The 144,179-nt window shown below is 38.5% G+C and overlaps 5 protein-coding genes across 9 annotated transcripts; all 5 read left to right on the top strand.

The window, feature by feature from the left end:
- Positions 1–35,178: 35,178 nt before the first annotated feature.
- On the top strand, positions 35,179–40,138 carry lamp3 (lysosome associated membrane protein 3). The gene is made up of 6 exons (XM_039689782.2): positions 35,179–35,374; positions 35,601–35,800; positions 38,136–38,255; positions 38,370–38,442; positions 39,646–39,816; positions 39,911–40,138. The coding sequence occupies exons 1-6, from the start codon at positions 35,194–35,196 to the stop codon at positions 40,048–40,050; spliced, it is 885 nt and encodes a 294-aa protein (XP_039545716.2). The 5' UTR covers positions 35,179–35,193; the 3' UTR covers positions 40,051–40,138.
- Positions 40,139–40,815: 677 nt separating this feature from the next.
- Positions 40,816–57,700, top strand: mccc1 (methylcrotonyl-CoA carboxylase subunit). The gene is made up of 19 exons (XM_089117679.1): positions 40,816–41,097; positions 41,562–41,605; positions 41,686–41,819; positions 42,144–42,239; positions 42,328–42,449; positions 43,603–43,750; positions 43,820–43,941; positions 44,020–44,131; positions 46,805–46,886; positions 48,407–48,534; positions 49,039–49,222; positions 51,433–51,542; positions 53,911–54,127; positions 54,203–54,289; positions 55,310–55,359; positions 55,504–55,641; positions 55,721–55,828; positions 57,087–57,158; positions 57,237–57,700. The coding sequence occupies exons 1-19, from the start codon at positions 41,042–41,044 to the stop codon at positions 57,357–57,359; spliced, it is 2,133 nt and encodes a 710-aa protein (XP_088973805.1). The 5' UTR covers positions 40,816–41,041; the 3' UTR covers positions 57,360–57,700.
- A 7,277-nt stretch (positions 57,701–64,977) lies between these two features.
- Positions 64,978–78,179, top strand: LOC120491872 (EGF-containing fibulin-like extracellular matrix protein 1). Of its 3 annotated transcripts, none has more exons than XM_039689868.2 (9): positions 64,978–65,140; positions 66,108–66,200; positions 69,805–69,850; positions 69,949–70,224; positions 73,150–73,269; positions 74,480–74,599; positions 74,680–74,803; positions 74,878–75,070; positions 76,420–78,179. In XM_039689868.2, the coding sequence occupies exons 2-9, from the start codon at positions 66,114–66,116 to the stop codon at positions 76,579–76,581; spliced, it is 1,128 nt and encodes a 375-aa protein (XP_039545802.1). In that variant the 5' UTR covers positions 64,978–65,140; positions 66,108–66,113; the 3' UTR covers positions 76,582–78,179. The 3 variants fall into 3 exon arrangements, with proteins under 3 accessions (XP_039545802.1, XP_039545801.1, XP_039545803.1); XM_039689867.2 differs by lacking the exon at positions 64,978–65,140 and adding an exon at positions 65,151–65,222; XM_039689869.2 differs by lacking the exon at positions 64,978–65,140 and adding an exon at positions 65,596–66,010.
- A 3,127-nt stretch (positions 78,180–81,306) lies between these two features.
- On the top strand, positions 81,307–107,271 carry srfa (serum response factor a). Of its 3 annotated transcripts, none has more exons than XM_089117665.1 (8): positions 81,307–82,310; positions 84,312–84,578; positions 97,330–97,594; positions 99,048–99,245; positions 100,758–100,859; positions 102,073–102,264; positions 102,372–102,464; positions 104,527–104,664. In XM_089117665.1, exons 1-7 carry the CDS (start codon positions 81,861–81,863, stop codon positions 102,458–102,460), a joined length of 1,563 nt encoding a protein of 520 aa, XP_088973791.1. In that variant the 5' UTR covers positions 81,307–81,860; the 3' UTR covers positions 102,461–102,464; positions 104,527–104,664. The 3 variants fall into 3 exon arrangements, with proteins under 3 accessions (XP_088973791.1, XP_039545789.1, XP_039545790.1); XM_039689855.2 differs by having other exon boundaries at positions 81,308–82,310; positions 102,372–102,448; positions 104,527–107,271; XM_039689856.2 differs by lacking the exon at positions 99,048–99,245 and having other exon boundaries at positions 81,310–82,310; positions 102,372–102,448; positions 104,527–107,271.
- A 2,711-nt stretch (positions 107,272–109,982) lies between these two features.
- rnf13 (ring finger protein 13) lies at positions 109,983–143,193 on the top strand. The gene is made up of 10 exons (XM_039689866.2): positions 109,983–110,140; positions 112,034–112,170; positions 112,256–112,336; positions 126,489–126,614; positions 130,276–130,363; positions 132,071–132,161; positions 132,388–132,493; positions 132,576–132,669; positions 141,660–141,740; positions 142,274–143,193. Exons 2-10 carry the CDS (start codon positions 112,057–112,059, stop codon positions 142,624–142,626), a joined length of 1,134 nt encoding a protein of 377 aa, XP_039545800.1. The 5' UTR covers positions 109,983–110,140; positions 112,034–112,056; the 3' UTR covers positions 142,627–143,193.
- Positions 143,194–144,179: the final 986 nt, after the last annotated feature.

Here is a 144,179-nt window from a genome sequence, read left to right as displayed (position 1 = left end):
AAAGCGTTCACGCAGACGGTGAGTGACAGACACCCCCCCCCCCCCGCGTTTAGTCATCAGTTTATCAGCCGAGGCCTTGGAGGGAAGAGCGCTATTGTGCCCGACAGATCTAGCAGGCGACGGCCTACGTGCCAGACTTGAGCTGTTGACCATGCAATGTGGAACTCATAGAATTCAAGTCCAAACGTCCTTGGATTTGATGGGAAAAAGACATGTACATACACAGTCAAGCACTGGCCGCTTTCAGACGACACACACAGTCATACGCAGAACGGGAACAATGGGCTGCCTGATGCAGTCCGTCAAGCTTCATGCGTCTCATTAACGCAGTTGCCCATGTTTACAGCGGACATGGGCATTGGGGAATGGGGGGGGGGGGTGCATCACAGCAATTACAGTGTGAATTGCACGAGAGGATTATATGAAGTGCTGGGACACCTTGTCTTGAGTACCAAAAACAGCTGCCTAGGGCCCAGTGCACCTGCTTGTTACCGGACCGTTTTCACCTCGCATCTAAAACAAGGAGGTTTTCTCTGTTTTTTTCCATCGCGAGTTTTTCAAGACTCTCAGATGAGCGAGAGGGGGGGTAAGAGACGAGAAAATAAGACATCAAAGAGGCTGAATGTTGGAAGGGGGGGGGTGGGCGGGTTGGTTGGAGAGGAGGTCTGGAGTGCAGACTTAAGAAATAAGAGCTTTCCTCTAGAAACTGCTGGAGGTTTGAGATTTGATGGAGAGTGTTAGCAGGAGAGGAGAGTGCATTAATATTTGGGGGTAGTGAGGGAAATAGCCAGAGCTGTTACAATGTAAATGAGAGGCTGGAATGAATGGAGAGACCCCCCCCCCCCCCACTACCACCACCACCCCTCCACCCAGAGCTTTCCTTCTCTCAAGCCCTGTGGATCAACATACGCCGGGATGTTCGTGCGGTGCATAGCAATGAGGGAGTTGTGGTTCAGGGAAACGGGACACATCACTTTTGACTACTTCCACTTGTTCTGTTTGTTCAAACAGGTGAAGGATGTCACTTAGATGGTTACTTAGATATAGACTACTTAGTTTTTCAAACTTTTAATTTATTTTAGTAAAGTTGGGGTATCCTTAAGATTTGGCCTTCTACAGGCTGAGGCGTAAAACTGCAAGCTACTCATTGTTTTGGTAACTACGCGAGTTGGGCTTCGACTCAACTCTTCAACATCCTTAAAACTCATCTTTGATCACTAAAATTACATTCATGCCTTAAAATATCTTGAATGTAACTCTAAACGCTTGCCTCATTTGGTATACGCGGTATGAGTATGCAAATTAGCCCCACCTCAGCTCAGAGATCCACTGGTTGGCGATCACACGTTGATCGGATTGGTTACAAGATCAGAAACACCAGCGATTTCAAACCGTGTTTTTGAGACTGTCTTTGGTTCACTGCAGTTGTAAGGAGGAAATACTCAGCAATGCTGTCGACTTATGAATTTACACATGGTTTGTCTTAAAGCGTATTAAAAACACCACATAGACAACATTAAAACAACATTAAAAGCTGGATTTTCACCACAGTGGTTTTCCAAGGCCATACAATCCCTGTATAATCACTTTGAGTTCTAGGTCTAATGGTGTGTTCACACCGAACGCGAATACAGCGTCAAATACGCGACTATCGCGTCTAGTTGGACGCTTTTGAACCCATTCGCGCATCCACATCACTCGCGAATAAAAAAAACAACAACACAATTTCTTTCTGGCATACGTTTCCGTCATGTCTGAAATAAAAGATATTGATGCTCTAGTTGTGGAAGTCCCAAATACGGAGGAAAGCCAACCCAGACAGCAAACTGACATTGAATCAACATGGAAACGACGTCTCTCATGAGTCATGACATTGAAACAACGTTGATTTTGCTCATCGAATTAACGTTGAACCAACGTCAGACGCGGCATTATTCAAAGCTAAATGAAATCGAAAATTGGTTTGCTTTCATAACGTTGAAACAACGCGTTGATTTCAAGTTGATTTTCCATTAGTTTTGAAAGAATGACGCGTCTGACGTTGGTTTAACGTTAATTCGATGAGCAAAACAATGTCAGATCAACGTTGTTTCAATGTCATATTTCCACGTTGATAAAATATCATTTTGCTATCTGGGAAAGGCTTTCCGTCTCAGCTGCGGAGCGCCTTTCCTTTCCATCTTTACATCATAAAATAACGTCAACACCAATAAATATACAGCATATATATCGTTTTTGCTGTGATTTAATTACAATAAATGTGTGAAAAACATGCCAAAGTATCATATATTTCAGAGACGGCAACAATCAGAATCACCTCCATTTTTGACAACAGTGATAGACCGGACTTATCGATTAGCTCTTCGTTGATTGGCTGGCGCAACAAAGCGTCATGCGAATCTTCCGCTCGAGTTCAAATTTTTCTACTTGCGCGGAAGACGTTCGCGGCAAAACACGTCGCCCAATTCGCGTCATTCGCAACGCCCGCCGTCTTTGCATTGACTTAATATGTAATCTACTCACGCAAACGATTAAATTCGCGTTAATGTTGTTGACATTAGAAAAATTGTTCCAAAATGTCGCTCCACATGAGCTGTGGTGGGTAATCCAGGTTGCAACATTACACACTCCCATTTCCAAATGTTCCCATTCCTTAAACATATAGTAAAAGTGACCACAAAAGCTGTGGGTGCATTGAAACAAGAAAACAAGCTTTCAGTCTAAAGTTGGTTGTGATAATAATATATACTTATCAGAGAAAATCAAGGACGTGCTTCAAATTCTCTGTTACCCGTGGCTCGCGGGATTCTTGCCAGTTTCCTCGGGATTACCGCGAGGAGGAGATTTCAAGCAAACGGGGAGGGGCACGGCCATATTAACACAATGCACACACTTCCACATTATGATGTCACCGTTCTGTAGGGGTTTCCTAACAAGGCCGACGACTCGTTTAAAAGTTTGTCGACAAATTGCGCTGCATTGAAAGTAATAGTGTCCACTGGGGTAGATGGTCGGCAAAGGACCGCAGGTGTTTAGATCAGCTTAAAAAATAATAATAAACCCTTCCCCGCTGGGCTTTCTTTCACGAGTCCCCCGGCTTTTATTCCCAGCTGTTAAAGTGAACTCAGACAGGAAATTCCTCACGTGATTGGCCTTTATGAGTGGCAGGGAGGCTTAACCCAAGTCTCAAAGGGGTCATTTGTAGATGACTGTGTGAATAACATTGTAAGGACCCATGTTTCTCTTCACATCCAATTAAGACTACTGCTTACGGCCTCACACCTCTCCCAAGAGGATGGTTTATGGGCTAGCATTAAAAGCTAACTAAGGGTGACGGCGGGGTCCTTTATATACACGCCATTCTGCGTTTGTCTGTGCCGTTTGCTCACATGATCGCCATAAATACTGGCTACTGTAAAACCAGGGTTAGATAAAGTTTGCTTTTTGATGTGTTAAAGACTAGCTCGGTGTTACTACCGAACTAGCAGGCAGTGTCTTTTACGAGGGTGTATTTGAGTGAATTGGCAGTTTTACCCTGCGTGTGTGCTATTCATTTTTATTGTGTTGTTAGCTTAGCAACACGTTTAGCGCGCTGGAATCCAGTTTCCACACAACTTTGCAGGATTTCATTGAGGATGTTGGCTCAGAAGATAGTTGCCCACGCGACACTCCTCAAGTTCTTCAAGCCAAAAAACATCTCAGCATTCAAAACATCTTCAGCGAAGACAAATCACTCATGAAGACATTTCTACTGGTGGCGCCCTGGATTATTTGATTAGTACTGCTTAACCGCTATCAAGGCACTTCAATCACACACATGGTTAATTATTTGCAACTAATTACAAGCTTTGGCAAATACCATTTTTTTCAATTAGATGAGTAATTTATCAGAGTCAACTTAGTCTAGCAACAATTACAGTGTTTTGGCAATGCTTCTGTCGGAGATCTGCTGTTTGCTCCTTGTGTGGGGGAACAATATTAATATTATTTGGGGGTTCCTTTTAAATTATATTCTATAATTATATCTGATCAAATATGTATGTACATTTAATATTATATACTAATATATACTATGTTGGTTTAACTTAAAAAATTAAGTAACCTGGTTGCCTTAAAATTTTAAGTTCATTGAACTGGAAAAATTGAGTTAACACAATGAAGGAGATTGATTTAAGCATCAGAAACTTAAAATATTATGTTATCTGAACTACAGAAATTATTTAAGTTGATTTGACAAAAGAAAAAATGTTGTGATTACAAATCATGAAAATATTTTTTTTTTTACAGTAAAGAATAGTTAAAAATTCATACCATTCAAAACCCAAATGATTTTATTATGATTATCAGTTAATAATGACTTGAGTTTTGGTCTGTTTATCCTTCAAAGTATGATTTCAGAAGACTTTGAATATGAGTCCTATTGATTTATATTTTGACATTACTGTTGTTAAATAGAAACAATGCAGTTCAGAAATTGTATTAATCTTATTTTTTGTACCATGAAAGACATTGAAATCCATTCAATAAAAATCCATTTCAATATGTTGTAAAGCTTGTGCACTGTGTAAAAATGATTATTCAAAGCTGTAAATAAAGCAAATATTACTAGAGTATGTTCTCAAATGTAATGTAGTAAGTATTCAAAATGTAATGTTTGATCCATTGCTTGTCAAATTTACTAGCAATTTCTAAACTAAAATTGGGTAACACTTTACATTTTACAGTGTCCTTGTTACATGGTTTACATGTACTTACCATAGTAATAACAGTAAATTATGCATAATTACATGCAACTACACTCTAAAAAATGCTGGGTTGTTTCAACCCAAATTTGGGTCAAATATGGACAAACCCAAATGTTGGGTTAAAAATTTACACTCTAAAAAATCCTGGGTTGTTTCAACCCAATTTGGGTCAAATATGGACAAACCCAAATGTTGGGTTAAAAATGTACACTCTAAAAAATCCTGGGTTGTTTCAACCCAAATTTGGGTCAAATATGGACAAACCTAAATGTTGGGTTAAAAATGTACACTCTAAAAAATGCTGGGTTGTTTCAACCCAAATTTGTGTCAAATAGGGACAAAGCCAAATGTTGGGTTAAAATGTACACTCTAAAAAATCCTGGGTTGTTTCAACCCAAATTTGGGTCAAATAGGGACATGTTGGGTTAAAAATGTACGCTCTAAAAAATCCTGGGTTGTTTCAACCCAAATTTGTGTCAAATATGGACAAACCCAAATGTTGGGTTAAAAATGTACACTCTAAAAAATCATGGGTTGTTTCAACCCAAATTTGGGTCAAATATGGACAAACCCAAATGTTGGGTTAAAAATTTACACTCTAAAAAATCCTGGGTTGTTTCAACCCAATTTGGGTCAAATATGGACAAACCCAAATGTTGGGTTAAAAATGTACACTCTAAAAATCCTGGGTTGTTTCAACCCAAATTTGGGTCAAATATGGACAAACCTAAATGTTGGGTTAAAAATGTACACTCTAAAAAATGCTGGGTTGTTTCAACCCAAATTTGTGTCAAATAGGGACAAAGCCAAATGTTGGGTTAAAAATGTACACTCTAAAAAATGCTTGGTTGTTTCAATCCAATTTGGGGTCAAATATGGACAAACCCAGCTGTTGGGTTAAGTTTATTAATTTCATTTTTTAATCCAACATTGACACAAAATTGGGTTGAAACAATTTTTAGAGTGTAACCCTCAACCAAATCCTTATCCTACCCTAACCCTAAAGTAAGTACTTAACATTACTCAGTACTTAAATATATAACTACACTGTAACAATGACACCTTAAAATAAAGTGTAACCTAAAATTGTTTCAAAGTAAATTCTACACCAATTTTTGTGTCGTAATCAAAACAAAAGGCTGGAGCTAGACTCAGGGTTATAGTCAGTGTTTAGCCTTTATAGTGACACACACCCAACAGTCAATCGTCCCATAAGGACAGCGAATCTGACAAACACTTTTTGCATGTCACACCATCAACTAATACAAGACTCCCCCGTGTTATTTAATGTCTTTCCTTTAGATTATTCCACATGTCTAGGTGAAACTGACATGCATTACTGTATGTCTCTCCTTTCATGGTGTTAAATTGCAGGATATGGCCTGCAGGAATATATTTTCTGGCAGCTTAGTGCTGAAGTTGCCATGTTCTGTCCTGATAGCACTCAGAAGTGTTTGTACAAGCTTCCACTGGAGAGTCTGCCAACAGCTGATTTGATAAAGTTTTGTGTATTTCACACATCAAGGTTGTTGTTGTTGGTTTTTTTTATTAGACGAACATGAAAGCGTGTGGTATATTAATTTCCCTTCGACTTGGTACAAGCAATATCAGGCATATGATGACAAAGCTAAAACAAAAGCTGTTCTGGTTTAAAGAGACATTAGCTTTGATCGAGCTACCTATATATATACATATATATGAAATGAAAGTCAAAAGCACATTTTTAGTCATACCTGGAAACAAATCCTGTTCAAATGGGTTACATGGGCCATCCTCTACAATTAGTTGAGAAACATCTTGAAAAGAAAAATGTCTTTTTCCATAAATCTTTTAAAGTATTTATTTTTTTAAAGTTAGCCAATACATTTTATCATACATATTTCAAAGTAAAGGATTCATTATTTTGATATAGCCTAGCTTGCATTGGAAAAAATCCATAACAGTATTTTTTAAAAAAATTTTTTGACAAAATATACTATATTTAACATATGAGCAGAAACGGTCTAAAAAAAGCTTATTTGATGTCTATTTTAGAGTAAAAACTTTATAATCTATCCAAAACTATAAAACACACACACACACACACACACACACACACAGCTGATGCGACTTCTCCGCCCCCTCGTCAATATCAGGACCTCGTCAGTATTTCTTTCACCCTTTTATTGATGGACAGTGTTACATTGTGTGAGAGATTATTTGCTCCAATTGAGAATGTTAGTGTGAAATTGGTCACCGTATATGCCAACGTTGTTAAAAAAAAAAAAAAAAAAGCAAACCGATCCACTATTCCATGTTGATAAGAGCATTTAATTGAGAAAAAAATAATGGGACAATTTAAAATAGTAGGCGAGTTAACTATGACATGCATGCGATTAATCGCGATTAAATATTTGCTATAATAAACATTTCTGTAAATATGCCAGAATTAGCCAAAAGCCAATTTTTCATCTGCAGTCCGTAGACAGATGGTAAAAAGTCACCCTAAAAGAGAGTAAAATGACACATTTGCATAACAATATAAAAATTACAATACATTTAGTAAGAAATACTATAATGTAAAAATATACAATCAAAACACAGCAAACCTACAATCAAAGCAACATCAGACAAAAAATAACACACAAGGCAAGTTAATTTTCGTGTGCAGATAACAACATTGTCAAAACGATCCCGAACGACTAAGAACGCTGTATTATTCATGCCAGGCCAGTAGGTGGCGACATCACTTTGTACAGAAACACTATGAACCTATAGACTGAAAACGTGATACACATGCGCATGACGTCAGCTTGAAGTTTAAAAACATTGAAAACCCGTTTTCAAAAGTTTGCGTTTTCAGGCTGTTGTCGTGTAAATGAACGGTCAAAACACATAAAACGTTTTTTGTTTTTACTTGAAAACGGCAATATGTAAACAGACACCATTATGAATACCCGTGCAGACGTGCACATTTTACTTTTGCCTTTATATTAGGGATTTTTAAAAAAACGGCGGTGATACCAACGTAGTAATACCAATGTGCGTAGTATTTTGCCGTTTTGTCATATAGCGTCACATATGACGCTAAACGATGAGAACGGGCTGGTGATACAGGTATTATCGGTATTGTCACACGTCGATTAACCGGTGGGAAAATATCCTCACCATCACATCCCTAACTGGTAGCATGTCGTAATTACCATAATTACAAGATGACAACTTACGACGTTCACTTCCTCGGACTGTGAATTATGCGTTTCTATGGCAACACAATCAACAACAAAATAAATCAGTCAGGTGGTACAAGTCGGAGCTCTCAGATACTTAAGCTTACAAGTTGTAAGTTCTACGAGGACGTGAACGCTTTTTACAAGTCAGTGTCTCGTAATTATGCTTATAACAACATGGCATGAACGCACCTATACTCTAATAATCTTTGTTTTTAGAACTTTAAAAAAACTTTTTTAGACACATTTTTTAAAAGTTTGGTAACACTTTATTTTGTAAGGTGATGTAGTTACACGTTACTACATGTATTTACAGCGCGTTCTCATCCTTTAGCGTCACATAATACGCTATATGACAAAACGGCGCTATACTACGCACATGTCACCCTTTATCGTTAATATAACACGCGAACCCAAGACGTCATAAATCCTTTAGCGTGAATATGACACGCAGACCCTACCCCACACCTAAACTTAGCGCTCACAGCGCGTGTTATATTAACGATAACGGGTGCCATGTGCGCAGTATAGCGCCGTTTTGTCATATAGCGTTCTAAATGACGCTAAAGGATGAGAATGCGTTGGTATTTAATATAGTAATAACAGTAAATTATGCATAATTACAAGTAACTAACCCTAATTCAAATCCTAACTGTATCTCTATGGTAAGTACATGTAGTTAATTAAAATTACTCAGTACTTATTTGAGTAAGAATCAGTGTAACTATGGGACCTTAAAATAAAGCGTAACCAAAAGTTGCGTGCTGCGAAACGCTTGACTGAATACACAGTCCATGTTTACATAGAAAAACAATGTGAAAGCAGTGCATTGGAATGAGAAATTCTGTGTGAACACTAAACTAACTTCAATTGAGCTTGTCATTAGCATGTTGCTAAGCTAATACAGTAATTCTCAATTAAAAAAACAAAACCTAGTATGCTGCACACCAATTTTGCGGTAAAATCCATTTCCCATTACACTTAACTACTTATATTGATGCTTTTTATAGTATCGCATGAAATTCGTAACTAAGATCTTCTTATGTACACAATACATACAGCCGCACACATAGTTAATATCACCTAAATTCACCTTTACGAACAAAGTCATGAAACTGCGCCATGTGAATCTCCGAGCATCCGCAGGCTGTCTGCCTGTGTGGGGTAAGATGTGCCGCCCTGCAGTCAGACAGCAAGCGAGGGCAGCTGTTACACAGATCCACAGTGAACATCTGTTGTACACGCTCGCAGCCAAAAGCCGCCTTTTGTTTACTAATGCTTCTGAACTCACTGCGGGTCCAGGTGAGCAAACGAGGAGCGTTCCATGTTTCACAGCCCCGCAGGGCGTAGCGCTATCTCTCTTTCATCTCATAATATACGCTCCAAAGCAAACACACACTCATCATGACATACAAACACACTCGAAAGCAATATCGCTCTGTGCTAAGCTGGGAAAAAAACGTACAACACGGCTGAAAATCTCCTTTACAGACAGAGATTTGTTGTGTTTTGGAAAATGATCATTTATGTGTTGCAACAATGGTGATCTATCGCATGTACAGACTTAAGAATAAACGATTTTTAATTTTGTGTTTGTTAACAGATATTTTGCATGTTTTAGTTTGTGCTTTTTGTTTTTCTTAACTGGTGATTTTGGATTTAAAAATGAAAAAAGGGAAAATTTCGAAATATTTTTACAATTTTAAAATAGCTGTTTTCTATGTGAATATATTTTTAAACTGTACACTGTAAAAAATGATCGTGATTTTAATGGTAAAAGACTGTAAAAATGCTATAGTGAAAAACTGTTAATTGGTTAACAGAACCTTTCCTTACTAAATAACTGTGATAGATCTAATGGTAAATTTCATGTAATTTTACTGTAAAATACTGTTAAATTTACAGTTTTTGAAAAGTGAAAATGAACAACTCATTGTATAATTTACGGTGACACTCCACACTTGATGTATTTTTGTTGAAATAACTTGTTCCTATAGTTTGCTTAGTCTTTTTCTAATCAGTTAGGTACATTAGGGTTTTATGTGACATTTAATGCTATTAAATTAATGTTTATTGCCTTTTTAAAATTGCATGTGTGTTACAATGATGGTGTTTAATGTTTGAGTGAATGACACTGTGCAGCTTCTATATATTAATATTAAGTTTCTTGTGGAAGAACTACATGTGATGAGCTTCCATATATCATGTGACTCTCATTACTGCTGTGATGGATGTCAGTATATTAGACTACAATGGTGTGAAACAGAAATTAACACTTCAATTGGTCATTAATTTAACAGTATATCAGATTATGAAATACGACTTATTTTCGTAAATTTTAAGTTAAGTCTGTAAAACCTTATCACCGTAAATTCTTGCTACCGTAAACCTTGTTACCGTAAATTGAACACATTTTTTTTTTACAGTGTAATTTATTCCAGTGATCAAACCTGGATTTCAGTTTCCAAAGCTGGAAATCATCAGTTCATGAGGAACAAAGGCTGACCCGAGGCAGAAGATGAAGGCATGTCAGATGAAGTGTGTGTTCAGTAAACTGTGTTTGCTTCAGTATAGTGGCTCAGTAGGGGTCACAGGGTCACTGAACCCATGTTTCAGGACGAGGTGTTTCAGTGAAACTGACCATCACGTATTATTGCACCTGTCGCCATCCATTAAGGAGCAATGAAGAAGAAGAGAGTTTGAGGCGAAGCACTGGCGACTGGAGTTCAGCTGCAGATCCGGTGTGTGTGACCACACACACACACACACACACCAGAGGAGTCAAGACCCCGAAAACAGCAACGGCCTCCTCCTCACCTGCAATATCACCTGTGTCTGTGCGTGTGTGCTATTTAAATTAATTTGATCATTAATTAGCGAATTAATTAATTTGATGATTGATTAATTAATAATAATGTTATGTTGTTGTTATATTTATTTACATATAATTAGTATTATTGGTGTGTATGTATTTATTCATTGTTAATATTAATGTTATTGTTGTTTTGATTTTCTTTTTTTGCTATTATTACATATTATCTATATAGTTGTTATATTTAAAATGAGTATTTAATCATTTATTAGTATATTAATAATAATAATATTGTAAATCCTTTTATTGAATCTTTTTATCGAATTTTTTAGAATGTTGCTTTATTTATTTTAATATAAATAGTATTATATTATATACTATTTATTTATTTATGTTGTCTATGTGTTTTACAATTTAAATTGTGTTTGGTAACAATAATAATGATGACGATAATAATAATTTATTGTGATCTGGATATTATTATTTTGTTTGTTTTGACCAATTTTCTTCTTATTATTACTATTGCCATCAATACTATTTATTTATTTATCGTTTTATTGTTGCTGTTGTTATATGATCCATGCTAATTATTAATAGTGATTGATTAAAAACAACACTGAACCTCACACTGGTTTCCAAAACGATTCAGCTTTCCTTGACATGTTCATTTGAACACACAACAAAAAGGCTTGGATGTGTGAAGTGAGGAACATATGTCCGCTGTAAGTGTGCCAGCACAACCTGTTCACTTTGCATTGAGGATTACAACGGCGATGATGAAGATGACGATGATGATGATGATGATGAATCTTGTTGCTAGGCGTGCTGTACTGGACCGAGACCAAGCTCTCTGGCAGAACAACAAACAGTTGGCTTGATCTTACACACATGAACACAACATTCACAAAGCCAACTCCAGCGCAAGACTGCGGAGATCGTGACCTCCAGGAGAACAGCGTTCACGAGTGAACCGTCAATTTGACACCATTAATCTTTCATTGTAATATCTAATTACTCATCCTATTTACTTGTCAGGAGTGCGCTAGGCGAAGGCTCAGCGGGGACGGGCCCGAAGCAACGCCCCGCGCTTCACCGAACTTCACCTGCCCAGCGGCGAGGGGTCCCGGGAACGTCCCGCTCGTGATTAATGCAGGAACTCCTCGGGGTCACGCTCCACAGGCCCTGCCTGAGACATAAAGAGAGCGACCCCGAGTCCCGTCCGACGAGAGCCGCTGTGAGCGCAGATATTTTGGCAGGCCTTCCTCGGGGGCCGTGAGGAACACTGACAGCTTGTTGAAGATGATGAATGCTAAACGTAGCGTATGGTCACAAACCCCAGCCAACAATCGCCGGCCTTTTCGTATATTGAATTTCATCGTCTGCACACGCACTTACTGTAGCCTACTTTGCATCTGACAGAAGGTCTTTATTTCAATGAATTATTTTGCCTCATGAACCACAGAGTTCAAACGTTTCAGAAACGATGCAGTACGTTAAGAAGTTTAGAGGTGCAAGATAACTATATAGATTTAAAAATAAATAAATAAATAAAGTCTTTTAATATGCAAGACAAAGCATGTGTAAATTCACAAGTCGACGGCATTGCTGAGTATTTTCTCTTTAAAACTGCAGTGAAGCAAAGACGGTCTCAAAAACATGGCTGTGTAAGTCATCTCAAAGTTGAAAATGGCCTAACTTATTTTGATTAGTTGATGTAAAAGCATGTTGCCATGACTTAATGATCATATAATTGTTCACAGTGTACATTAGCATCCACACCAAGGGACAGTGAAGTTTTTATCATAGTATAGTAAAGCTTCACTTACCTAAAGGGTTATTAGGAACACATGTTCAATTATCTAATCAACCAATCACATGGCAGTGTCTTCAATGCATTTAGGGGTGTGACAATCTCCTGAACTCCAAACTGAATGTCAGAATGGGAAAGAAAGGGGATTTAAGAAATTTTGAGCGTGGCGTGGTTGTTGGTGTCTGAGTGTTTCACAATCTGCTCAGTTACTGGGATTTTCACACACAACCATTTCTAGGGTTTACAAAGAATGGTGTGAAAAGGGAAAAACATACAGTATGTGGCAGTCCTGTGGGCGAAAATGCCTTGTTGATACGGTAGAGTCAGAGTTTGGCGTAAACAGAATGAGAACATGGATCCATCATGCCTTGTTACCACTGTGCAGGCTGGTGGTGGTGGTGTAATGGTGTGGGGGATGTTTTCTTGGTACACTTTAGTACCAATTGGGCATCGTTTAAATGCCACAGCCTACCTGAGCATTGTTTCTGACCATGTCCATCCCTTTATGGCCACCATGTCCCCATCCTCTGATGGCTACTTCCAGCAGGATAATGCGCCATGTCACAAAGCTCCAATCATTTCAAATTGGTTTCTTGAACATGACAATGAGTTCACTGGACTAAAATGGCCCCCACAGTCACCAGATCTCAACCCAATAGAGCATCTTTGGGATGTGGTGGAACGGAAGCTTCACATCCCACAAATCTCCATTAACTGCAAGATGCTATCCTATCAATATGGGCCAACATTTCTAAAGAATGCTTTCAGCACCTTGTTGAATCAACGCCAAGTAGAAATTAAAGCAGTTCTGAAGGTGAAAGGGGGTCAAACACAATATTAGAATGGCGTTCCTAATAATCCTTTAGGTGAGTGTCCATTTGCATCCAAATCTGTCTATTACAAGTTGTCGCCGCATTAAATGCTAATCCAGGGTGGATTCTGATTGGCTATCAATGTTTCTATCGTTAATCAGCTTGTGATGTGGACTATGCTATTCTAACTGAATTTGAATGTGTTTTTAAACGTAATAAGTTCACAGGTAGGCTATAGTTATCACATTTCGTGCGAACAATGTTAAAAGGCCTGTTCACCAATAACGATAACTCTATTACTCTATTACTCTACTATTATAACATTCTGTCTATTACAAGCGGGCGTTACATTTTTCGTCTGCTTCTTTATGTGGGGATTCTGATTGGCTGTCAATGTTTTGGGGAGGAAACGTGATTCCAAGGATATCGATATCTCTCTGTGTCATCAATAAAGCTACTACAACTGGAACAATCATTGAAACCTCGTCCGTGGTGTGAACGGGCTTTGAGAAATAGTTTACACAGAAAAGTAAGTTCAACTATCATTTCTTCATGTTGATCCCAACTGTAATTTGTTTTTATGGAACACAAAAGAAGAATCTTCAAGTAATACACTCTCATCCCAAGACGTCATATAACTGACGTCTTGGGACGTCTTTTGACCATACGTCTACATCCGCCTTTTTAGGGTACCCTTAAACGTCAGTTACATGACGATCCCGGGCCGTCATACAACTGACGCTTTAGGTTTAGGTCTGGGGTAGGGTTGGGATCCGATAACGTCATCTAACCGACGTTAAAGGGTACCCTAAAACGGCGAATGTTGACGTACGGTCAAAAGACGTCCCAAGACGTCAGTTATGTGACGTCTTGGGATGAGACTGCACTGCTTCAAGGAATCGACATAACGTGATCTCATTTTGATTTCGTGTAAATTCGTACGATTTGAATTGTACAAAAAGTTAAGCAAAAAGGTTTATTCCTAAAGCTATCCGTCAGTGGAGCGTAAGCAGAACATATGAATAAGATCGTACAAATTCCAACACATTCTCATCCCAAGACGTCATCTGACGCTTTTGACCATACGTCAACATCCGATGTTTTAGGGCACCCTTTAACTTCATTTAAATGACGCTATCCTAGGGCATCATCTAACTGACGCTTTATCTTTAGCGCCAGTTAGATGACGCGGTCTGGGGTTAGGGTTAGATAGCATCATCTAACTGGCGCTAAAGATAAAGACAAATCTAACTGACACTTTTGACCATATGTCAACAGCCGACGCTTTAAGGCACCCTTTAACGTCAGTTAGATGACGCGGTCTGGGGTTAGGGTTAGATAGCGTCATCTAACTGACGTTAAAGGGTGCCTTAAAGCGTCGGATGTTGACGTATGGTCAAAAGTGTCAGTTAGATGATGTCTTGAGTAACACAGTCTCATCCCAAAAAGTCATATAACTGACGTTTTGGGACGTCTTTTGACCATACGTCAATATCCGCCTTTTTAGGGCCCCCTTAAACGTCGGTAGATGGCGATCCCGGGCCGTCATACAACTGACGCTTTACCTTTAACGTCAGTTAGGTGACGGGTTAGGTTTAGGGTTAGGTTTAGGTATGGGGTGGAGTTAGGATCCCATAACCTCATCTACCGACGTTTAAGGGGGCCCTAAAAAGGCGGATATTGACGTATGGTCAAAAGACGTCCCAAAACGGCAGTTATATGACGTCTTGGGATGAGACCGGGTTGTCTTGAGATGAGAACGGGCTGACAAATTCATACTATTTGCCTCTAATTCGCCAAAATGTAAAATTATGAGGAATTCAACTCCAATGTCTTGACAGTATCACATCCTCAAACGTCTCTAATCACAGAATAGACTTCAACCGACACCTGAGACAGATGTGCTGGCAAAACATCAGTCCTGTAGATTTAGCCATTCAAGTGGTTTGCTTTGTTAATTGTTTGTGTTCCATCCTGTTTCTGGACACTCTTTCATTCGCGTCGACGCTTTTGTTTCTCCGTCCCCTGAAGTCGCAGCTGGGAGAAAGTAGGCGCGTTTGCCCACCTCGAGGAGTTGAAGAAACCCTGGCGAAGAACTTCAAGACTGACAAGCCAAATCCAAACACCTTTTTGTCCGAGACAAGAAAGTATTACTTTGACTTTCTTATTTCCGATTGTTGACTCGACATGAAAGCCTCGAGGGCCTCATAAACCAATGTTTAACAAGTTCATGATATGCTGCATATTGCACTATATATGAAACAAAACACTTTCTCGTCTTGTATCTAATTGAGGTTTTGGAAGGGGACATTGTCCGGAGTTTCTGTTGAAACCGTCAGTGTTTCCGCTGGATTAGCGTCATTAGAGAGCAGCGGTACTCTCACCGTCCAAAGGCAAACAAACAAGAAAAGAAATTTCCATACACACAGCTGCCGCCCCATTCCAGCTTCCCCGGGTTTCCCGCTTCAGTCACGCAGGTACTAAACCACAGCTTCTCTGTAGGCAACATCAATCCGCAGTCAATTGTCACGATGCACCTGTATGTTACTTCTGATCTCTGCCCAACCCTGCCGGTATGAGCACACACTCGCCTCGTCGGGAGCCGTGTGTGCCAGAGGTTATGTGGACACATCATGCACTTTCATCAGGCAAAGAGATGGATTTGAATGCTCGTGCGAAAAAGTAATGCTGGTCCGTCCAGGTAAATAGACGTTTTCTCAGCGGCGAGGCAGCTAGAGCACTGCAAACAAGCCCTGGAAAACACAGGGATCAATTTAGCTGAACAAACAATCTTTCATGTAATAATGGCTACTTATCCATTTATGTCATGTCTGCCAGTGCGGATCTGAGCCGGGGAGACGCTCAGACATTATTCGCTGCTCGTACAACTGTCATCCCGAATAAAAATATTTTCAAAAAAGCCATGGATGCATCAAACAACTTCACAAAGTGTGAGGAAAAGCATTATGTTTATCATCTGTCAGTCTGAAGTCTTGTCAGAGATAATGATATAATGATATCTGTCTTTGTGTAAAACCTGACTACAGTTAAAAATGAGCTGTAATGGCCGAATTGGCACATTTACAGAATATGTGTATTAATATCTGTGTACTAAATATTAAGTGCACTGTCTCTGTAGAGCTCAACTAAAACTACATTTTTGCTCTATAAGGCCAAATAACCTCACACTCTAAAAAATGCTGGGTTGTTTTAACCCAACTTTGGGTCAAATATGGACTAACCCAGCTGTTGGGTTAAATTTTTACATTACATTTTTAACCCAACATTTCGGGTTTGTCCATATTTGACCCAAAATTGGGTTAAAACAACCCAGCATTTTTTAGTGTGCATAGTCTATGCATTGTAAAGGTACTCATAATGTATTTTATAATGCATTCTATATTTTCATAAATATCTTACCAAGGTTAAAATGCATTATAATATCTGCAGATGCAATGACTGTGTGTCGTGTGCTTTATTATACTTTCTAAAGGTGTGTTCAATGAATAGATAAGTATTATAATGTATTTACAATTATACATAAGATCATAAAATAGATCATAAGCTGCATTACAAGGCACAATTAATGCATTAAAATACTTTTATGAAGTAAAATGTTAACAAAATGTTAATGTACTTTTAAATAAGCTAAGCTACAAAATAAAAATTGATATTTCTTTCTTTCTTTCTTTCTTACAAGGTACGTAAAACATAATTTAATGTGTTCATTTTTATCCTGTTAAAAAAAACACTGGAGATTCTTTAGTTTTTGTAAAATTATTTAACTATATATATATATATATATATATATATTCTCTTTTGTTAACGTTAATTAATTAACTAACATTTACTAATCTTTGTTAATGTTGTCGTAAATAAAAGGTTCATGTTCAAGTTAGTTCACAGTGAATTAACTAATGTTAACAAATAAAACTTTTGATTTTAATGATGTATTAGTAAATGGTGAAATCAACATTAGCTAAGATTAATAGATGCCTTAGAAGTGTTGTTCGTTGTCAGTTCGTGTTAACTAAGGTAAGTAATGTTAACAAATGAAAGGTTATTGTAAAGTGTTACCATTTTTGTAAAGGTGTAAATTACGTTGCGCTGTGTTTACTCCTGTTTGCCTCCATGCTTCAGCTCTATTCAAACTTGTTGGGTTACCGAGTGCAAAATAAGACAATGGCAGTCCCTGGATCAGTTCACGTCCAAGCAGAGCTCTGATGGATACACAGTGCCATCATCTGGCTGGAAGAAGAGTCATCAGTTTGCTTCATCATCCTCTCAGTGTTGTATTTTGTGTGATAGAAGTGTTGAGGGAGTAAATTATATATAATCTTTTTACAGTAATAGGATCAAAATACTGTTTTGAGCATCTTAAATTATGTTTTAAGTACCTTATAATTTAAGAAAGAAAGAAATATTATTAATTTTTATTTAGCTTAGCTTATTCGAAAGAACTTTACAATGTTGTTAACATTGTACTTCAAGCTTATATATAATGCTTTATAAAAGTATTTTATTATACAGCTTATTGGTATGATCAGTTATAATACATTTTAATGTATAATAAAGCACATGACAAACAATCAATTTCAGATGTAACAATGAATCTGCAGATATTTAATGCATTATAACTTTGGTTCGATAATGCATTATAACCTACACTGCATAGACTGTGTAAAATACTGTAATATTTTAAACAATTATTAAACAAAATACACTTCAGTGTGAATGAATGAAAACATTTTTATTTTGTAGATCAACTTATTCATATTTTTTTATTGTTTGAGGTATACAAATATTAATAATAATATTTTAATCATATTATACACCATGGATGGATGTACCAAGTGCAGATAGATAGACAGATAGACAGATAGACAGATAGATAGATAGATAGATAGATAGATAGATAGATAGATAGATAGATAGATAGATAGATAGATAGATAGATAGATAGATAGATAGATAGATAGATAGATAGATAGATAGATAGATAGATAGATAGATAGATAGATAGATAGATAGAAGGAACTGACGGGCGCAAAAAAAACATTAGAAAGTTTCATTAGAAAGTGGTGCATAGCTTCCGACAGCTTTCATGCTGCTGTGAATATCAAACACAATCAAACAGTTTCTGGTCCCCATTGACTTCCATAGATTTTTCTCTATACTATGGAAGTCAATGATTGGCGTCAACTGTCTGGTTACCAACATTCTTCAAAATATCAAAAGAAGAAAGAAACTCATACAGGTTTGGAACAACTTGAGGGTGAGTAAATGATGTCAGAATAGTCCCTTCTGGGTGAACTATCTCTTTAAGCAAGGTGTTCTGCTGAATGTACTGAGTTGGTAAACTAAAAAATACTATAATGTAATTTCTGTTGAATCTCGTACGTCATGTATTTGTAATTACATTTGATAAAATGATGAAGTTTCAATTTAGTGCATTTACAATATATATATTAACTCTTGTAATATATTAAATATAACATAAAATAAGACACTAATAATAATAGCACATTATAGTTAAAACTAGGGCAGTAGTACTCGAGACCGGTCTTGACTGTATTATGTTTGTGGTCGTTCTCACGTTAACGTCATATTGTCATTTAGTTGTTCAAATGCTCAGTACTAGTACCTAGTAGTTGGTTGGTGTTTGTATATCAGTTTTAACACTATTATTATTATTATTATTATCACCATATATCATCATTCCGGTTTCTTTATATTAGATTACATAATGAATGTCTATACTTAAAAATCGTCATGTCTATACTTAAAAATGTCGTCATGCATAAGACGTTTTTTTTTTCCTGTCTTGGACTCGACTAGTCCTGGTCTTGGACTCGACAAAGGTGGTCGTAATTACACCCCTATTATTTACTATTATACACACTTATTTAGATTAATAGAACAATATTAATTTTAAATGTACTTAAAGTACAGCTAAGTTTGTTAAAGTAATATGTATTTTCTTTGAGTACATTTAAGTGGCCTTGTATTTAATCTTCAAGTACAATTTTTAAAATATACAATTTTTCCAAACAAATGGGACTTCAGACTTGGTGGTCTCAAGCAGGAATCAACTCAGTGCACTTGAGCGGCACAAACCCCCGGATTAACCCTCGAACGACGGCTATGAATTGCCGTCGCTCAAGAAATCTGCAGCTGTTCACTTTACAGGTGTAAAAGTCAAAGTTTAACCCTTGCTTACATGTAATTATTGCAGCTTTCTGAAAAAAAGTACAGCTCCTGACTGAGTTTGCGGTGAGATGAGCCATTGAGAAACTGCCTTTAATCATGCAAACAACGTCTGGAAGACTTAGGCCCACGCAGCTCTGTGGGATTCTCACTGTCCTGGCTTGTTATCCTTCCTGGCCGCCGGCCAACCCGAAAGTGTGAGGGCCGCTCTGTTACATTTCTCATAGTCGCTAATATCTTTCTCGTGTTGCGCCAGCGTCGTTGGAGGCCAAGAGATCTGCCTGAGGAGCGCAGACTGCAGGTGTTTGCTGACAGTCCTCAGGCATTCTTCTCTGCCATTTAAGCAGAAAAACAAACGAAATTGAGTGGATTAAGACACATGCAGGTACTAACAGCCCCAAGAAGATATTTGACAGGGTACTTCATGCTAACTCAAGACGGGAGCAGCAGCCGCATGATGTCATGGCACTTTCAAGACATTTTAGTGAACAAGGACAAGACAGATGAAAGATCTGACACGTATATTAGAAGCAAATTCTCTCTGTGGTTTATGTCCTGTGCTATGACCAATGCTACAAGTACAAACGTTTAAAAATACACGAATATCTAAAATAGCAGTGCATATAAAACCACTGTGCACAAGTGTTGTGCTTTATTTTCTGTTCTGGTTCTGTTCTATTTGTTTATTTATAAAAAATGATTAAAACAAGTGTTGGGCATTGTTAGGCCATAATAAAGGTGTTGTTTGTGGTTACCAGGATGTTGCTAGGAAATTTGCTTTAAAAAATTCAGACTTAAGACCTGTTTACTTCAAGAATGATAACTATAAAGATACTGTAACTACAAAACTATAACAATTACTATATTAGTGTCAGTGCCTACACACAATAGTGTTCTGTTTATTATAAAGGCATGCTGCAATTTTGTTGTCTGCCACTTTAAATGTTCACACTGATTAAAATCATGTGGATTCTGATTGGCTGTCAATGTTTTTATCTTTAATGCAGGTGAGCTTTAGATGCAGGAGAGTAGGATCCAATGCAATAGTAATATTTATTAAAGGGGTGATGAACTGAGAAATCAAATTTTCCTTGAGCTTTTGACATCTAAGAGGTCATCATATTATAAGAATATCCTTTAAGTTTCAGAACTGAAAACGTCCTTGTTAGTCCAATAAAAGCTTTTATTGACACCAGCCTCAGCAAACGACTCGTTTTTCAAAGTGGGGAACTATGACGTCAAAGAGGATAAAACCCCACCCCCGCAGAAGAAGATCAACGCCTGCTTCAACACGGCCGGTTTAGCCCCGCCCACCGATTCGCGCATTACATGCATAGTTAAATAACATAAACCTACCTCGTGATGACAAACCGGATCGATCTACCAAGCAATACAGAATATTGTGCAGCGCCTGGTTGTGGAAGAAGACAGTCGCTGCATAAGCTTCCTCTGGACTCCACTAGGACTGCATGGATACATTTTATTTTTAATGATGGACCGGAACTGGAACAGGGCAGGCCCTTCGGGCAGCCATGGTGGAGACGACTAGGGCAGAGATGATCCCTCAGATGGCCATGGTGGAGACGATCCTTTGGACGGCCATGGCACAAGAACACACTCCAGCTCAGGAACAGAAACAGACACCGGCTCAGAAACAGACAGGCTCAGCGGCAACCGCCTTGTACGGGGACACTGGATCGGCAGACGTGACATGAATAGTCTCTGGATCGGTAGACGTGACGTGAACAGTGTCTGGATCGGCAGACATGACCTAAAGAGTCTCTGGATCGGCAGACGTGATGTGAAAAGTATCTGGATCAGCAGACGTGACGTGAACAGTCTCTGAATCGGCAGACGTGACCTGAACAGTCTCTGGATCAGCAGACGTGACCTGAAGAGTCTCTGGATCGGAAGACGTGACGTGAACAGTCTCTGGATCGGCAGACGTGACGTGAACAGTCTCTGGATCAGCAGACGTGACCTGAAGAGTCTCTGGATCGGCAGACGTGACATAAACAGTCTCTGAATCGGCACACGTGACGTGAACAGTCTCTGAATCGGCAGACGTGACCTGAACAGTCTCTGGATCAGCAGACGTGACCTGAAGAGTCTCTGGATCGGCAGACGTGACATAAACAGTCTCTGAATCGGCACACGTGACGTGAACAGTCTCTGGATCGGCAGATGTGACGTGAAAAGTATCTGGATCGGCAGACGTGACGTGAACAGTCTCTGGATCAGCAGAAGTGACATGAACAGTCTCTGGATCGGCAGACGTGACATTAACAGTCTCTGGATCGGCACACGTGACGTGAACAGTCTCTGGATCAGCAGAAGTGACCTGAAGAGTCTCTGCATTGGCAGACGTGACCTGAAGAGTCTCTAGATCGACAGGCGGCATCGGCAAAGCAAGGAAACGACAGGACAAGGTGCTTGGGCGGTTTGCCCCTGGGGTTTACACAAGTATGCGTTCCCCCAGTGACCTGATTACACAAATATGGAAGGATGGAGTCTTGCTGGTTGCGTCTTAACGCCGGGAACACACTTAACATCTCTAAGGCCAATTATAAATGTTATTTGATACTTATGCTCGAACGCGCCGAGTCAGAGACAGTTGCATTCAGTTGTTGTGTTCAGGTTTGTTCTTCTCCAGCCATTGGAAACAGCCTGTAATTGTGTTCAGTTCAGTCTTAAAATGTTTCAGCTAGTCGTTAAGTGTGTCCCCAGTATTACTGGCCCACCCAGACTTAGTTCTCTGAGCTCACGCTCCTCTCGACAGCCTATCCCTGGCGATTTCTTCAGAGGAAGCACCTCCTTTGCAATCTGGCCCTGCGCACAGACCTCTGGACCTCCACGTCTGGCCCCTGGGCGGGACGAGGAAGACCTGTGTGGGCAAAACACCATCACTCAAGTCTGCTCTCTATGCTTTGGAGTGATGTCTTTTCGCTAACTGGTGTTCTCCTAGAGGTGAAGAGCCACAGAGATGTGCTATCGGCTCAGTGCCTTCTTTCCTGCGGGAAAGGCAGGAAAGGCGGATATCCCGCTCCACCTTGAATGTGTATGTGGCCACTATAACAGGACATCACAATGCAGTGGATGGTACAGTGGATTAAACCTTATAACAATGTTCAGCTGGTTGTGGCTTATAGGGACCCCTAGTGTCACTACATCGATACAATGGCTGTTTCTCAATATGAGTTCTTCAGCGATCCTGCGTCCTTGTGTTCTCGTACTACGTTCAATTCCAATAGTCAAGAAAGCAAGTACAGAGGAAGGATGAAAGTGCCCGGATGTGTTCTTGATATCGAGGATGCATTGAATTCAGACTACTATTGCATCGAACCATTAGAGATCCCATGACACACGGACTCTCTCTTTTCTCTGCTCGCCACAGTTTGTGATATTATGTTCTATTTATTGTGTTTGGTTGTTAATCGCTCTTTGCTGAGATGATCAGTCAAGCAGCACATCTCAGTTCTCACAAAGATGCGTTCTGTGTCCTTGCATCCTTCCGAGTTTGTTCTTTTAAGGTCACCAGGCAAGTCCGTTCTGTCAACGCATTCTCACCCCAAGGCGTCACCTTTGACCATGCTTAAATATTTGACGTTTTAGGCGCCCTTTAGCGTCACTTACATGACGCGATCCTACGGCATCATCTAACTGACGCTAAAGGAAAGCGTCAGTTAGAGGACGCGGTTAGGTTTAGGTGTGGGGTGGGGGTAGGGTACACGCGATCCTAGGGCGTCATCTAACTGACGCTAAAGGGCGCCTAAAGCGTCAGATATTGAAGCATGTCCAAATGCTTCCCAAGGCGTCAGTTAAGTGACGCCTTGGGGGTGAGAATGGGCTGGTTCTGTGCGTTCTTGGAATTAAGAAACAGCCAAAGTCGAGTAATTGACAGATTCGGAACTTCTTGGTTACTATTGTAGTACTACTTGCTGAAATGGCCATGACACTGCCCCGGCTCCTCAGCACAAACCTGTATGAGCGAAGCAAGCCGCATGCTTTATACCTGTATGTCCAGGTAGTGGTGTTCACAGTCCTCTCACCAGTTTTCATTGGCACTTTTAAAGGTGTTTGGGCGACCCATTCTTTCACTACGGACACACATCTCGAACCTTGAGGTTACAATGGTAACCAAGATGTGTTTCAAATATTAACGTCAAATATACTTTTGATGCGGCTGATCTTTCTCATATCAGGGCTGTTGTATCAATATATATTTCAATAGATAATTAAAAACATTTTGATTTGATTCATTATATGTTGAATTACTTTTTATTTTTGAATAAATGAATAAATCTGATCAAAAGAATTAGTGAGGTCTCTGCTAAATCAACTTGATGTAAAGCTGAGAGCAAGACGTATTCATATTTTATCGTTGCCAATCCATTAAACAACCATATTTTCTCTTATCTAAGGCATTATCTCATCTCACACATGCAAAGCCTGTCTTCACCATATTTGACTTAAAGCACTGAACTTGGACAGGTTTATCAGCACGAGAAGAAAAACAAAAGACTTCAAGCAGCTTGTTTCTGACATGAGTGGAGTTCAGTTCCAGGTCTTATGATAACATTCACAGCAACACCTGGACACTTCAAGGCATCAGATGCCCACATACTGATCATGTACAAAAAATGCAGATACTCAAAGCTGGTCAGGTTCAAATAGCTTTCAAAATAAATTCTGGTCTCAGATCTGCAACCATCTTCTACCCTTAAAAAAAAGCAGAACAAAGTACATTGCAACTATTAAAATATGGGATACACCCAGAACACCACATGGCTAAAGTAAATCCTTAGTCAGAAAATCAACATGGTAAGAACCAGGCAACCAAAATAAGAAGAGTATGCCTGTGTCCTGCAGGACTACAAACTACAACCACTACTCAATAAAATGAAAAGTTATTGTAACATTTTATTATTAAAACAAACATAATGAGTTACACCCTCAATGATCAGTATGCCTTATCACTAGGTGGCGATAGTGAAGCAAAGAAAGTAAAAGTAGCAGAAGAGCGATACTGATAACAACATCCACGATTCAGAGGCCCTGAAGGTATTACCTAATTGGCTGTTTCTTTGAAGGGGGTGGAACACCCAGATCACCCTAGCAAGCACCCGCACTCTAAAAAAATGCTGGGTTGTTTCAACCCAAATGTGGGTCAAATATGGACAAACCCAAATGTTGGGTTAAAAAATGTAATTAAAAAATTCTCATAGAAAGTTGGGTTAAAATCTGAGGAGCCACCCACAAGGAAGTTGACGCTTGTCAATGGAGCGATGCCAGACTCTCTGAACAAATGAAATGTACAAGAGTCTGGTGGGACCAGGGTACTTAACAACTACATTGGAAAAAAAAAAAACTAAAAACATTCACTTTCACCTGTATAATAGTAGAAATAATGAAAAATGCTGGTAAGAATCCACATTCAGCAACGCAGGCTAGCGCTCTGAAGAGGTGTAGAGTAAACAGCACATACAGTAGGAGGAACAGGACTGTTCAGTTCCAGCGGACGACCCCTCTGAACCCGTCGACACTGTCTGAGGGGAACGCTCTCCCGTACGTGAGGGCATGTATGACAGACCGCCTGCCAAAGCCTGTAATCAGTCCTCCCTCTCTATCTCCATTAGTGTTGTTGTGTAAGCCACACAGTGTTTTGAGCGCTGTCAGCTTGGTATCCCCTCAAGCTACGACAGGTCCTTCTGGAAATGAGGCACGTCGGTTAAATCCCGGGAGACTTCCTCTAACACCCTTTAAACAAATACTTCACAATATACCTACAATAATTCCTCCCATTTACAGACCTATTTTAAAAGAAAAGAAATTCAATTGTGAACCTTGGTACTCAGTTTCTCAATGACCTGTCAAGAGAGTTTGTAGGCCTTGTGATTGACTTGGCCAGTGATGTGTTCATGATGAGCTGCAGGGTGAAGTTTGCAGGGGAAATCACACAATTATTAGTGGTGTTTGCTTAGACGAAAAACAATCCCATAAACCCTCAGAATTACTTCGGCATGTGAGTTTCTGTACACCATTATAACCTTGAATTGTGGTAGACCTACTTGATGAGAAGATGCTATTTCTTTTCTAATGGCTAGCGTTTTAAGTTTTTTAGATTTTAGTATGATTATGGTAGCTTTAAAGGGGACAAATCTGACTTTTTCCGTGTTTAAGCGTATTCCAGCGTATCATGGATTTGCTGCTGTCGAGTACGACTCGCAGTCTGTGAGGGAAACTAAAGATTATTGGCGATTTGAAAAGGGGGGGGGGGCATTCAATATGTTCTGCCTCAACTTCCTGTTTCAGTGTGAATCACCTCAACGCATCAAACAAGGCTGCGCATTACAAGGCAATTCAGTGGGACTTTAATATTCAACAATATTATTGATCTGACTGTGAGTGCAGAAACATGACTCACTAGCTTAGGACTTCAAAGTTCTTTTGTACTCAACACAAAACGTCCGCGAATAAAAGTCTTGAATCCAAAGTTCTTCGTTTGACTGTTTAATTATGAATTTCAAAAACATAAAATAAAACAAAAACTTGGAATCTTTACTTTTCTTACAAATTAACTGTTCCGTGTAGGTCAAAAGACTGTGCTGCTCCAAAGTCCAGTGGCTTCTGACTGCTTCACATACTATTTCTTTCATACTAAATCTAACAGCCAATCAAATTACATTATACTAGATCACTGGGCAACTGCTTACATTCAAATTTCTACGTTCCAATTGCAACACAGGTATTCTCAGATTTTACTAAATAAACTCAAAATATTTTAAATTATATTCAATATTATTATTAGTTCCATTGAAATGGCTTCAACATCTGACTGCATTAACATTATATGAGAACTAAACTGAACTGGACGATGACATCACGGTTTAATCCAGAGCGGCTATATATGTAAATGAACTAAACTTTTTTACAACAGAAATAAACCATCACTGAACTTGGGTTAGAACTTGAGGTTAAGCTGGACTGTGATGCTATTTTGTTATAGTTAGCATATGCACACTAGCATGCTAATGCAATAACAAAGACAACTGCATGTACATAGTTAACCAACATTCAGTGTAGGCCTATAGCGTTGAAGTTTACAGCCCATCCTCGACCTATGGGAACTAAAAATCTGCAGCTCAGTAAGTTCAGCTCACTGTGACAGGATCCAATATGAAGTGATTTTGATTCAACACAGGAACAGACAGAAGGTTTAACGGCGCGTGTGCAAACATGGGGTAAACACACACAGCACGCAAACATTGACCGACTGAAACAGAGAGGAACTAAGTACATGGTGATGACGAGCTAAATAACAACCAGCTGTGATGAAGGAGTGTCAATGGCGGGAAACTACGACAAAGGAACACGTAACGAATGAAAACAAAATGAAAGTCCATGAAAACAGAAACTAAAGATGAACAAAACTGAGTGCGTGTGACAAACAATCAAAATTTGAGTTCACTTTACTTTCTTCTATTAAGTAGAGTGAACTTTCAGTAATATTCATTTCATTTAGTTAATTTAAACATATACATGCACAGATGGTAAGAGATTTATGGATTTTTGTGTCACAGATTTGTTCTGCTTCTAATAATTACTTTTATGTTTCTAATAATGCATCATTATAAGTTATTCTGTCAGGGGTTATTCTAGCCTTTGAAAACAACTTTGAATAATAAATGAATGAGATATGCAAACCCTTGTGAAGAAGAAGAATACTTGAGCATACCTTTTAAAAAGACAGCCTACTAATTATCAAAATAATATACTTTAAAAGAATATACTTAAGTCTGAACTGAATGTATTTTTTGGACACTAAATTACAAATTACTTACTAATAATAATGTATTTGATCTATATCACATGCAGTTTATAGTGTGTTTTTAGTAGAATTTATAGTGTGTTTTGACCCACTTAAGCAGGACTTACACAAGTGTATGACTATAAAAAGTCATTGGTACTTTACAATAAGGTTAATTGGTTAACATTATGCATGAACTAATGAACGGCACGTACAGCATTTATCTAGTTAATGTTAATTTCAACATTTACTAATACTTTATTAAGATCTTGTTAGTTAATGCACTGTGAACTAACAGGAACAAACAATGAACAGCTGTCTTTTTATTAACTAACATTAACATAGATTGAAAATACTAGAACAAATGTATTGCTCATTGTTAGTTCATGTTAGTTAACACGTTAACTAATGAATCTTATTGTGAAGTGTTGCCAAGTCATTCCCTGAAACTAAATTGTGTGTTGCATATTGAATAACACACTACAGTTAACATGTATTTTCATGCTATATTAGTCAACACATCTAAAAACTACTTGAGAGTGTACTTTAAGTAATTAAGTGGCGTTTTATTTCAGTAATATACACTCTTAGATAAAAAGGTACAAAAGCTGTCACTTGGGCTGTACCTTTTCAAAAAATACACTTTTGTACCTAAAGGCTGCATATTGGTACCTTAAAGGTACATATTAGCACCTAAAATGTACATATTAGCACCTGAAATGTACATATTAGCACCTGAAATGTACATATTCACACCCTCAAATGTACATATTAGCACCTGAAATGTACATATTCACACCTAAAATGTACATATTAGCACCTGAAATGTACATATTAGCACCTGAAATGTAAATATTAGCACCTAAAATGTACATATTAGCACCTGAAATGTACATATTAGCACCTAAAATGTACATATTAGCACCTGAAATGTAAATATTAGCACCTAAAATGTACATATGAGCACCTGAAATGTACATATTAGCACCTAAAATGTACATATTAGCACCTGAAATGTACATATTCACACCCTCAAATGTACATATTAGCACCTGAAATGTACATATTCACACCTAAAATGTAAATATTAACACCTGAAATGTACATATTAGCACCTGAAATGTAAATATTAGCACCTAAAATGTACATATTAGCACATGAAATGTACATATTCACACCTAAAATGTAAATATTAACACCTGAAATGTACATATTAGCACCTGAAATGTAAATATTAGCACCTAAAATGTACATATTAGCACCTGAAATGTACATATTAGCACCTAAAATGTACATATTAGCACCTGAAATGTACATATTAGCACCTAAAATGTACATATTAGCACCTGAAATGTACATATTCACACCCTCAAATGTACATATTAGCACCTGAAATGTACATATTCACACCTAAAATGTACATATTAGCACCTGAAATGTACATATTAGCACCTGAAATGTACATATTAGCACCTGAAATGTACATATTAGCACCTGAAATGTACATATTCACACCCTCAAATGTACATATTAGCACCTGAAATGTACATATTCACACCTAAAATGTAAATATTAACACCTGAAATGTACATATTAGCACCTGAAATGTAAATATTAGCACCTAAAATGTACATATTAGCACATGAAATGTACATATTCACACCTAAAATGTAAATATTAACACCTGAAATGTACATATTAGCACCTGAAATGTAAATATTAGCACCTAAAATGTACATATTAGCACCTGAAATGTACATATTAGCACCTAAAATGTACATATTAGCACCTGAAATGTACATATTAGCACCTGAAATGTAAATATTAGCACCTGAAATGTACATATTCACACCCTCAAATGTACATATTAGCACCTGAAATGTACATATTCACACCTAAAATGTACATATTAGCACCTGAAATGAACAAATTCGCATCTGAAATGTACATATTAGCACCTGAAATGTACATATTCACACCTAAAATGTAAATATTAACACCTGAAATGTACATATTAGCACCTGAAATGTAAATATTAGCACCTGAAATGTATATATTCACACCCTCAAATGTACATATTAGCACCTAAATGGACATATTTGCACCTGAAATGTACATATTAGCACCTAAAATGTAAATATTAGCACCTGAAATGTACATATTCACACCTAAAATGTAAATATTAGCACCTGAAATGTACGTATTAGCACCTAAAATGTACATATACACATCTAAAATGTAAATATTAGCTCCTGAAATGTAAATATTAGCACCTGAAATATATATATTCGCACCTAAAATGTACACATTAGCACCTGAAATGTACATATTAGCACCTGAAATGTACATATTTGCACCTAAAATGTACATATTAGCACCTGAAATGTACATTAGAATTAGCAATGGACAAAAGTTTACCTTTTGTTAAGGTACAGCCCCAGTGACAGCTTTTGTACCTTTTTTCTGAGAGTGTATTAACTGCAGGTACACTTTTAAAAATATATGTTGTTAAGATTTGTAGAACACCAAATAAAAAAACACTAAAGAACATCATTATCCTAAGTTCATAACAGGAATACATTTATTAAACACGTTACGTACACACTTGCTTTGCGAAGGCATGCCCTCGGAGACCTACAACGAAGGCTGTCTGGTCAGCCATGTAAAATATGTGTCTGCATTTGAAGGCAGATTGTGTCTCGCTGTGGGTCAGTGGCTGTTAGAGATGCAGGCAGGAAGGATTAGTTCCTCACGAAACACAATCCAACACACACTCAGAGTGCAGGGAGCTTGCCAGGTGCAGCCAAGCAGGACCAACAGGAACCAGCTTTAAGATCCTAAGTGGCCAATTACAAGTATCTTCCATTAAACAGGATTATCGACAGCAACAAACAGAAACCAGAACTGTCTGTGTATTCAAAGAGAAGCTCTGGCTTCATGCCTTCAGACTTGGCAATCGACTGGATTCTTACAACATGTTTCGGTGCTGTAATATTTGTTTTTCAAACCCTGACTAAAGCTGTTGCACACACACATATACTGTGCCCAGTCGTCCCAGCAGGTGGAGCTGCAGATTAACCAATACTATTGCAGAAAATCCAGCTTTTAGTGTTGTTTATGTGTCTATGTGGTGTTTTAAGTCAAACCATATGCAAATTCATAAGTCGACAGTATTGCTGAGTATTTTCTCCTTAAATCTGCAGTGAACCAAAGGCAGTCTCAAAAACACGGTTTGAAATCGCTGGTGTTTCTGACGTCACAAACGACCTTGTAACCAATCCTGCACATTCACTGTCCTCAAGTGTCTGCTGGACGACTCAACAGTTTTTAATGTTTTTATATCAAGATTTTGCTTTAGTATGATTTTCAGGACGATTAAGGCCAGTTTCAGGATTCGGGACAATAGCTTAGATTTCGGGACTGTCCTGATTTTTTCGGGACTTCAGATCTGGGACTGCAGATCCACACAGGGAATGTCTGTGCCCGACAGATCCACACAGGGAGCGCCTGTGCCCGCCAGATCCTCACAGGGAGCGCCTGTGTCTGCTGGGTCCCCAAAGGAAGCACAGTGTCTGCCTCAAAGGTGTTCACACACTCCTCACATGGAGCACCCATGCAGTAAACATTGTTTTTACCTTTGCTACTATGTTTTCTAGGACCTCAATTTATTTCATTTCAAATCATTTTATATTTCAAAATGATTAAAAAAAAGATACGGCTTTAGATTTTCTGTAAGAATCCCTCATTAAATCTGGTCAGTGTTACATGATTATGTCTGTTCCTTCAACAGGACAGTGCCGGAGTGGACAGGTCAGCCTCACAAAACAAGCAGCGGATGGCGATCCAAGTCAACGACCGACAGTCGGATCCAGGCGGCGCAGACCAAATGGATTATTTATGTTGCTTATTTGCAAAATGTTTTGTCATTTAAAATATTTCATTTTTACTTTGTTAAACGTGTGAGTCTTATAATATATATATATATATATATATAAACTGTGTATTTATTTATTTGTCGATGACAACACACATTAATTAGTGTAATATAAACAGATAATTTTCATCTGCTGTCACTGGGCTGATTAAATTCACACACTAAGCCAGGGACGGACTGGGACTAAAAAACGGCCCAACAATAACGCCTGTCGCCTGGCATGAGCGTCACATGACTTTAATTGTGGCTCATAATACTATACCATCCAAATGATAGCTAACAGCATATTCTACAATCTATTCCATGCTGTCTTAAAATTAATGTATTACTTAATAATCTTAATTAATTTATGCAGTAATTAAGCTATACTGTACAAATAATAATACCACATCTAAATGAAAATAGGCTACACCATTATAACTTCTGTATTCAAAATCTTCAAAGTTTGTAAGCATTAACTGTAACGTTAAACATTTTTAAAAGTAAAAGCTCAACATATTTCTTAATATTAGCGACTGCATGTGGCATTTTACAGCTAAAATGTTGAAGTTTAGCTTTACTGTAATCATTAAAAATGTAGCAAACTGAATATCACTTCCTAACATCACCCATAGCAAGTAACTTGCAAAGTCATTTCTGATTGATTCTGTTCGGGAGTAGTGGAGATAAAAGCCCGCCCGCACTGAGAATTGATTGGTTGGGTCCTTACAAGATAGCAAAATTCATTTGGCCCAGATCTGGCCCAGACACGTCGTAAATTCTCTGTCTTTTGGCACAACGGGCCAATATTGGAACGGCTCTGTTTTCTCCTCATCTGGACCAGAACTGGGCCGCAGCTACGGATTCTTTTATGGTTGCTGATATTTTTATTCTGTTAGGTTTTAACATGAAATGCTTAGGCAATAAAAAGTTGAAAGTCCTGCTTTAGAAGTTTACACTAAAATGTACACTTTACACTAAAACACCACCTTTGTTAGCACTAATTAATAATCATGCATTAAAATTGCATAGTAAATTTGACATATTCAAGGGCTTTCTTTTGATCTATTTTCAATGTATTTGAAAAAAAAAATGCAAAAACAGTGTAGTAATATACTGTAAGACCAAAATGCAAAAAACAGCATCCCAAAAATGTTCATAATATCATGAACTGCAAATACATCAACCAAACAGGGGTGCGTTTCCCGAAAGCATAGCCAACTATGGTCGCAAGTTGGTAACTCTACATGTGTTGGTAACGACGGAACTTGCGATCATAGTTGGCTAACGATGCTTTCGGGAAACGCACCCCAGAACGTGTAGGAAAGCCACGGAACTACAAACCCCTTCATTCCCATGAGGCATCTGTGAACAGAAGGCAAAAAAAAAAGCTGTTGGTTTTGTTGCGATCTATTGAAGCACCGTTCAGAGACAGACTATTGATTGACTATAAATGGACCTATATAGGTTAAGTTGAGTTGTACATTCTACATTCTAGGGCGTGGCTTAGCCAAAGGTGAATTTCCATATAATGCTTAACGATGTATTTGATGACTTTTTGATGCCAGCAAGTGTCATTCCCTCAAGAAGCCTATGGATTAGTATGCAGGAGCGACCTTAATATCTTAAATATCTTAACTTGTGTTCCGAAGATGAACGAAGGTCTTACGGGGTTGGAACAACATGAGGGTGAGTAAATACTGACAGAATTTTCATTTTTGGGTGAACTAACCCTTTAAATGCCAAGCTATAGAAGTGCTTTTCTTGTGCCGTTTTAAAAGAATGCAACGATGGGATGGAGCGGATGGCGAGAGGTAAAGTATTCCATAGGACCATCTGTCGAAAAGTCCTTTCCGCTTGAGTCTGGGCCGCAGCACTTGGAGCAATATTTTATCTGCCGATCTCAGATTCTTTACTGGCTGGTGCAGAATAATAAGATCAGATAGCAGGGTGCCAGATCATTTAAAATTTTTAAAATGAAGGTCTTAAAATCGATCCGAAATCTGATTGGTAGCCATTGAAAGGATTTTAGAGTTGGGGTGATTCTATCACTCTTTCTCATGCTGGTGAAAAGTCTAGCAGCGGCATTTTGAACCAGCTGCAATCGATTCAGGAATGACTGAGAGAGTCCCAAATATAAGAGAGTCCTTCTGTCACGATCCACACACAGGAAACAGGGGTTAAATCCAAAAGCAGTAGTTTATTTGAGGATAATCCAAAATCGTTAACAAGTCCAAGCAAGGCTCAAAATCCAAAGGCAATCCAACATACAGGAAACAAAACAAGAAGCAAGGAAAACAGGACATCAGAAGTGGCGTGATAAATGCAAGGACTCTGTAACACACACTGAAATAGAGAGGGTTATATACACAGGGAATAGTCAACGATAATGGGGAAATGCAATGATCAGTGATAAGGAACAGCATAGTGCAACGATAAGGCAAGGATTGTGGGAAATGTAGTTCATAAGTGAATGACACCGTGGGGAAGAAGGACATCTAGTGGACACCTGGGGAACACAAACCCAACACTGTGACAATGAGACTGTATAGGGTGTCTCATTTTTCATTTTAGGTTTCAGAAGGTTGCTCATGTATTGTTTGTGTTTGATATGTGTCCTCAACACACACTTTTGCAGAGCCCTTACCCGTCATGCACAGTAACGCTAAAGGCACCGGGGTGGCGGTTCCACCAACTTGAGCCTGTAATCGCTGCTTGCAGCTATATTTATTATTATTATTATTTGCATATTCACTCTCCTACAAAATCACCCCAATCAGTGCAGCCCTAGCATAAAAACAAAAGGTTAAAAAGGTTCAACCATGGATTTTGGCATCAAAAAGACGATCTGCATGTTGGAAAGTTTTTTTTTTAATTTTACAAACAATATTTTGTGTTAGTGCATTGTTCCACAAAACAAGACTCGAAACTTTTAATTCAGAAATTTGAAAGGTTTTTGAATGATTTACATATATACTGTATGTTTGAGTAATAAACTTGACAGTAAAATAGTTTCACATCATTCATCCATAAATGTAGTATTTTTTGGTAAGATAATGTCACTTTTTTTTCTAAAATTATGCTACAACATGGTTGCACATTCTCATTTTCAGTATTTTCTAAAATGTTTCAAATAAAAACACGAGAAACAAGAAAACACAAAACATAAAAAAAGAACACAAAAAGAAAAAGAAAGAAGAGCCGCCAACTAAAGTGGGAAGGGAAGTAAAAAAGTGAACAGAGCACAGTAAGTGTGAACAGACTTGTCTGGGCAATCTGCTCGTCGTTCACACCTTACAAATTCAGAACTGCTGCAGATGAACATAACACAGTTAAAGGGATAGTTCACCCCAAAAAATGAAAATTGTGATCATTTACTTACCCTCATGTTGGTCCAGACAGTTGCAGTACCCCATTGACTTCCATTGCATTTGTTGTCCTATTATGAATGTCAGTGGGGTCCAGCAACTGTATGGTTACGACATATCTTGGTTTGTGTCCATCAGAAAGAAAGAAACTCATACAGGTTTGGAACAACATGAGGCTGAGGACATGATGACAACATTTTTAGATGAACTATCCTTTTAATAAACTTGTGATGATGATGTTGTGGAAGTTTTTAAATGTAAAGTGGTGGAAGTGGTGCTTGCTGTGACATTGAACCATCTACATAAAAGCATGAGTGACACACAGTTTTGGCTCAGACTCCAAAACTGGCACCAGTAACGTCCAGACCCCCCGACTCTACAACCGTGCTCCTGCTTTTCATCGCACAGTCATCTAGATTCCCCAAAACCCAAATCTAATAAAAAAAACTACACAAATATAGAGTCATTACTCATATCAGTACTTGGTGAACTAATTGTGGGCTTGGCTAAATGCTTCCTGTTGTCAGACAATTGCTGACAGCATTGCGGCATAAGTGTCCTCCTTCACAACCACATGGACATCAGTTAAACGCCGAATCTAGACCAGCATCTGCTCTGCGACCCAACAACATGACTCGCACACGCCGACCCATCGCTCTGTTTCTCATGCTGTCTTCCCTGCATTGGCTAGGTGAGTCGACTTGCATTTCATTTGAATCTAATTATTCCACAAACTTGTGATTTACAATGAGAGAACATTTTTAGATTTGCAAACTTTGTGGTGTAATTGCAGAGAAGCACAAAGCAACACTGAGTTGATTTTGCAGCGTGCATAGTTGCGTGTGATGCCTCTGTGTTGGTTAACACTTCTTCATGAGTGCTGCTCTTTGAAGCCCCCCGTTGCGTTGTGCTTACAGGAAGCTCTCTTGACCTTTCAAACCCAGCGGCTTCCAGCGATGAAGATCCTGCCGTCAACAGTAGAGATGCTCCCAAGAGACCCGTCCTGCAGCCCAAAGAGACGGCCCCGCCTCAGTCCACCTACACACTCAAGAACCTTAAAGGACAAGTGTGTGTGCGGGCCCGTTTGGGAGGGGAGTATGTGGTGAGAGAGAACAAAGTAAGCATGTTATGCTCTCAGCACTTTTATTCCAGCTCTCAGCATATTCCTCTCGGGGTGAGAACTCACCACTAACTCTGGCAACGGCTCACTCCGCTGTCAGGCGACTATATGTGCAGAAGGGGTACAATAGCTTTCAACTGGGACAGATTCATTAAGAGTCCAACTTTGGAGCTTAACATATGAATATGCCCCATTTGGGAGTAATAAAGCAACAATATATTATATTATATATATATATATAGTCAACATTTGAAACCTTTCATCAAAGTTTTACATGAATTTTGAACAATACTTTGTTGATTCACTTAAAATGTTGACTACTATTACAGGTTAATACTAAATGTACAGATTCATCATTACAAATTACAAGTTGTTATTAAAGTAAGATGTATTTAAGTGAGTCAAAAACACTATAAATTTCAGCTAATTACATATAATGGTAATTTACACACAATACATACATAAGTATTATTTTAAAAGTACATTTTTTTGTGTGATAATTACTGTGCTAAAGTGTATCTTTTTCATGAGAGATACCTTTCAAATGAACTGGATTTTGGGATATTATTAATCAACTTAAAAATAATTGCTAATTATTAATATATTATTAACTTATATGCTTAACGTATGAATATGAACCATTTGGGATTAAAAGCATTTTAGGGGTAAATCAACTATATATATATATATATATATATATATATATATATATACACTTACCTAAAGGATTATTAGGAACATATGTTCAATTATCTAATCAACTAATCACATGGCAGTTGCTTCAATTCATTTAGGGGTGTGGTCCTGGTCAAGACAATCTCCTGAACTCCAAACTGAATGTCAGAATGGGAAAGAAAGGAGATTTAAGCAATTTTGAGCATGGCGTGGTTGTTGGTGTCTGAATGTTTCACAATCTGCTCAGTTACTGGGATTTTCACACACAACCATTATTAGGGTTTACAAAGAATGGTGTGCAAAGGGAAAAACATCCAGTATGTGGCAGTCCTGTGGGCGAAAATGCCTTGTTGATGCTTGAGGTCAGAGGAGAATGGGCCGACTGATTCAAGCTGATAGAAGAGCAACTTTACTGAAATAACCACTCGTTACAACCGAGGTATTCAGCAAAGCATTTGTGAAGAAGACACAACACACACAACCTTGAGGCGAATGGGCTACAACAGGAGAAGACCCCACCGGGTACCACTCATCTCCACTACAAATAGGAAAAAGAGGCCACAATTTGCAAGAGCTCACCAAAATTGGACAGTTGAAGACTGGAGAAATGTTGCCTGGTCTGATGAGACTCGATTTCTGTTGAACATTCAGATGGTAAAGTCAGAGTTTGGCGTAAACAGAATGAGAACATGGATCCATCATGCCTTGTTACCACTGTGCAGGCTGGTGGTGGTGGTGTATTGGTGTGGGGGATGTTTTCTTGGCACACTTTAGTGCCAATTGGGGATCGTTTAAATGCCACAGCCTACCTGAGCATTGTTTCTGACCATGTCCATCCCTTTATGGCCACCATGTCCCCATCCTCTGATGGCTACTTCCAGCAGGATAATGCACCATGTCACAAAGCTCGAATCATTTCAAATTGGTTTCTTGAACATGACAATGAGTTCACTGTACTAAAATGGCCCCCACAGTCACCAGATCTCAACCCAATAGAGCATCTTTGGGATGTGGTGGAACGGGAGCTTCGCATCCCAGAAATCTCCATCAACTGCAAGATGCTATCCTATCAATATGGGCCAACATTTCTAAAGAATGCTTTCAGCACCTTGTTGAATCAATGCCACGTAGAATTAAGGCAGTTCTGAAGCTAAAGGGGGTCAAACACAGTATTAGAGTGGTGTTCCTAATAATTATTTTAAATTAAAATAATTTTAATTTAACTTTACTTTTAGTTCACATTTAAGTATATTATTTGTGAAATAATTCATGATTTTAAAGTGTGCAATAAAGTGTACTTTTTTCACAATTAAGAGATGCATTTCAAATGAACTGAATTTTGGGATAATCAGCTTAGATTTATTTACTTCCACTTGTATATCACGTTTGTTGATGTAAATGCCAGTTTTGGGGTCTCGAGAACTTTCACAATTTTGTTTACCAAGTTTTCAACCAATATCTTTTTCACTATGTCCTGTCCATGCATTCAGTAAAGCGGTACATTTTGGAAATATGACTTTTCATTTTCTGCTGCTTCCAATCAGTCACACCCAATTTGTGTGTCTTGATCTTTAGATCCCAATAGTTTTGATATAGTTCATTTATAGGAATTTGATTTCCAGCATCCATTAATCACATTTTTTAACTTGTATTCCAGAAGAAGTACTATTTCAACCTGGACCCCGGCTCCACACAAGCCTCGGGATACTGTTTGAACCAAAAGTCTGTTCTCTCACTGAGTTTTGCTGGTGGAAATCTGGAGTTCACTTTCATCAAGGTACCTACAGTATCATCAGTGTGCATTTATGACACGTTTCTCTTAACTGTAAAAATATGTGCATAACATCTAGCCTTAATGAACATGCAATTCAGTATTTCGCCACCCTTGCAGGAAGGCAATGTCTTCTATGTGAAGAAGATCACAGGTCTTCTGATGCCTGTCCCCACTTGTAAAAATTGCCAGAGTAAGTATAAATTACACTGATGGAAAACATCAGGAACCCTGTGATATACAGCCGTTTACACAACAATATTTTCCAATTAAAAACAAAAAACGTTTTATTAGGGCTCCCTTTTTGAGCACTTAATCACGCACTTATCGTGAAATTAAGCATACAATGTTTACATGCATAACACAGGTAGGTTTAAATGACATCAATGTACTAAAAATGGAAATGTTTTTCCTTTGCGTTTTCTGCGTACAGATGACATCGTTGTCAAACCGTTCCCCAATCACACGAATCCATCAAAACGACTGTGTATTATTCATGCCAGGCCAGTAGGGGGTGATGTCACTTTGTAAAGAAACCGCGCGCCTATAGACTGAACACGTGATACATGACGCCAGTGTTTTCACAGATTCATGTTTTTGTAGTTTACACATAGACGATAATCGTATCGTTTTCAAAACCTGCAAAAGTTTGTGTTTTCAGGCCTTCAAAATGTCGTTGTTATGTAAATGAACGGCCAAAACACATGTAAAAAGTTTTTACGTTTTTAGTTGAAAACAGTGTCGTTTAAACTAAGAGTGAGTGTTACAAAAACATGTCAAGTCATATTTCACACCAAAAAAAAAGTGTATATATATATATATATATATATATATATATATATAGGGCTGTCAAACGATTAATCGCGATTAATCGCATCCAAAATAAAAGTTTGTGTTCATATGTGGATGCACTGTGTATAATTATTTTATATATATATATATATATATATATATATATATAAATACCCACATGCTTGTATATATTTAAGAAATATTTTCATGTATATACTGTATATAGGTTTATATATAATTTCTATTATATATAAATATAAATATTATATACCTAAATGGTTTTTTTCTTAAATATACAAAAATATACAAAATATACAAAAAAAACTTTTATTTTGGATGCGATTAATCGCGATTAATCATTTGACAGCCCTAATATTTATATATATATATATACGTATATATAAATAAAATTATATATATATATATATATATATATATATATAAAAAGATTTGGTCAAAAAAAAAATCATGAAAATATCATAATGTGCCTCATTTCTTTCTTTTGTTTCTAGTTCCATAAGGACTAATCATTGTTGTTTTAGTAGAATTTTATTTCTATGAGCATGATTACCATTTAACAAGATTTTCCAAATTGAATCGACAGATAAAACCTACATTGGAATCGTGGATCACGAGAAGCTATTCTTAGCAAAAAATGGCCTGAGCTTCCAGTGCAAGTCTGAGACGACTCTGATACTGTCCAGCAACCTCAGACTCAAACTGGTGCCGCTGCAGATCCAGGCCTTCGACCTCGCCAGTGGAGCGTTCGGCAAAGGTCAATATAATTCACATTTAATCAAACGTGATCAATTATATTCTATCATCCTGTTTCGCCAAGAGTAAGATGGTTTATCGTGACTTAATTTCAGAGGTTGAGTGCTGGGCGGATTACAACAAACGTGTGATCCCGATTATCCTGGGGGGTGTCGCTGCCGCCATTTGCCTGATCGCAATCCTGACGTATGTGCTGGTGCGAGAGCGCCGGGGCCAAGGCTACGAACAGCTCTAGGCGTGCAGAGTGGAGACCAATCAGCAGATTTCATTGTTTTACAGTGTGTGGATATTGTCTGTAAACAATTAAAATACGAGTGACTTAACTGCTGTTGTCGATGTGTTCATTATAATGCAAATGTCACTTTTTTCATTCTGATGTCTGAAGATTTTGGGTCGTGTTGAAATGCAGGTGTTACATGTGAATATAAAACACTCTTTGTAAAATGGTGTTAGAATAAAAATGTTTGTGTGTGTGTGTGTGTGTGTGTATATATATATATATATATATATATATATATATATATGAAGAGTTCAGATGCAAAAGCCTCTAAATGCCATTTAAAAAAATTTTCTTCTAGAATGAGCATTTTTTTCAAGCTTGTGTATTTAAGTTCAGTGATTTCACTTAAATGGCAATGATAATTACCTATTAATTGTTATTTAAGTGAAATTACTGAACTTAAATATACAGGTTTGATAAAATTCATCATTAAAGAAGAAAATTTCAAATGGCATTTAGAGGCTTTTGCATCTGAACTCTTCATATATATATACACACACACACACACACACACACACACACACACACACACACAAACATTTATTCAATGTATTTATTCATAAATCATTATGCTCTCAAGTTGCCCTATGTTGAATGAAACGATGAAACCTCTTTTTGTTTTGACTTCATATCCCATAATCCCTAAACATACGTCAGTCCCCGCCTCCAATCTCTCGCTTCTGATTGGCTGCTGTCAGTACGGTAACATAAAGAGGACAAACTTAATGTGTTCGCTATTGCTGCCGCTACACGTAGCATCACTTATATGATCGTTTAAATGCCATTTCACACGGATTAGTTTGACAGAGTATTCATGTTTGGAAATATTCCATGAATGTTATTATAATGGAGCTGTAAAACCGATGAAATATATTAAATAAATGCGCTGTTTTGGGGCAGGAGTCGAGTAACTGTTAGTTACATTTGTCATTCGCTAACAATAAACATGGCTGCAGTGTTTCTGAAAACTCACATCAACAGAGATATAAACAAACATCTGCTGTAAGTCACAAGCTTCTTTATTATATCATTTTAAGAGCAGATATAACGTTAGGTGTTCGTTAAAGTTGTCTGTGTTCAGAGTTCAGTGTCTGCATCAGTCGAGAAGTATGACATTCAAACTTGAAGTGAAGTAGCTAACGTTACATTTCTCTTCTAAAATAACGTTAATGCACTAATATTCATTGCACTAATATCTTTGACTAAATTCTGCCGTGAAGTCATGTAACGTTATGGGTCAAAATAACGTGTGATTGTTTATGAATGTCTGTTTTGTTCAAGGTGACTGAAGATGAGCTTATAGTGAACAGTTATCAATATGTGTGTGTGATGTTTTGCAGTATTATTAAGTGATATATCTGCATGTTTGACCTTATACAAAGAGGTCATGACCTCTGCAGACGTGTTTGCCCTTGTCACTGTTTACTAAACCCAGTGCTCATGATCTCTTGCTCTCTTCATTGCAGGACTCTGATCTGGACCAAAGGATCCTTCAGACATGCATCTGTGGGTAAGAGACCCGTCATGGATGCTGTTATTAAGATTATTATGATTATGATTATTATTTACAGTGGTGTTTCTCTCTCACAGGCCGGATTGAGAAGGTCCTCATCGCCAATAGAGGGGAGATCGCGTGCCGTGTGATGCGGACGGCGAGGAAGATGGGTGTCCGCTCTGTGGCCGTGTACAGTGATGCAGACAGACAGGCCATGCATGTGGCCATGGTGAGCAAACCCTGCGTACTAACACACACTACACACACCTCACAAGTGGTTGATGGGTGATAGATCGAACGTGTGGATGAAGGAGTCAATGATATGCGTTTCCAAAAATAAAAAAATCCAATTTTCACATTACATACATTGACCTGTTCTATGATAAGTGCACTTTTAACTTCTGAATTCAAATGTATTTCCTTATCATAACAGTAGTTACTTATCACAGAAAATAATACACTTATTGTAGTCCCAATTGTATCCTTTAAAACTCATATTTGATCACCAAAATGACATATTTAAGCATTTTCTGCGGTGTCCTCTGTGACTCAGGCGGACGAGGCGTATCACATCGGGCCAGCGGCATCCCAGCAGAGTTACCTGTGCATGGACAAGATTCTGGACGTGGCCAAGAGATCCTGCGCACAGGTGTGCTGACCTCAACACACACCTTTCTCAACTAGACATTTATTATATCATATGATAATCTCTCTTTTTTTATTGTTGTTTTGGGAAGGCGGTCCATCCTGGATATGGTTTCCTGTCGGAAAATACAGAGTTTGCTGAACGGTGCAAACAAGAAGGCATCATCTTCATCGGGCCACCGTCATCAGCCATTCGGGACATGGGAATCAAAAGGTACAGTTATTTTGATCATAATAACGTGCAAAAATATTTGATGTTTCTGTGCACCCTAGAAAAAGTTCTTGTGAAAGATTAGTATGTTTAATTGTGTTAAATGTGCACTTGTAGTGTACTTCAAATCTTAAAATGTATATTTTTAAAAGGTACTTGCAGATAATATAATATTACTGAAATATTCAACTTACATAAAGTACACTCTCAAAACTGTTTCTGAACACACTTAAGTACTCTTAAAAAGTGCACTCAAAAGAAAGGTTTGAGTGTAAAGTACATTTTAAACTCATTGTTTTAATCTTTTGACATGCTTTAAAGAAGTGCTTAATGTACTAGAATGTGAACTACTTGATTATAATTTTAACTGTTGTGTTTTATTCAATAATACTTTTTAAAGGTAATGTATTTTAAATGTACTAAATTACAAAAAGATGACGCACAAATTTGTATAGAAATTATATTAAAATATTAGTGCTGGGCAATGATTAATTGAGATTAATCGCATCCAAAATACAAGCTTGTGTTTATATAATACATGTATGTACTGCGGATAATTGTTTTGTATATATAAATACACACACATGCATGTATAGATTTCAGAGAAATGTATTATTTATATATAAAATATTAATATTTATATATAATATAAATTTTGTATAAATATACATACAATATATACATGCACATATTTCTTAAATATATACATGCATGTGTGTGTATTTTATATATACTAAATAATTATACACAGTGCACCCACATATATTATGTAAACACAAACTTTTATTTTGGATGCGATTAATCGCGATTAATCATTGCCCAGCTCTATAAAATATGTTAAAAATCTACTTTTTAGTTTCACAAAATTCTAAATAATGCTTAAATTCTTAGTCCGCAACCTTTTAAATGTATTTCAAAGACAATATAGAATCATGAAATTAAATGAAACGTTTTTAAGTCCTGCTCAAATGGGTCAAAAGCACTCTAATTACATTTAATATTACATTCTTCACGCTTAATATATTATTTTAAGGTATATTATTTCTGAAATAAAAAGTATGCTAAAATTTCAGAAGCAGCCCTTTTCTAACCAACATTAAAGTGTCTTGTTTTTAATTTATGCAATAGAAACACATCTTTGTTTGTTGTGTTTTAGCACATCTAAACACATCATGTCAGCTGCAGGCGTGCCAATCATTGAGGGTTACCATGGCGAGGACCAATCAGACGCACGGCTTCAGAGCGAGGCGGCCAGGATTGGTTACCCGGTGATGATCAAAGCAGTGCGCGGCGGCGGAGGAAAGGTGGCGTGTGTTTTCACTGAAGGATTGTGTAGTGTTATGCTCGTCTGAAACCGCTGCTTGATCCCACAGGGAATGCGAATCGCACGCTCGGAAGCAGAGTTCCTGGAGCAGCTGGAGTCCGCTCGGAGAGAGGCTCGCAAGTCCTTCAACGACGACGTCATGCTGGTCGAGAAGTTTGTGGAGAACCCCAGGTCTGTTTGGTTTATCCAGTGTGTGTCACTCACATAGTTCGATGTGTGTGATGTGATGTGTGTGTGTTGTTGCGTTAGACACGTGGAGGTGCAGGTGTTCGGAGATCAGTGTGGTGATGTGGTCTATCTGTTCGAGAGAGACTGTAGCGTCCAGAGACGACACCAGAAGATCATAGAGGAAGCTCCCGGGGTAAGAGTCACACTCATTCACTCATTCGGCATCTGCAGTCTGATCCTGTATGGGTATGATATATGCTGGTGGTGTTAAAGGGATACTTCACCCAAAAAAGCAAATCACCCCATGATTTACTTTCTCTAAAGTCATCCTAGGTGTATATGACATTATTCTTTCAGACGAATACAATCAGAGTTATATCAAAAATGTCCAGGCTCTTCCAAGCTTTATAATGGCAGTGAATGGACGTTTCGGTTTTAAAGTGCATAAAAGTGCATCTATCCATGATAAAAGTGCGTCTATGCATGATAAAAGTGCATCTATTCATGATAAAAGTGCATCTATTCATGATAAAAGTGCATCTATCCATCATAAAAGTGCATCTATCCGTGATAAAAGTGCATCCATCATAAAAGTGCATCTATTCATGATAAAAGTGTATCTATCCATCATAAAAGTGCCTCTATCCATCATAAAAGTGCATCTATCCATGATAAAAGTGCATCTATCCATGATAAAAGTGCATCCATCATAAAAGTGCATCTATCCATGATAAAAGTGCATCTATCCATCATAAAAGTGCATCTATCCGTGATAAAAGTGCATCTATCCATGATAAAAGTGCATCCATCATAAAAGTGCATCTATCCATGATAAAAGTGCATCTATCCATCATAAAAGTGCATCTATCCGTGATAAAAGTGCATCTATCCATGATAAAAGTGCATCCATCATAAAAGTGCATCTATCCATGATAAAAGTGCATCTATCCATCATAAAAGTGCATCTATCCGTGATAAAAGTGCATCTATCCATGATAAAAGTGCATCCATCATAAAAGTGCATCTATCCATGATAAAAGTGCATCTATCCATGATAAAAGTGCATCTATCCATGATAAAAGTGCATCTATCCATCATAAAAGTGCATCTATCCGTGATAAAAGTGCATCTATCCGTGATAAAAGTGCATCTATCCATCATAAAAGTGCATCTATCCATCATAAAAGTGCATCTATCCATCATAAAAGTGCATCTATCCATCATAAAAGTGCATCTATCCGTGATAAAAGTGCATCTATCCATCATAAAAGTGCATCTATCCATGATAAAAGTGCATCTATCCATCATAAAAGTGCATCTATCCATCATAAAAGTGCATCTATCCGTGATAAAAGTGCATCTATCCATCATAAAAGTGCATCTATCCATCATAAAAGTGCATCTATCCGTGATAAAAGTGCATCTATCCATCATAAAAGTGCATCTATCCATCATAAAAGTGCATCTATCCATCATAAAAGTGCATCTATCCATGATAAAAGTGCATCTATCCATCATAAAAGTGCATCTATCCATCATAAAAGTGCATCTATCCATCATAAAAGTGCATCTATCCGTGATAAAAGTGCATCTATCCATCATAAAAGTGCATCTATCCATCATAAAAGTGCATCTATCCGTGATAAAAGTGCATCTATCCATCATAAAAGTGCATCTATCCATCATAAAAGTGCATCTATCCATCATAAAAGTGCATCTATCCGTGATAAAAGTGCATCTATCCATGATAAAAGTGCATCCATCATAAAAGTGCATCTATCCATGATAAAAGTGCATCTATCCATCATAAAAGTGCATCTTTCCGTGATAAAAGTGCATCTATCCATGATAAAAGTGCATCCATCATAAAAGTGCATCTATCCATGATAAAAGTGCATCTATCCATCATAAAAGTGCATCTATCCGTGATAAAAGTGCATCTATCCATCATAAAAGTGCATCTATCCATCATAAAAGTGCATCTATCCATGATAAAAGTGCATCTATCCATCATAAAAGTGCATCTATCCGTGATAAAAGTGCATCTATCCATCATAAAAGTGCATCTATCCATCATAAAAGTGCATCTATCCATGATAAAAGTGCATCTATCCATCATAAAAGTGCATCTATCCATCATAAAAGTGCATCTATCCATCATAAAAGTGCATCTATCCGTGATAAAAGTGCATCTATCCATCATAAAAGTGCATCTATCCATGATAAAAGTGCATCTATCCATGATAAAAGTGCATCTATCCATCATAAAAGTGCATCTATCCATCATAAAAGTGCATCTATCCGTGATAAAAGTGCATCTATCCATCATAAAAGTGCATCTATCCATCATAAAAGTGCATCTATCCATGATAAAAGTGCATCTATCCATCATAAAAGTGCATATATCCGTGATAAAAGTGCATCCATCATAAAAGTGCATCTATCCATGATAAAAGTGCATCTATCCATCATAAAAGTGCATCTATCCGTGATAAAAGTGCATCTATCCATGATAAAAGTGCATCCATCATAAAAGTGCATCTATCCATGATAAAAGTGCATCTATCCATCATAAAAGTGCATCTATCCATGATAAAAGTGCATCTATCCATCATAAAAGTGCATCTATCCATCATAAAAGTGCATCTATCCGTGATAAAAGTGCATCTATTCATGATAAAAGTGCATCTATCCATCATAAAAGTGCGTCTATCCATCATAAAAGTGCAGGATGCCTAGGGAGAGTAAATCATGGGTTAATATGCATTTTTGGGTGAACTATCCATTTAATGTAACTGACCTTGCTTTGTGTGTGTGTGTGTGTGTGTGCGTGCGTGCGTGCGTGCGTGCGTGCGTGTGTGTGCAGCCAGGCATCAGTCCTGAGGTCCGGCAGAAGCTCGGAGAGGCCGCAGTGCGGGCAGCCAAAGCAGTCAACTATGTTGGAGCAGGTGATGATGATGATGTCATGTGATGCGTTTCAGCTGATGACAGCATTAGTGTGATGACTATATGTACCCATTTCCCAACCATTCAAAAGTTTGGGGTCTGTATTTATATGAAAAAAAAAAATCATACTTTTATTCAGCAAGGATGCATTAAATCAAAAAGTGACTGTAAATACAGATACAATCTTACAAAAGATTCTATTTCAAAATAAATGCTGTTTTATTGAACATATTCATAAAAGAAATCCTGAAAATATGAAGCAGCACAACTGTTTAACGTTGATAATAATCATAAATATTTTTTGATCATGAAATCCTCATATTAGAGTGATTTCTGAAGGATCATGTGACTCTACATACAGCTTTATCACAGGAATAAACTCACTATATATTCACGTAGAAAACTGCCGTTTTAAATTTTAATAATATTTCACAATGACATGTTTCATATAGTGAACATATGTGTATGTATTTAAAAAAATGCACTGACCCCAAGCAGTCATGTATATTGCCCAATAAACAGTTTTTATATCGCCTTTTTTAACATATAATATCTATTGAGTTTATAATAAATAATTTTACTATAAGATTTCTTAAAGGGATAGTTCACTTTGAAATTAATTTTTGGTATGTTTTATCTTACCTCAAGGGCATCCAAGATGTAGGTGTCTTTGTTTCCACAGTATTTTCAATTCTGATATTTTTAGGTCAAACCGTTCTTGTCTGTCAGTCATATAATGGAGGTCTATGGTCACCACCTCAAAGAGCATGCACAGAGAAGTCCAAATTATACATGATTTAAAGACTCGTAAATGTAAGTACACATTGATGGCCTAAGACACGAAACGAGCGGTTTGTGTGAGAAAACAAACAGTATTTATATCGTTTTTACCTCTTGTAACCACAGCCACGTCCAAGTGATCTGAAGGCACGGGTGCTTTGTGGCTGTGGTTACAAGAGGTAAAAACGATATAAATACTGTTCGTTTTCTCACACAAACCGCTCGTTTCGTGTCTTAGGCCATCAATGTGTACTTACATTTACGAGTCATTAAATCGTGTTTAATTTGGACTTCTCTGTGCATGCTCTTTGAGGTGGTGACCATAAACCTCCATTATATGACTGACAGACAAGAACGGTTTGACCTAAAAATGTCAAAATTGAAAATACTGTGGAAACAAAGACACCTACATCTTGGATGCCCTTGAGGTAAGATAAAACATACCAAAAATTAATTTCAAAGTGAACTATCCCTTTAGTAAAATCTAATTATTTAAAGACCCATTATGGATTTGTCCCTGTTCATCTGTCTTTAGTGTGTAATGTTGCAGTTTGAGCATGAATCCGTCCCTCCTGCGGGAGTTACTCTCTATATCAGTGTCAGTGTTTCTAAACAGAATATAACATTCAAGCAGGGAAACTAGTTCTAGTAAAATCATGACTGACTGATGATGGCCTCTTTAAAGGAAATAACCGGTTTTATTGACCATACGATGACATCATTTTCATTTGTGGCCGAGCAGGAACTGTGGAGTTCATCATGGACGCGCAGCACAACTTCTACTTCATGGAGATGAACACGCGTCTGCAGGTGGAGCACCCCGTCTCGGAGATGATCACGGGAACAGACCTGGTGGAGTGGCAGCTGCGTGTGAGACTCCAAACGCTCAAGATATTCACACACGTGACCCTGGACCACAAAACCAATAGCCAACCATGGGTCGCATGGGTCAAAATTATCCATTTTTCATCCATGCCAAAAATCATTGGGATATTCAGTGAAGATCATTTCCTACCGTAAATATATAAAACATTTATTTGTGTGAGTGGATGCAGCTCAATCACGAGCATAAATGCACAACTTTAAAGGAGATTTTTTTTTTTTTTCAATGTTTTGATTTTTTTGCAGTTTTTTCGTCCAAATAAACATCCTAACAAACCAAACATCAATTGAAAGCGTATTTATTCAGCTTTCAGATGATGTATACATCTCAATATTAAAAACCTGACCCATGTGACTGGTTTAGTGGTTCAGGATCACATCTTTCACAAGTAATAGAAACAGTCATTGCAGATTGTGTCCACCAGGGGTCACAGTGACGCCTGATTGCTTCGCTAGTTAGTGTCTGCAAATAACACATGTGTTGTCGCTCAGGTGGCAGCGGGGGAGAAGTTGCCCCTCACGCAGGAGCAGATCGTGTTGCGGGGTCACTCTTTTGAAGCCAGAATCTACGCTGAAGACCCCAGTAACGACTTCCTCCCCGGAGCGGGGCCGCTGCGGCACCTGTCCACGCCGCCGGGGGACCCGTGCACACGCATAGAGACTGGCGTCCGAGAAGGTGTGTCACCCTCACCATAGTCACTTAATGCATTCAGATATGGCTTTTCTTTTATAGTTTAAATAGCATTGCTTTCCCTCCTTAAAAATAGTAGAATTTGTTTTTCTGGTGTTTTTGTATCATGGTAATGATATTTTTGGGAGTGTGTGCATATTGTCATAATCCAAATAATTATTAATTGGGTTGCACTGTAAGAGTCGGTTCGTGAAATTCACTCTTAACCCCTTAACTGTCACGTCCCACAGGTAGGACGCTTGCCATTATATTTTAAAACAATAATATCTTAGAAAAGACCTTAAGTAATAGTGACAAACTATATATCATTTGAAAGCTTACAATCTGTAGTTTTAATATTTGGTGACTGATTTACAAAACTAAAATTACACAGGAGCCGTAATCTATCACTTTGCAACAAGAAAATTGGCATACTCATAAAGCGTGTTCAGACCTTTATTTTGAAATATCAATGAACATGAAAAAAGGTAGAAACCTCAGTTTGTTTTCATGCCAAGAGTTCAAAAGATTGCATCCATTCAATTATTTTAGAAAAAAGGTCTGAAAATGTTTAAATATTTTTAAAAAAAATCACCATTTGTGATGTGGCGGGAAGCTATAACGCACATGCGTGTTCTTTTATGTGTTTCTTAGAGGTTCAAAATCTGTCAAACTTCCCATACTACTTCTGAATAGGATGTCTACTTCATAAATTGTATGAAAATTGTGTAAATGATGGTTCAGATCACTCAAAACGCATATGGAAATGGCGGCGCCCTTATATGGGCAGTAATGGAGTCTGGTTGTGCCCTAGTGGAAGCGTTCGGTACTGCACCCAAACAAAATCGCACAGAAAGCTCATTTTTTGAGATATCAACCTAAATTTTTAAACACAACTTGTTCAGATTTTTGGCTTTGATTTTTCTGCAGTTTTAGAGTAGCCCAGGTTTTGAAAATTTATATATTATATAAAATATGAAGAATTAATTTTTTTACATTTATACATTTCCATAAACTCAAACTTCTACGTTTCACTTTCTTAATTTATTTCACTTCGACAAAAATCGGCCATGTCTTCTTTAAAACGAGACCACCTTACGTCTATATTCCAATTACAACCATTTAAGTTCGAAATGAGCATTTCCATTTTTAAAAAAAAGCGGATTGACAGTTAACATGTTAAAGGGATAGCTCACCCAAAAATGAAAATGCTGTCATTGTTAACTCATTCCAAACTTGTGTAAATGTCTTCTTTTTTTCGTTTTTTCATATTTTGAAGAATGTTTGTAACCAAGCAGATCTCGTTTGACTACCATAATATATTCAAATATCTTCCTTTGTGTTCAGAAGAACAAAGACATTTATACAAGTTTGAAATGAGGGCGAGTAAACGATGACAGACTTCTTGTTTTTAGGTGAGCTAGCTTTTTAAAGGTGAAGTATGGCACCTGCTGTAGCAGAATTACAAAAATAAAGCACATCTACAGACAACCTGTGCAAAACTCCACAAACACAGCTCTTGTGAATGCATGTCTCAACAGGTTAAATAGGCCACTTTAAAAGTCCAATATATTACGAATGTATTTTCCTGAGCCACGACTTGGCAATCATCCTAGAGCGAACGCGAGCGTCTCCATCGTATCTGCGTCTGACGCGCTTTTGGCTTGTTTATTCTGGGGTGGGGAGGATGCGTTCATTATTTTAATGTAGTGTTTTTTTCTCTTTAATTAAACTATTTTTTTTAAATTAACGTGTTAAATTGACAGTGCTATGTGTTGCCCTTGATAGTGACTCATATTTATTCTACAATAAAGGTATTATTAGTTAATGATTGTCATTCATAAATGTAACCCTGGACCACAAACCAGTCACAAGGGTAAAGGTTTTGATATTGAGATCATGAATAAATAAATAAGCTCAATAAATGAACTTTCCATTGATGTTTGGTTTGTTAGGATGTTTATTTGGACAAGATCTGGAATCTGAGGGTGCAAAAAATGTTTTGTTTGTGCATGTTCATATATATTTACAGTAGGAAATTTACTTGATATCTTCATGGATTATGATTAACGATTCTGTTTTGACCCATGCAATGTATTGTTGGCTATTGCCACAAATGAACCTGTGCGATTATCGTGACTGGTTTTGTGGTCCAGGTCATGTGATTTAGCTCAATGTTGGTTGGTAATGCTGTATGTCTGTTCATAATGTCCCAGGCGATGAAGTGTCGGCTCATTATGACCCCATGATCGCGAAACTGGTGGTTTGGGGAGAAGATCGCTCGGCTGCTCTGAAGAGACTCAGATACTGTCTTCGACAATACAACGTAAGCATACATTCTCATCCACAATCATATTTTACTAGCTTTAGTATCTATTTTAAGTAACAATTTTTACGGCCTGAGTACCAATGGTGAGAGGACCGGACCCTAATGTTTTTTTTACTTTTTTAAAAAGTAAAAGAATCGCTTTTTAGGGGGCCTAAATATGCTTGAAAACTCATGAAACTTTGCACACGCTTCAGAAGTGGTGAAAATTTACGTGTGATATGGTTTTCAAAATGTAAATTATTGCCCCCACATTTTGCCCCGGCTCTACGTTTCACATACAGATATGAAATTTGGTACATACATGTAATATAACCCAATACCTACAAAAAAGTCTCTTGGAGCATAGCCCTAAACACAACAGGAAGTCAGCTATTTTGAACTTCCTCCTAGATTTTGTGCACTTTTCGTAATTTCCTGATGTTGTACTTTAACGAACTCCTCCTACAATTTTGAACTGATCCTCTTCAAATTTGGTGGGTGTAATCTTAAGGCCTTTGCGACGTTAAATTGCGAAGATCTTGAGTTTCCGTCGTAGGGTGTGCCCGATTTCAGCCTTTTGGTGATTTGTGCATGAATATGTCATATAGGTCAATATTGCTTGCAGTTCCGATGTCCACAGACAGCCTGCAGTTACTTAGGCATACAATGTCCGATCTGCTCCAAACTTCACATGTTTGATAAGACACTTGTCCTGAACACATGACCATGCTCATATTTGTTTATAGCAATAGCGCCACCTGCTGGTAGCAGGAAGTTTGCAAATACAAATCCTTTGACATAGTCCTCCTATATTTATTATGATTACATACTGCCCACCGTTCTCTGTTTTCCTAAAACCGCCGGGTGGTGGCGGCACGGGTGCGAGGGCCCTTTTCATCGCTGCTTGCAGCTTTAATTTTTAATTGTGTTTGTTATAACCCTCTTCAAAAGTTCATAAGGTTTGGTCACATTAGCGAAAAAGGTCCATTGTTCATTGTCAATACTGCAGCTAAACAGTTGAGTAATGCAGTAAATCATTGTGTAGTTTATTCCTCGATTATTATTATTATATTACACGGCTATTAATAGTACTGTAATATTGTTGCTGTGTTTATCTTCTTGCCAGGATTGGATTATAAAATAATAAACGGGTTCACTGCAGTTTTAAGGAGGAAATACTCAGCAATGCTATCGACTTATGAATTTACACATGGTTTGCCTTAAAGCATGTTTGAAACACCACATTGACATATAAACAACATTTAAAAGCTGGATTTCTCCACAGGATGTTCTGTTGCTAGTAACTTTTTTTTGTTTGTGGAAGCCTTTTATCATTTTGTGCCCAATTATTGACTTAAGTAAGTAGGAAGTAGCTGTGTAATAAGCAGCGGTGGAAGAAGTACTGAATCTCAGTACTTAAGTAAAATTACAAATAAACAGATAAATATTAACTTTAGTAAAAGTAGAAGTAACACAATGACAACCATACTTAAGTAAAAAGTAAAAAAGTAACCGATTTTAAATGTACTTTAAGTATTAAAAGTAAAAGTACTTGCATAACAATTTATTCTCTTAATGTCTATTTTTTTCTAATGATTAATAAAACATTTAATTCTAACTCGTTCCACCTTATACTCCTATAATGATGTTCAATAATTATGGAAAAAAAATGTTGTCACCAGAAACAAGCTTGCAATTAGACAATATGCACATCCTGCTTATCCTTACTATATATTAATAACTATCTTTGGCCGTAAACGCGATTAATTTATGGTGTAATTCTGAACCTCTTGGCTTGCCATAATCCTAACCAAACGGTGTGTTTCCTATGCACATAAAAACAAGTTTTTGCGTATAAATTGCACAATAAACACACTGCGTGCGAGACGCATTTAGTGTGACCAGGTTGATATATCTATGGCAACCAAACGCCACTGGTGAGACAAACGTGCAACGAACGGACGGTCAGATTACGTTTTGGCAGGGGAAAAACTGATCAGAAAATGTAATGAAAAAGTAACAGAAGTTGTAGAAATGTAGTGGAGTAGAAAGTATAATAATTGCTGCAAAATGTAACGAAGTAAAAGTAAAAAGTATGCACTATTTATTCTACTTAAGTAAAGTGAAGATACATGAAAAATGTACTTAAGTAAAGTAACAAAGTATTTGTACTTCGTTACATTCCACCACTGGTAATAAGCCGGATAATGCACATGCAGTCGGTCGTTATCGCAGAATAAACCCCTTCAGGGTGTCACAAGACCTGTCCCGATCAGGATTTATTCTGTGATAACAACTGTGATCACATGGGAACTGTTCCAAAACCATGTGCAAAGTATGTGTTTTTCCGTTCATGTTTTTTTTTCTGTAATGGTTTGTTTGACAGATTGTGGGTCTGAACACCAACATCGACTTCCTGCTGAGTCTCTCGGGGCACCCAGAGTTCGCGGCGGGGAACGTCCACACCAGCTTCATCCCGCAGCACTACGCTCAGCTGTTCCCGGCGGCCCGGAGCCCGAGCGGGACGGTGCTGTGTCAGGCCGCTCTGGGCCTGCTGCTGCGAGAGAAGCGGCACACCGAGGAGTTCAGGGACCGGTCCAGCGGTGAGAGCGGTTCTCTGTTCATTCATCGGTTCAGTGTGTGTGAGACCATGTTAACCTGAGCTTCCTCTTCCTCAGACATGTACTCGCCGTTTGCCTCCAGTAACGGGAGACGACTCAATGTCCTGCACTGTAGGAACTTGACACTGCAGCTGGGGGACAACAGTGAGTGTGCATGCTCACACACACACACACACAGGAGAAGAGTTAACTCTTGACAAATCTACAGGAGCGTCATCCACACATATTTTGCATTCTTGTAGATTTTTATAGGATAAATTCAGTAATTAAGATCACACTTTCACAAATAATTATTGTTATATTACTTCTGTAATTACTATGTTGTTACTATGCAGTCGTTACTGCAAGCTACCTTTATACAATGCAGGGTTTATATTGCAATATTAGTCTTTTTAACTTTAGATTTATTCAGTGGTTTAGTTATACATGTTCTGATTAATGTCACACATTTGGGAAAGGTCAGGGGTCAAGCTCCTGCTAATCATGATCAACTCTTTGACCGAATTTTCCGGCAATTCATGTTTTCTCTGTTCTGTAGTAGAGAGTGCTATTACATATAAGTGTATATTGTGTATTTATAGTTAATGTTTTTTTTAAAATATTGGTAAGACTACACCAAGGTTCCTAGAGTTGAGGTTAGTTAATGCATTAACTAACAATTAGCAATACATTCATTACAGTACTTAAGTACTAACTGTTTGTTGTTAGTTCATGTTCATTAGCTAATGTTAACTGATACAACTTTTGATTTTAAACACTTTTAGTATGTGTCGAGATTATCATTAACTGAGATTAATAAATGTGTAAAAGTGTTTTATTTTATTGAACTAATTTAGTTAACTAATGAAACCTTATTGTAAAGTGTTACCAAAATATTCGATTCACTTGATTAGAGGCACTTACTGTAATAGTAATGCATACATTACAGTTTACATTATTTGTGTGTTACAGTATTATAAATGACATTAAAAGCAGGAAATATGTGTAATTGTCATATAAAATAATGTCAAAATGCAAAAAACAAAAAACAAAAAACGAATTGTCTTAAATAGGCTTAGATTTCTTTAAGAAAAATATAATATTTTAGATTTTGTGGGTAAATATGACCTGGACATTTCCTTTGTCTCTGATGAGATTTAACTCATTTTATTATTTCTTTTACAGAAGTGGCAGTAGCTGTTACATTCAATCCGGATGGGACGTACATTATGGAGGTAAATGATGTTTGTAGACTGTAAAGATGTTGATGCACATCTGCATTCCCAGATCAGAAAGAATAGCAGGGTTTTTTTCCGAGATTTCACAGTCTCAGTCATGCTCAAAATAACGAAGGTCTCTGTGTGTTGTTTGGTTGTCAGACTGGAGGTGAGGTGTTCCAGGTGTCAGGGGAGCTGCAGCTGGAGGGGGGCGTGACCTTCCTGTGCTGCTCGGTGAATGGGGTTCTGTCCCGACCCAAACTGGTCATTCTGGACAACACTGTACACATCTTTTCAATGGTGGGTCTCGTTCACCCTTTGAATTTCGCTTCAGCTTTCATGTCAAGGTTGTGTATGATCTTTATTTTTTCTCGTTTAGGAGGGAAGTGCTCAGGTGGATGTGCCGGTGCCCAAGTTCCTGGCTGGTGTTAGTGGCGCCAGTGCACAGGGTGGCGCTATTGCACCCATGACCGGCACTATCGAAAAGGTATTTAAGGCAGCTGTGGTTTAAGTTTGTGTACTGTACATTCTCTATAGTATGCCAGACTAGAGTAGTGTGTCAAGAATCATAGAATACTGAACATAATGTGTAAAAAAGGTCACATTTAGAGCCAAAATGGTAATTAAAGTGCCCCATTATGCTCTTCTGAATCCACTTTAATGCACTTCATGAGGATGAGGACTCGTGCTGGAATTGATACGGTGAAACAAACACCATCTGTTTGTATCACTGTCTAACAAAAACTGAGGAAGATCCAGAGCTGAAATTCAGATTGGCATTTCGCTTCTGACATGTGCTGTAAGCGGTCAACCAATCACAGCAGACTGGGTCATCTGACCAATCAGAGCAGAGTAGACCAATCACAACAAACTGGGTCATCTGACCAATCAGAGCAGAGTAGACCAATCACAACGGACTGGGTCATCTGGCCAATCAGAGCAGAGTAGACCAATCACAACGGACTGGGTCATCTGACCAATCAGAGCAGAGTAGACCAATCACAGCGGACTGGGCCATCTGGCCAATCAGAGCAGAGTAGACCAATCACAGCGGACTGGGCCATCTGACCAATCAGAGCAGAGTAGACCAATCACAACGGACTGGGTCATCTGACCAATCAGAGCAGAGTAGACCAATCACAGCGGACTGGGTCATCTGACCAATCAGAGCAGAGTAGACCAATCACAGCGGACTGGGCCATCTGGCCAATCAGAGCAGAGTAAACCAATCACAACGGACTGGGTCATCTGACCAATCAGAGCAGAGTAGACCAATCACAACAGACTGGGCCATCTGGCCAATCAGAGCAGAGTAGACCAATCACAACGGACTGGGTCATCTGACCAATCAGAGCAGAGTAGACCAATCACAACGGACTGGGTCATCTGACCAATCAGAGCAGAGTAGACCAATCACAGCGGACTGGGCCATCTGGCCAATCAGAGCAGAGTAGACCAAGCACAGCGGACTGGGCCATCTGGCCAATCAGAGCAGAGTACACCAATCACAACGGACTGGGTCATCTGACCAATCAGAGCAGAGTAGACCAATCACAGCGGACTGGGTCATCTGGCCAATCAGAGCAGAGTAGACCAATCACAACAGACTGGGTCATCTGACCAATCAGAGCAGTTTTTCAATTTCAGATACTGTGAGAAAGAGCTGATTCTGCAATGTATATTATTTGAAAAAAGAGTTCTTGTTCTCGTCATGCTTGTGGATCTCGCCTCTGCTGTGTCTGTAGGTGCTAGTCAAGCCCGGAGACTCGGTCCAGAAGGGAGATCCGTTAATGGTGATGAATGCCATGAAAATGGAGGTGAGACTCTGTCACTTTCTCTTTGAGTGCACTTTATAGTCCATAACCCACCTGATGGTGTCCTCCTCTTCTGGGCAGCACACTATCCGTGCACCCAAAGCAGGGGTCATCAAGAAGGTGTTCTTCAAGGAGGGCTCGCAGGCCAACCGGCACGCAGCGCTGGTGGAGATGGAGGAAGAGGAGGCAGCCGGAGCCGAGTAAACCCACAGACACGCTCACACACACACACACACACACACACACACACACGGCTGGAGGTCCCGAACCTGGACTCAGAGATCAAGCACTACACTTTAGTTTGGATCTTTTGAAGATTCTTCTCTAAAAACACAGACCTGTTACCTGTAGCTTTCTTCATGTGGAATTCACTCCCTAATAACTTCAGTGTTTCTGTAGTTCCTTGGTTTATTTGATTTGAATATTGATGTTTGTCATTGGAGGTGAATAAGGTGCCTTGATGTAGGTTTGATTACTGGAGGAAATGTCTAGAATCTGTTTCTCTTTTTAACCTTCATCATTAAACGGTTTGTTTTTCTATTAAAGTCTCTAATTAATTGATGTATTATTTAAGTTCACAATTAGTCAGGGCAAAATCCCCTCAGATTAAGATAGCTAAATTCAGTTTTACACATTGATAACTGTTTCATTAAACGATATTTATATTAAACTATATATATTTTGGACTTACATGGGAGTTTTCAGTTCTGAAACTTTCAGCATATTCTTATAATATGACTCTTATATGTCAAAACCTCAAGGAAAATTAGACTTCTCAATTCATGACCCCTTTAAATGTTTTATAGATAAGAAATGTGCTTAATAGTAAATTAAAATAAATGTGACTACCTGCAGGGTCCAAATAAAAGACAGCAAGTTTTATAAGGTTGAGAGCAGAGAGGGAACACACACTCACACACACATTGACATGGTAACATTCCTCGTAAATATAATGTGAAAATTACATTGACTTTCATTGCTCTCTTCGCCAAGTGCATTATGACACAAGTGTCAAATTCCCTCCAAAGTCCTCAATTCAAGGGCTCCACTCTTCAGAGTGAGTAGGGCATAGGGATGCTCACTTCCAGTTGGAGCATTCACAAACAATGACAATTGTTGAACATTAAGTAGCTCAATTGAGAATGAAGAAGTACAAATATAAGCAAATAAAGTCAAGTATATTTATATAGCACTTTTCACAATATAGATTGCATCAAAGCAGCTTCACATCAATCAAAACATAATAACAATGTACGGAGCCCCTCTAGTCCCACTTTGGTAAAAAAAAAATAATTATAACTATCTTGTGGCCTCAAGATACTAACTCGTGGCCTCAAGATACTAACTCGTGGCCTCAAGATACTAACTCGTGGCCTCAAGATAGTAACTCGTGGCCTCAAGATACTAACTCGTGGCCTCAAGATACTAACTCGTGGCCTCAAGATACTAACTCGTGGCCACAAGATACTAACTCGTGGCCTCAAGATAGTAACTCGTGGCCTCAAGATACTAACTCGTGGCCTCAAGATACTAACTCGTGGCCTCAAGATACTAACTCGTGGCCTCAAGATAGTAACTCGTGGCCTCAAGATACTAACTCGTGGCCTCAAGATACTAACTCGTGGCCACAAGATACTAACTCGTGGCCACAAGATACTAACTCGTGGCCTCAAGATACTAACTCGTGGCCACAAGATACTAACTCGTGGCCTCAAGATACTAACTCGTGGCCTCAAGATAGTAACTCGTGGCCTCAAGATAGTAACTCGTGGCCTCAAGATACTAACTCGTGGCCTCAAGATAGTAACTCGTGGCCTCAAGATAGTAACTCGTTGCCTCAAGATACTAACTCGTGGCCTCAAGATACTAACTCGTGGCCTCAAGATACTAACTCGTGGCCTCAAGATACTAACTCGTGGCCTCAAGATACTAACTCGTGGCCTCAAGATACTAACTCGTGGCCTCAAGATACTAACTCGTGGCCTCAAGATACTAACTCGTGGCCACAAGATACTAACTCGTGGCCTCAAGATACTAACTCGTGGCCACAAGATACTAACTCGTGGCCACAAGATACTAACTCGTGGCCTCAAGATACTAACTCGTGGCCTCAAGATACTAACTCGTGGCCTCAAGATACTAACTCGTGGCCTCAAGATACTAACTCGTGGCCTCAAGATACTAACTCGTGGCCTCAAGATACTAACTCGTGGCCTCAAGATACTAACTCGTGGCCTCAAGATACTAACTCGTGGCCTCAAGATACTAACTCGTGGCCTCAAGATAGTAACTCGTTGCCTCAAGATACTAACTCGTGGCCTCAAGATACTAACTCGTGGCCACAAGATACTAACTCGTGGCCACAAGATACTAACTCGTGGCCACAAGATACTAACTCGTGGCCTCGAGATACTAACTCGTGGCCTCGAGATACTAACTCGTGGCCTCGAGATACTAACTCGTGGCCTCGAGATACTAACTCGTGGCCTCGAGATAGTAACTCGTGGCCTCCAGATACTAACTCGTGGCCTCAAGATAGTAACTCGTGGCCTCAAGATAGTAACTCGTGGCCTCAAGATAGTAACTCGTGGCCTCAAGATACTAACTCGTGGCCTCAAGATAGTAACTCGTTGCCTCAAGATACTAACTCGTGGCCTCAAGATACTAACTCGTGGCCACAAGATACTAACTCGTGGCCACGAGATACTAACTCGTGGCCACGAGATACTAACTCGTGGCCTCGAGATACTAACTCGTGGCCTCGAGATAGTAACTCGTGGCCTCAAGATACTAACTCGTGGCCTCAAGATAGTAACTCGTGGCCTCAAGATAGTAACTCGTGGCCTCAAGATAGTAACTCGTGGCCTCAAGATAGTAACTCGTGGCCTCAAGATACTAACTCGTGGCCTCAAGATAGTAACTCGTGGCCTCAAGATACTAACTCGTGGCCAGAAGATACTAACTCGTGGCCTCAAGATACTACATCGTGGCCTCAAGATACTAACTCGTGGCCTCAAGATACTAACTCGTGGCCTCAAGATACTAACTCGTGGCCTCAAGATACTAACTCGTGGCCTCAAGATACTAACTCGTGGCCTCAAGATAGTAACTCGTTGCCTCAAGATACTAACTCGTGGCCTCAAGATACTAACTCGTGGCCTCAAGATACTAACTCGTGGCCTCAAGATACTAACTCGTGGCCTCAAGATACTAACTCGTGGCCTCAAGATAGTAACTCGTGGCCTCAAGATACTAACTCGTGGCCTCAAGATACTAACTCGTGGCCTCAAGATACTAACTCGTGGCCACAAGATACTAACTCGTGGCCTCAAGATAGTAACTCGTGGCCTCAAGATAGTAACTCGTGGCCTCAAGATACTAACTCGTGGCCTCAAGATACTAACTCGTGGCCTCAAGATAGTAACTCGTGGCCTCAAGATACTAACTCGTGGCCTCAAGATACTAACTCGTGGCCTCAAGATACTAACTCGTGGCCACAAGATACTAACTCGTGGCCACAAGATACTAACTCGTGGCCTCAAGATACTAACTCGTGGCCACAAGATACTAACTCGTGGCCTCAAGATACTAACTCGTGGCCTCAAGATAGTAACTCGTGGCCTCAAGATAGTAACTCGTGGCCTCAAGATAGTAACTCGTGGCCTCAAGATAGTAACTCGTGGCCTCAAGATAGTAACTCGTGGCCACAAGATACTAACTCGTGGCCACAAGATAGTAACTCGTGGCCTCAAGATACTAACTCGTGGCCTCAAGATACTAACTCGTGGCCTCAAGATAGTAACTCGTGGCCTCAAGATAGTAACTCGTGGCCTCAAGATAGTAACTCGTGGCCTCAAGATAGTAACTCGTGGCCTCAAGATAGTAACTCGTGGCCTCAAGATACTAACTCGTGGCCTCAAGATACTAACTCGTGGCCTCAAGATAGTAACTCGTTGCCTCAAGATACTAACTCGTGGCCTCAAGATACTAACTCGTGGCCACAAGATACTAACTCGTGGCCACAAGATACTAACTCGTGGCCTCAAGATACTAACTCGTGGCCTCAAGATAGTAACTCGTGGCCTCAAGATAGTAACTCGTGGCCTCAAGATAGTAACTCGTGGCCTCAAGATACTAACTCGTGGCCTCAAGATACTAACTCGTGGCCTCAAGATACTAACTCGTGGCCTCAAGATAGTAACTCGTTGCCTCAAGATACTAACTCGTGGCCTCAAGATACTAACTCGTGGCCTCGAGATACTAACTCGTGGCCTCGAGATACTAACTCGTGGCCACAAGATACTAACTCGTGGCCTCGAGATACTAACTCGTGGCCTCAAGATACTAACTCGTGGCCACAAGATACTAACTCGTGGCCACAAGATACTAACTCGTGGCCTCAAGATACTAACTCGTGGCCACAAGATACTAACTCGTGGCCTCAAGATACTAACTCGTGGCCACAAGATACTAACTCGTGGCCTCAAGATACTAACTCGTGGCCTCAAGATACTAACTCGTGGCCACAAGATACTAACTCGTGGCCTCAAGATACTAACTCGTGGCCTCAAGATAGTAACTCGTGGCCTCAAGATACTAACTCGTGGCCTCAAGATACTAACTCGTGGCCTCAAGATACTAACTCGTGGCCTCAAGATACTAACTCGTGGCCTCAAGATAGTAACTCGTGGCCTCAAGATACTAACTCGTGGCCTCAAGATACTAACTCGTGGCCTCAAGATACTAACTCGTGGCCTCAAGATACTAACTCGTGGCCTCAAGATACTAACTCGTGGCCTCAAGATACTAACTCGTGGCCTCAAGATACTAACTCGTGGCCTCAAGATACTAACTCGTGGCCTCAAGATAGTAACTCGTGGCCTCAAGATACTAACTCGTGGCCTCAAGATAGTAAAGTGTCTGACTGATGGACCCTTTGTTATTAAACTTGGACGCTGTAGTGCAATAATTCACTTTCTGTGCAATATTGTCTGTTTGTTTTTAATATTCAGTGTGCAATATAGTTTGCTGCTGGTCTGGTTCTATTTATTTACTAGTACTGTAAATCTTGTAGGCTGCATATCAATAGGTCTTTATTATTCTTCTTCATATTTTATAGCCTATATTTGAAGAGTTCAGATGCAAAAGCCTCTAAATGCCATTTGAAATTTTCTTCTAAAATGATCATTTTTATCAAGCTTATATATTCAAGTTCAGTAATTTCACTTAAATGACAATTAATAGATAATCCTCATTGCAATTTAACTGAAATTACTGAACTTAAATATACAAGCTTGATAAAAATGATCATTCTAGAAGAAAATTTCAAATGGCACTTATGCTTTTGCATCTGAACTTTTCATTTATACTTATTACATACATACTTGTGTATTTAACAACTTCTATTATTATTTATATTCCTTTAAATGTCTTGATGTGTACAACAATATTGTGACACAAGAATTGTCCCCTGGGTTATAAGTTAGCCATTTGAATGTAAGAAAAGCATGTGCCCATGTAGCCTACAAAATAGCGTCAGCAGAGGGCGTTCTAGGCTTAGGTCACCTCTGTCTGGCTGTATTTGTGTATTTCCCGGTATTACCCAATGGGCTATATGTACGCACAAGTCCCGCATTTGACGCAAGGATGCTCTTCTACGGGGAGATTTAAAGTGGAGGAAAACCGAGGAAACGAGATTATGGCAGTCTTCCAAATTTACTGTGCTCCCGTCTTTGAAACTAAACTTTAATAAGTTTATGTAATTTTATATATAGTATGTTTATTTAATATAATTTAAAAAAGAAGCATACAATCAATGAGTGATGTCTGTCTGTTTTTGTGACTAACGTTTCTTTATTATAGCCACGTAATATCAGCATCATTTGACCTTCACCGGAAATACCGCACCCCAGCAGTTTTACAACCATAGATATCATATAGAGACTAGATACCCTATTGGCCGCTGGATACCGAGAAATCCTGTCGCCATCTTGAACCGGTCGTATTCCTGTTTCGTTGCGTGGCAGCAGATGAGATGCCAGAGCACTGTGGAGCAATTTCCTGTTCTAATCGCCGGACCACCGAAAATAGGGCTTTTCACAAGTAAGTCTTGACATTACTGTACTACTATTATCAATAGGCAGTAGCAGTCGATAGGGCGTCTACCTATAATGATGTCTATGTTTACAACAGCGCTTTTACCCCGCACATGCGCAGTTTCACCAAAACAGTTCTACCCGCGCATTCGCAGTTTCAATATAGCAGTTTTACCCGCGCATATTGTTCAGTATTAAAATGATCTAATGGTTATTGTTACCAATTATTTTTGCTTATTAGTCTGCAGAGCCGAAGAGCCACAGTTTCACCCTAGCACCCCGCACATGCGCAGTTTCACCTCAAGAGTTTTACCCGTGCACACGCATACTATCTTGTGGCCACGAGCTACTATCTTGAGGCCACGAGTTACTATCTTGAGGCCACGAGTTAGTATCTTGAGGCAACGAGTTACTATCTTGAGGCCACGAGTTACTATCTTGAGGCCACGAGTTAGTATCTTGAGGCCACGAGTTACTATCTTGAGGCCACGAGTTAGTATCTTGAGGCCACGAGTTAGTATCTTGAGGCCACGAGTTACTATCTTGTGGCCACGAGTTAGTATCTTGTGGCCACGAGTTACTATCTTGAGGCCACGAGTTACTATCTTGAGGCCACAAGTTACTATCTTGAGGCCACGAGTTACTATCTTGAGGCCACAAGATAGTTATAATTAATTTTTTTTTACCAAAGTGGGACTAGAGGGGCTCCGTACTACGTCTTAAAAATGGGCGGGGAAAAATATGAGGGAAAAAAACAAATCATTTTATGAAACGGCATAAACAATATTTTATAAATTTACAGAGATATTTAAAGGGATAATTCGCCCAAAAAAGAAAAGTGTTCCAACCCCGTCAAACCTTCGTTCTTCTTCGTAACACAAAATAAGATATGTTTCATGAAATCTGAGAGCTTTCTGTCCATGTTTCTGTCCCCCTCTAATAAGTTCGTAAAGAGATCGTAAAACTAATCATTTGAAGCGAGCGGTTCGGCCCAAAATCGCGTATCATACTTCAGTATGCTAAAGGATTTTATTTCTAAAACATTGGTAGTATGAAAAATAAAATGATGAAAATAAAATAAAAATGTGTATTTTTATTCATTTTATTTAACTGTAATGTTTAAATAATTATATAGACACACACACACACATATATACATACATAGTTTTCTTAGAAACAGCTAGCCCTTTTAATTTATAGACTAAATTATACATTTAATTTAATAGATATTTATTAACCTATATTTAAGTTCATAATATAATTCTTGACTATTGTTGAGACTTTTCTCTTCCCTTTATAAACAGATTATTTTTTTAATTAATTTTAGATTTTAATAAAAAAATAAAAACAGTTTTCCGTGAAAAAAAAAAGAAAATGCAAATCAACAATTATTTTATAGATTAAATCATATTAATTGAATACATTTTATCAAAGTATAATATAAATGATCATAATATAATTCTTGATTATTGGTATTGACTTTCCTCTTTTATAAACATACTATATTTTACATTAATTATAGACGTTCTTAGAGAAAACGGAATTTAATTAAACAACCAAAAGTTATTTTATTTTAATTATCAATTGATATATTTAAATAACTTATCATCATATCACTTATTATGATCATTTCATAATTCTTGATTCTCTTGTCCTCTTCCCTGCTACATGTACAACTGTAAATGTCCTCCTGTAGGTCTGAGCGTTTAGCAGTAGGTGGAGCCACATTCGCTACCATTATATTCCAACAAGAATGTAGCAGTGAGAAAAAACATAATTTGAAGAGGCTTGTGAGAAAAACCTGCCTCTTATAAGAACATGATCGCAGGCACCTCGTGTGTGTGAGAGACTCCAGTGCTCCTCAACTTACAGTGGGATAAATCACAAACGGTAAGCATCTCTTCTATCTACACACACACACACACACACACACAGGACTGCTGGGAAGATGGGGACAATCCTATTGCCTAAGGTATATTGTTTTTGCATTGCATTATAACCTCTATGACTTGACTTTTACATCATTTTGAATGATAACTATAGTAACAGTTTGCAATATAACTACAATTAACTGCAAGTTTTTAGTGTTTCACATTAAACAACTGCACTTTGTTTTCTAAGGTGCACATAAAGAATGAAGTATATTGTTATATTACACAAATACTTAGTACTTTTGAATGGGAATGAACTTCCACAGGTCTTCACGGAAACAAAAGAAAGCATGATTACACGAATAGGAGGTTTTCTTGAAGAGAAAACAACAATTTCAACTGGAGGTTGCTAGAGGGCTTTGTCCGATAAATATGGTGTCTAAGTACTAGTTGGTACATGCCTTCAGTTGCACTACTTTTGAAATCGCTGTAATCGCCTTGTACTGTAGATTTACTGTTACTTGTGTTTTTTTTTTAACTGTTTCTTTCTGACACAGTCTGGGAGGTTCAGAACGAGCTTCAGAGATTCGCATCCTCGGGGAAAACCATTAAATTCAATATTACAAGAGTGAATTTGTCAAGAACTTTTCCCACAGTGTTGAAATGAGATCTGATGCCTCGGTCTCGGATATGCCGGATATGGTCGTTTGCACAAGGACAATGTGTTACTTTTAAAAAATGTGCCATGGCATAATTACTTTTATGAAGTGGGTGAACGGGCACACTGTTGTTCTGTGGAGGACTCTGCCAAGTTTCTGCAGGACCGAGCCAGCGTCAACAGCAGTTGTATTCAAACCAAACAATGTGACCTTTGCAACACGGATGAAATGTAATTGGGGTTTCGGTGGAAACGGTGCTGATGCGTTTGAAGGCGCATGATGGCGATTTATGAAAATGTGATCATGTTTTTTTCCCCTGTGTTGCAGGTCACAATGCTCGGGATCTGCTTGTGTTTGAGTGTTGCCGTCCACCTTGCGGTGTCTCAGGAAGCCGAAGCTCAGGAACCTGTCACATACATGGCAAGTAGTCCAAAACACATCGTGTTTGCTTAGTTTTCAAGGGCCTATCAGCGAAGGTGTGTAGGTAATTTGGCACACTGATAGAGGACAGTCTGAACTGCCAACATGGTGAATTTGGTGCCTCTAAGTCAATCCCTCTAGCGCCACCAACTGTTCAAATATGTTATTGCCAATAACTTTTGCACAATTCGGGTGAGAAACAAAAAAACGTTCCCTCTGATTCCTTGGCACAAAATTATTCGATTCGATTTTCCATCACGAAAAACTTTCCAATTTGAAATTTTTTAACGAAAACTCTACTTTTTTGAACCCATCATATGCTACAAAAAATGATCAGGGTTTTAACGGTAAAAGCCTGTTGATTGATAACAGTAAGTTTCCTTGCAATATACGGTAAATTAATGTAATAGTAAAATACTGTTAAATTTACAGTTTTTGGAAGTGAAAAAGAACATTCATTCAGTCATTGTGTAATTTACAGTGAAACCCCATAAATTGGCATTCCCATAATTCCCTGTGTGACACTTCACATTTGATGTATTTTTTTTTGTTGAAATAACTGTTTCTTCTTAGTTTTTTCGTATAAGTTATGTACATTAGGGTTTTTTGTGACGTCTAATGTTGTCAAATTAATGTTTATTGCATTACTTGAGTGTCATGTGTGTCATCATAATGGTGTTTAGCATTTCGAATTCGACAAAGAGCACGTCAAAATAAACGTGAGGCCATATCTCTGCAACGCTTTAGCTTATCGAGACGAGTCTTGGTACATGTATTCACAAGCATGACCAGAGGCTACATGCAGCGTTTTGGCACAGCACTAGGTCAGGAGATATGAAAAATGCCTATTTGTCTATTTAACTTTTGAACGGTTTGCTCAAAAACGTATCTCTTTGGATTCAGTGCAGCATACCGAGTTCAGTGATACCCAATTGATCCCATATTGACCATTTTGGGTGGCGGCCATTTTGAATTTTATTGCAAAATGCTTTATTTTATGAACACATTCCCTTATCATTTTGAAACTCAGTGTGGGTCATTGGCACCATGCCCTGAAGGTACATTTTGGAACATCGCCACCTTCTGGTCAAAATTTATAATGAAAAAAAAAGAAACGTTAAAGAGCCCCTATCATGGATTTTTGAAAATGACTGTTCATCTAGTGTGGACTATAGCTCTAAGGGAATGAAAATATCCTGCAAAGATTTATATCTGAAAGTGCACCGTATATAAAGTTATTGTCTTTCAAAAGTGAGAGTCGACTCTGAGTCTATGAAATGAATTGTTTTTGAAACGAGTCATTAGCTGTTTCGTAGTGACGTAGATATGAAACATTAGCTCATTGGCCACTCCGACAACTGCGCGCGCAGACGGGAGTGTAAACTTGAAGTCTAGAACACATATTCAAATACTTCAGCTGAATCACGGCATGTTGAGAAGACGCTGTGTTCTACAATGCAAAGACAGTTCAGCCACTTGTTTTCATTGCCCAGGGACGAGCATGTGAAGAGTCAGTGGTCAGAGTTCATATTTGCAACGATACCACAACAATATAGCCCAAACCTTGTGTTCATCATTTTAATGACGAATCATTCAAAAATATAAATGAATTCAAATGTGGATTCGCAAGCCGGTTGTTCCTGAAGGAGGGCTCAGTATCCAGTGTATATGGATCAGGTTCGTCCTCCTCCGAATCACAATCTGTTAATAAAATTAATAATGTTATGTTTTCTGTAGCATGCACAATATAGTTATATTGTGTTGTGTGTGCACTCCGCGCAGCTTCTAAGCGGGGTAAAGTTAGTTTTGTTTTTGATGATTCCCCAGACATTCACTGAAAAATGCCAATTACCTCCTAAACGACTTAGCCAAATATGACTTCGCTCTATATAATAAGCACTGCCCCTCAAAAGCCGGCGCAATGTGTGTTTCGCCGGGAAAGCTCGCTCTTGACGGAGACGCGAGTAAGGGACCGTGTGGAAAGTGCCCTTTTTCTGACACGTTTGTTCAAACACTATATACAATTTTCAACACTTGACAAGGCAAGCTATAATCCATTAATGGTAATGGGTGTTCCTACGATTTACCAATAACAACTGACTGGGTCATTTGACCAATCGCCGCAGATTCGCGTCACTCAAAGGAGGTGTTTGGGAAAATTAATAGCTTTTGATTAATTTTAGCTTATTTTAATGAAACTGGACATAATAGATTCTTTAAGTCATACCAAGAACAATGATAACAACAATTATTCCATATTCGGTTGAACTTGTTCAACATCCCAGATAGCAAACTGACATTGAATCAACGTGGAAACGACATCTCTCATGACATTGAAACAACGTTGATTTTGCTCATCGAATTAACGTTGAACCAACGTCAGACGTGGCATTCTTCAAAGCTAAATGAAAATCGAAAATTGGTTTGCTTTCATAACGTTGAAACAACGCGTTGATTTCAAGTTGATTTTCCGTTAGTTTTGAAAGAATGACGCGTCTGACGTTGGTTCAACGTTAATTCGATGAGCAAAACAATGTCAGATCAATGTTGTTTCGATGTCATGTTTCTACGTTGATTCAATGTCAGTTTGCTATCTGGGATGTAATCAAGTCAGTTGGAATGAATTGGCCAAATCCGAAAATGGCCAAATCAAAATTTTATTTATTTTCAAAAATTTAGATCAGTGCTGGGTTGTGGCAAGAAGTGCATCTGTCATAAAACATGTCCCAAATCTGCTGTGCGGAGAGATGGATGGATGGATGTAGATAGATAGATAGATAGATAGATAGATAGATAGATAGATAGATAGATAGATAGATAGATAGATAGATAGATAGATAGATAGATAGATAGATAGATAGATGGGTAAAACTTTACAATAAGGTTCGTTAGTTAACATTAGTTAACTACATTAGTTAATATGAACTAATAATGAATTAATTACTCACCCCCATGCTGTACCAACCCCGTAAGACCTTCGTTCGTCTTCGGAACACAAATGAAGATATTTTTTATTAAATTTGAGAGCTGTATAACTACCACGACGCATGCGCGAGAATTGTGATCTGAAGTAGTGTAAGCAGATCGCAGTTCTCGCGCATGCGTCGTGGAAATCTAAGGAAATCTCGTTTCTGGCCTACAAGGAAGAAAAGAAATAGTCGAATAAACTCGTTATTTTTGTTTGTTTTTTCGCACAAAAAGTATTCGCGTCGCTTGATAAACATAGTTGAGCCACGGTAGTCACTTGGGATATTTAAACATTTTCTTCATTGACTTTCTGGGCCGTCAAGAGGCAGTCCCTTAGGAGCCAATGTGGTAGTTATACAGCTCTCAAATTTAATCAAAAATATCTTCATTTGTGTTCCGAAGACGAACGAAGGTCTTACGGGGTTGGTACAGCATGGGGGTGAGTAATTAATGACTTAATTTTCATTTTTGGGTGAACTAACCCTTTAACTAGTGAACCTTATTGTAAAGTGTTACCGATAGATGTGTGGAAATAAATAGTCTCAGGTGAATTTTTAATCAGCTGTCAGTCTTTGGAATCAGTAGTAATTTGCTACATTTGCATTTGCCTCTTACACATTATTTTTTTCTTTTGCAGTGCACTGAAGGTTATGAATTTGACTTTGAAAAACAAATCTGTAAAGGTAACACAACTCTTTCCCCCTCAATCAGTTGTCTTACTAGTACAAGCATTGTACAATGCATATCTAATCACGTTAATCATGTGTCTTTCTACACATAGATATAGATGAATGCAAGACAGTGCAGGACGCCTGCAAAGGGGGCATGAAATGCGTCAACCATTTTGGTGGATATCTCTGCTTACCCCACAACGCTCAGATAATTGTCAGTAACGGCGAGGATGAGCCCACTACTGCCCCACCAGTGGAAAGAGGAGATGTTCAGCCCGGGATAGCCCCCAATTACAGGGGCGATTACACCAGAGTCATTCAAAGCGCAACACATACAATCCAGTGTGGTGTCGGTTTCATGCCAGACTCTCAGAACTACTGCAGAGGTGAGTAATAGCTGTGCGACTCTCTCCAGAATCTTCTACTTGGTTTATTTGCAGTATTTGTTGTGGCTTTGGAGTTTAAAGATCTCTGTGAATGGTGTGTGTAAAATAGTTTGGTGTTAAATTTCATAATGTTGTCCTGGTGTTTGTGCACCCAATTTTTTTTAGGTCGGGACATTGTACTATAGTGGGCAAAACACGTATACACTTGCTCTTCATTGGTTTAATCTAGAACCTTTAACTTCCATGGAACTCCCCATTCCACAAAAGGTTCTTTATGTGGAAAAAGGTTCTTTGATTATTAGAATGTTCTCCATGTGAAGACAAAAATGGTTCTTCTCTGGCATTGCTGTGAAAACCTCTTTTGGAACCTTTATTTTTAAGTGTGTGCATTTGGAAAAAAAGGTAGGATTCCTTAAATTATATAAAATTCCCCCAAAAATATTTCTAAAATGTATTACTTTGGCACCCTTTGTCCAATTCTCACAAAATTTGGTACATTGCTTCTTGTGGACACCCTGCACATGTACACCAAATTTCACAATAAACGAATTCAAATTTTACTTGCAATTTCAAATGCCTGCTTAAATTTGATTGGCTGTTGATTTGTTCGAAACCATGTACTTCCATTACTATATAGAAGTTGTGAATGGAAGGGAAGTGCCACAGCTGACAGCAAACGTCACATGAAAGTGGCAACATGGTGCAGATGGAAAAATTGAGGCTGGTTATGAAAATTGCATCACACAACGTCTGCAAGAAGGAGTTAAAAGTGTATGGATTAGATATACTTTGTGTTTTACTAATGCTAAATATACTTTTGTCTATTAGATGATACACTCCAAATTCTGTGGCATAGGATGTGTTTGAAAAAATAGGTTTTAATTTCTAAAATTGAGACAAAAAGTATTCTGTCCCACACAATTCCAAAGTTATTAGCGAAATATAAAGTAGCTTATTAGTTTATTACTAATACGTTTGCAGCACTTAAAATATTATGGATATAAATGTTGTAAAATATTAAGTTAGTATACATGGCTAATTTAATGACAGAATATGATCTTCATGGGCAGAATATGTAGTTACAACACCTATCAGCAGGGCTAACCAGACCATGCTAACGAGCCAAACACTGACCCCTTGGGAAGTCATTGTATCACTCTTTGGGATGTTGTTGTATCTGTTCAAAGGGTGCAGTGCCAGAAATCTGCTTCCTCTGGGTCTGTCTTCTTCTATCTGGTGGATAAAACAATTTTTGTGTGTGTGCTAATGATGTTTTGCTTTCACAACTTGATAGATGGCTCAGTCGTGTTACAGCATGCAGAATCCCTGTGCTAGAAGCAAACAATTTAGGTTGCATAAACCATTCAAGATGAGACTGAAAGACATGAATTGTAAAGACATGCCAACTAACATTTCATCCCAAAAGAGTATTACATTTGTTTCCCAATCTTAAATCATTTTATTAGATATATGAACAGTCATTTGCACGGATTCCATTTGCTGTTTCTTGATAGCTAATCCCACTCCTACTGAGGAGAAATCAGCATCTGAGTTGGCTTATACTGGTTAGCATTGGTTTTGCTGGTTGATCATACTGTTTAGAGCAAAACATTGCTGGTGAAGCTTGTACCAGTTTCAAGAAAAGTTTATATTTAATTGTCATGTGGTGACATCAGAAATTTTTTCTTATACCTTGAATTCATTTGAGGGTACACATCGTCATCATTATTTTCACACAAGAACATTTTTATTTATTTTATATTTATATTTTTGGGGACCAAAATCGCATGACATTGTATAACCTGAATAATGTGAGAAATATATATAATGACACTAACCTTACAAACTAATCTTTGAAGTTGAGAAGTTTTTTTTTATCAGAAGTGATAACTAAGCTGGTACCTTTAAACACAACTTTGTCTCCAAGGCTAGTGCGCCAACCATTGTATTAGAACTGGTTCTTTCTGTAATCAAACAGCTGACGGGTTATGTGGTGTTGTTTGAGGAAGTATGGGTCAGGACATGCATCTCTCAGCCCATTAAAATGAGTCAACAATTAGCTCGGGCCTCTTCCCGCAAAGAGAGTCGGCCTTGCTTCGATGTTTACATATTTTCGGCCAGTCTCTTTCAGAAGTGCCTTGGCAGTGATTCCTGGAATCTGACACCAGTTTGTTGGAATTAAATCTCATCATGTGGGTGATCACAGACTCCAGGTGTGCCTCTCTCAGAAAGGTGGGCGAGAAAACTGCAAGCTTGTCTGAACTCTCTCCTGCGAGGTCTTGCACCTCATTTTTTCCAGCGTGCATCGGCCAGTTTGGCTATCAGCAGTGCTGAACCCCCTGAAAGGGCCCAAACGCTGGTCAGCAAAAGCTCTGGAAACAGTCGATGAGAGGCCCCCCGGGAGGCTTCGGATCTGTGCGTTGACATTATTCTCACATTAATGCTTCAAATAGATCACTGGGAGGAATCTGCCTGAATGTCCTTTCGTTTGGATAAGGAGGATTTGCACTCACATGTGTTGCACATCCAATAGCCTGTATATGAATCACAGAAAACTGGGCTATTCTTGGGCCTTTGTATATAGTTCCTTGACCAAACCTGGCAGATAAGCGCAGACCACCCATAATGGCCCCCACACTGTGAAAGGACAGTTTCTGCGCTCCAGAACTAAGCTGGAAATCTCGCCAGACATACCAAAGAATGATTAGCAGTGCAGAAAAGATGTGTGTTTTGGATTTTGCTACCTGTTGTTTTAAATAAGTGGTGTTATTAGTGTTATATTTGAGGAACTGAATTAAATGGGCAGTGAATTGCATTAACAGGCCAGTAGTTGTTTTGTTTATTACTCATGCACTTGCATTTTTGATTTTATCATTTGTCTCACCACAATGTTCAATTGCGTTCCAACTTTTTTTCTTTTTACAGATGTGAATGAATGTCTCACTTCAAACCCCTGCCAACATCAGTGCTACAATCTGATTGGTTCTTACCTCTGCCAATGTGAAGTCGGATATGAACTGGCTTCAGACTCCGTCTCCTGCCAAGGTTATTTATTTTTGCGCTTATTTTTTGTTTTAATTGCATGCTAGTTTGTTCAAATATTCCTGGATATTTTTTAACCTAGTAACAAAGACAATAATTTTCTTCCCTAAGTGTATGCAAACAAATGAGTATTCACAGTAATATGCTTACAAACGTCCATTATATAGTGTATCATTTCTAATGATTTTAATGACTATTGGACAATTGAGTATTATGTGATTGATTATACATTTATAATTAAAAAAGAAATATAGGTATTACGCTATCAAAAATGGAGAACACAAAATTCATTGTAGGTTTTTTATGACTATTAACTTAGAAGGATACAGCTTAAGAGCATGTTATCCTTATGATATTGCATATGCAAATTTGTGGGTATATAATGTCATGTGTGAAATAGCCAATTTAAATGAGATTAAGTTATGACAGGGTATTTAAAATTGTCTTATATATTGTTGATATAACAACCTTCCTGGCACTGAAATATAATATATAAACACATTGATGGAAAAATATGAAACCATGTGCACTGCAGTTTCGTCTTAAATGCTTAAGCTCCGTAAAGTTGTGTGGATTATGATTGGCTGTCAATGATTTTATTCCTCATCAGCTGAAGAAAAACAATTCTTCTTAAAGTGATTTCACTTTATAGTTATAGTTATCATCCCTGGTGAGAACGGGCCTTAAAGGGTTAGTTCACCCAAAAATGAAAATTCTGTCAGTATTTACTCACCCACATGTTGTCCTCTATGTGTTTATTTGTTCTGCTATACACAAAGGAAGATATTTGGAAGAATGTTTTTATCAAACAGATCTCATTCCCCATTGACTACCATAGTAGGAAAAAATAAATACTATGGTAGTCGATGGGGATTGAGATCTGTTTGATTAAAACATTCTTCCAAATATCTTCCTTTGTGTTCAGCAGAACAAATAAACACATAGAGGTTTGAAACAACATAAGGGAGAGTAAATACTGACAGAATTTTCATTTTTGGGTGAACTAACCCTTTAAAGTTAAAAATGATAAAACTATCCATATATTATTTCAAATCAAGACAAAAAAAGTATGTAGACACTTTCTGGTTGTCATATGATAGTGTAGTGTTGTAAAAACAAAATGTAATTTTTATCGAGATGTGGTCCAGAGGCATTCAGCTGAAGACATCCAGGAATGTTACGCTGTAATGAGCAATATATTTGTGTTTCCCAGACATTGATGAGTGCGAATTCTCAAACTACATGTGCCAGTTCCAATGTGTGAATCAACCTGGGGGATACAGTTGTGTGTGTCCTGATGGATACCAGCTCCAAGGGACGCGGATGTGCCAAGGTAAATTCCAGTTTGTTTAGTTCAGGGCTCCTGAAGTGGTTTCTGAAGTTGTTCATTGACCTTTTCCACCCTGTTAATAGATATAAATGAGTGTGAAACGTCACACAACTGCAGAGAAGATGAAATGTGTTGGAATTACTACGGAGGATTCCGTTGCTATCCCAGAAACCCCTGCCGTGAGCCATACGTGAAAACAGGCGAAGGGTGTGTCAAAAGTCCTAATAAAATCATGCTGTTGCAATAATGTTTTTTTTAACCATTTAACTCTCTACCAACAGTCGCTGTCGGTGCCAGTCACCAAATGTTTGCCGGGGACTGCCGCCTGTCATTGTCTACAAGTACATGAGCATCTTTTCCGATCGCTCAGTGCCTGCGGATATCTTCCAGATTCAAGCTACCAGTGTCTACCCCAATATGGTAAACACTTTCACGATCAAATCCGGCAATGAGGGAGGAGAGTTCTACCTGAGGGTAAGACTTGACAATTTTTTCAGTGGAAGATTTTTAAACAGTTACCCCAATCCTAAATCAGTGATTACAGCCTTTCATATTTTCAAAAAAAGATAGCTTTCTATTTAAATTCATGGAATTTTTCAGCCAAAACAGCTCTTAAGTCAACCCTGTTACATTTGACTTCTTTTTGAGGTTGAACATACATGGTTGAAGATCATGCAAAAGTGCAGTGCGTTTTTTTCTGTAAAAGACTCTCTCTATTATTTTGCATAACAGAGTTGAACAATTGAGCTTGACAATATAACTCTAAACATAATAAAAAAAAACTTGAAGAGACTGTTAAGAGATACTTACCAGTTTGACCCAAAACTCTTTTCTGAAACTTTGGTTTAGCACCAAACTTGTAAAAAAAAAAAAATTAATAATTTTTTTTTGGTTTGAATGTTACAGGGTTGAAGACCAGTCCAAAAAGGTCTATTAATGGCCTTTTTCCTGTAAAAAAAACAACTAATCATTATTATTTTACATAACAGAGTTGAAATATTGAGCTTGATATATTACTGTAAACAAAACGAAAGCATATAAAGACTGTAAGAGATACTTCCCTGTTTGAACCCATGACATTGATTTTCCAAAACAGGTTCAGCGCCAACCCAGCTAAATTTAAAATACTTTCAGGTTGATTGTTACAGGGTTGAAGATCAGTGCAAAAAGGTCTAATAATGGCTAACAATGCACAGCACAGTCAATATTCTTGCTCTTTTTGCTGAGAATTTGTTTCTGTAAAAAAAAAAAAAAAGATCACAGTTATTTTTCCATTACAGTGTTGAACAAATGGGGTTGACAACATAACTATAAACAATATTTTTTTAAAAAACAAAACATTGATGAAGACTGTTAGAGATACTTACCTCACTTTGATCCCATGATATTTCACTTCCAAACCCAGTTACATTTCAAATGTTTTGGGGGATTGAAGATCAGTGCAGAAAGGTCCAATAACGACCTATTCTAGCACTGCAAAACTTCGGATTATTTTGTCAGTATTCTTTTGCTTTTTGCCAAGAATTGTTTTCTGTAAAAAACGATCACTGTTATTTTCCCATAACAGAGTCAAACAATATTTGGGGTTGATGACATTACATTAAAAAAAATTGATGGAGACTGTAAGAGATACTTACCTCACTTTTAAATGTTGTGTGGTTGAATGTTACAGGGTTGAAGATCAGTGCAAAATCTAGCACTCCACCACTCCGCATTTTTTGTCAAGAACAATATAAATCCCCCACAGTTACATTCAAAATAAAATGGGTCACTTTGCTTGTGGTGTAATCTCTCTAGTGATTGTATTTCTCTTTGTCTTTCAGCGCTCTAGTAACGTAAGTGCCATGTTGGTAATGACCAAACCGTTGACTGGACCTCGAGAACATGTTGTGGATCTGGAGATGGTCACCCAGAGTAATGCCTTGAGCTACCGTTCCAGCTCACTGCTGAGACTCACTATTATAGTGGGTCCATACCCTTTCTAAATCATCTAGTTCGACTGAATCAGCACCTTGGGTTTATGTTTGTACTGCAGCTTACTATGTTTAAAATGTTCAACACAGCATGGTCTCCTGGCCTTGATCAGTGGTTCTTATCTGGTTGGTTGCAACCCAAAAATGGATCATGATGGAAACCAATTAATAGATTCATTAATATTGGAATGTTTATCTTTATATGATCAATCTTTTGCATAATACATTTCATGGTTCTGCATTGAGTCACCAATTAAAACATGGACTCCCGAAGCAAAACCAGCTGAGAACCACTGGCCGAGATTGCATATTTACTGGGTTTCAAACAGGAATTGGTTTACTAATCATAAAAAGTAGGCTGTCTGGTTTATTGAAGTTTTCAAGTAATTTGTACTTTGAAAAATCAAAGACAAGGTCTGTGAGGGTGACATGTAAGACCAAGAAATATCTGAAAAACAACACAGCTGGATAGCAGAAAAAAAACACGGTCGCTCAAGTTTCATTCTGAAAAGCACTATTCTTTGTCTTGATAGTAAGAGGATTTTCTCGAGATTCTTCTGCATGGATCCATGTCAGTCTTTTAAAGGAATAGTTCACCCAAAAGTGAAAAGTGTGTCATTTATTTAGGCCTAGTCACTTTTTGACTTTCTTTCTTCTATATAGCATACAAGGTGAAATTTATCTGAATGCCCCATGTGCTTGTTTCCATACAATAAACGTCAATGGGGACAGAAGCTGGAGATCCAAAAAAATAACAAAATACTCAGCACTCAAAAAGCTCAGCTATATTGCAAGTCTTCTGAAAAGACCGAAATGTAGGTTATACACTGAAATTATTCCCTCCACCTCTGCTCTCAAATCTTTCACACGTCTCCATATTCAAATCGGTTTCACAATCCATTACGACAAATGCAGCGTCGTCCACCAACCATAACCTCTTTTTTCTTTTAACTTCAGTTCTGCATTTTTCGAACGCAGTGTCATGTGTAAAAGACACAAGATGTGAGCTCAATGACAAAAGACATCAATGTAGGTTGCATGTTTACATAGAAGAACACTGGAAAAGTAACAGAGGAATACACAAACACATTCCCTGTGAATGGACCCCTTGCTGACACAAAACTGTCATATGGCTAAAACACAGGCGCCAATTTATGTTTCTACCGGTGGGTGTCCACGCTCTGTAACCCCAAGTGCAAATACATTAACAACCATATATAAACACATCTCAATTCACCTCTGTTTCCATGAGCAAGTGATAACTGGGCTAAGCAAGGTGACACACACATACGTAACAAATTACCCTTAAAAATTTAACATGCTCATACGCAACAAATTACCCTTAAAAATTGAACATGCTCATTGTTTAATACTCAATTATACTTGGTGTTAGTTTTTCAAGAATAGGCCGCTTGATGAATTCGTTACACAAAAGTTATTTGTGTCTCATAAAGAGAAACACACAGACTGAAAATACTTTAAACCAACCAAACAAAACCATAAATTCTTTCCATGAGTGTTGTCACAGGCCGCTCTCTTGCTGATATACCTGATAATCTTGGAGTTAATTACTTAAAATGCTATTTATTATCATGGAAAAAAAACAGAAAGCACAAACTTTTGTGCCAGGGTGTTATGCTGTTATGTTAACTGTTGAATGGTGTGTATTATGACCTGTCAGTGAAAAAAGTCAGACGTGAGATCCACCAATCTCAATCGATTTGGTGGACGAGGTATATTTTCCCGTGTGTGCTCGAACCCCCAAGCTAAAGACTTATATAGTGCTCAAGTCATATGTTCTTCTGTTATTGTGTATCTGTTATTTGGGTGTCATTCAGTCCCCATTCGCTGTTAAGGCCAATTTATACTTCTGCGTAGGGTGCGCGCAGTAGGTACGGCGTAGCATACGCAGAGACGCGTCCCATACCGCGTACCCTTCGCCGTAGCCTGACGCGCACCTCCTCAAAAATTTAACTACACGTCGCGACGACGCGGACCGCAAGATCGGTGATTGGTCGGCTTGGTAGCATCGCATTTCCTCCTACACATTTCCGCACGTACCTTCTCACGCATTTCCACACGTACCATCTCCTCCGACGTCTTCTCTCATTTCTGCCTTTCAGTTTTAGTAATTTCACTAAAATTAACTGTTTTTCCACCTCAATAAGCTCCAACTCCAACATGATCCGCTCTCTTTCAGGCTTGTAGTAACTTAGCCACAACTCGAGTAATCTAAACAGTGGAACAGTAAAACACTCCGCCGCCAACTAGCGTTTCGGAGCAGTACTGCAGAGCACCAAGACCTGAACGCAGAAGTATAAATGCTCACAAAGGCGTCGCCTACGTGCGTAGCCAACGCCGTACACTACGGCGTACCCTCGACGCAGAAGTATAAATTGACCTTTACTGTATGGAAAAGAGCAGCATGGACATTCTACTAAACTTCTCCTTATGCGTTCCTCAGAAGAAAGTGAATCATATGAGTTTGGATCGAAATGTAGATGAGTTTTCATTTTTGAATAAACCAACCTTTTAATCTATCAATAAATCACAGCTTTACGTTTCTTGTACATGGAGTAAGTCAAATCAGTATACATAATCAAAAAGTGCTTATAGATTCCTTACTACATTTGACTTTAGCAGGGAAAATCGTGTTTTATAGGTGGAACATGTGGACAAGGCAAACAGAACTGCATATAGTTAGGTGGAACAGTTTGTGTCGTAATCTAATGGCATCCTTAGCTAATGGAAATCTCTGAATGTATCCTCCGCCTTGCAAATACTGCAGAAATGACCTCCTATCCTATGAGAATAAGGCAATAATGTTTTGGAAACAGAAGTGATGTTTTCAGGAAATTGCTGGCAAGGGTTTAGGGTCGCATAAGCAATGGAACTGTTGCCTAACATGTCTGTACGGCTGCCAGAGCAGCGTTTGATCTTCTGCAGTGTTTCGTGTCGATGGTCTGTGACAAACACTGTTACTTAAGCCGTTGCGTCACACCCAGCACCCCCAGAGACGTGGTCGTGGGTGAGGCCGGAATGGGTCGCGCACCACCACGGTGTATGAAACTATTTTGGCAAACAATCTTTATATTGGCTCCATAGTGATCTGACTAAGTATTGTAATATAATATGGATGCCTGCGAGTCCTTATCTGTTTTCTTATGATCAAACATGTGTTATTTTGATTGATGCATGGTGAATGCTCCCTGTTTTTTCTCTTATTGAGATCATTTTTGCTTTTATCTAAATTGGTGTGGACATGTTGTTTCTGCTCAGTGAGGACAACAAGGGTCTTTGTAATTGTTTAACAAACTAAAATGAATTGGATTTGCACCTATCTTTTATGTTTCTTTATTTTCAGTATTTTCTCAAGTTGCACTTTTTTTTAACTCATTCTTAGCCTTTGTGCCATTTATTCGGCTGCAAGGTGTTTGGAAATAAAAATAAATTCAATAACAATTGTGTCATTTTTAATTTGCTTATTCATTCACTTGCTTCATGTAAAAAAAATATCTATATATCTGTATAAAAACAAACAAACCATCAGAAAAGAAAACGCTCATGATGAAAAATCTTTTGCTATTGCATAACATGCATGGGTCAGTTTGGTATATTGCTGGAACAGTTTAGGAGGACCACCAAGATTCATCTGCAGTTATTACCTCCTGTGGTTACAGATGGGAATATATAACTATGTGATGTTGTCATGACAATAGTTGAGCAGTTCTTGAAGGAATATTTACACACTGGAAGCCAACTCATTTACAGAAAGCATACAAGTCATACATGAACTCCATGTCTTTGCTTATTTCAATGTATAAAAAAGAAAAAGTGGGCTATGAACTAAGTGTTGAGTGTATACAAAAAAAAATAATAACCTGTGGAGAATTATAGGAAAATTCTAAAAACATTAAAGTAGAATATAAAGTTATTATCTAACTGATTATGGCTAACGTTTTTTTTTTTTTTTTTTAATAATGTGGAAATATTATTAGGTATTCATCTCTCTGGTGGTTTTATGTGAGAAACATGAGGTTTGGTGAGTTAATTGTACAAAACGTGCCTAGATTGCCTCATTACTTTACTAATATTGTAATATTGGTGTAAAATGTTTGTATTTACAGGGCCCGGTGCAAAACCTTTAAAATATTGCTTGTATGGGTGATATTTCGAAAGATTTTCTTAAGTTAAAATAGTGTTTGCAACCAGCTGAAGCATGTCTACCATAAAGCAATTACACTGTAATTGTCAGAACAAAAAGATAACTTACATGGTCTAAAATGGAAGACTGATAAATGTGTAAAAAAAAAGAGTTGTAAGCAAATTAAATGCGTGAGGCGGTAAAATCCTGAGTTTAGTGAACTTTAAACCAATAATTAGTGTAACAGCTTCATCTGCTGGTTATACGGAGTATCGCATCATTTACACAGATTACGTAGCTGGCATCTGACAGAGGTCAGTCTCACAAAACAGTTTTTGTTTTAAAAGACAGTAATTTTGATTTACCTTATCACACACTTCCCGCCAGAAATGTCGGTAATATTAATATCCAAGTCTAAGGTCCAAGCACAGCCAGTTCGTTGTGTATGACGTAAGCCATTTCAGTCGGCCAAATCAGATTTGAACCAATCACAAAGTCGGAGCGGTTTGCGTAGCCAATCGCAGCGCAGCACTGTGACTCACCATACATGGACAGCCATCACCATATAAGGAAACATCGACTCGCTTTATATGGAGGAAAGTAGATCTTTGGGTGAACGTCTTCGTGAGTTAAATTCATTAAATAAGCGCGGAATCATTCTTTACACCCCCCCAAAAAACATTAAAATCTCCATAAAGCCAAACTTTTGTAATTTACGTGTTCGACGTGAAATATCAAGCGTGATATCGACGTTGCTGTTGGTAACTAGTTCTGGTCGCGGAGGTACATTGTGTGGTCGCGATTCGTCGTTTCCAAATGTGGCGTAAGTTCAGTTGAGGTTTGATTGATGGACTGTAGGCGGAAACTATACGTTGTAAACTTTGTACGATGGTCGTAACGGCTAGTTTTGAAAGGTGTATTTTGGTAGTTTACAAGACGTCTTTCGTGCAGAAATCAAATTAAGGATAGCTCGCGTTTAGTTCTAGTTGTATGCTTATTTGAGCTAATGTTTCTTAGCCTAGCATATGCAGGGTAAGTTCGGTAACGTTATCAAGTGAAGAGATCGGCTGGGTTTGATCGGCTAACGTTAACTCTTAACACCTACCGCAGACTGCAGTGGTGCTGCTAGCGGGTCGGGGGTTCGGAGATGTTGGGGGGAAACGGGAAGGCCAGGGGGGCTGGACGCTCAGGTAACGGCACAGGCTTGACCCATCTACAGGTGGGCACCACATCTGGGGCTTTAGGGGCGGTGAACTCCTCCATAAACCTGCCCGATGGGGGCAGATACGACGACAGGCCGTCGGTCGAGGCAGTGCTCAGCGGCTCTGATGGAGACTCGGACTCCGGGGATGATGAAGAGAGTCCCGTGCTGGACAGGAGAGGAGTGAAGCGGGAGAGGAGCGAGATGGAGGTCGGGGGATCCTCGGGAGCTATCGCTGCTCTGTCGGCGGGGTATGGAGGAGTTTCCAGCGGGGTGGCGGGTGCAAAACCCGGCAAGAAAACGCGAGGACGGGTTAAAATTAAGATGGAGTTTATTGACAACAAGCTGAGGAGATACACGACCTTCAGTAAGAGAAAGACTGGCATTATGAAGAAGGTACGTTCAACCAGAACATGTACGACACCAATATTACTAGTGCTAACCCACTATGCTAATACTGGTACTACAACTGGTGCTCTACTAATACAACTATTAATCACTACTAGTATTAATATTACTATACTGATTGTTATACTGTAGGAATACTAGTATTAATTGCATTATATTGATTATAATGTCATTACTGATTATAATACTGTAGAATTTTCACTACTAGTACTAATCAACTTATAATAGCACAGTTACTGACCCTATACCATTATACTATTTAATTGTATTCTGGTAATGTATCAATGTGCTGATACTAATTCTGTATCAATACTTGTACTAACTACAATTTACTGACACTAGCATTGCACCATGTTACTATCAGCATCCATTATAATGATGTGATGATGACTTCTGCTAAACTATTACTCATACTAATACTGGAACCGCTATTATTGGTTATTTATTTGCCATTTATTGATACTAGTAAACTTAATTGGTAAAGTTTGGTAAAATTGGTAAAATAGTAAAGTTATTGGTACTAGTTTTCATACATATCATGTACTAATATACTGTTACTATCTCTATCACTCACACTGTATCACTGATAGTGTCTTTTAACTAATTGATGGAGCTATTGAACCATACTAGTACCATCCCATTACTAGTGCTGTAACAAGTAAATTGCTAGTACTCTAGTACCACCACTCACACTAGTATTATACTTTTACTAGCTTTGTATCTATACTGATAACCCTACTATACTGTTACTAGTTCACTTGTTCCATAAAACTATAAACTTATAACTGTACTTGTGCTTAACGGATACTAGGCCATTGGTGTTAGACTATACTGTAACAAGTACTATACCAATATGACTTAACATGCTAGTACTACTACTACTTTAGTGCACTAGTTATGTAACTGTTAGGACTTTATCAACATGCTAATGTTGTTATTGCTCCATTATTGGTGCTATATGATTTTACAGATAGATAGTACTGTACCAATACTAGCACTAAATACTGATTGTGCTGTATTAATTGTATTACTAACTATCAAGCTATGCTGATACTAGAACCATTATACCTTTACCTTTACTAATCCTATACTACTATATTTGTGTACTCATACTACAGTAGTCAACATTTGAAGTGGATCAAAACCTTTCATCAAAGTTATACATGAATTTTGAACAATACTCGTTCTTGTCTTGTTCTGACAACTTTTTTGATCCACTTCAAATGTTGACTACTATCGTACTTTACGACTTGTGGTGCCAAACCACAAACCTAACATATGCGAGTGCCATACTGCTGTGTTGATGTAGTTCACTAACACTGGTGTTAAACTATACTGTTACAAGAACTATGCCAATACTAGTAGTTAACAAGCTAGTACATTATTTATACCCTTCTACTTTACAAGTACTAGTTCTATAGCTACTAGTTTATTCCACACCATCATATATCGCTCCTCTCTGTTACTTTCTGATGCATTCTCTGTCTCAGTTGAAGGTAGTTTCCTCATCTGTTCTGACTCGTTTGTCATTGCCCCCTCAATTGTCATTCATTCCTGTCTCAGCAGAAATAGGCCATATGACTGATCAGGTTACCACTGCGGTAGACTTCATTAATGCATTTGCATATCTCGAGAACCGGCCTAGTTGCAGAAGTCGGGCATGGAGTGTGTACTGACAACCTGCTGTAGGTTCTCCAGGAACTGGCTTATTAGTTGCAGTTAATCCCTGCTTATAAGTTCCTTTATATCTTTTCATTGGGCTGCTGTCATCACCTCTCATCCTTCTCTCAACCTCATTACAACCACAAGAATCACAAATACAGCTGCATTGCGTCACACAAGCGCAGTTGAATTTATTTGGCGCGTACACTTTGTGATGTTTATCATCACTGTTGTCCACTCAATCAAGTTTACCAGTGCTTATAAGTTAGTGTCCACTCTTTAGAATAGATGATCTTATTGTTTTCTTGCTTTCTTCTCAATTTCCAGGCTTACGAACTGTCCACCTTAACAGGGACGCAAGTTCTGCTCTTGGTTGCCAGTGAGACAGGCCACGTCTACACATTTGCCACGCGGAAACTTCAGCCCATGATCACCAGTGAGACGGGTAAAGCCCTCATCCAGACCTGCCTGAACTCCCCTGACTCTCCACCCCGGACGGACCCTTCAACAGACCAGCGGATGAGTGCCACGGGATTCGAGGAGACGGATCTCACCTACCAGGTCTCAGAGGCCGATGGTCTCACAGAGCCAAAGGTACAGCTTTACTACTATGTATTTTAGGGATGAGTCACGATCTTCGAATGGTCGAATAGTCGAAATGCGTTCGAAATTCGATCATAAAATAGCTTTTTCGAATATCGTTATATTTTCGTGCAATAATTCCAATGTGTATTTAACATAATTGACGCAGCGCCTACTGTCACAGATCGCGGAGCAAAGTATTTTCCTGTTAGGGACACAAGGTGTCACTAACATGCATGAAACCCCCTACTGCGCGATCTAGGATACCAGCATTTTGAACATAGTGTAAACAAACAACAGAAGAAGAGCACTGTCGAAACCTCGTGGCCGTTAACTCTGCGACCAACCATGCAACAACCAAAAAGCTCCGTGTGGACCTCGTTTAAAAAAATTAGCAATGATAAAGTTGAGTGTAAATTATGCCAAGCAAAGCTGGCATACCACCAGTCTACAACGACGATGCATAGCCACCTGAGATCAAAGCACCCGGCAGCTTCATCCTCCTCAGGCACTGGCAGCACCCAGCAGTCAATGGCTAGTTTCTTGGGACGTAAGTTGGATGCTAGGCGCAGTGAGCAGATCACTATGCTAATTACTAAGATGATAGCTAAGGATATGCTCCCCGTCAGCTTTGTTGAAGGAGAAGGTTTCCGGGAGCTAATGAAATTTATTGAGCCTGAATACACCATTCCAACAAGAAAGACAATCACCACCAGAGTAGAAAAAATGCATGGTGAAAGCACAACTGATCTGCGCGCCCGTTTAGCGAGTGTACGTACAGTGTCATTGACCACGGATTCGTGGACGGCACTGACAACTGAATCATATGTTACGATCACTTGCCATTACATGCATAACTGGGAGATGCAGAGTGCCGTTCTGCAGACCAAAGCCATGCCAGAGCGACACACGGCTGAAAATCTGGCACTTGTTCTTTCTAATGCTACAGACCAGTGGGGGCTAACTGGAAAGGTCACAGCCTGCGTGCATGACAATGCCAAAAACATGGTTTTGGCAAACGCTAGCAATCAACTTGAATGGGACTCACAGCCCTGTTTCGCACACACGCTTCAACTTGCAATAAAGGACGGTTTCAAACTACCGAACATAAAACACATCATTGGAGCTGCTAATCGCCTAGTGTCCCATTTCCATCACAGCACAGTTGCAACACACGCACTTAAGCAAAAGCAACAACTCCAGAATTTGCCTGAGCATAAGTTAGTGCAATCCTGTAAAACCAGGTGGAATTCTGTATATGAAATGTTCGAGCGCTTATTGGAGCAGCGTTGGGCCGTGTGTGCTGCCTTGTCAGACAGGAGTGTCACTAAACTATCAGATGCACGCACCCTGGAATTGACAGATGATAGTTGGACTGTAATGGAGGAAGTCTTACCTGTGTTGCACTCGCTAAAATGTGCCACCACTGCGTTGTGTGGAGAATATGACGTGTCCATCTCCATGGTGTACCCGGTGACCGTAACTTTACTGTCCAAGCATCTCAAAGAAATCCCAGGGGAGAACGCCAAAGTCAAGGAATTCAAAAGCACAGTGTCTGTCTCACTGGAAAGGAGACTCGGGCCTGCAGAAGTCAGCAACGCGCGAAAGGTTGCATACATCGCATCATTCCTAGACCCAAGGCACAAGCACATGCGACATGCAACAGATTCTGTAAGAGGCGCTGTGCAGGCCAAAGTTAGCGATCTCCTGTCCAGCATTGATAGCGATGGAGACACGGAAGGCGCAGAGGAATCGGGAGAAATGCCTACTGAACCACCGGCGGCTAAAAATCCACGAAATGACGCCCTCTCTGCTGCAGCGATTGCGGTCTTGTTTGGCGAGGATAACATCGAGCAGACAGCAACAGCGACAACCGAACTCTTGCAATACTGCCAAGACATATGCCCACCAATGAACGCTGATCCCATAACATGGTGGAAGGCCAACGTGAAGAAATATCCCCGCCTGGCAAAGTTAGCAATGTCCTACTTGAGTGTGCCTGCGACATCTGTGCCATCCGAGCGGGTGTTCTCCGCGGCTGGACTAATCGTCAACAGGATGCGCTCGCGTCTCCTCCCAGAACATGTTGACATGCTAATTTTTCTGAACAAGAATATGACATAAGCGTTATGCTATGCATAGTTTATCTTCATCGAAACGAATTTGTTTAAAAAGTATAGGCTGTTGCCAGTTACAGGTTCGCATAAAAACATTATTGCATGATATTATTTTTTTGATCTAACGAGCATCTGGTTTGTCGATGCAAAATCGTTTATTGTGCTTTTAGTTTTTTCTTCTTCCAATTAATCTTCTGTGTTAAAAAAATGACGAAAACATGTCACTTGTTCAATTAATAAATCGCCAAAGATGGAATTAGCCTCCCTTTCTGTCATTGTGAGTGTGCGTTTTTTTTTTTTCGATTTTCGAACGATAATCGACCTTTGCTCCTCGATTTTCGAATGCCATTTTTGGCAGAAATTCACATCCCTAATGTATTTTCAATCTACTAGGTGGTCAAAAGCAAGTTTTGTAAAATTACACTTGTTTAGAATTGTTGCTTTTGTAAGCAGTGTTCACTTAGGACGCATTTTTCTGTTCACGGTGGCAAGAATGGATCTAGCGCAATGGGTCTTGAGATCTTGAAAATGCGGTAGTGTTGTCAAAAAATTCGGTACTTCGGTACCAAGTCGGTTCTTAACATTTTTTAAACATCACGGTAGTGACGTACCAAGTCCCAAGCGCAGAGACATGGCGACCGGTGGTGCTCCTGATGTGTGTCTGTGTATATTAAACTGCAAAAAGACTATTTAAATATGAACCCTGTAGGGCTGAAACGATTCAAAAATTCCTCGAGGCAAAAATCTGCCTCGAAGCCTCGTTAAATTCCTACGACGCGCATGCAGGGATCTGATTGTTTCACACGGACCGTTGTTCAAGAAGCACACCATAGTGCATGATACATTTGACTTCATAAATGGCAGAGAATGTCTAAAGTTTGGGATCATTATATGTTTATAAAGGGAGAGAACAAGATGCAATGTGTCTGCAAAGTATACCTGGCAGGGCTGCCAACTCTCACGCATTCAGCGTGAGACTCGCGCAATTGAGCCAATTCTCACCGTCACGCCATACCCCCGATTTCTCACGCTGAAGTGTCAATCCCTTCGGTCTAATGCATGAAAGATGAGTTCGTCTATAGATCTACCTGTTGAGCCACTCGTGATCGACTAGTTTTACCGCCGCATATTAATTCGCAAGTTAAAATATCCTGTAATCTAGAGCGAGCGCGCATGCGAGATGTTGAGCTCCTAACCGCGGCTCGCGCACGACGGCAGAGAGGTGAGCACGTGCACCCATGTCTCTCTCACGCGCCAGTCAGACCAATTGCGGCATATGCTTAAACTTTTATGTAGTCACGCAACAAAAATTTTAGCATACGTTCACTGTATACAGCGGGACGTGATGGAGGAACAAATATTGTGAGACACACACACACACTCTGATGTTTGTCTTGAGATTACAGTTGAAAAAGTCTGATTCTTATTTATAATTATTTTAGTTCCTTTTTTTTTTTATAAATTGTACACATTTGTGTACCTGTTTGGGTTGATATTTTACTCGATTAATCGATCGATTAAGTGCTAGATTAATCGATTACAAAAAGAATCGATAGCTGCAGCCCTAGAACCCTGCATGTTCTGCTTGTCTCTGTGCGAATAAGCGGCACAGACGCGAGGTTCCATTTAACGTTACCTCACACACACAAACACATACTGTAGCACGAGTCTGTTTTCAGTCTCTGCTGCCTCACGATATGATGCCGATTCATGATTCAATTTATCTCCTGATCTCCGAGAGTCGCTTTATGAGAATTTTACCGTTTCAGTTGAGAAAAACTATCGTAAGATCATACACACACAGAAACTCAAAGGTCTTCACGGCAACCCATCAAAATAAAAGTTTGGCTTAACTTAAAGAAATTGACCGTAATAATTATATTATATTAATTATAATACCATTAATTAAAAATACTACTACTAATAATAATTATAATGTGCGCGTAGAAGGTTGCGTATTTTTTCACTTGATTTTGAAAGCAATATTTCTCAATATCATCAATATTTTGGTTTAAACAGCATGTAGCCTTCAATGCTTTCATTAATTTACCGTCATAAAGAATAGTCATTGAATTGAATTAAAAAAAAAATTGTAATAGTTAAATAAATTGGAAAAATTGGTACTGAAATTGGTACAGAGAACCATAACATTTTAATGGTATCGGTACCGACTACTGGAATTTTGGTACCGTGACATCCCGATTCCCTAGTTGGTAGAAACGTGAAAGTTGGTAGTAAAAAGTTAACTTGTTCATTTGATACATCATCTTAAGAATGGTCATCAGGACACACTACGCAACAAATTGCGCAGATCAGACACTCTCTGTTTGTTCACTTAAGACGCATTGTTCACAGTAGCTGGATTACTGTACACAACAGTCTAAACATTTGTTTTGAAAGTTAGTAGAAAGCTTGATTCGGGATGCGTGGCGCAACAGATTTACGTCCAATTTGAAGTAGGAAAAAAAAATCTAAAAAAAATCTAAAACATTGTAGTTGACCTCATGAATCAAGTTTAGTCTAGATTGGTCTTCTCCGACTAGTTGGTTGATGGTTTAGTTCCATTGCATAGTCCATCATTCGAGTTTCACTTTAATGGAAACCTTTTCCCATTCCTGTGTTTCTTGACCTTTGTAGGTCTCAGTTTTCCAGACTACAATAGCTCGTTTTAACGTTGAAAGAAATCAGACATGCACGACTTTCACCCAAAACCCCTTTTCCACTCTCAGTATTTATCATGCAAACACCAGTTTTGCCCACATTTAAGAACATTTGCGTCACCCCGAGCACGTCTTTGCATGGCAGCGTCTATTATTCACAATGTCCAACTCTCATTGATAAGGATTAGATGCTGTCTACATGTCCTTATATAGTCTGGTTTTCCCAGTACACTTTCTTGGCTCATGGCTGATCACATTCCGTATAAGCTGCAGCTGTTTTCAAATTTGGATGACATATCCCCCCCTTTTCTCTACTGATTTAGGGCAAGTAGTGAGGGGGAGCACGCAGAATGAGGAAACCAAACCTCTGTTTAAAATTAAGCTTAAAGCAGATCCTCAACTTGTTGAGCTGATGACCATGACCATCAGATCATTTTCTTTGTCACTGTTTGGGCAGGTTTTTTTGGTTATGTTGTCTCAAAAAAAATATTTTTCCAGTTTGTTGATTTATTTTACTGTCTTATCTCCTGAGCCAGAGCACAAAGCAAGCAACAAAATGTAACTTGCACAAAAAATCAATAGAGTTAATAAAGTTCAAGCCTAGTTTTCAGTGCAAAATGTGATTGACTGATAATATCCCAGCAGTAGAACATGTAGATGATGCTTGCAAACGGACATGCCTCGTTGGCAAATCCATAAGCGTTGGCAGAGTACCCCTTGTGTTAGGGATGTCCCGATCCGATCCACGGCATCGGTATCGCGCCGATACCGGCCCAGAACGCTAGATCGGAGATCGGAGGGGAGAAAAAAATATGAGCGATATCCAGTTTAGCGGCGCAGCCTGTCACGTGATGATTGTTGTGTTTACGCACACGCGCGCAGAGAATCACTCTCGCTTTGCGTGTCAAGAGCGAAACTGGCGCGCGTAAAGTTTGAAGCGAAATTTACGCGCGTGACGCGCGTCAGAATCAAAATCCGTTGGCGGTCATTGTTTTTATGTCGACCGAGCATTCATCAAGAGAGTTACCGCTCTGTATTTACTCTGGATAGCAGAACAGCGGCGTGGGGATCATCGTCGCCGTATATTTGTGTCCACCGGACCCTTCGGAGCCGAACCGTTTGGCGAGTTTCACCATTTGCTCGCTCCAGGAGCTGCGCTGGATGACGGCCGCTGTCAGCGGTACTTCCGCCTGTCACGCGCCCAGTTTGATGACCTGTTGTCCCGCATCTGAGCGAGGATCACCCTCGCCCTCATCCATCTAATCTAGCTGTCATTTATTTTTGTTTTGATAATAAATAGAGCCAGCCTTCAAAAGTTATTAACCTGTCCTGTGATTTTTTTTTTCTCTCTCTCACGTCCAGACACGAATTTATGCACATATGTTGATTGTCTTTACAACATAATACTATTTCTAGATATGGAATGAATAACATTCAATACAAAATGAACATGTCTCCATATAGAAATAATGTTTTAAGTGATGAAACATTTGCTTTGTTGTGCATAATCCCACCATGCATTTAGTCATATTAACAAAATAATTTATTGAAGCATCCAGACACTTCACCACGTGAGCAAGCAGCTAGGCTCCTGATTGGTTAACGCGGCGCGAATTCACGCCAAAGTTCAGATTTTTCAACTCGGGCGGCAGACGCGAATTCGCGTCAAACGCGTGAATGCACAACGCTCAATTCTCGCCAACTTGACGCGCGAATGAGGCGTATTCGCGTCTTCCGCGCCGCGCTCCACGCCTCATTCGCGCCGCAGGAATTTTTCTTGCATTGACTTAACATTGAAATCATTCGCGCCTGACGCCCTATTCGCGTCCGGTGTGAACGTAGCATTAGTGCGTCGAAGTTGTGATAGCGCTGTCGGCTAACGCGAAATGCTACTATTTACATTCCATGGATGTTTCATATATACAATTGTTTTGGACTAAAAACTACTTCAAATTGGATTGTATGGACGCTTTACAGTGAAACCAAACCATTTTTGTTGGAATGTGGACTAACAGATGGCTAATTGGTGAGTTTCTTCCAGTTTGTGTTGGTTTGTTTTGGCTGTTGGTGGTCTGACAAAGAGACAGATTGTGCCCGCTGTGTTGATTGTATCTTAAAATGGTTTACGTCGTTCGAATCACGAGTTTCTCAGCTTTCCAAAGATATGTATTATGTTTACTTTTGTGTTTGTTTTGTTTTGTCTTTCACAAAGTTAAACCTATAAACCACCCGGTGGGCCGTATACGGCACGTCGGACCACGAAAAAAAAAATATCGGACTAATATCGGTATCGGCAAAAGCCAAAGGTGCGGCATCGGTATCGGTATCGGAAGTGAAAAAGTGGTATCGGGACATCCCTACCTTGTGTCCTCCCACCGGGCTTCTGGACTCACTGAGGATGGCGTAGATGAAGGTAATCGGAAAGCCTGAACCTTCCCTGTAGAGCTGCTGATAGTGGTCTTTGTTCTTACTTCAGTTGTCATGCGCTGTATTTTTTTTTTTATTGCTTCAATATTTGCTGTATTATCTGCTGTAACCGCATTGACTCTCACTGTAAAAAATATTGTTTGTTTAACTTAAAAAAGTACGTAACCTGGTTGCCTTAATTTTAAGTTGATTGAACTGGAAAAAGTGAGTTAATGCAATGAAGGAGATTGATTTAATAATCTGAAACTCAAAATAATACGTTATCTGAACTAAATAAATTATTATAAAGTTGATTTGATAAAATAAAATATGTTGTGATAACAAATCTTGAAAATATTTTTTTACAGTGTGTCCTTTATATTGAATCTCTTCTACTTTCTCTTTCATGGAGCCCTCTCTCACATCAGGTGTACCCCTTTTCCACCAAAAAAAGAACTGGTTCGGAACTGGTGCTGGTTCAAAGTTGGTTCGGAGTTGGTTCAACTTGCGAACCGTTTTTGAATTTGTTTTTCCACTGACTAGAGCGTCCAGGGAACGACGTCGTTACGTCACTGTGTACGTCGCCATACTAGCTAGAAACGCTTGCAAGTACAACATTACTTTGGGATTATATCTAACTCATGTACCAAGAAGGGTTTAAAAACAATTGAAATATGTAAATCTTTTAATCTTTTCGTTTAATATGCATCTTTTCTGATAAGTTATGTACCCCTGTCTTGTGTCTTTCTTTTTTTTTCTTTCCATTTATTTGTACTAACTGTTTTCTTCTTTGCTTAAAATGTCTTCAAATAAAAAATTGATAAAAATAGAAACGCTTGTGTTAACTTCAAGCATAACAATTACAAAGGCGGACTCCATCGTGTTTCTGCAAATGTTACTCTTGGCTTTGCGATCCTTTATTATGGCCAGAAAAGATGTTTAGGACATGTCTAAACCCGGCCCAGCCCCCGACGTAAGCATGACGTGGTAAAAGAACGGTTCTAGTCCAGCAAAGAGTTTGTGCCGCTTTGGTACCAGTTTCTCCTGGCCGAGAACCGGTTCTTTGGCTGTCGAAACACAAAGAACTAGTTCGCGCGCAGGCACCGGCTCCCAAAATGCTTTGGTGGAAAAGGGGCTGTAAAGGTCCAGCCATCAGCAGTAACAGACACATCCCTCACATCTTGCAACTCTTTCTTGGCGTTTTCTTCCTCTACTGCATGTGATGCTGATATGAGGATACTTGAGTGCGTCTCGGCTGGGGGACTGATATCTGGGGGTTAAGGCCCTTATCATCTCCCTATAGTTGACATCATCAGAACACAAACATAAAAATAGCCTTGTTTTATCATTGTTGCTTACTATAGCCACGTTTCCACCGCAATTACCAGGAACTATTTGTCCCAGGAACTTTTTTCATTGCCCCAGACCGCTTGCTTACTGCGTTTACACCGCGTACTAAAGTACCGGTCGGGGCGGGAAGTTTATGTAGTGACGTTGAACTGCATGCGACTGCTCCTCTTAGCCTGGGTGTTTGTTTTGAGTTTTATGTGGAGGAGATTCAAGCTTTTCGCTTTTGTGTGCGATTGGTTTACTAACGAGGTAATTAAAGGAGAACTCGGTCTTATAAAACATCAGTACCTAGTCGACCATTCTCTGAGATTTGTTTTCATGATAATCGAATATAAAGAGTTTTATCTCTAAAAACTGTTTAGCGTATAATGCTAGCATTGGGGGCATTGACTAAGTAAAAAGAAATCGCTAGTTTATACCACTAACAAGGCTCAAAATAGCCCTACACTAACACAGTAACATAATGAGGGTCCATACATCCAAAACGAAGCATTGAGAACTTTGTAAGTGTACAGACCGTTTAATAAGAAGATACTTTATAAAGACAGTTCACTTCGTGTATACAGACAGGAGCCATCTTGGAAAACAGTCACGATAAGTCAAACTACGAACGGCATTCATAAAGTTCAGAAGTTCGCTGAACTTCATACAGTTCAGATCACTCAGCACGTCGTTCGTGGTTTGACTTGTCGTGACTGTTTTCCGAGTCAAGACATTTTTTGATACTCGATAGTATCGAGGCAATTCAGTTGGTGGATATATCGAACTCTATACCCTCTATACCTTACCGAAAGTGCTGATGACGTGTGATGACAGGTAGGACATCACATCATTGCATTCAGGTCGGATTATGCACCATGTATTCCAATATATATAGCTTTGTTAAAGTCCCCTGTAGTCAGTAATTTTAATCACCAAAATTATGTATTTAATTTTTTTTTCCTTTAAAAAATTGTCTTCATACCTTTTATACGCAGATATATGCAAATTAGCCCCGCCTCCACACACTCACAGCAGATGATCACACGTTGACCTGATTGGTTACAAATTTGTGACATCAGATACATTTCAAACCGTGTTTTTGAGACCGTCTTTGGTCCACTGCAGTTTTAAAGAGACAGTACTCAGCAATGCTGTCGACTTACGAATCTACAGATAGTTTGTCTTAAAGCATATTAAAAACATACACTTATAAACATTAAAAGCTGGATTTTCACCTCAGGGGGACTTTAACGATTAAATAAACTTCAATATTAAAAGAAAAAGCTCCTGTACCAATTTGATTGTATTGTAATGTTTACCAATGCTTACTTCAGACTCATTTTTGCCGTTGTATCAAAATTGGTATCAAGATTGATCAGATCTGCTCTAGTCAAGCTCAGTTTGGCTGTTTGCTGCATGTTCTTGCACCCTTCTTCTGATGGCGAGGAGAAAATGCTTTCCAGATCCGTCGTCCCCATTTGGAGGGTTTTAATGAGCGCCGCCTGAAATAGCAGCGCGCTCTCTCTCGCTGTGTGGACACCTGTTTTCCTGTGAAGGCAGCTGCCGTTCTCGGGATAGCCATGACACAATTGCCTTTATCACACGCAGTTGTTGCCACAGGCTCTGCTGCGATCAATCACTCCTGGTCCACCACGGTGACATGAAGTTAATGTTAAATGATTATTTCATCTTTCTTCTGTGGACCACAAAAGATTGTCTTTTTTTTTTTGTTAAGAAAGTTTTCGACGTTTTCGTTCTTTTAATGAAAGTGACCCCAGACTTATGAATAGTCCTATATTTTGGTTTGTGTCCATCGACTTTCAAATATGCGTTCCACATAATACAAAAAGATGAAGTACCTTTCAGTTGTGAAGTGTTTTTTGAGAAATGGCCATTATTACATTATGTAATGTATAATGGTTCTGCTTTTTTGTCACAAAACAGTCTGCATAATTACTCAAACATAATTATACTTGAGCAAAGACTTCACTCGTAGAATGTTGTTAACGTTATATAATATCTTTTTGAATATTACGAGTATATTTATTAAATAATGCTTCATGTATTAAGGAAAATACATTCACATTATTGGTCGGCCGATATGGGTGTTTTGATGGCCGATGCCGATATCTGAGAGAGCGGGTTGGCCAAAATAAAGCCTAAATTTATTTATATATACAGTGTATATATATATATATATATATATATATATATATATGTATATGTGTTTGTTTAAATAAATATTTAATAAATTAGATAAATTTAATAAACTTACATTTAAAAAAATCTTTAAAATAAACATGTTTAGGCCCTATACTTTAGATGGCAACTTCTTGAATCTGCAATCCCATACAGTTTTTTTTTTTCACAAATAAAGTCATTGTTTAAAAAACATATTAATATGTAAATAAAAATTTAATAAAACACTGTAACAGGGCACTCAGTAATCTGGTAATTTCATGCACACTGATAATCTTTTTTTAAATCATTTTTTGACTAACTTTTGACAAGGTAACGCTAATTTTACATACAGCAGTGAAAACAACATGAATATGACACAGTGGGCAACTGGATATAGCACCGCATATTTTGAAATAAAGGATTTAAAATGTTTCGATCGCGTCTGCTGTGAAGCCGATCTTCTGTTCGCATTCAGTCACTCGCGGTAACGTTAATGCCGGCTACAAATGCACACTTCACAAGATACCACAGCTGCATTTGATTAAATCTGCAAGGTTTGTGAAATTAAATCTACAATACCTAAGATTTTATGCCGCTAGAGGGCGCTACATTCAAAACAACAACGGCTTTGCTTGATGACGCCGTGGAGGAACGCAGAATGATGGGAACTGTTGTTTTCAACTCCACCGTGGATAAATCAGTCAGACGGGAATCGAAAATTAGTTGTCATGGATTAGGTAAAGTTCGATTTCTATAACTGTTGCATTTAATGACATGCTTGTTTTTCATTATAAAATGAAATAACCGCAAGAAAAGGTTTAACAGTAAATTAGTTATCACAGATGTTAGGGGAGAGCCGGGACGGTTGAAACACTTTTCAGATAAGCGTCGTTCACATTCCGAGAAGTATTCGCGGTGAATATGACCTTACGATTTTTCACATCATATGCATAGACAACAAGACATTCTAACAATAATACGGTGTTACTCACCTCTCAAGTAAAACACATGCAAGATCGGCGTCTCTTTCTAGTTAGAGTTTTTCACGAAGGTCTCTCCATTTCGGAAATGCCACACCGATGTTGAGCTGGTTTTATTTCTCTTCTCCCAAATTCTTCTTGGGTCGTTTGGTTGACCCGTTCGTTGACGTTTGCGTTTATGAGACTTGTCTTTGTCGACAGAACCTGGTGCAATCGCTAAAGAAAAATTGTGCTCCATTCCATAACAAATGCGCGAAACAAGCTGACGTTTGTTGCGTGATAGACGCTAACGCACAACTACAACTTCCACATTTGTCCAGGACACACGCAGTACGAGCGGAAACCGAGGTAAGCGGATATGACGCGATTGTTAAAATCTCGATTTTCTCGCGGTTTAAACATTTTTTGAAACATTTGGAATATTGTAAGTCATCATCTTAACCAAAATAATACCTAAAAATCTTAGGTATTCCACCTTTAAATGTTTATTAGATATTCGGAGATTTGTTTAAATGATGTAGATGCGCATTTGCTGAATGTTGACGGTAAATGAGAAAGTATTTTAGGCTGAATGTTTGCCTTTTCTGTTACAAATTATATAAACGCAAACGCATTACTTTTTCACATACCGTTTACTTTATTTGATTACCAGTTCTGAAGCCGTCAAAATAAAAGTCCCGCCTCCAACACATCGGCCAATCAGAAAAACTTATCGGCCGATGCCGATATTTTAAAAATGCCGATATATCGGTCGACCACTTATTCAAATAGTTACAATACAAATGTTAGTTTGATTAATACTTTTTCCAATTCATCCACTATTTATCTGTTATGCATTAATGATTTTAAATGTGTGTATATTTTTATATATTTTATACACAGATTACACGCACACAAATATGCCACCTGTCAAGTTAACTTAAAGTATTCAACGTATTAATATTAAAAGTTTATCAGTGAAGTTATCTAATGCCCTTTAGCACTAGTATCAGTCTAAATGCTGATTTGAGCATATCTATGTTGCATTGTGACAAACAAACAAAAACTGCACCTGAAAATCTTTTGATTTCTGCCTTTGTTGTTGCAGGAAATGATGAAGCCCACGTTCACTTCTGCCTCTTTACCTGGAGGCACCAACAGCACGACCACACAGTCCTCGGCATCTTCCTCTCCCTCCTCCTCCTCGGTGGCCATGCACACACACACACACACTCACAGCAGCATCCCCTCGCTGTCCGGCACCACCTGTTGGCCCATGAGCGCTCAGAGCGTCTCCAGTGCGAACGGCACCGTGCTCAAAAGCTCTCCGGCTGGCGTGATGCAGCTGCCCGGAGGATTCACACTCATGCCAGGTGCGGCCCTGCGTTCAGGCTTTCCTTTGTTGCATGACTGTTTGTTTCTTCCTTTGACAGATTAGTCCAGATTAACTCTTATTTGACTTTCCAGATGGGCTGCATGATGCACTGCATTGTCCTGTTTTAATGCACATGAACGTACTGGCTTGCTTGCACTCTTTGAATTCTGCTTCCAACTGATTCGTCTGTGTAAAGGCCTATTCACATCAGGAGCGATGCAACCAACCTATCCAAGCATAGAGAAACTCGCAATACATTGAGACAATTTACATGAAATTAACATAATATCATTCAATTTAGGAAGTTTCTGTTTTTAAAGATCTGTGTGTGTTTGTGTGTCTGTCTGTGTGTGTTTATGCGTGCTTTTATTTACAATATTTAAAAAAAATCAGTTTTAGATAGATACAAAATTTCAGTAAACTTCAAAACAATAAAGTAGGTTGGCATGACCTTATTTTTTTCTTGGAAAATATTGCTATTTAAAAAAAAAAGTTTGTCTGCCAAATCAGTCATGTGGTGCAAACAGCTTGAAAAAAGTGTGTCATGAACAATTAAACCCTTACAATATCAGATAAACAGACCATTTATGACAAGGGTTGTTCAGGGGTAAAAATCTTATGTGGTGCGGTGACTCTAAACCTAATATTAATCATTAATACACAAGACAACAATACTATATGTTAAAAAAGAAAGCTTTGAAAGCTATATTTTAGCTTTATATTTTATATTTTACACTCACATCCAGTGAAAGTGCAAGGAAAATGTTACTTTTGCTTGATGGTTACACCACCAAGCCACCTTTTTAAACATTTTTATAGAAAATAATATAAAACCATCTGAAACCAACATTAATATAAATATTACATTTTGAAGTAAGAATTGAAAGCATGATCGTAAACGTTCTTGTTTGCCATTGACCCACACATCAAACATTTACATCAAAGACTTAAGATCATACACCGCATTCAAGATTTGCATTTTGAGATCTTTCCTTGCCTCATGACTCGCTAGTTTGAGATATGTTTATTGTGATATGCTTGTTTTAATATGCCCGAGATGATAAGTCTGGTACTGTGAATCTGTTCAAACGGATGTTTTTTTTCGCCAATTAGGCCTGTCACGATTATTAAATTTGGCTGATGATTAATTGTCTAAAAAATAATTGTGGTTATGCCAATTTATTGGCAGTTTTTGGGCTTTGACGATTAATTGTGTGTTTTAGGGCTTTGTCATACTTTTGTGTGTGTGTGTAATTCATTCATTAAATTATTAAGTTAGCAAGTTATAATTTTTCTGCGTTTACAGTTAACACCTTTAAATATTAAAGAAATGTATTCAATTGGAGACTCCAATCGCTTCGTTTTGTATGTAAAACCATGCTTGGTGTGACTAGGCCTTGAACATGCGAGTTCTGCGTGGCTTGCTGAGGGTGTCGCTGTGTGTCCCGCAGGCGCCTCTCTCCCGCCTGGCACACACACTATTCCTCTCAGCCAGCTGCAGACACACTCTCTGGCCATACAGTGTCCACAGACGCAAAACAGCCACGCCTTGACTAGCACCAGCACCTCCACCTCCGCTGTCCCCGCACACACACAACCCGCCGCTCAGGCCACGCTCTTCCGTCTGCCGGCCGCTGTCTCGCTTACAGGTCAGTGTGTGTGTGTGTCGCAGTCTGGAGGGAAACTCGACTGGAAATGTGTGTTTGGGGATCATTCAGGATTTGCATGCTACAGCTTTCCTGAATTATAATTTTTTTATACTGATAGCATTTCAAGTAAGAGAACTAATGCAAAAAATAAGGGATTCTTCAAAACATTAAGTTAAATGTAACGAGTTTGACATATGTGACTTGTTTTATTTTACTCGCAAACAGTACATCACCAATATATATATTATTTAATTCTTGTAATTTTCCAATAAACCGTTAAAATACTGTTTAAAACGACATGTAATTGACACGTTATTTTAGGATTGTTTATTTAGTTTAAGGTTTTTGCGCTTGCATTTTTTAAAATTTATCTTTTAAATATTTCTATTTAGCTTTATTTTTATGAGTTACATATAGGTTATATTATAATTTTTTATAAGTTTTAGTTTGAATGATTTTAGTACTTCAGCGTAACTTATTTTATTTCAGTTTGTTTGTTGAGGCACTATTTCTACATTTTATATATATATAATTAATTTATTAATTATTTTTTTAGGTTACATTTTTCGTGTAACATTGGTTTATTTTAAAGGAGTAGTTCACTTTTCAAAAAACTTTTGCTGATAATTTACTCACCCCCATGTCATCCAAGATGTCCATGTCTTTCTTTCTTCAGTCGAAAAGAAATTAAGGTTTTTGATGAAAACATTCCATGATTTTTCTCCATATAATGGACTTCAGTGGGAACCAAACGGTTCAAGGTCCAAATGACAGTTTCGGTGCAAACTGTTCAAAGGGCTTTAAACGATTTCAGACGATGAATAAGGGTCTTATCAAGCGAAACGATCGCTATTTTTTTTTAAAAAATAACAAAGTTTAAGTTTTATAAGCTCAAACGCTCGCCTTGCTCTGTTCTGTAACGCACTCCTGTTCGAACTCGTTCAACAAAATGAACAAATCTTTTTCCGAATCAATTCGTTCTTTTCTTTCGCCGAATGAACCAAATTACTCGGAAAAAGATTTGTTAATTTTGATGAATGAGTTTGAACAGGAGTGCGTTACAGAACAGAGCAAGGTGAGCGTTTGAGCTTATAAAACTTAAATTTTGTTATTTTTTTTTTTAAATTAGTGATCGTTTCACTTGATAAGACCCTTATTCATTGTCTGGAATCGTTTAAAGCCCTTTGAACAGTTTGCACTGAAACTGTCTTTTGGACCTTGAATCGTTTGGTTCCCATTGAAGTCCATTATATGGAGAAAAATCCTGGAATGTTTTCATCAAAAACCTTAATTTCTTTTCGACTGAAGAAAGAAAGATATGGACATCTTGGATGACATGGGGGTGAGTAAATTATCAGCAAAAGTTTTTTAAAAAGTGAACTACTCCTTTAAGTTTAACTTTTATAAACTATTTGAAATGGTTTTAGTGGTCGGGTGTGCAGTCCATCGATGTATATAATTGTGCCTGGTATTAAAGGTGCACTGTGGGTGTTTTCTGCTGTTGTGTGTCAGGTGGTGGGATGCCTCAACAGCTACAGGCCATCCAGGTTCACCCCAGTCCTCAAAGCAGCGACAGCAGTCCCGAGATCAGCCAGACCTCCAGCAACTCGGCCGGTACACACTCCTCCCCGACTCCCTCACTGCAGGGTTCCCTCGGGCCCTTCAAATCATTCACAGTTTCTGAATCTGAAAGAGAAAAAATCAAGTTTGTAATAGAGCCCGACCGATAAAGCGTTTTGAAGGCCGATACCGTTACAAATATTTGTTGGATTTAAAATCCGATATTCCGATATATCGGCCGATATTATTACTTTTTATATTTCAAAAACGCGCAACGAAACAAACAGATTTCCCTAACATTAGTTATATATGAAGAGATCAAATGCAAAAGCCTCTAAATGCCATTTGAAATTTTCGTCTTTAATGATGATTTTAATCAAACTTGTACATTTAAGTTCAGTAATTTCACTTAAATAACAATTAATAGGTAATTATCATTGCCATTTAAGTGAAATCACTGAACTTAAATATACTTGATAAAAATGATCATTCTAGAAGAAAATTTCAAATGGCATTTAGAGGCTTTTTGCATCTGAACTCTTCATATGTAGTTATTTATGAGTTTTAACTAAAATAATATGATAATGTTGTCACAATATTGTCACAACAGAACAGAGGAACATCAAAATTAGCCCATACATTGCCTTATAAGCTACCTTATAATTACAATGTCAGCTTTACCTCCACTTTTTAAATTCTTTCCATCAAGCTGCATCAAACCATTTTCAATCATCACCTGCTGCCTGCCTTCTAAAAAGTACTATTTAGCGATTCTAATCTAAATCCATTACAGTCTGCAACACACACTTGGCGTCGTTGGATTTCACACACGTGTAAAAGAAAAGCTAAGTTTTATGCACAAAATACGTTTGATACTTTTTCTCTATGTCTAAATGTTCAGGATGTGTGGCGCGTTATATACGAGTGTGGCCAACAGGAACGGTGTAGAGAGCCCTCTGGTGGACAAACTATACAACACTCATGACATGGTTGAAGCGTGATTCGTCTGTTTTTATTTTATTTTTGAAATATTAATTTATCGGCCATTATAACTGCCGATACCGATATTTTAGAAAATGCCTAATATCGGCCGATAACATCGGCCTGCCGATATATCGGTCTGGCTCTAATTTGTAAACAATCTATGCATGTTCAGAATCAGATTGTAAACTGACGAGCATCCTTGCGTCAAATGCGGAACGTATATAGCCCATTGTCTCCCTGGTACTGTCAATCAAACATCTGTGTCTCTTCTGCACTCCCACAGTAAGTCACACTGCTACTATAGTCACGTCCTCAGTGCCTTCTTCAGTGGCGGGTCACATGATGTACCCTGGAGCGCACGTCATGTATGCCACATCCACCTCTGGCCTGGCCGACGGGGGTCTCACTGTGCTCAACACCTTCCCACAGTCGCACGCCGCGATGCACGTGTCCCACACACAGGCCCAAGACTCAGGTCAGTCGGCCCATTGGTGTATTGATGCCTCGTTGGTATTGGTATAATGAAAAGATTGTCTTTGATATCGATATGGAACGTATTAAAAAGTGTTTTGTTGTGTTTAGGTGCAGTTCCTCAGATGTTCCTCACTGGACCTCCAGGAACTGTGCAGATCCCAGTTTCAGCCGTTCCGCTTCATTCGGTAATATATTAAAACAGTGAGCATTTCTTTACATGAAACTTTTGTTGACTAATACTATATAATTGAACATATACAGCTTTCTCTGTAAATGTAACTGCTTTGTATCTAAAAGGTTATTGGGTTGCATGTCAAAGAAGCTTCTGATACATTCTAGCTAAAAAAAAAAAAGATTGGTTATCTTGAATCAAATAATATTGTTTTTTTTGTTTATACTCGACAATATATTCAGTTACAAGAAAAATAATAACTACTTTCCAAAAGTAAAGGCATAATGTTATGGCAGTAATGTTACACTTGTATTCTAGTATCACAATACCTTTATTCACATAATATTATGCCTTTATTCTTGTAATGTTACATTTTTATTAGGGCTGTAGTCAACCAAAGAAATCCTTAGTCGACCAAAGTCTTGTCCTGCGCAACGATTAGTCAACTAAAAAAAAAAAAAAACGTGATGTTTTGATTAAACATTTTTTAAACAATTGTCATTGAACATTTATAAACAACAATGAAAAAACATCACAAATAAATAAAACTATAATAATAATACAATTCTTTGAAAATTAAGTGATTTTTTAACTGCAAAAAGTGAAGAGCTCCGTCCTCGGTCTATAGTAACAGTCACAATCGCGTACCTGACCACACCACACGCTGCATCTGCCACATAATGAAAAAACCCAACAAAAGCTCTCGTTTATACAGGCTTTATATTCTTCACTTTCAAAGCTATGGGTTAACCTTCGTCCTGATGATCAAGGCGTTTTAAACAACACACAAAAAAACCCAAATAGCCTAAAAACAATCCTAATAATAGGCTGTAGGACCGCGTATAGGTTTATTTTCGTTTTGGTGCATTATTTAGGCTATTTTCAAATGCGTCAAGTGTACAAATAAAAACGAAAACATTAAGAAAACACAATCTATTGAGTCGGCATGATATAGCCGTTAAAAGGCTGCTCACGTCTTTTGCGCGCTCAAGTTCGATTTCAAATGTAGGCGCGCGACTTGCGCACTCATAATGGAGCAACGCGGTCGCCTCCCTCCACATTCTTGTCGTCTTTGTTTTAAAATGCAGCCAGACAAAAGATTTAGATTTCCTGGACATTTTGTCGACTAAAGCCAAAACAAGCAGCGTTCTAACTGAATGAATACAGCATCCCTTACCGAGCGCGAAGCAGCAGCGCAGCCAGCCACAGGTGCGGTTCCCGAGTGTATTATGTGTGCGCGCTAAACTGTGGCGCAGTTACAAAAATAGCCTAAATTAAAGCATTTTAAAGTCGGGGACAAAACATAGGCTAATTATATTTAGAATACAGTAATAAATAACTGTGTATAAAGGAATAAATATCAAGGAGTAAATCATTGAGAAATGCTTTCTATTGGTAAAAAAATACAACTAGTCGACCAAACGACTGAAGTTGACAGCCCTAATTTTTATATTTCCGCAACATTATGCCTTTTATTTTTTTTACACAATGCCATTATTCTTTAATCTTTAATGTTAATTTTTTTTTCTTGTAACATTATGCCTTTGTTCTCGTAGCATTTGTGACTTTGCTCTTGTAATGTTATGATTTTTTTTATCTTATAATATTATGCCTTTTTTCTTGTCATGTCCCGTGTTATTCTTGTAACCTTTTGCCTTTATTCTTGTAGTTACATTTTTATATTTTCGTAACGTCATGCCTTTATTCTTGTAACACAAAGCCATTATTATTGTTTACATATTATGATTTTATTCCCATAACAAGCCTCGATTTTTGTAACGCAAGACCGTTTTGTATTTGAGTGCCCCCATGTTGTGTTTTACTGCAGCTTCAGAAGCCCAGACACGTGAGCAAAAGCACAACGTTTTTCATGTCGGTGTGCACACTCACATTGGCGCCCTTTGATTAGTCACGAGGCCTTTATTCTTGCTTTGGCATCCTCAAAACATGCCATGAAACATTATTTTCAAAACTAGTTTGTTCTCAAAACATTGCAACCGCTGTTTTTAATTTGACACTCAAACACAGTTGTAGATAAGAGTATGATTAAAGTGAAGATGCGACCTCACGGTGTTGTGTGTGTCGTTGCAGATGCTGATAAACCAGCAGCCCACGGGCGGCAGCGGCGCCACGCTCACGGAGCTGCGGGTGGTCAATATGGACAATCCCAAAGGAGACTGACCTGTGAAACCCGAGGCCAGTGTGACCGTTCACTCGCACTGATATTCCAGGGATCACTCATGCCATGCAATCAGACTGCCATTGTATTTATTACTGCCTTGCTGCGAGGGGTTCACACACAGGAACACTGAGGTGTAACGAGACGTTTGAAGGACGATTGCGTCTCCTCATGGACTCGTGTTGGTAGGTGGAGAGATAACAGATCATTTTTCGGTTCACGTTTATACACAGACACGCAACTTTACTTCAGGATTTCATAGGGACGTCTGCACTATCACCGCTGGGTGTCCGAAAGACTGACGTCGGATGCGATTTGAGTACAACTTCAAAACGGTTTGCGGTTTGGAAGTTTCTTCAGTTGAATCTTTCTTTCTTTTGGGATGATCTCCTTCATTTTCGAGATCGCTTTTAAGATCTCAATCTTTTTGTTGTGAAGTTAGTTGGGTTTAATGGCTGTTCGTGAACATTTATTTTGCAGTTTCTGACCTTCTCTCCATTCAATTAAATGGCGACTGGTCACGCTCAACAGCCTGTGTACCAGTTTATAAGCATCATGAATCTGCAGGTTTGGAAAGACATGCCTTCAGAGTAATGCACTGCCATGGGGATTGTCTACAGTTTGAATACCACATCATGACTAAAAATGTATCATTTTTCGCCCTCATCATCACTTCCTGAATGGCCTTTGTTAGTCAATGAGCAGTTTTACGATATCTTAAACCCTTGCGATTATTTTAATACGCTGCTATAATTTGGATTTCGACATGATCATAGTACAACAACGTCTGGGAAGGATGGCTTGCTGTGCCAAACTATACTGTACATGTCGATCGCTGGGAGGAAGTCACCTGGCTTCAGGAAAACACCAGCTTTAGCCACTTGTTAGTGATGCTGTAACGGAAAAACACTGACTCACGTTTGCACTGCATGACAACGTACCGAAAGGGCTGGTGCTGCAGGATCACGGCTTGTTTAGTTCACTGTTAGGTACAAGAATGGCAAGTTTTGTTCGAAACAACTGTTATTTTCACTGAATTTGCTTGTGCGCACACACATTTAATATTGTAAGCGATTGTCATTTTTATCACCTCTTTGTTTTCTTCCAAATATTAGATTTCTTGAAACGTCCAAAGGGCTGTATATTGTGTATGCGTTTGGTCTGTGTGCAGATTTTAAAGGGCGTCCGTGGGTCTCTTCCTCCACACTGCGAGCTTGGAGCCGGAAGCCTCGCTTTCTCGAACTGCGTAATGGACGCCGCGACACCGAGAGTTTCAGGAATGACGGTTTCTCCTCTTTTCGGGGATTTTCGGTCTGTGGACCCGAGCACATGTCGACTGTTTTGTGTGTTTTCGACCAGTGGAAACTGAAGAAAGAATGGGGGATTTATAAAGTGGCCAGAACAAAGGTGTTTTATTCAGTATTAATGCGTTTTAAATCCAGGGGGAACATATCTTGAGTTGTTGATCTCCATTTATGATGTTTTTGAGTGCCAGGTCATAATTCACTCCACAACCAGAAGGGGAAAAACATATTTTTGACGTTTCCATGACAATTACCCACATTTTTTTTGCTGCAATAACTATAAATAAATCGGTAAGATATAAAGTAGGGCTGTGCAAAAATTAATTGCGATTAATCGCATCCAAAATAAAAGTCTGTGTTTACATAATATATTTGTGTGTGCTGTATATAATTATTTTGTATATAAATACCTATGCATACATATATATATATATTTAAGAATTATTTGCGCTTAAATTCTGTATATATATATATATAAATACATAATCTATATTATATAAATATAAATATTTTATATATGAATAACACATTTTCTTAAATGTATACATGCATGTGTGTGTATTTATATATACAAAATAATTATATACAGCACACACACATATATTATGTACACACATACTTTTATTTTGGATGCGAGTAATCGAAATTCATTTTTGCACAGCCCTAATATAAAAGTATAAGGTGTTTAGGCATTGTCTAAGTATTCGTTAAAAATATAAAAACTTTTTTTACTATATTACACTTAGTAATAATCACATTTTAGAAACATCCACACTTATCATGAAATATTTTGACCGTGAAAAAATGCGAAGTGCTATTAATTTATTTGTTTGAGTGAAATATGACCTGTGTGTTTGGTCTTTTTATCGGCTGTGAAGTTGTGTGAACACTAGAGGAAAGTGTTGAATGTACCAACTGTGTATGGCCCTCACTGTACATAATCTGATTTCCTACTTTAGTAGCTCTTATTGGCTGCATTTGAACATGTTTCTGCACCCTGGATATATTCAGTGGACTGTATATATTAGTTTAAATGTGAAGCACGGGCGTCTTGTTTCCCCCCTTTACTTTAGCCGAGCGTAACCAGTTGTGGATGAAATGTTTGCTTTATTATGTTCATTATCTTCTACAGTGCCATTTTCTGAAGAATTAGGTTGGTTTTATTAGATTGTTGGTTTGTTTTTGTATTACATGAGTACAATTTATTAATTTGATTAAAATTTTAAGTTGACCGTACAAAAGTTGAAAGTGAAATCTATTTTAACCACTAAAGCATACTTGTTGTAAAATAAATGCTGTAAGTATGTATAGTGCTTTCTTTTGTAATAAAAGAAAGATTTGAGAATAATTTTACACAAGCTTGACACTGAATCATGGATTTTAAAATAGTGTTATGTGTTCATCAACTTCTTTCAAGGCTGTGATGCATATATGAAATATATATATATATATATATATATATATATATATATACAGTATATATACTGTATTCACTCATCGGCCACTTTATTAGGTACACCTGTCCAACTGTTCGTTAACACTTAATTTCTAAGCAGCCAATCACATGGCGGCAACTCAGTGCATTTAGGCATGTAGACATGGTCAAGACAATCTCCTGCAGTTCAAACCGAGCATCAGTATGGGGAAGAAAGGTGATTTGAGTGACTTTGAACGTGGTATGATTGTTGGTGCCAGAAGGGCTGGTCTGAGTATTTCAGAAACTGCTAATCTACTGGGATTTTCACGCACAACCATCTCTAGGGTTTACAGAGAATGGTCCGAAAAAGAAAAAAACATCCAGTGAGCGGCAGTTCTGTGGGCGGAAATGCCTTGTTGATGCCAGAGGTCAGAGGAGAATGGCCAGACTGGTTCGAGCTGATAGAAGGGCAACAGTGACTCAAATAACCACCCGTTACAACCAAGGTGGGCAGAAGAGCATCTCTGAACGCACAGTACGTCGAACTTTGAGGCAGATGGGCTACAGCAGCAGAAGACCACACCGGGTGCCACTCCTTTCAGCTAAGAACAGGAAACTGAGGCTACAATTTGCACAAGCTCATCGAAATTGGACAATAGAAGATTGGAAAAAAGTTGCCTGGTCTGATGAGTCTCGATTTCTGCTGCGACATTCGGATGGTAGGGTCAGAATTTGGCGTCTACAACATGAAAGCATGGATCCATCCTGCCTTGTATCAACGGTTCAGGCTGGTGGTGGTGGTGTCATGGTGTGGGGAATATTTTCTTGGCACTCTTTGGGCCCCTTGGTACCAATTGAGCATCGTTGCAACGCCACAGCCTACCTGAGTATTGTTGCTGACCATGTCCATCCCTTTATGACCACAATGTACTTCTGATGGCTACTTTCAGCAGGATAATGCGCCATGTCATAAAGCTGGAATCATCTCAGACTGGTTTCTTGAACATGACAATGAGTTCGCTGTACTCAAATGGCCTCCACAGTCACCAGATCTCAATCCAATAGAGCATCTTTGGGATGTGGTGGAACGGGAGATTCGCATCATGGATGTGCAGCCGACAAATCTGCGGCAACTGTGTGATGCCATCATGTCAATATGGACCAAACTCCCTGAGGAATGCTTCCAGCACCTTGTTGAATCTATGCCACGAAGAATTGAGGCAGTTCTGAAGGCAAAAGGGGGTCCAACCCGTTACTAGCATGGGGTACCTAATAAAGTGGCCGGTGAGTGTATATTTATATATGTATACTGTATATATTTATGTATATTTATTCATTTATTTTTATATATATTTTTATATATTCATTTATATATATATATATATATATATATATTAATTTATTATTGTGTATATATATATATATATATATATATATATATATGTGTGTGTGTGTGTGTGTGTGTGTGTGTGTGTGTGTGTGTGTGTGTGTGTGTGTGTGTGTGTGTGTGTGTGTGTGTGTGTGTGCAAAAAACGGGACCATACAGATTAAAGCAGATAATATCACAACAGGAACACTAATATAGGAAAGAGAGCAAAATAAAATGATTTAAAAAAAAACATAGAATAAATTTTAACCGTGGTAACACCACAAATAGTATATTATTATTTATATCAACTTTAATTATATTTATAATATATAATTATAACTATATTTAGTAGAAATGCACTTGACTACAGTTAGCATTTGTATGCAAACACATTTTTTACACCTAGAAATGTAAAATTTAGCATATTTCCATCATAAATTAATCTACTGAGAGGCGAATATGCAGAATATGGCTCTGTGTCTCCCAGCAGCGGAAGTTACTTTTACAAGGAATGCATTACAATATTGTATTACTCACAAAAATGTTACTTTTTACGAAAAGTAATCTGTTACATTACTTCTATGTTACTTTTTCTCACCTGGGCTGGGCTTGTTTGTTTGTTTTTTAACAACAACAACAACAAAAAGTTATATGTTGGGCAAATGTTAAGGCCCTTTCACAACAAAAGTGAAATGAACACGCGTCAGGCTGAAGGAAATATTTACACCCGTACGGTTGAGGACGGCGCTCAGCAAACCTCACAGCTGCTGATAATCTGCCTTACAGAACTATAGGAGACAGGAGAAGTGCAACTCTCTTATTTCTAAATATAATCTAAAGTCATTTCTGCTTTTAGTATGGTTAAAATAGCTCATTGATGGTCAACAGCAAAGACATTGTTTAATAAAGTGAGATTTGAGTAAATTTGTGTCATTTAATATAGTTAATCATGAAAGTTTTGGGTACAATTTTGAGATTTCATTTTACTGTTTCATTTCATTTTACATTTTACTTTCATTTTACCCATCATGTTTACACAACACACACACACATAACACCTCACTTTATTTGTCTCAATATGGGGACAGGACAGGAGAACTGTCTATCAGGCAATAAATGTGAAAAAGTAACTAGCGTTACTTTACTAGTTACTTGAAAAAGTAATCTGATTACATAACTTGTAACGAGTGTTACCCCAACACTCTCCCAGTGATAACACAAGTCAATCTGGTTGATCCTGAGCGCTAGAGGGCGCTATGTGTCGTTCAGCAGGAGTGTGTGTGAGTGTGTGTGTGTGTGTTTGGATCACACTGTTGACATTCAGTCTGGCCTGCCGATCAGATGAGCTCGTACGAAGCAGTTTAAAGCCTATAATTTGACTCATGTCATTGGGGTTTATTATATACCAGGACCAACGCGCTCAATCTAATGTAATGGTAAGTGATTTATCCTGTAACTTTGTTTGATTTTTTTTTTTTTGTATCTTTCTCTTTTCTGATAGGGGCACAGTCACGTCGTTTGGATTATTTACGGTTCTCTTTGATAGTTTTCTCCTTTGGTGTGTCAGCGTGAACATCGACATGTTTTAAAATGGCTTGTTGACGTGCAGATTTTGGTAACGTGTGTAGATTTAAAGTAGATCGTTAAGCTAGTGTTAGCCAGCGTGCTAACACAGTCACAGACCAATGTGATTTGCGACATTACAAGTCAGTTCGAGATTAAATAATGCAGATGTCAGTTCACGGTCTTGTGCTTTATCATGCATGTAATCGTTTTGAGTGGTGGACTATTTAATTTTTGCAGTCCGGTGTTTGAACAATATGCTGTTAAGAGAATAAAAGGGAAGTTTTTGCATGATCAGATAAGTTAAGTAGATCAGATAAACATTTAATGAATGTCATACAGGGCTTTATGTAAGGTTAAATAAACTTGTTTTTTCTTCAAAAGTCTGTTTATCTGTAAGTTAGTCTAAAAAACTGTACAATGAACTGTTTTTTAAAATAAAAGGAACTAATTAAGTACAATTATAGATGTCAGCTGTTTTGCCTCGTATCCTTTGATGGCCAGCTCAGTTATTTTTTACCCTTATTTTTTTGTATTTTGTATTACATTTTTTATTGTATTGGTTTATCATTAGTATAAACACAGTTTAGTACATTACATATTTGCTACTATTGCTGTTTTAATGCGTAAATGGGTCTGCGTGGTCTAATAGAGGCGTCGCTTACCTTTGATAAGGACAGCAAACGGCATTTCACATATAGATTTGTTTGGTAGTTCAGCCTTAAATTCACACCATTGTTGAGAAAGAAATTGACAAGGGTCAAGGTTTGGCTCTTTATCACGGTCCCATTAGCCCTGTAACTGCAAACGTGGCCAAAAGAAACTTTCTCAAAAAATAAATGGCTTGATTATTATTTTTTTTAGCTCACTTTGGCTAGTGGTTTTCCAAAGTTATTAGCCACCCAGCATTTCCACAGGCCACAGTTTTGTCATCGATACCATGGGGAAAAACTGCCATATAGATATTTTTAATATTATCTCATAATTTTGCAGAAGGAATATTAGGCTGCTGTTACTTTAAGAGCTGACGCACGGATCCATTATACTGTTACACAAACTCTTTATGTTCATCTAATTAAAACACAACTGACTGTGTTGATGGGAATACTCGCCAAGACCGGCGTATTGACATTATTTTGTGTGTATTTCACTGAAAAACAGCTCAATTTAGTGCTGAGAGGCAGCTTTACTTTAGGTGTGAGCACAAAATCTGCTGAAATTAGTACAATTATGAACAATAGATGCGATCCCTTGTTGAAATTCAAGCTCTGTAACAGCAACAATATTCTTCCGGAGTAAATGAAACGAGTGAGTGAGGGGAGGCGGGTTTATGTGTGACTCAAGAGCAGCTTGTGTATATATTCAGCAGAAAATGAGTTTTGGAAGCAAAACTCAAATTTCAGTATTGATATTCGAAAAATCAATATTTTTGACAATACTACATGACACTTTATTTTTTCAGGTGCCTTTTTAAAAGACTGCAATTGTAAAATGTATATATTGCGTTACAATAGCGACTGCGTTACATGCCACTGATGAAATACACACACATTTGGTGGGTGTTAATGTCAACCCCCTTCTTTTTTTGCAAACAAATTGCTAATAGTTGATTATATTATAAGTATTATTTCACCAGTGCCCAGTTTTTTCCCCTATCTGCTTCCTGTGAACGGACAGACGGGGTGGAATTGGCCCTCCGAAACAGGAAATGGTTCTGAAGGGGACTTCCTGTTGACGTGTAATGTATCAGTTCTTTGTATTCGCAGGTGTAACTGAAGCAGATCTTAAGATGCTGCTCTCTTTGGGGATGCTGATGCTCTCTGCCACACAGATTTACACCATTTTCACGGTTCAGATATTTGCCTTCCTCAATCTTCTGCCCGTGGAGGCTGACATCTCAGCTGTGAGTGTCCAACACTCGTACTGCAACAGTAAATTGATATACATATGGTTTCGGACAATAATTAATGGCTGCGTTTATTTTTCAGTATTCGTTCGACAATAAAACGGAGAACTTTGATGACCTGCCGGCTCGGTTTGGCTACAGGCTGCCCAGTGAAGGACTGAAGGTGAGTCATGTTGATGGTCATCATGATCATACGTGTATGATGATCTGCTGTTATGTTAATGCAGCTTGATTACATCTTTCACTGGTGAATTTTTGAATGCACTGTTGAAGTCTATGAAACGTATGAAAAGTAGTATCTTTTTACTTTTTTCTGGCATATTTACATGGTGTATTATCATATAAAAATGTCCATGAATATGCATGGTTGAATGAATAAGCGTATGGTTTATTAAAAATGTGGCAGTTAAACATGACTGTTGTGCCTGATGTAGGCATGGTTTAATTGTTACATAATTGCCTGCTTAATTATTTTATCAACTGCAACTTAAATATAGAAATTTTCCCCCAATAGAAATTGGTAAATACATTTTTACTCAAGGATGCATAACATTGATCAAAAGTAACTGCAGTGACAATTATAATGCACTTTATTCATCAAAGAAACCTGAAGAAAGTGTATTTGTTTACTACAACAACAAAACAGTCCAATGAGTGTTTCGTCAGATATATGTTAAGTTCACACTATAAGTGATCATGACAGCCTTATCCAGATGTGCATGAGAGGAGCATGTATGCATATGTCAGGTGTTTCTGAGATGTGGAAAAGGGGGCTAGCATTTAAAAATAGATGTTTTGACCCGACCCCTAGACCTCAGAGCTGGTGATTTAGTGAGTGACCCTCTCCCGTGTGGAGATGACTGACCCAGAACTGAACTCACACTCACTGCTGCTGATGATGTGAGCCGTTAAACTTTTATTAATTTCCAGGAAATGAACTCTTGATATCAACAAGATATAGTTATTAATATCAGGAATTAGATTTATACAAGTAACAATGGCAATTTTTGATATCAGAAATTACATTTTCACTAGTAACGATTCTTGATATCAATGGCAAGCCGTTTTAGCTTAAATTGTACCCAGCCTTACTCATCATAAATTTCATTTTTACGAGTAAGAATTCAAGAAGAGAGCTCTCAAACTCAATTCGTACTGGTGAAAATACAATTAGAGAGCTCTCAAACTCAGTTCGTACTTGTGAAAATACAATTAGTGAGCTCTCAAACTCAATTCGTACTCGTGAAAATACAAGCAGAGAGCTCTCAAACTCAATTCTTACTATTGAAAATACAAGCAGAGAGCTCTCAAACTCAATTCTTACTAGTGAAAATACAATTAGAGAGCTCTCGAACTCAATTCTTACTAGTGAAAATACAATTGGAGAGCTCTTAAACTCAATTCGTACTAGTGAAAATACAAGTAGAGAGCTCTCAAACTCAATTCGTACTAGTGAAAATACAATTACTGAGCTCTCGAACTAAATTCTTACTAGTGAAAATACAAGTAGAGAGCTCTCAAACTCTATTCGTACTAGTGAAAATACAACCAGAGAGCTCTCAAACTCAATTCTTACTATTGAAAATACAAGCAGAGAGCTCTCAAACTCAATTCTTACTAGTGAAAATACAATTAGAGAGCTCTCGAACTCAATTTGTACTTCAGAAAATACAGTTAGAGAGCTCTCAAACTCAATTCGTACTCGTGAAAATACAATTAGAGAGCTCTCAAACTCAATTCTTACTAGTGAAAATACAATTAGAGAGCTCTCGAACTCAATTCGTACTAGTGAAAATACAATTAGAGAGCTCTCAAACTCAATTCGTACTAGTGAAAATACAAGTAGAGAGCTCTCGAACTCAATTCGTACTTGTGAAAATACAATTAGAGAGCTCTCGAACTCAATTCGTACTCGTAAAAATACAATTAGTGAGCTCTCGAACTCAATTCGTACTAGTGAAAATACAAGTAGAGAGCTCGAACTCAATTCTTACTAGTGAAAATACAATTAGAGAGCTCTCGAACTCAATTCGTTCTAGTGGAAATACAAGTAGAGAGCTCTCAAACTCTATTCATACTAGTGAAAATACAAGTAGAGAGCTCGAACTCAATTCTTACTAGTGAAAATACAAGCTCTCGAACTCAATTCGTACTAGTGGAAATACAAGTAGAGAGCTCTCAAACTCTATTCGTACTAGTGAAAATACAAGTAGAGAGCTCTCGAACTCAATTCTTACTAGTGAAAATACAATTAGAGAGCTTTCGAACTCAATTCTTACTAGTGAAAATACAATTAGAGAGCTCTCAAACTCTATTCGTACTAGTGAAAATACAATTAGAGAGCTCTCGAACTCAATTCGTACTTCAGAAAATACAATTAGAGAGCTCTCAAACTAAATTTTTACTAGTTAAAAAATACAATTAGAGAGCTCTCGAACTCAATTCTTACTAGTGAAAATACAATTAGAGAGCTCTCAAACTCTATTCATACTAGTGAAAATACAAGTAGAGAGCTCTCAAACTCAATTCTTACTAGTGAAAATACAATTAGAGAGCTCTCGAACTCAATTCTTACTATTGAAAATACAATTGGAGAGCTCTCAAACTCAATTCGTACTAGTGAAAATACAATTAGAGAGCTCTCAAACTCAATTCGTACTAGTGAAAATACAATTAGAGAGCTCTCAAACTCAATTCTTACTAGTGAAAATACAATTAGTGAGCTCTCAAACTCAATTCATACTAGTGAAAATACAAGCAGAGAGCTCTCAAACTCAATTCTTACTAGTGAAAATACAATTAGAGAGCTCTCAAACTCAATTTGTACTAGTGAAAATACAATTAGAGAGCTCTCAAACTCAATTCTTACTAGTGAAAATACAATTAGTGAGCTCTCAAACTCAATTCTTACTATTGAAAATACAAGCAGAGAGCTCTCAAACTCAATTCTTACTAGTGAAAATACAATTAGAGAGCTCTCGAACTCAATTCTTACTAGTGAAAATAATATTGGAGAGCTCTCAAACTCAATTCGTACTAGTGAAAATACAAGTAGAGAGCTCTCAAACTCAATTCGTACTAGTGAAAATACAATTAGTGAGCTCTCAAACTCAATTCGTACTAGTGAAAATACAATTAGTGAGCTCTCGAACTAAATTCTTACTAGTGAAAATACAATAAGTGAGCTTACAAACTCAATTCATACTAGTGAAAATACAAGCAGAGAGCTCTCAAACTCAATTCTTAATATTGAAAATACAAGCAGAGAGCTCTCAAACTCAATTCTTACTAGTGAAAATACAATTAGAGCTCTCGAACTCAATTCGTACTCGTGAAAATACAATTAGAGAGCTCTCGAACTCAATTCGTACTCGTAAAAATACAATTAGTGAGCTCTCGAACTCAATTCGTACTAGTGAAAATACAAGTAGAGAGCTCTCTAACTCTATTCGTACTAGTGAAAATACAAGTAGAGAGCTCTCGAACTCAATTCTTACTAGTGAAAATACAAGTAGAGAGCTCTCGAACTCAATTCTTACTAATGAAAATACAATTAGAGAGCTCTCAAACTCATTTCGTACTAGTGAAAATACAAGTAGAGAGCTCTCGAACTCAATTCTTACTAGTGAAAATACAATTAGAGAGCTCTCAAACTCTATTCGTACTAGTGAAAATACAATTAGAGAGCTCTCGAACTCAATTCTTACTAGTGAAAATACAATTAGAGAGCTTTCGAACTCAATTCTTACTAGTGAAAATACAATTAGAGAGCTCTCAAACTCTATTCGTACTAGTGAAAATACAATTAGAGAGCTCTCGAACTCAATTCGTACTTCAGAAAATACAATTAGAGAGCTCTCGAACTCAATTTTTACTAGTGAAAATACAATTAGAGAGCTCTCGAACTCAATTCTTACTAGTGGAAATACAATTAGAGAGCTCTCAAACTCTATTCGTACTAGTGAAAATACAAGTAGAGAGCTCTCGAACTCAATTCTTACTAGTGAAAATACAATTGGAGAGCTCTCAAACTCAATTCGTACTAGTGAAAATACAATTAGTGAGCTCTCAAACTCAATTCGTACTAGTGAAAATACAATTAGAGAGCTCTCAAACTCAATTCTTACTAGTGAAAATACAATTAGTAAGCTCTCAAACTCAATTCATACTAGTGAAAATACAAGCAAAGAGCTCTCAATCTCAATTCTTACTAGTGAAAATACAATTAGAGAGCTCTCAAACTCAATTTGTACTAGTGAAAATACAATTAGAGAGCTCTCAAACTCAATTCTTACTAGTGAAAATACAATTAGTGAGCTCTCAAACTCAATTCTTACTATTGAAAATACAAGCAGAGAGCTCTCAAACTCAATTCTTACTAGTGAAAATACAATTAGAGAGCTCTCGAACTCAATTCTTACTAGTGAAAATAATATTAGAGAGCTCTCAAACTCAATTCGTACTAGTGAAAATACAATTAGTGAGCTCTCGAACTAAATTCTTACTAGTGAAAATACAATTAGTGAGCTCTCAAACTCAATTCATAATAGTGAAAATACAAGCAGAGAGCTCTCAAACTCAATTCTTACTATTGAAAATACAAGCAGAGAGCTCTCAAACTCAATTCTTACTAGTGAAAATACAATTAGAGCTCTCGAACTCAATTCGTACTCGTGAAAATACAATTAGAGAGCTCTCGAACTCAATTCGTACTCGTAAAAATACAATTAGTGAGCTCTCGAACTCAATTCGTACTAGTGAAAATACAAGCAGAGAGCTCTCAAACTCTATTCGTACTAGTGAAAATACAAGTAGAGAGCTCTCGAACTCAATTCTTACTAGTGAAAATACAAGTAGAGAGCTCTCGAACTCAATTCTTACTAGTGAAAATACAATTAGAGAGCTCTCAAACTCATTTCGTACTAGTGAAAATACAAGTAGAGAGCTCTCGAACTCAATTCTTACTAGTGAAAATACAATTAGAGAGCTCTCAAACTCTTTTCGTACTAGTGAAATTACAAGTAGAGAGCTCTCGAACTCAATTCTTACTAGTGAAAATACAATTAGAGAGCTCTCGAACTCAATTCTTACTAGTGAAAATACAATTAGAGAGCTCTCGAACTCAATTCTTACTAGTGAAAATACAATTAGAGAGCTCTCAAACTATTCATACTAGTGAAAATACAAGTAGAGAGCTCTCGAACTCGATTCTTACTAGTGAAAATACAATTAGTGAGCTCTCGAACTCAATTCGTACTAGTGAAAATACAATTAGAGAGCTCTCGAACTCAATTCGTACTCGTAAAAATACAATTAGTGAGCTCTCGAACTCAATTCGTACTAGTGAAAATACAAGCAGAGAGCTCTCAAACTCTATTCGTACTAGTGAAAATACAAGTAGAGAGCTCTCGAACTCAATTCTTACTAGTGAAAATACAAGTAGAGAGCTCTCGAACTCAATTCTTACTAGTGAAAATACAATTAGAGAGCTCTCAAACTCATTTCGTACTAGTGAAAATACAAGTAGAGAGCTCTCGAACTCAATTCTTACTAGTGAAAATACAATTAGAGAGCTCTCAAACTCTTTTCGTACTAGTGAAATTACAAGTAGAGAGCTCTCGAACTCAATTCTTACTAGTGAAAATACAATTAGAGAGCTCTCGAACTCAATTCTTACTAGTGAAAATACAATTAGAGAGCTCTCGAACTCAATTCTTACTAGTGAAAATACAATTAGAGAGCTCTCAAACTATTCATACTAGTGAAAATACAAGTAGAGAGCTCTCGAACTCGATTCTTACTAGTGAAAATACAATTAGAGAGCTCTCAAACTCAATTCGTACTAGTGAAAATACAATTAGAGAGCTCTCAAACTCAATTCGTACTAGTGAAAATACAATTAGTGAGCTCTCAAACTCAATTCGTACTAGTGAAAATACAATTAGAGAGCTCTCAAACTCAATTCTTACTAGTGAAAATACAATTAGTAAGCTCTCAAACTCAATTCATACTAGTGAAAATACAAGCAAAGAGCTCTCAATCTCAATTCTTACTAGTGAAAATACAATTAGAGAGCTCTCAAACTCAATTTGTACTAGTGAAAATACAATTAGAGAGCTCTCAAACTCAATTCTTACTAGTGAAAATACAATTAGTGAGCTCTCAAACTCAATTCTTACTATTGAAAATACAAGCAGAGAGCTCTCAAACTCAATTCTTACTAGTGAAAATACAATTAGAGAGCTCTCAAACTCAATTCTTACTAGTGAAAATAATATTAGAGAGCTCTCAAACTCAATTCGTACTAGTGAAAATACAATTAGTGAGCTCTCGAACTAAATTCTTACTAGTGAAAATACAATTAGTGAGCTCTCAAACTCAATTCATAATAGTGAAAATACAAGCAGAGAGCTCTCAAACTCAATTCTTACTATTGAAAATACAAGCAGAGAGCTCTCAAACTCAATTCTTACTAGTGAAAATACAATTAGAGCTCTCGAACTCAATTCGTACTCGTGAAAATACAATTAGAGAGCTCTCGAACTCAATTCGTACTCGTAAAAATACAATTAGTGAGCTCTCGAACTCAATTCGTACTAGTGAAAATACAAGCAGAGAGCTCTCAAACTCTATTCGTACTAGTGAAAATACAAGTAGAGAGCTCTCGAACTCAATTCTTACTAGTGAAAATACAAGTAGAGAGCTCTCGAACTCAATTCTTACTAGTGAAAATACAATTAGAGAGCTCTCAAACTCATTTCGTACTAGTGAAAATACAAGTAGAGAGCTCTCGAACTCAATTCTTACTAGTGAAAATACAATTAGAGAGCTCTCAAACTCTTTTCGTACTAGTGAAATTACAAGTAGAGAGCTCTCGAACTCAATTCTTACTAGTGAAAATACAATTAGAGAGCTCTCGAACTCAATTCTTACTAGTGAAAATACAATTAGAGAGCTCTCAAACTATTCATACTAGTGAAAATACAAGTAGAGAGCTCTCGAACTCGATTCTTACTAGTGAAAATACAATTAGAGAGCTCTCGAACTCAATTCTTACTAGTGAAAATACAATTAGAGAGCTCTCGAACTCAATTCGTACTAGTGAAAATACAATTAGAGAGCTCTCAAACTCAATTCGTACTAGTGAAAATACAAGTAGAGAGCTCTCGAACTCAATTCTTACTAGTGAAAATACAAACCCAATTCCATAAAAGTTGGGACACTGTACAAATTGTGAATAAAAACAGAATGCAATGATGTGGAAGTTTCAAATTTCAATATTATATTTAGAATACAACATAGATGACATATCAAATGTTTAAACTAGGGATGCACCGATACCGGTATCTGGTATCGGCCTCGATACCACATTTTCTACAGTACTCGTACTCGTTAAAAGTCCCCCGATACCGGGGACGATACCATGTTCTGAGAAATGGGTTAATCACAGGCGCCGAGTGCCCACCCCCAGGCTCCGGCTGCAGCTCAGAGCGGGGAGATGGGGAGACATGTCAGCCGTGTGGAACAGTGATGCGCGGGTCAATGTATAAACAACCTGCACACTACCAACGTTTTCAACTACCCGCCCGCTACTCGGACCGCAAAAAAAGTAAGAAAATATTGTACCCGACCCTCTTCCTGACCGTATTTTTTAAAATTAGTACATGCTCATCGTAGCGTCATTGGGCCATAAACGTGTAACAACACAGCATCGCAAGAAGACGTAGCCTACATATAACAAAGGCAGCACTTTGGTCATCATCTTTCATTATTTCGGTAAATGTCTCCCACACTTACTCTTTCTATTTGTGTATTTGCGGAGCTTCCACTCCCCAGTCTTCACCTTTTCTCTTGACGCCTCCATCTCTCTGCAGACTAGTGATCATAGACATGGCCGGTTCGTGAACGAATCGGTTCTTTTTAATGAACCGGTCGAACCAGTACGCTAAATCGAACTGAATCATTCGCATCAGTTCACGTCTTGCGTCAGTGCTGATCCACAAGTTACTACAGTTACTCACTTTCAGACATGCCTGACAGTCCCTCCGAGTTGAAATAAACCAATATCCCGAATTATATTTTACTCCAGTAACTCTAACAGTTCACTGAACTGAGACATGTTGTTGATACTGCTGATACTGCGCATCCGCGTATAGTAACGAACGCAGAGGTACAGCGGTTCTCGGATCACACCAGTACAGAACTGAGAACTGTTTAGACTGAGCTTGTGTGTCATCTTCGTGCCAGTTATTCAGCCAATAAATAAATTCGGCCTATATATTTCATAGAAAATTCTATCTAGTACTATATAAATACAAAGGTTTAATTGGCATTTTTTTCCAAACGACCTGACCGACCGCGACCCGAATATCATTAAAAATATTTTTGGATGACCCGTAACTGCGGGTAACCGCGGGTGACCGCGGCGCAGGCACCCGCTCATTTTGGATCAACCCGTGCATCACTGGTGTGGAACAATTTCAAAGTGAATGGCTTTGGATTAGGAGAATAAGTTTACTTGTAGTCGCCAAGTTACTTATAGTCAGTTGAATGTCTGTTGGGGGACCAAATAAATAAAGTGTTATCAGATATTAAGCTGATCGTACTAATACTCTAGTCTACTAATACTCTAATGACAGTTAGTTGACATGTAATTGAAAAGTTACTTATAGTTAGTAAAGTGGACTATCGAAATAAAGTGTTACCCAAGTAATTTAATCAAGGACCTAAAAACCCGTATATAAAAATATTTAAATCATGTTTTTTTTTGCTTTTTTATTAAGTACTCGGTATCGGTATCGGCGAGTACTGAAATGCAAGTACTCGTACTCGTTTTCCAAAAAAGTGGTATCGGTGCATCCCTAGTTTAAACTGAGAAAATGCATAATTTTAAGGGAAACATAAGTTGATTTTAAATTTCATGGCATCAACACATCTCAAAAAAGTTGGGACAAGGCCATTTTTACCACTGTGTGGCATCCCCTCTTCTTTTAATAACAGTCTGCAAACGTCTGGGGACTGAGGAGACAAGTTGCTCAAGTTTAGGAATAGGAATGTTGTCCCATTCTTGTCTAATAAAGGCTTCTAGCTGCTCAACTGTCTTAGGTCTTCTTTGTTGCATCTTCCTCTTTATGATGCGCCAAATGTTTTCTATGGGGGAAAGATCTGGACTGCAGGCTGGCCATTTCAGTACCCGGATCCTTCTTCTACGCAGCCATGATGTTGTAATTGATGCAGTATGTGGTTTGGCATTGTCTTGTTGGAAAATACAAGGTCTTCCCTGAAAGAGACGATGTCTGGATGGGAGCATAATTTTTCTAGAACTTGGATATACCTTTCAGCATTGATGGTGCCTTTCCAGATGTGTAAGCTGCCCATGCCACACGCACTCATGCAACCCCATACCATCAGAGATGCAGGCTTCTGAACTGAGCACTGATAACAACTTGGGTTGTCCTTGTCCTCTTTAGTCCAGATGACATGGCGTCACAGTTTTCCAAAAAGAACTTCAAATTTTGATTCGTCTGACCACAGAACAGTTTTCCACTTTGCTAGAGTCCACTTTAAATGAGCCTTGGCCCAGAGAAAACGCCTGCGCTTCTGGTTCCCGTTTAGATATGGCTTCTTTTTTGACCTATAGAGCTTTAGCCGGCAACGGTGAATGGCACGGTGGATTGTGTTCACTGACAATGTTTTCTGGAAGTATTCTTGAGCCCATGTTGCGATTTCCATTACAGTAGCATTCCTGTGTGTGATGCAGTGCCGTCTAAGGGCCCGAAGATCACGGGCATTCAGTATGGTTTTCGGCCTTGACCCTTATGCACAGAGATTGTTCCAGATTCTCTGAATCTTTGGATGATATTATGCACTGTTGATGATGATAACTTCAAACTCTTTGCAATTTTTCTCTGAGAAACTCCTTTCTGATATTGCTCCACTATTTTTTGCCTCAGCATTGGGGGAATTGGTGATCCTCTGCCCATCTTGACTTCTGAGAGACACTGCCACTCTGAGAGGCTCTTTTTATACCCAATCATGTTTCCAATTGACCTAATAAGTTGCAAATTGGTCCTCCAGCTGTTCCTTATATGTACATTTAACTTTTCTGGCCTCTTATTGCTACCTGTCCCAACTTTTTTGGAATTTGTAGCTCTCATGAAATCCAAAAGGAGCCAATAGACCAACGCCACTTTTGCGTCATCGAAGGGTAACGCCCCCTTTTGGGGGAAAACACCTCTATACTGTCTATGGGAAAACATACGGATTCCCATGAGAACAGAACTCACACTAGATCTGCAAAGTTTCTTGATAGCAAAAATGGCACAAACTTAAAGAAGCTAACGTTACTGAATACGGGGTTACAGAGGTGTCCCTTTGAAATGGTCGAAAACTGGATTAATGACCCCACACAGCGGCCAAATATGGACTATTCAGACATCTAACGTTACCACTATCTCGTGGAATCACCAAGTAAGTAGCCTTTTTTATTTATTCATTTATCATTTACACACTCACTGTAGCCTATGAGAAACTACTAGACGATGAGGCCATGTCACTTGGATCATATTTAACTTGATTTAAGCTATTGACAGTTTTGTTGCCGACTAGCTATTAGAAAGACTAAGCTGTTAGCAGCTAACATTACCTTATTAGACTATTTCAATAGCTTAAATCAAGTTAAATATGATCCATTCATCGTCTAGTTTGTCATACTGTGAGTGTTAATGAAAAAAAAAGGCTACGTACTTGGCGATTCCACGAGATAGTGGTAACGTTAGATGTCTGAATAGTCCATATTTGGCCGCTGTGTGGGGTCATTAATCCAGTTTTCGACCATTTCAAAGGGACACCTCTGTAACCCCGTATTCAGTAACGTTAGCTTCTTTAAGTTAGTGCCATTTTTGCTATCAAGAAACTTTGCAGATCTAGTGCGAGTTCTGTTCTCATGGGAATCCGTTTGTTTTCCCATAGACAGTATAGAGGTGTTTTCCCCCAAAAGGGGGCGTTACCCTTCGATGACGCAAAAGTGGCGTTGGTCTATATTTGGCATGGCAATTCAAAATGTCTCACTTTCAACATTTGATATGTCATCTATGTTGTATTCTAAATATAATATTGAAATTTGAAACTTCCACATCATTGCATTCTGTTTTTATTCACAATTTGTACAGTGTCCCAACTTTTATGGAATTGGGTTTGTACAATTAGAGAGTCTCAAACTCTATTCGTACTAGTGAAAATACAAGTAGAGAGCTCTCAAACTCAATTCTTACTAGTGAAAATACAATTAGAGAGCTCTCAAACTCATTTCGTACTAGTGAAAATACAAGTAGAGAGCTCTCAAACTCAATTCTTACTAGTGAAAATACAATTAGAGAGCTCTCAAACTCAATTCTTACTAGTGAAAATACAATTAGAGAGCTCTCGAACTCAATTCGTACTAGTGAAAATACAATTAGAGAGCTCTCAAACTCAATTTGTACTAGTGAAAATACAAGTAGAGAGCTCTCGAACTCAATTCTTACTAGTGAAAATACAATCAGAGAGTCTCAAACTCTATTCGTACTAGTGAAAATACAAGTAGAGAGCTCTCAAACTCAATTCTTACTAGTGAAAATACAAGTAGAGAGCTCTCAAACTCAATTCTTACTTGTGAAAATACAATTAGAGAGCTCTCAAACTCATTTCGTACTAGTGAAAATACAAGTAGAGAGCTCTCGAACTCAATTCTTACTAGTGAAAATACAATTAGAGAGCTCTCAAACTCAATTCTTACTAGTGAAAATACAATTAGAGAGCTCTCGAACTCAATTCGTACTAGTGAAAATACAATTAGAGAGCTCTCAAACTCAATTTGTACTAGTGAAAATACAAGTAGAGAGCTCTCGAACTCAATTCTTACTAGTGAAAATACAATCAGAGAGTCTCAAACTCTATTCGTACTAGTGAAAATACAAGTAGAGAGCTCTCAAACTCAATTCTTACTAGTGAAAATACAAGTAGAGAGCTCTCAAACTCAATTCTTACTTGTGAAAATACAATTAGAGAGCTCTCAAACTCATTTCGTACTAGTGAAAATACAAGTAGAGAGCTCTCGAACTCAATTCTTACTAGTGAAAATACAATTAGAGAGCTCTCAAACTCTATTCGTACTAGTGAAAATACAATTAGAGAGCTCTCAAACTCAATTCGTACTAGTGAAAATACAATTAGAGAGCTCTCAAACTCAATTCGTACTAGTGAAAATACAAGTAGAGAGCTCTCAAACTCAATTCTTACTAGTGAAAATACAAGTAGAGAGCTCTCAAACTCAATTCTTACTAGTGAAAATACAAGTAGAGAGCTCTCAAACTCTATTCGTACTAGTGAAAATACAATTAGAGAGCTCTCGAACTCAATTCGTACTTCAGAAAATACAGTTAGAGAGCTCTCAAACTCAATTCGTACTCGTGAAAATACAAGTAGAGAGCTCTCAAACTCAATTCTTACTAGTGAAAATACAATTAGAGAGCTCTCAAACTCAATTCGTACTAGTGAAAATACAATTAGAGAGTTCTCTAATTCAGTTATCGTCAATGCTTTGTTGCTAGGTTACGAATCTTTTGAGGCTTGATGTCTGTATTCACATGGCAAAGTTCGTCACAACTCTCTGTTCCTGATTCACTGGTTTGAGCGACACCAAACCCCATGATGTTTCAGTGAAACTGTCAGAAATCTCATTACTTCACATGTGTGTCACTTCCCCACTTCAGTGTGATTTCCCCATCTCCGTCACACTCACACCAAACTGAGCTTAATGTTGTGAGAGGTCAACAAGCAACTCTTTTCACATTAGTTTCTGAGATGAATATACCTATCTGTCGTCATCTGTGTGTGCTAAATATTGTGCTGGGAGTTAATCGCTGCTGGAAATCCTGCTCAATCTGGACTCTGTTCTGGAACATGCGAATCTAGCCATGAGCGGGCGAACAAACCCGCGACTCAGCGGAGACGCACAGAGACACCGCTGGAACAGGAAGTGTGTGAGACCACTTCCTGTGGCTGTTACGTTTGCATTTTTGTGTGCATCGTGATGTTTGGAGAACATATGACCCGGATGTTGGAGATCTGCCTTTTCTGCTGTGGATAATGTGCTGCTTACTAAAACCAAAATAATGAAAAAAGTGTGTTCAATATTATAAAAATACCTGAATTTGAATAGGTCAATATTTATAAAACTTAGACATGTCCCAAAACTGAAATTGATTAAAGCTAAATATATATATATATATTTTATTATTATTATTATTTTATATAATGACTTAAGCATAACAAAATGATAATTCTTAGCATCTTTTATTTTTAGAAATGCACTCCAGCTGATAATTATTGAAAATAAATTAATTTGTTTTTTAAAATAGTTATTTAATGATGGCATAATTATCTTTTGCCTGATAACAATGAATGGCTGGTATTAAAATTATATTTTGTCTGAATACTTTTACAATGAAGCCTAAAATCAATATATATATATATATATATATTACTGTATATAATTTTTCTCTATTTTTGTAATGCAATATTAATTTTATTAATACATATTTAATATAATAATTTAATATAATAACAATGGTGTCATGGCTACTTTTAAAAATTGTCTAAACAAATAACTTTAAAATCAAGTGACAACAATCACAAGTTATAACAATTAACAATGTAACTAATGAAAAATAAATGACTTTTTTCTTTTAATATAATCAATAACAATTATTTTATGGCAGATTATCAAAATCCATATTTTGTCTGAATAAACCAAAAAAATAAATAAAATGAGTTGTTTTCAGTGAATTAAGGCATCATTATAATGTTTGATCTGAAAAATGGATATTAAATGTGAAATTGCCTGAAGATTGAACATTATTTGGGAACTACACAAGGTTGTGTTTAGGGCAGATTCAGGCTAAATACATAGTTATTACCCAGTTACTGTAATAATTACACAGGAATGCGGAACAGGGCTGTGAATTATTTTTTTCCTCCATTATTTCTGTGAGAGAACAGCAGAGGAAATGTTCATGAAAGTCCAGTCATGTAGTGTGCCCGTCATTGAGCTGAATGGTGTCTTTCATGTGTCCCGTGTGTCCTCAGTCATGCGCCCGCCTCATGCCTGGTGGTGTTCATGGCCCAATAACCCAAAAACACGAGGTGTCGAGCGACACTGGGCGACGCAGAGCATGTTGTAGACCCCAGAGCTGCAGACGAGTGTGTGTTCCCCTCAGCAGAGGGTGCTGTTGGGACGGGTTGTTTGCTGACACAGTTTGGTTTGATGTCCGCAGGGTTTCCTGATCGGGGCCCGTCCCGAGAACGCCTGCGTGCCGATCGAGCCTCCTCCCCTGAGGGACAACCTCTCCAGCGCCTTCATCGTGCTCATCAAGCGCTTCGACTGCAACTTCGACATCAAGGTACTGGATCACCGGACGTCACACACAACTTCCCCCACAATCCTTCACTCTATTCACAGAACATGAAGTCCTCCACTTGTTCATGTCATGGTTTCTTTATCGTATCTTAATTTAATTTACTTATTACAATTTTTATTAAAAATTTTGTTTTTTAAAACTTGTACAAAATATGTCCTGCTCCTGGAAATAGAAACAGGGAAACAAGGGTAATAAAGAAACATTGCAAGTACGCAAATACTCTCCTAAATGCAAAGTCCCCCCGCTCTTCAGACGTGCCTCAGTGCGCTCATGCTCATGCCGTTGGCAAACAGTTCAAATATGCAAAGACTTCCAGAGGGTCTGCCTACGGTCTCTGTTCACCTGCAGCACTTTGGACGACATCCAAGCGTAACGCTTGTGGCATATAGCTAAATATTTTTCCAACACCACAATAAACCATTCGACAAAGTTAATCATCTACGCCGCTGTGGAATGTTTATCTTTTTAATCTGCATAGAGAGCGAGTGTGCTGGCAAAGTAAAAAAGTTTTGCAGTATTTTAATATGTTTCTAATTCAATCCATTGAAATAGTTTGTCCACTCGATGCTCCTGATATTATATCTGTGACCTTCACGTGACTTGAGTGTGAGAGATTTTCATTTGCGAGGAATGTCTTGAATGCTCTTATCTCTGTCTGTGCAAACATTCACTAATCACTGATCCAGCGCTGCCTGTGTCTGACTCGAGGAGACCTTCGAAGGGCACAGACTTTACAGAACACAGTAATACTACACCGGTATATATTTAGCCGATTTAGATTCAGGGGGTAATATTGGTTGTTTTGTATTTGAAAGTGACAATCTAGTCCTGCAATTCTTAGTTCTGCCCTGAGTGGCCGCTGTCGTGCCGTTGAAGGGATAGTTCAAAATGATCCCCTAATTTACTCACCCTCAATCCTTTGTGTGTATGACTTTCTTCTTTCAGCCGAACACAATCAGACACACACATCCATCCATCATAAAAGTAAGTCTAGGGGGTTAATAAAGGCCTTCTGAAGCACAGCTGTGTGTTTTTGCAAGAAAACTATCCATATTTACAACTTTATAAACTATAATCACTGGCTTCTGGTAACGATCGTACGCAAATTTTGTTCCGGTGGAACAGTGACCTCTGACCCTAAGCATGACGAGTGGCCTCTGACCCAACACATGACCTCTGACCCTACACTTGACGCGTGACCTTTGACCCGCCACATGACCTCTGACCATAGACGGTAAAAGAAATGGACAGAGCGATTTCATTGGATCTCCATTGAGACGATTGAAGCCCGGTTTGGGCGATTTTTTTTTTTTTTTTTTTTTTTTTTTTTTTTTTTTTTTAGCACTTCCGTTCCAGACGCAAAGACTCAAACAGAGCTTGACTACGTATATGTGATGCGAGCAACCCGTCTGTCTTCTAGTGCTGTGGCATAAGAAATCTGAATCATTCCCTTCCGAAACTTGCAGAGGTGGAGAGTGTGAGTAGGAGCTGTCCATTAGCGAGGAGCAGAAGACAATTTTTGCTAGGTATTCTGATGAATTATTTTGTCATTTTGCCTCCACGTTTCCCCGATTGCGCGCGAGCTTCTCCTCCTGTCCATACGGTAATCTCTCTACTGTGCGACAGAGAGTCGCGTGGGTATGACGCAACCGTTAGCCTACTTTCACTAAAACTGCTTCTACGGGGCCAGAACATAAGCTACAAGATAAAGGAGCATTTTATACATTGTCGTGTTTCTTTAGAAATAAATAAATGACAAATGGGGTCTTCAAACGCCTCAGATGTAGAGTTATTTGCTGTCAATGTGACGCCAAAATGAATGGGAGTCAATGGGAATGCTAACGCAAGTGAAGTTCTGCTACAAGATGGCAGCTCCCGTGAGGCTTCAACTTCTGGTCGATGGATTACCCCCTTGCCTCTGACCTGACACATGACAAGTGACCTCTTACCTGACGCATGACGAGTGACCTCTGACCCGATGCATGATGAGTGACCTCTGACCCGACCTTGAAGTAGGAGTAGCATAAGCTTATGTGAGTTGACGCCTTTCGCGGTTCAAACAAACAGTGCTGGGCAACAAACTCAAGCTCCACCCACATTTCTCTTAAAAAAATCACATTTTAATTCATGACCGGCATTTTGTTTTGCCCAATCGTCATGCGTAGGGTCAGAGGTCACTCGTCAAGCGTAGGGTTGCCCATCACTGTTTGTTTGAACCGCGAGCGGTGTCTACTCACATAGGATTATGCTACTCCTACATCATGCGTAGGGTCAGAGGTCATGCGTCGGGTCAGAGGTCACTCGTCATATGTAGGGTTAAAGGACATGCGTCGAGTCAGATGTCACTCATCATGCGTAGGATCAGAGGTCACTCGTCATGTGTAGGGTTAGAGGTCATGTGTCGGGTCAGAGGTCACTCGTCATATGTAGGGTTAGAGGTCATGCGTCGGGTCAGAGGTCACTCGTCATATGTAGGGTTAAAGGACATGCGTCGAGTCAGATGTCACTCATCATGCGTAGGATCAGAGGTCACTCGTCATGTGTAGGGTTAGAGGTCATGTGTCGGGTCAGAGGTCACTCGTCATATGTAGGGTTAGAGGACATGCGTCGGGTCAGAAGTCACTCGTCATGTGTAGGGTTAGAGGTCATGCGTCGAGTCAGATGTCACTCATGCGTCTGGTCAGAGGTCACTCGTCATGTGTAGGGTTAGAGGTCATGCGTCGAGTCAGATGTCACTCGTCATGCGTTGGGTCAGAGGTCACTCGTCAGGTCAGAGGTCATGTGTCGAGTCAGATGTCACTTATCATGCGTCGGGTCAGAGGTCACTCATCATGTGTAGGGTTAGAGGTCATGCGTCGGGTCAGAGGTCACTCGTCATTTTCAGGTCACACGTCATGTGTAAGGTTAGAGGTCATCCGTCGGGTCAGAGGTCACTCGTCATATGTAGGGTTAGAGGACATGCGTCGAGTCAGATGTCACTCATCATACGTCGGGTCAGAGGTCACTCGTCATGTGAAGGGTCAGAGGTCACTCGTCATGCGTAGGGTCAGAGGTCACTCTTCCGCAGAACAAGACTTGCGTACGCCGTTATTAAGCTTTATAAAGTTGTAAATACAGATATTTTTTCTCACACAAACGCATGGCTGTGCTACAAAAGGCCTTTATCACCCCCCTGGAGGCATATGGATTACTTTTATGATGGATGGATGTGCTTTTTCGAGCTTCAAAATCTCAGGCTGCATTCACTACCATTATACAGCTTGAAAGAGCCAGGATATCACCTTAACACACCTCTGATTAACGTTTGGCTGAAATAAAAAAAGTCATATACACCAAGGATTGAGGGTGAGTAAATTTTACTTTAGGGTGAACTAACCCATTAACTGTGGTTAGGCTCGCAAAACCTAGATGTAAATGCAGGCTGTTAAAATGAATCGTACCAAAAACAAGATGAGAAAATCAGGCGGAGCTGAAATGTCTCTGACAAAAGCAAGTTTGTTAATCTCTCCTGCTCTAATCTTCCCTGACCGTCGAGCTTACTGAACCAAGCCATACATGTGTCATACAAGAGCAGTGTGTGTGCGCACGACGCCTGTGCCTGTGTGAACACAATGCTTCTGTCTTCATCCTCGTCCTCCTCCAGGTCTTCCATGCGCAGAAGGCCGGCTACAAGGCGGCGATTGTCCACAATGTGGACTCGGATGACTTAATCAGCATGGGATCCAATGATCGTAAGTTCCTGCACACGAATGCATAAAACATGTAGCAGAGACACCCGCTCATGTGTTCTGCTGTGGGACAATGCTGTGATTCACAAACCCCAGCCTCTGTGCTGATAATAACCGCTGCTGTATTTATGAATTCTGACCGAGTCGTGATGCCGTTCAGGACGAAGCCATGAAGGCCGAACTGGAGGAACCGACCTTCAGCGCTCTTGAAGGAATAGCTCATCATTTACTTACCGTAATGTTGTATCAAATGGCTGTGCAAAAATTAATTGCGATTAATTGCATCCAAAATAAAAGTCTGTGTTTACATAATATATTTCTGTGTGCTGTGTATAATTATTTTGTATATATAAATACATATGCATGCATGTATATATTTAAGAATTATTTGCGCTTAAATTCTGTATATATATATATATATATATATACAAAATCTATATTATATAAATATTTTATATATGAATAACACATTTTCTTAAATTTATACATGCATGTGTGTGTATTTATATATACAAAATAATTGTATACAGCACACACAAATATATATATATATACATATATATATATATATATATATATATATATATATATATATATTAGGGCTGTCAAACGATTAATCGTGATTAATCACATCCAAAATAAAAGTTTGTTTACATAATATATGTGTGTGCAGTGCACTGTGTATAATTATTTTATATATACATATATATATATATATATATATATATATATATAAATACACACGCATGCATGTATATATTTAAGAAATATTTTCATGTATATACTGTATTTACATTTATATATAATTTATTTTATATATAAATATTTTATATTTAAATTATATTTTTTTCTTAAATAAACATGCATGTGTGTTAGATATTATATCTATATATACTGTATATACAAAATAATTATACACAGTGCACCCACATATATGTAAACACAAAGTTTTATTTTGACAGCCCTAACATATATATAAAAAGTGGCGCTCTCATAAAGTCGCCTCTCAAACAGCTCGCGAGTGCCAAATTGAGTTCATTTCCATGGCTTAAACGATCATATATACACAAAATTATTTTAAAATGCCCATCTTGACGAGTATTCAGGTAAACACAGTCAGTTTTGGGAAGGAAACGCATGTTGTGTAACAACAATATATTGGAGCTCTTAAAGTGACGGCAACCTAATAAACCGAAAAACTTAAAGCCATGTTTATTTCATTTGTCTCTTTATTCTATTGTATTTATTCATGTTATCATTTGCTATTTGTTTTGTTTTTTATTATTGACTGTTTACTTGGCTTTTTTGTGAAGCCTCCATAAGCTATTGCAATAAAATGACCCAAATCATCAAAAAATTACGAGATAATAATAAAAATATGATATCTATATGGCCGTTTTCACCATGGTATCGGAAACGGTATTGAATATTGACAAGTTATCGTATTGAAGTTAGAAATTCCAGTATCGTAACACTAATGTACATAATGTTACTGAATCGAGATTGAACAGTGTGTTATTGCTGAGAATGGTGACGGCCAAACACAATACTCGGTTATCTGAAGTGATCTATCCCTTTAAAATCAAAATCGACTTTTACAACTTTCAAATGCACTCCTAATAATGTGTTTACAAGGGTTTGTTTGAAGCATCAAATTGAATCAGAATAAAATCTGGTCGAGTTTACGGTCTACATTTGTTTGTTTTGCAGTGGATATCCTGAAGCAGATCGACATACCATCAGTGTTTATTGGGGAAGAAGCGGCCAACTCTCTGAAAGAGGATTACATCTATGAGAAAGGGTGAGGACTGAATACTTCACTGTTCTGATGCTTACCAGAAGCAGAAACATCTGCTCTCCACCAGTCATATGACACGAGACAAAGTCTGCTGTTCACACAGTCATCTGCAAATGTGAAATATTCCCAAAACTAGCATCAAATTTGAGGTTATATTCTCTGAAAAAATGTGAAAGGTTGACCTGTATACATGTAGTGTCACACTCACAGTCTTGCGTTGTGTTTTCAGCGGTCATGTGATCCTCATGCCGGACTTCAGTTTGCCTCTGGAGTACTACCTGATCCCGTTCCTCATCATCGTTGGGATCTGCCTCATCCTCATTGTAGTTTTCATGGTGAGTCGCGATTGTGTGTAATAAAAACAACGGTATATATTAGTTTTGACGGACATATTTACTTACATCCTTTTAATCTCAGATCACAAAGTTCGTACAGGACCGACATAGAGCCAGGAGAAGTCGCTTACGCAAGGACCAGCTGAAGAAGCTCCCCATTCACAAGTTCAAGAAAGGTAAGACACGCGCGTGTTAAATAGGATCAAACGCTGAGAATGTCTTCAAATACATCAAATGTCTCGAGACTGTAATCTGCTGCTCTGTGAACCATGTGACCAAGACTGGAGTAATGATGCTGAAAGTTCAGCTTTGATCACAGGAATAAATGACATTTTTGAATATATATTTACATATTATTCCACAATATTACAGGAGAGAGAGTTCTGGAATCTGATTTATACTTCATTGAGTCGGTAAATCAGTTCAACTGTCAATCTAAAATGAGTTCAGCTTCAATTATTTTGTAGTTTCTCTGGAAATGTAGGGAAATTCACTTCCGAAGCCATTTCAGAGCAAAAACATACATTCTGAAACAAAGATTATTAAAAAAAATAAAATAAGATAATAATAATTTTTGATGCACCGAAATTAATTTTTGATATGTTTTATTTTACCTCAGGGGCATCCAAGATGTAGGTGTCTTTGTTTCCACAGTATTTTCAATTTTGATATTTTTAGGTCAAACCGTTCTTGTCTGTCAGTCATATAATGCAGGTCTATGGTCACCACCTCAAAGAGCATGCACAGAGAAGTCCAAATTAAACACGATTTAATGACTCGTAAATGTAAGTACACACTGATGGCCTAAGACACGAAACGAGCGGTTTGTGTGAGAAAACGAACAGCATTTATATGGTTTTACCTCTTGTAATCAAGTGATATGAGGGCGTGGGCGCTTCGGTCTGCACAAGCGCCGGAAAGTGCCAGAAGTGATAAAAAAAAAAATCAACATTGTCTTTTGATACATCAAAATTGTCATCCATTGCTGTTTCCTGTATATCTAAATATGTTTAGATCTTCACAGTGAAGGGTAACGCTTCCGAAATCTCTGTGTAAACAAAGAGTGACGCACGCCCTCAGATCACTTGGACGTGGCTGTCGTTACAAGAAGTAAAACGATATAAATACTGTTTGTTTTCTCACACAAACCGCTCGTTTCGTGTCTTAGGCCATCAATGTGTACTTACATTTACGAGTCATTAAATCATGTTCAATTTGGACTTCTCTGTGCATGCTCTTTGAGGTGGTGACCATAGACCTCCATTATATGACTGACAGACAAGAACGGTTTGACCTGAAAATATCAAAATTGAAAATACTGTGGAAACAAAGACAACTACATCTTAGATGCCCTTGAGGTAAGATAAAACATAACAAACATTAATTTCAAAGTGAACTATCCCGTTAACATTCTCTTATCTTAAATGTCAGATTCGTTTAAAATGGCTGTCATGTTGGAAAATGCAGTTTTTAAAGGGATAGTACACCAAAAAATGAAAATCCTCTCATTAATTACTCATCCTTCGTTCATCTTGAAGACGCAAATGAAGATATTTTTAATTCTCTCCCTCCATTGACAGCCTACGCAACTACCACTTTCAAACCTAGTAAAGACGCCATTAAAGCAGTCCGTGTGACTCCTAACCTCAATTGTATAAAAGGACACGCAAAAAAAAAAAAAAAACATAATTTACCACTTTATTCACAAAAATATTATCTCTAACATGCATTTTACAACTTAAAATTGTTTTTTTGCTTAAAGCAAGCACTCACGTCACTTCATAAATTGAAGTTAAACCACTGGAGTCACATGGATTACTTTAATGACGTCTTCACTGTCAGAATAAAGCTCTTAGCCTGTGTGTTTTGATGTTGCTGGGCGTCAGCATTTTCCGTGCGGGACGGAGAGCCTGGCATTGGTGTGGCACGTGACGAATGTGGGTGAAGTGTGGCATTCCCCTCCCACCGCCTCCACCCCCTCAGTGAATCATCAAGCCTTTTTTACAACCGAACCAACGGCGTGATTGACCGTGTGTCTGCATGAATGAGCTCGTAGATGCGTCCAGTCCTGACGACCTGCAGACGTTCCTCCCTGAGGAGGTGTCAGGCGTCGAGTTTAAGGGATTCGGGTTATATCCACCGGTGTTTTACGCTTCAGATATTCAGTGTGAAGGTCATTTGAAATTGTTTCCATTTCATTTTGTTTACCAGATGTGGGTAATTTATCTACCCGATTATGAGTAAATGCCAACTGGACTGACTTAAAGTTAGTTAGGCTTTATTTTCTTTATGCAAATATATGGATATGAGCGAGGCAGCTTGTCTAAAAAAGACGTTTCAACTTTTTTTTTTTTAGGTCAATGAATCACATTACGAGTGCAAAGAGGCGGAGAGGGAGTTTGTAACCATAGCTGTTCAAAAGTTTGCTAAATAACTTGCTGCTGAGTAAATAAACTATACATATAATTTTAACGATTAGTTTACACACGATTTATTTTATTATAGGCACGTGCTGCAGTTTTAATGTCCGCCGCTTTAAATGCTCAAGCTCTATAAACTCTTATTGATGGATTCTTATTGGTTGTCAATGTTTTCATAATTAATCAGACGGGAATCGCTCTGAAAAAAGTAACGTTCGTCAGTAACATGCTGTTCTTTATAGTTAATTTTGATTTAATTACGATAATTTAAAGGACTATGATATTATTTCTAGCTATTTTTTTTTGGGATGCAAGTAGTCTCATCTCTTCTGACTAGGGGTTTCATCAACTAGTCGACTAGTCGACTATCACAACCACTAGTTGGCGCTGTTGGCCTTAGTCGACTAGTCGGAAACAAAATGATGACATATATATAGATATATTTTTTTTGTTAACTATCCCTTTAAATACAAGCGACAGTACTATATACTATAAGCACTATAAGGCGCACCTTTAATTACCTATTTTAGAACATTTTTCAAACGTTTGACTGGGTTTGCGTTATGCATCCACTAGATGTGCTAAAGGGAATGCAGCGAGTGCGCAGCGTCGGAGGTGAGGCGTTTATTTAGTAAGCGTGAGCGCGCTGGGGCGGGCACGTAACTTGCATTCGTAGCCTGCTGACAGTAGTGTCTGTTCGTGTGTGTGTTAGAGAGAGCGAGCAATTGATCCATATATAATGCGCTCCGGATTATAAAGCTTGAGAAAAGGCCGGATTGAGAAAATTAAAGGCTTTTAAGTGCGCTTTATGGTGCGGAAAATACGAGTACTACTCTCGCTTTTAGACCAGCACGCGACGTGTTTAATATAGACGCATATTAGCCTACACCAGATTTTCTCTCAAATGTTTGCTTTCACTTTCTATATGGGGAGGCTGCACTTTAGACATAGCCAATTCTGTTTATGTAAACATTGTGTGTATTTAACAGTATTAGCATAATAAGACTTGAAAGATAACTTAGTCCAGTATTCAGGCGCTGTTTGACAGGCTTCTATTGCCTGTGAGCGTCGGGGATATGCCGCGCGCTCAGGAAAGCGCACGTTAGAACAGCGCATCAGCGCGTGAATTAAATGTTTAAGCGGCAAGGCTTAGCCTATGCAAACAATGAACTTTTGTGAATTGCAGTGTCCCGTACCTATTCCTTAACGTGTGATGTGTAGGCTACGTCGCGTTGTACAGTTGAGACAAGAGGCGCCAGAACTGATAGATTGCACTGTACACGATACTACTACCATATTTCTTCAAAAGCAGATCGTGGAGACATTTACTATTCGTGTTGTCGCACACCCCTAGAATAAACCATTTAACGACTAGTCGTCGACTGTTATGCAAAACTAGTCGACTAGCAAAAATCAGTAGTTGTGAAACCCCTACTTCTGACATGATGTTATAGCGACACTCTGTCGCCGTTGTCTTTTTAACTTTTTAACGTCTTTTTTGATGGTTGTCTACCAGCTTTAAGGCATAATAGCGCCACCTACAATGTTGGAGTTTCAGCGAGATAATTTACGATATTATTGCATATGAAGTATTTAAGGAGTAGTTCACTTTTGATAAAACTTTTGCTGATAATTTACTCACCCCCATGTCATCCAAGATGTCCATGTCTTTCTTTCTTCAGTCGAAAAGAAATTAAGGTTTTTGATGAAAACATTCCAGGATTTTTCTCCATATAATGGACTTCAATGGGAACCAAACGGTTCAAGGTCCAAATGACAGTTTCAGTGCAAACTGTTCAAAGGGCTTTAAACGATTCCAGACGATGAATAAGGGTCTTATCAAGCGAAACGATCGCTCATTAAAAAACAAAAAAAAGTTTACGTTTTATAAGCTCAAATGCTCTGTGATGAGCGTTCGTGACTCTCCTGTTCGAATTCGTTCATCAAAATGAACGAATCTTTTTTCATGTCATTTGGTTCATTAAACAAACGAAATGAACGAGTTAACTCGGGAAAAGATTCGTTCATTTTGATGAACGAGTTTGAACACGAGAGTCACGAACGCTCATCACAGAACAGAGCAAGGCGAGTATTTGAGCTTATAAAACTTAAACTTTGTTATTTATTTATAAAATGAGTGATCGTTTCACTTGATAAGACCCTTATTCATCGTCTGGAATCATTTAAAGCCCTTTGAACAGTTTGCACTGAAACTGTCTTTTGGACCTTGAACCGTTTGGTTCCCATTGAAGTCCATTATATGGACAAAAATCCTGGAATGTTTTTATCAAAAACCTTAATTTCTTTTCGACTGAAGAAACAAAGACATGGACATCTTGGATGACATAGGAGTGAGCAAATTATCTGCAATAGTTTTTTTTAAAAGTGAACTACTCCTTTAACATATCGGTATTTATTTTTTTAAATATCCTTATTATCGTCAATACCTTTGATGTTAAGTGTTTTGTCATTTCTAACATACTTTATTAGCAAAGTATATAACGTATATTTACTGTGGCGCTTGTTGGTGACCTAAGGAAAGCTGAACCAAGAATTCAATATTTACAGTTCGCTACATGAAAAGTGATATCTCCAAATCATATTAGATTTTAAATTGAATATTAGCTTGCTATTTACTGAATACTGTGAAATGTACACTACATATGACCTAATATTTGTTAGTGTGCATTTCGCAACCATAAATATTTCAAGCAGTAGTCAGCACATGACCTCATCTTTGAAGTGCATTGTGGGATAGTTTCCATCCAGTAGGCTCTGTTGTTTACAGCTCGTTTTGGCAAACTGAGTAGGTACTACTTTTATATAAGTGTATACTTAGTTTTATTTTATATACTTCTATGCCGTGCTGTTGTATTAATAGTAGCGCGTTCACACTGATCATATCAAAAAGAAAATGTACAATTTACCCAGATGGTGCACTTAATTAACCGATAAAAAGAAGTGTGTAATGTTGTCACAGGGGCGTTCAGTGAATAAGTGCAGTGTGTCATTTGGGACAAAACTAGAGTAAGAATGAAAGCTGTGATGTTCTTATTGTCATGTGACCTACCAGCATCAATTATATGTATCCTAGAGATTTAGTGCAGAAAGATAATGTAACTTCACAGTATACTGTATATACTAAATACTAAACTAAATGAGCACATTGTTTACATTTTCATGAACCAGCCAGGAGAATTATTTAATTTTCAAAATATTCTCATCCGTTTGTTGAGCCATTGGCGCCAAAGCATGTATATGATGAGTCCTCTCTAAATATATGGGTTATCTAGATTAGCCCACTGACACATCTTACCCCCATCACCCTGGTTTCCTCCTCCTCTGCTGACGCGCTGGTTTTCTTCATCCGCTGCAGTGCTGATTCATCAGTCTCTGCCTCACTGACCCAGTCGCGTGGACCACAGACTCAACCAACAGCTGCCGACGGGCACCGGAATTACACACTCTCGGAAAACACACAGAGAGTGACGGCTCTGGGATTTTTACAACTGAATTGAACGGCTAGCATTTCAGTGAAACAAAGGAGGCCCTGTTTACTTTATCTGGTACTAAAATGTGGTTTGGTTGATCACAAGAGGACCTCACTAAATGGGGTCTAAAACGTTTTGAGCTTTTCCACTTACACGGGTAGTTGGAAACGCATTCACCGGATTGATTTCGTAGTGTAAATGTTTTTGTATAAAAAATATCCATATTTATCACTTAAAGGGCTCATGAACTGGCTTTTTAAATTTTATTATATTGTTGTCTGAGGTCAACTTATGACGTTCGCTTGGTTTTTGCATTCAAAAATGAATAAGTAATAGGCTATTTTGTACCCTAGTTTTAGCTCAAAAACGCTCATTTTTTTAATAATACTTACAGATTGTGATTCGGAGGAGGACGAACCTGATCCATGTACACTGGATACTGAGCCCTCCTTCGGGAACAACCGGCTTGCGAATCCACATTTGAATTCTTTTATATTTTTGAATGATTCGTCATTAAAATGATGAGAACACAAAGTTTGGGCTATACTGTTGTGGTATCGTTGCAAATCTTCACATGCTCGTCCCGGGGCAATGAAAACAAGTGGCTGAACTGTCTTTGCAATGTCGAACACAGCGTCTTCTTGACATGATGCGATTCAGCTGAAGTATTTGAATATGTGTTCTAGACGTCACTTCAAGTCTGCGCGCGCAGTTGTTGGAGCGGCCAATGAGCTAATGTTTCGTATCTACATCACGACGAAACAGCTAATGACTCGTTTCAAAAACTATTCATTTCATAGACTCAAAGAGTTTTGAAAGACAATAACTTTATATACGGTGTACTTTCAGATATAAATCTTTGCAGGATGTTTTCATTCCCTTAGGCCGTGTGTCCACCAAAGTGTTTTTATCCAGCTGAAAACGCTAGACGCTCTGCTGAAGACGCTGTGCATTGAGCGCTTGAGAGCGCGTGTTTTTTTCTGTTGAGACGTTTCGTTGCTATGATACAGAATATAAGCAGCAGTTTGAATGTTGTGACAGTTGGTCAGTGTGCTATTAGTCCCGCCTCTCCTCCACTGTGATTGGATGGCAGGGTAAAATGTGACGGTGATGAGCGGTGCGTTTTATCCAAAGTTGAACATTTTTCAACTCCCGGCGACCAGTAAAAACGCTGGACGCTCGGCACTTCAGCGTGAAAAAAACGCTCAGTGCCTCGGTACGCTCATGGCGTTTAAAAAACGCGGCGCTCCCATTGACAACAATTGAAAACATACGCCAGGCGCGTGGAAAAACGCTTTGGTGGACACACGGCCTTAGAGCTATATTCCACACTACATGAACAGTCATTTTCAAAAATCCATGATAGGTGCTCTTTAAAACATGAAATTAGTCAACTATTATGAAATGGCTTTCGAAAAATGTTCAGGGTAACCCAGTAGTAGCGTTTATCTTAAAGTTCTGAACGAATGAAGAATTGTGCTCTGCAAGGTCATTCGCGTCACAAAGTGTACAAACTGTGAATCTGTAGCATCCAGACCTGTTCTTACAGACCAGCTTTCACTGTAAACTCTTCCCAAACCCCAAAGCAGTGAGCACAAATAAAGCCTCCGACATCCTGTAGTGACAGATATAAGCTTATCCATATACGGTCACACACAGGCACGGCGGTTTGAGAGACCGCGAGAAAATGTGTTCGTTTACTGTGTCTATAAACACCGGCCATCGGCAGAGTGGCTCCTCCATTGGTGGAAAGAAATGTGAAAAAAGGCTGAGGAATTCACAGGGAGGGCAGGACAAATTCCTGGACTTATTGAGACTGGAATGTTTTCCTTGATCCAGGACACACAGGATCTGAAGGAAACGCTGCAATCGCAAGTGTGCAGATCAGAAACCCGTTTAGTCAAGATATTGATGTGAAATGAGGAATTAATTACGGCTGTCAAAAATAAGCCGTTAACTTTGATCCCGCCGGGGAAAGGTGTAAATACTGATGCATCAAGGAGCGATCCTCATAAAAATATTGAGACCAAATGTATTAACTACACTGAACAAAATAATGAACGCAACACTTTTTTGTTTTTGCCCCCATCAGGAGCTGAAGACTTTTTCTTTGTACACAAAAGGCCTATTTCTCCCAAATATGGTTCACATCCGTCTAAATTGTGTTCGTGAGCACTTCTCCTTTGCCGAGATAATCCATTCACCTCATATTAAGATGCTGATTGGACAGCATAATTATTGCAAAGGTGTGCCTATGCTACGTTCACACCGGACGTGAATAGCGCATCAGGCGGGAATATAAGTCAATGCAAAGACGCGTTACGCACGTATAAATTTCTGCGGCGCGAAAGAGCCATAGAGCGCGGTGCGGTAGACGCGAATACGCCTTGTTCGCGCGTCCAAGTTCGCAGAAATTATTTAGTTAGTGCTATTTGTGCACTCACGCGTTTGATGCGAATTCGCGTCTGCCGCCCGAGTTGAAAAATCTGAACAGGTCATCAAACTGAAAACAAAAAAATGGAACTCACCAAACGGTTTGCCTCCGAAGGGTTTGGTGGACACAAATACGGCGATGATGATCCCACGCCGTTCTGCTCTCCAGAGTAAATACAGAGCGGTGAATCTCTCGATGAATGCTCGGTCGACATAAAGAAGATGGCCGCCAACGGGTTTCGATTCTGACACGCGTAAATTTCGCTTTAAACTTTTGATTTTACGCGCGTCAAGAATTAACACAAAGTGGTCAAACTAGACGCGAATTTGACGCGCTATTCTCGTCAGATGTGAACGTAGCATTAGGCTGCCCACAATAAAATGTGCAGTTAAGTAAATGTGCGAAAGAATTGGTGGGGGAAAATAAACTAACAGCTCTCATTCATCACCACTATATTACTATATACAACACAACAATTATATAACTATGTATATAAATGTGGCACATAATGTTAACTTAAATTGAAAAGCCTATAAATGATGGCTTTCAAATATACTAAAAATTTGAATGGCTTTTAATTATTCATCACTAGAAACTGAGAAATATAAAGATATCAGTAGCACTTCTTTCATAAAATGAAATATCAAATATTTAAAGTATACCGTCTTTGTTGTTTCTACATTAATTTGGAGATTCGGTGTGAAAGTGCATTCCAGTATACAATATTACACATTTTTATGTTGTGTGCCATTAATTGCGGTTTATTATAGAAAACTTGACTTATTAACATCTACAGTTAGCTGTTTCTTCTCGTCTTCTAGGCGATTCCTATGATGTTTGTGCCATTTGCCTGGATGAGTATGAAGAGGGCGACAAGCTTCGGGTCCTGCCCTGCTCACACGGTGAGTGTTTACCGCTCGATCAGCAGATAATGCAGTTCGGGAAGGAGTTTACAGCCCAATATCAGTAAAAGGAATGTTTCGGATTCAATGCAAGTTCAGCTCGATCAACAGTGTCTGCGTTTTGTTTGTTTCTATGACCCACATTATTAGTTAAAGGAGTAGTTCACTTTAAAAAAAAAAACTTTTGCTGATAATTTACTCACCCCAATGTCATCCAAGATGTCCATGTCTTTCTTCAGTCGAAATTTAAATGAATTCATTTAAACTGTGGAAACAAAGACACCTACATCTTGGATGCCTTTGAGGTAAGCTAAAACATACCAAAAATGTATTTGCGTGAACTATCCCTTTAATTTTAATTTACTAATTTTAATCGCTTTAGGAATCATTTTAAATTACAGTAGTCAACATGAAGAGGAAGTGGATAGTTCATGTATAACTTTGATCCACTTTAAGGTTTCTGATCCATTAGTTAATAATAGATGACGTTTGTCAGGATCTCTCGCACTCATTCTCTCTGCACCAATTATCAGCCTATCACTGCAAGTGTGTTGATCCGTGGCTGACCAAAACCAAGAAGACGTGTCCGGTGTGCAAGCAGAAAGTGGTGCCGTCCGACGGCGACTCTGAGTCCGAGTCCGACTCCGGGGACAGCGGAGGCGAGGAGAACGAAGTTTCGGAAAACACACCCCTGCTGCGATCCCTGGCCTCTACCAGCGCCCATTCCTTTGGCACCATGTCCGGCTCTCCATCCCAGCGCGAAGTGGAGTCGTCGGACTACGACGAGCACAGCGACACCACTGACAGCGAGGAGGAGGTCACCGTGGAAACGGTCGTCGTACAGCTGCAACAGGGCCGTCCCGACAACATGGAGGCCGACGCTTAAACGTTAGCCAATCACAACTCGGACTCTTAATAGAGATTCCAATACGTTTCACCATCATTTACAATTTATCGTTCGCAGTTTCACATACAGCAAAATTTTCTACGAATCACGATCCCCCCCTCCCCCTTCCTTAAACGATTTTGCGAAATTGATCACACACATGTTTGCCAGCCTCCGCAGACGAGCGTCACCTCTGGGAATGTAATTTGTGCTTGCTGACAAAACGCCAAACTCATCTCAGACGTGTATCCGATCGCGAACAACTGCATGTTTTATACGACACAATGAGACTTTATTATTGAACTTGTACTGACACTGATGTCACACTTTTAGTTGGATCATTAACAGTGGAGCCGTTCTAAATATCAGTCACTCCATGTGTAGTTTAACATCAGTTATGTACTGGAAGTAGGAGAAAAGTTGGAGGTATTTGTTTTGTTTTTGATAACTGTTACCAATGTCTGTTTGCCTTTTAATGTTGCTTTACTGTAAATATATCTTTCTGCTCACCCTCGTTTCTAAGTAGTCTATATTCATTTCTCTTCATGAATAAAATACTACACCTTTTGCTGCTTTCGTCTCAATTTCTCATCCATCATTTTGGAAAGTGGCACATGGTCTTAAAGGGATGCCGTTTTTGAATCCGTTCAGCCGATTTTCTGATATTTAGAAGAATATCAGTAACTAGACAGTTTCTGGTCTCATTGACTTCCATAGTAGGAAAAAAATATACTATGTAAGTCAATGAGATCAGAAACGCTCTGGTTACTGATATTCTTCTAAATATCAGAAAATCAGCTGAATGGATTCGAAAACAGTAAAACTCAACTGTTTAACTCTGGGGGAGTGGTAAAAGGAGCCAATTTCCCCCAAAAAGTGGAATTTCCCCCCCCCCAAAAAAAAATCAGATTTTAGTTTGATCATTTTACACTTTTAATAATAAATATAGCTGCGAGCAGCGATTGCGGGCCCAAGCCGGTGGCACCGCAACCCAGGTGCCTTAAAGGCACCGGGGTGGCGGTACCACCAGCTTTGGCCCTTCATATATAAGGGCCAAAATTAGTATATATATAAATTGTTAGTATATATATAAACCGGTGGCGGTGGCACCGCCACCTTAGTGCCTTTAGGGTTATTCTGCACGACGTGCAAAAACGTAACCCCCGCTTTGACTGTTGAAAAGAAGTGTGCTGAAGAGCTTGGTCTAAAGGTCTATATTTTCGAATGAAGAAACTTTTTCTTGCTGGACTTTATTGCTGTAACTTAAGGCCAATTTATACTTCTGCGTAGGGTGCGCGCAGTAGGTACGGCGTAGCATACGCACAGACGCGTCCCATACCGCGTACCCTTCCGCGTTGCCTGACGCGCACCTCTTCAAAAATGTAACTACACGACCGCAAGATCGGTGATTGGTCGGCTTGGTAGCGTCGTATTTCCTCATTCGCCCTTTCAGGGCTTGGGCCCTAATAATAGAAAAGAATAATCCCAAGGAAAACAATAGGGCCTTCGCCCTTTCAGGGCTTGGGCCCTAATAATTAGTATTTCCTCATTCT

This window comes from Pimephales promelas, chromosome 2, assembly GCF_988280905.1.
Source record: "Pimephales promelas chromosome 2, fPimPro1.hap1.1, whole genome shotgun sequence".
NCBI lineage: Eukaryota > Metazoa > Chordata > Actinopteri > Cypriniformes > Leuciscidae > Pimephales > Pimephales promelas.
This window is presented reverse-complemented; position numbering and strand designations above follow the sequence as displayed.

What these genes read in the sequence shown, in the direction of transcription:
- mccc1 (XM_089117679.1), top strand. Translation starts at nt 41,042, where the DNA reads ATGGCTGCAGTGTTTCTGAAAACTCACATCAACAGAGATATAAACAAA. An exon ending in AGGCCATGCATGTGGCCATG is followed by an intron (nt 41,820 to 42,143) that starts GTGAGCAAACCC and finishes TCTGTGACTCAG; the next exon opens with GCGGACGAGGCGTATCACAT. An exon ending in ACTGTCTTCGACAATACAAC is followed by an intron (nt 51,543 to 53,910) that starts GTAAGCATACAT and finishes TTTGTTTGACAG; the next exon opens with ATTGTGGGTCTGAACACCAA.
- lamp3 (XM_039689782.2), top strand. Translation starts at nt 35,194, where the DNA reads ATGCTTCCTGTTGTCAGACAATTGCTGACAGCATTGCGGCATAAGTGT. An exon ending in ATGTGGTGAGAGAGAACAAA is followed by an intron (nt 35,801 to 38,135) that starts GTAAGCATGTTA and finishes CTTGTATTCCAG; the next exon opens with AAGAAGTACTATTTCAACCT. An exon ending in CACTTGTAAAAATTGCCAGA is followed by an intron (nt 38,443 to 39,645) that starts GTAAGTATAAAT and finishes TTGAATCGACAG; the next exon opens with ATAAAACCTACATTGGAATC.
- srfa (XM_039689855.2), top strand. Translation starts at nt 81,861, where the DNA reads ATGTTGGGGGGAAACGGGAAGGCCAGGGGGGCTGGACGCTCAGGTAAC. An exon ending in ATGGTCTCACAGAGCCAAAG is followed by an intron (nt 84,579 to 97,329) that starts GTACAGCTTTAC and finishes TTGTTGTTGCAG; the next exon opens with GAAATGATGAAGCCCACGTT. An exon ending in GACCTCCAGCAACTCGGCCG is followed by an intron (nt 100,860 to 102,072) that starts GTACACACTCCT and finishes GCACTCCCACAG; the next exon opens with TAAGTCACACTGCTACTATA.
- LOC120491872 (XM_039689867.2), top strand. Translation starts at nt 65,199, where the DNA reads ATGGGGACAATCCTATTGCCTAAG. An exon ending in AGGAACCTGTCACATACATG is followed by an intron (nt 66,201 to 69,804) that starts GCAAGTAGTCCA and finishes TTTCTTTTGCAG; the next exon opens with TGCACTGAAGGTTATGAATT. An exon ending in TGAAAAACAAATCTGTAAAG is followed by an intron (nt 69,851 to 69,948) that starts GTAACACAACTC and finishes TTCTACACATAG; the next exon opens with ATATAGATGAATGCAAGACA.
- rnf13 (XM_039689866.2), top strand. Translation starts at nt 112,057, where the DNA reads ATGCTGCTCTCTTTGGGGATGCTGATGCTCTCTGCCACACAGATTTAC. An exon ending in ACTGCAACTTCGACATCAAG is followed by an intron (nt 126,615 to 130,275) that starts GTACTGGATCAC and finishes GTCCTCCTCCAG; the next exon opens with GTCTTCCATGCGCAGAAGGC. An exon ending in GGTCCTGCCCTGCTCACACG is followed by an intron (nt 141,741 to 142,273) that starts GTGAGTGTTTAC and finishes ACCAATTATCAG; the next exon opens with CCTATCACTGCAAGTGTGTT.